The following is a 113414-nucleotide window of genomic DNA, read 5'->3' as shown; positions in this document are numbered from 1 at the left end:
TCTGAGATACCACTACACACCTGTCAGATTGGCTAGAATGACAGGGAAAGATAATGTGGAATGTTGGAGGGAATGTGGGAAAACTGGGATACTGATACATTGTAGGTGGAATTGTGAATACATCTAGTCATTCTGGAGAGCAATGTGGAACTATGCCCCAAAAGTTATCAAACTGTGTATACCCTTTGATCCAGCAGTGGTACTACTGGGCTTATACCTCAAAGAGATACTAAAGAAGGGAAAGGGACCTGTTTGTGCAAGAATGTTTGTGACAGCCCTGTTTGTAGTGGCCAGAAACTGGAAACTGAGTGGATGCTCATCAATTGGAGAATGGCTGGATAAATTGTGGTATATGAATGTTATGGAATATTATTGCTATGTAAGAAATGACCAGCAGGATGATTTCAGAAAGTCCTGGAATGACTTACATGAATTGATGCTGAGTGAAATGAGCAGGACCAGGAGATCATTATATACTTCAGCAACAATATTATATGATGATCAATTCTGATGGACGTGGCTCTCTTCAATAATAAGATGAACCAGATCAGTTCCAATAGAGCAATAATGAATCGAACCAGCTTCAACCAGCAAAAAGAATTCTGGGAGATGACTATGAACCACTACATAGAATTCCCAATCCCTCTATTTTTGTCTACCTGCATTTTTGATTTTCTTCACAGGCTAATTGTACACTATTTCAGTCTGATTCTTTTTGTATAGCAAAATAACTGTATGGACATGTATACATATATTGTATTTGACTAATACTTTAATATATTTAACATGTATTGGTCAACCTGCCATCTGGGGGAGAGGGTGGGGGGGAAGGAGGGGAAAAGTTGGAACAAAAGGATTTGCAATTGTCAATGCTGAAAAATTACTCATGCATATATCTTGTAAATTAAAAGCTATATAATAAAAAATAAAAATAAATAAATAAAATCCCCAAAATCCTAAAATAAAAATAAAAGCTGAGTGTTTGCATGGGAGCATTTTCCCTGGGCAAAGCATCTAACATAATCAGTGTATTCCATTCCTTAGAGTGCCAGAACATTCTCTTATATCCAACCCATTTCACATTCAGGAAAGTCTAGGGCTCTTCCTCCCTGCAGAAGTTTCTTTTGCTCCCACTTTTTCATTTCCTATAATTCTGCTCTGGCTTTCCTACTGAATCTTCTATTGCTCCAGCTTTTAAATTCCTACCTAAGCCCCAACTTGTGAATTGAGTGACAAAGTATAGATTTCCTCTCTTCTTTCTCCCTCAGCTTTCTCCCTCAGTTTTCTTTATCTCTCAGCAGTAGGTGTAATTCCTCTAATTATCATTCTTTTATACAAGTCTGTTTTAGCCAGAACTTTACCAATAGCTATACTCATCTCACTAGTCTAGTCTGTTCTAGTCTCTGATAACCAGAAATTAATCTGTCTCTCCTGACAAGCATTATAGGGGAGAGGACAGAATATTCCTTTCTGCTTCTCTCAAAAACCAGGTCTATAATCTGACTTTATTTTTTTAATCATATTTCATTTTCCCCAATTACATATAAAAACAATTTTTATCATTTAAAAACGTTTTTGAGTTCCAAATTCTACTTCTCCTTCTTCTAACTCCTTTCCACCCAACCCCTCTGGAGATAGTAAGTAATATGATATAAGTATCATCTGACTTGATGTGCTCTGACCTGGGCCAGACTTTGCTCACATGCATTTTGCCCACCTCAGCTCTTTAGACACTAGCTTCATAAACTGTGGGTCACAACCCTATCTGGGGTCTCATAACTGAATGTGGAGGTCACAAAACTATGATTTATTATCAGTAAATATTTTATTTATATACCTATTTACTCAGGGTCACATAAAAATTTCTCAAGTGAAAAGCAATCACTAGGGGAAAAAATTTAAGAAGCCCTGGTCTAGAGTATTTAGCATTCTGGGCAATGTAACATAAAGTACTATGATTCTATGATTCTTACATAAAGGAGAAGGTTCAACACACCCATCTCAATTGATGGACATGATTAGGTTTAAAAAATTTTATGATTCTATATCTGTATTGAGTTCAAATCTGGCTTCAGACACTAGCTGGGTGATCCTGGCCAAGTCACTTAACCCTGCTTTCCTCAGTTCTATAAAGTGAATCAGACAAGGAAATAGCACTCTAGTATCTTTGCCAAGAAAACTCTCCAAAAGTTGGACTGATATCTATACTCTATGTTCCCTTTATCAAGTGTGAACTTCTCTTTAATTTAATAGAGTTTTGGCAAATCAAAAGGCTAATTATGTCTCTAGGGGTTTTAAACAATATGAAGATTTTAGCAGTTGTTGAATCTAGTTGAGAAGCAGTCCACTGATGACAAACTTCAGGTCCAGGCTTCTGAGAAGTAATTATTGTTGGGAGAAGAAAGCAGAGTTTCTTTTTCTTTGCTCATTCTCCATTGACCATGATATTAGAGAGGAGAAGCCAGTAGGAGACAAAGCATCTAAATGAGAACAGAGACCCATATTAAAGCAAACAGACCCCCAAAAGGAAAGACTATATCTAGGAACAAAAAGAGGCTCACTGAGAACAAGAACAATGTAAACAGATGTGGAAAGATAGACGCTCAAGGGAAAAAGCAGCTTTAAGAAGCATTATTGCTTACACCACAGAAGGAATGCCAACTATTAACTCAAAAAAGGACTTCCAATAACCAAGAAATGGCAATTTAGCCTTGGCCACATATATTTTCTATATGAGTGCCTCACTGCCATCAAATGCTCCAAGTTTAAGCCTATTGTTCCCCTGGATTTTTTGTATACTAGTTAGCGTTTAGTGTACAAACTCCTTTTTACTATACTATCTTGGTGAATATCTTTCTAAAAGCTAATTATTTCTTGCCAACCATCAGTGAGAAGCATACTAGTGGGGGTTCATGGGTGACAGGACAAGAAACCCTAAGTTGCCACTAATTATCAAACTACCCTCTGAAGATGTGTTGGGCCAGTGAGAATGTGAGTGTGAGAAGTAGCTCTTGAGATTCTCATAGATGAGAAACTGAGACTGAGAGAGAATTATAAGATAGTAAAATAGCAGAGATGGGATTCCAGTTTTAATCCTCTTGATTCCAAATCCAGCTTGCTTTCTACTATCACATTCCTTCTGAAGAAGGGTCTATCCTCCCTCTTGTTTTTTGTTGGAAGTCACACGTGCCGGCTTATTACCTCCTACCATCCACTCCCCTTGCTTTCATGGTTCAGACCTCATTCGTCTATCTTGGGGTCCCTGGAGGTAGGCAGGATAAATTCAGAAAGAGCAGGATGAGGAGTTGAGGGGAAGTGATTAAACCTTGAATGAGGATCTGGCAGGGGAGAGGTCAAGGCCAGGATGACCTTTTGGGAAGGCTGCACAGGTGGGGGCCAACAGCCCCTTTCACCAGGGAGGAAGAAGGAAGTTGGGGGTCAGGAAGGACACTGATGCTTCTGGCCATGAGAGAGAGGTTAGTCTAAATTAAGCAAAGTGGAGGGAAAGGGGGGAGTAGAGTTGAGGAGGACAAAGAACATTTATATACTCTCATGTTGCCAAAACAAATTCTTCCGAGCTCCTTCCCTAAAATAAAAATGAAAAATGAAATGCCCGTCACCCAGCCCTCTTGCTCAGATCCGCCAAGGGCGACGTGAGCAGAACGAAAAAAACAAAGGGATTTTAGAATCCAGCTGCCAACGGGAGATTACACACCGGAGCGGACATTGCCTTTTTTTTTTTCTTTTCAATTATGAGTAATACCTTGCCCGCCCGTGGGCACCTTGCCACCATTTGGAGAACCGTGAGAAACTGTGAGATATGTTCCCCAAACACTATGGTACTTAGGTCACAAGAGATCTTTGTTCTCCCTGGAGGAACCCCTGGCCAAAAGCAGGAGTAGCTGGGAAAGATGATGATAAACTGGAAAGAGACCCTTACAGTCCTAAAAATACAAAGCTAGAAAGCACCATAGCATATAGTCTGTATAGAATGTTAGAGCTAGGAGGATCCTTAAAATACAGAATGTCAATGTTGGAGGGAACCTTAGAATATAAAGTAAAGAAAATCAAAGGAATCTTAGAACATAGAATATCAGGGCTGGAAAATAATTTAGAACTTAGAATCTAAGAAGACAGGAGTAGAAGAGACATTAGCAAATTGGATACAAAATTTGGAAGTTGGAAGGAACACAGCACACAGAATGCCAGAGCTGGAAGGAACCTTTAAAAACCAAATGCACAGAGTAAGGATCTTAGGATATAGAGCAAAGTGTCTCAGAGTCATTTGGGACTGTTAAATATAGAAAATGGATGAAAGGAATATTAGAACATAGAACATGTAACGTCATCATTGCAAAAGACTGTAAGATGTAGAACACAGAATGCCAGAGCTGAAAAAGATTTTAAAACACAGAATGCCATAATTAGAATACATGGCTCTTAGAAGGAGAACACAGAATATAAAATATGGCAAGAATCTTAGAACACAGGACATGAAATGTCACAGATGAAAGGGACTTTAGAACACAGAAGGTTAAAGTTGGAAAAATACATTCAGGTATAGAATGCCTGAGTCTAAAGGGATCTTGAAACATTATAAAAAATGTCAGAGATGGAAGACACTTTTGAATATAAAATACAGAATGTTGGAGTTAGAAGGGAAATTTGAACACAGAATATGGATTGTCAGAATTGGAAAAGACTGTAGAATATGGAACAAAGAATGACAGAGCTGGAAGCCCTTCTCCTCAGTGTTGTTATTGTTATGTATCTCTCAATCTTGGAATACCCTAATCTGGGAAGAATCCCAATTACAAATGATCCATAGACCAATGGAAGAGTGTGTGGTGAGTATATTCATGTGAGATCAACAATGACTTTTGCACAAGAAGTTGCCCAAAGGATATTATCAATGAAGTAACTGAGGAGAAAAGCAAATACCACTAATAATGGGCATCAGGAGGAAAGCAAGTGTGTGCTAAGGACTAGAATATATGTGTATGTGTGTGGGTGTATATATACACACATATATATGCATATAATATGTATGTACATATACATTTACACACACATGCTTATACATAAGCATATGATAGAGTTCCCCTTCTCAAGAAGCTGATAATCTATTTGGAGGATCAATAGTATGACATAACAGCTAAGTATATTTTAGACTTCATTAATAGAAATGTCTAGATTGGCATTTGTCCTGTCAGGCCATGTACAGATTATTGGTTTTGATTCTAAGGCCACTGAAGGAGCGTATTTGTTCTGTGTGACCCCAGAAAGTCAAACTAGGACCAATGGTAATAAGTTGTAGGGGGGGAACTTTGGAATCAAGGCTGCCCAATATATTAATATTGTACCTCACATTTTTTTTTTAACATCTTCAATGTTCTTAAACCTCTGAGAGAAACATTTCAGTTCAATAGGCAACTGTTCCCTGGCACTATTTGCCATATGTTTGCATCAATCTGATATAGTGTTGTTGTTGAGTTGTATTGCAATCATGTTCAACTCTTGATGACTCCATTTGGAGTTTTCTAGGCTAAGATAATGGAGTGTTTTGCCATTTCTTTCTCCATTTCATTTCTTTTTATTTACAAAACATATGCATGGATAATTAAACATTGACCCTTACAAAACCTTCTGTTACAAATTATTCCCTCCTTCCTTCCACCCCCACCCCTAGATGGTAGGTAGTCCTATACATGTTAAATATGTTAAAATATATATTAAATCCAATATATGTATATATAGTTATACAGTTATCTTACTGCATAAGAAAAATCAGATCAAGAAGGGGAAAAAAATCTGAAAAAGAAAACAAAACGGAAGGAAACAACAGCAGAGAGTGTGAGAATGCTATGTTGTGAACCACATTCAGTTCCACGATCCTCTCTTGGGGTGTAGATGGCTCTTCATTACTTAACAATTGGAACTGGTTTGAATCATCTCATTGTTGAAGAGAGCCACATCCATCAGATTTGATCATCATATTATCTTGCTGTTGCTGAGTATAATGATATCCTGATTCTGCTCATTTCACTCAGCATCAGTTCATGTAAGTTTCTCCAGGCCTTTCTGAAATCATCCTGTTGGTTGTTTCTTACAGAACAATAATATTCCATAACATTCATATACCACAATTTATTCAGCCTCCATTTCATTTTACAGGTAAGGAAACTGAGGCAAACAGGGTTGAATGACTTGCTCAGACATAGCTAAGAAAATGTCTGAGGCCAGATTTGACTCAGATTTTGAGCTCAAGATTTTTCTTGCAGACTCCAGCATCCTGGTGATATAATAATGGCAAGCATTTCCATAGTACTTTTAATATTTGCAAAGTCCTTTATAAATATCATTTTATTTGATTCTCACCACAGTCCTGGGAAGGAGATGCCACTATTAGCCTCTCAAAGATGAAGAAACTGACACAGAGTTAAATGACTTACCCAGGGTCATATAGCTAGGAAGCTTCTGAGGCTAGATTTAAATTCAGGTTGTCCAATGTTCCTGGTCCAATGTTCTATCCTTTGCCATCCCTAACTGCCTGATAAAAACAAAAATCAAAACAGTTACTGAAGTCTATTGAGGAAAATAATGGGTACAAAGAAAAGTAAATACAAGATCTATACAAAGTAACACAAAATAATTTGGGGGAAGGTAGCTTCATGAAGGACACCATCTTGAATGGAGGGATTCCAAGAGGTAGTTCACAGATGGTAAAATTGAAACTTGGAGAATTTATGGGATTTGGCCAAGGATAAATAGTGAATTCAATGATAATACTTAGTCTCGGGCCTCTTGAACTCCAAAAGTTTTGCAGTGATACTATGCTTTCCTCTTTTTTTTTTTTTTTTTATTTAATAGCCTTTTATTTACAGGATATATACATGGGTAACTTTACAGCATTAACAATTGCCAAACCTCTTGTTCCAATTTTTCACCTCTTACCCCCCCACCCCCTCCCCTAAATGGCAGGATGACCAGTAGATGTTAAATATATTAAAATATAGCTTAGATACATAATAAGTATACATGACCAAAACATTATTTTGCTGTACAAAAAAAATCAGACTCTGAATTATTGTACAATTAGCTTGTGAAGGAAATCAAAAATGCAGGTGTGCATAAATATAGGGATTGGGAATTCAATGTAATGGTTTTTAGTCATCTCCCAGAGTTCTTTTTCTGGGTATAGCTAGTTCAGTTCATTACTGCTCCATTAGAAATGATTTGGTTGATCTCGTTGCTGAGGATGGCCTGATCCATCAGAACTGGTCATCATCTAGTATTGTTGTTGAAGTATATAATGATCTCCTGGTCCTGCTCATTTCACTCAGCATCAGTTCATGTAAGTCTCTCCAGGCCTTTCTGAAATCATCCTGTTGGTCATTTCTTACAGAACAGTAATATTCCATAATTTTCATATACCACAATTTATTCAGCCATTCTCCAACTAATGGACATCCATTCAGTTTCCAGTTTCTAGCCACTACAAAAGGGCTGCCACAAACATTCGTGCACATACAGGTCCCTTTCCTTCTTTATAATCTCTTTGGGATATAATCCCAGTAGTAACACTGCTGGATCAAAGGGTATGCACAGTTTGATAACTTTTGAGCGTAGTTCCAAACTACTCTCCAAAATGGTTGGATTCGTTCACAACTCCACCAACAATGCATCAATGTCCCAGTTTTCCGCATCCCTCCAACAATCATCATTATTTTTTCCTGTCATCTTAGCCAATCTGACAGGTGTGTAGTGGTATCTTAGAGTTGTCTTAATTTGCATTTCTCTGATTAATAATGACTTGGAGCATCTTTTCATATGACTAGAAATAGTTTCAATTTCTTCATCTGAGAATTGTCTGTTCATATCCTTTGACCATTTTTCAATTGGAGAATGGCTTGATTTTTTATAAATTAGAGTTAATTCTCTATATATTTTGGAAATGAGGCCTTTATCAGAACCTTTGACTGTAAAAATATTTTCCCAGTTTATTGCTTCCCTTCTAATCTTGTCTGCATTAGTTTTGTTTGTACAAAAACTTTTCAGTTTGGTATAATCGAAATTTTCTATTTTGTGATCAGTAATGATCTCTAGTTCTGCTTTGGTCTATGCTTTCCTCTGAAATATAAACTGAGCTGTGTTAGTAGACTGAGCAGTCTTATACATGACTGCTTGCCATCTAGGGGAGGAGGTGGAGGGAGGGAAGGGAAAAGTTGGAACAGAAGTAAGTACAAGGGATAATGTAAAAAATTACCCTGGCATATGTTCTGTCAACAAAAAGTTATAATAATAAAAAAATTTTTTAAAAAGATTCTGTGCTAAGAAGGTAGCACATACCAGGATCATATGAATGATCCACATTGAAATTCAGATGCTAAATCTGAATTGTGTGGGCTAGAACCAACAGGGAGGTAATGAAAGAATTGAGATTTAATCTGGGCTTTCATGAATGTGTAGAAATTAGATAATTGGAAAGGAGCTGTGATGGTAGAAAAGACCATTTCATGTATTGGGAATTGTATTCACAAGGACTGGTGGAGTTGAGTCAGAGTCTAAATTTGAATCCTAGCTTTGTTCATTTTCTTTACATATAAAAAGATGGAAATAAGTGGGTTGAAGAGAGATGAGTCTTAATCTAAGGAATCTGTCAACTTTAAAAATATATACTTTGATAAGTGTATTTCAATATAATTAGTTTTCTTTGTCATGGTATGCATTTTATTTTATTCATTTAGCAACATGATTCTCAAGGGGTCCATGTACTTCACCAGATTGCCAGAGGGGTCTAGGACACAAAAAAGATTAAGAACCCCTTCCCTTGATCATCCCTAAGGTCTCTCTCAGCCCTAGGTCCTATATCCTATGCTTAGCCAATTCTCTGTGCCCAAGAACCTTGGGGATGTCTGAAGGATATTCCCATTATCACGGTGACAGTGACGGAAGCAAAGAGAAAAGAGGAAGTCCACTTTTTGGCCTTCTCTCCCAGCTCTGTGGGCTGCCTGGAGGAAGTCGTTAAGGAAATTCCCTGGAGTGGTTGAATTGTGTAGGTTGGCCAGAAGTGTGGATTTCCTTGTTTTTCTTTGCTTCTCTCCACCACTTTAAATATACTTTCCAGCTAGTTATCAAGACCCATTACTTTATCACAGGCTAGGGTTCTTCTAGGGCCAAAAAGTCCTGACTTCCTGGTTATGATCTGGTATAGTGGAAATAAAACTTGGCTTTAAATTGGGAGATTTTGGTTGGGTTGCCTCTTTCTGACCTGTGTGACATTGGGCAAGTCCCTTCTCCCTTTGCAACCTCAGTTTTCTCCCCTGAAAAATGGGGTGGGGAATTAGATTAAAATTTCCCACTATTTATCTTGCAAGTTTTGAGTCTTACCTGTATCTCTATGCTAAGGATCTTTATGATCCTTAGCACTGTATGTAAAAATTGATAAATACTAATAATCATGTGGTGTTACTTGGATGTAAAGCCTATGAAATAGTAGCTTTGAAAACATGGAATTTCAAAAAATAGTCTGTAAATTTCTGAGGTTTCTTTTTAATGTAAATATACTGCGTGTGATTTGTACCAACTCTGAACTTAGGAAGCAATAATTTTACCATTATCTTCATTCTCAGGTTGTTTTTTTTTCTTTTTAAATCATTTCATTGTAAGTGGACTTGTGATCATTTAATTTTAACACAATTTGAATTTTTTTGTTAAAATCCCAAGTGAAGCATCTGTTTAAAAAGGGGGGGGGGGCAGGTAGGTGGGGAGTGGTTAGAGCACTAGCCCTGAAGCCAGCAGAACCTGAGTTCAACTCTTACCTCAGACACTTAATACTTCCTAGCTGTGTGACCTTGGGCAAGTCACTCAATCCCAACTGCCTCAGCAAAAAAAAAAAAAAAAAAAAAAAAAGACTATGAGAACTATTAAAAAAAAAACTCTCAAGTTCCAACTCCATTCTTCTGTGGTTTGAGAGAATCTTTGTCCCAGAATGAGGGCAAGAAAGTAGCAAATGATTTTGATGACTGGCTTTGTTAGGAGAACAGGGGGGCCCTTGATGTGTGATCCAGCTTGCACTGCTGGAGCCTGGACACAACCCATTCTTATTTCAGCAGGCAACAAACACAGTGTGTACATTCGATAACCTAAGCTGAACTTGAGATCTGAATTGGATTTCTGTTCTGGCTCTGTGATCCATGAGCCTTGTTCACTTGGTAAAGTCAACTAAACTCTGGGAGCCTCAATTTGCTCAGCTAGAGAATGAGAGAGATGCTTATTTTCCAAATCCCTTGACCTTTTTCTGAATTTCTGTTTTTTCATCTGTAAAATTAGGATGATAATAGTTCATAAGAACATCAATTTAGACCAGAAAGTGACCTTAGAGGCCTTCTATTCCAACTCTTCATTTACATTTGAAGAAAGAGATTAGAAGACTTGCCTAAGATCACACTGCTAGTGAATAGTTGAGATATAATGTGAACCTTTGGGTGTTTCTGACTTCCAGATTTAAGAAGGAAGATGGACAAAACCAACCCCAATTCAGATTGCTGAAGGAAAAGCATCTGGGAAGAAGCTGGCTTGATAAGAGCAAGCAGTCTCCATCATGCTACACTAAAGACTTTAGGAAGTCCTCTTGGGGGAGAAAAGGATGGACTCTTTCTTCATTGAGCAGCTACCTCATTCCTAATGGGAGAGTTCTTTTATTTATTTATTTTTTTTGGTCTGGTGTATTTTCTCCTATGTATACTTCCTCTGACTTCTGTTTTGCTATTGATTTGGATAAATGGGTTTTCTTGGCAAAAAAAAAAAAAAAAAAAAAAAGAGAGATAATGTGAACTTATTTTACAAAGATGTTGTAAGAATCAGATGAGATCATAAAGATAATTAGCATGCTAATTACTTTTCTTCCCTGGAGTATAACAGAAAATATACTAGCCATTGAGTCAAAGAATTGCGTTTAAGTCTGTGCTCAACTATTTTACTCACTATATGACTGTGAACAGTTCAACAGACATTTATTAAGTAACTGTGTGTTGCCCTCAGTAGTCTATTTTGGCAAATCTCTAGGATGAGTAGTTCCAGAGAGGGTATGTAGCTGCATTGGTGTAAGAAATTCATCATACCAATAAAATCATAGGTCCAGTCCCTTTTCTTTTCCCTGCTATGTACTCTACAAGACACTGTCCTAGGTGTTGTTATAAATTTTTTTTAAAAAAAGAAATTATCTCTACCTTCAAGAGGTTTATAATTTAATTGGAATAAATCACCTCAAAAAACCTCAATTTCCTTAATCTGGAAAATGATGATAATATTTATATTACCTGCACTAGCCAAACCAAACACCAGACTCAATATTGGAACATTTTGGGCATCCCTTAAATTTCCCTATCACTTTTTGGACCTAACCTTTTTTGCAATAGTTAACATTTGTATACTGTTTTAGGATTTGCAAAGGATTTTACATATATTATCTTGTTGGATATTCACAACAACTCTGTGAGGTAAGTGCCATTATTACTTCCATTTTGTCCTTGATCTTTCTTTGTTTAAACAATAGATTGCTGTTTTAGGCTTGGTGTATTCAGATACAAGTATATGAATGAGTAAGGATGTGAAAATCCCAGACCAATGGAGTTAGTGCAGTGTCACAGTGTTGGAAGTCTAGGCTCTCATTTCTTTCATAGGGATTAATGTGCTGCCTTGGAGGAGGAGAGGAGACCCCAGCTTTCATTTTTGTAGATTTGGAGGAATAAGTAGAAACCTGGATCTAGGCTAAGAGTATAATCATCTTTGAATCCTTTTTTTCCTTCTGGTTGGCCCATAGATAAGCATACCCTGGTTAGATCCCTTTCTTTTTGCGCTTGCTTTCCCTCCTGTGCTTTCTTCTCATTTCCTCTTAAGTCTCAAATTTTACCTCGAGTGAGTTAAAATGGGCAAATTGTTCTTTGTCTGTTATTTTTTGCATCATTGTCCTATTTGACTGTTTAGGGAAAGACTTCTAAATCCTCAAAATTACTATAATGAACCAGAACAGCCTATCTAATAAAAATTCTGGTTTGCAGAATACCTATTGGGATTAGTCAACCTATTGCCCAGATAATTTTGGCATGAACCTGAATCCAACTTTATGCATATCCTATATAAGGAGGATAGATCACATTCCACAGACCATGCATAAAGCTGAGCTGAACTTCCCTAAGTCACTTTTGGATCTATCCATATGCTCAGTCCTGAAGGATTTTGGGATGTCATAACGATCCCTTGGTCCCTGAGAGGAGCTGCATCCAAAAAGGACTGGCCACTTGAGCCAGATAGAGCAATTAGAGTGGGACAATTTTTTTTACTCTCTTCTCTCTCTCTCTCCTCTCTGTCTCTCTGTCTCCTTGTCTCTCTGTCTCTATCTCCGTTTCTGTCTCTATCTCTGTCTCTGTCTTCCAATGAAGGCAAGAGGGGATTTCTTCTTCCTAATTTTAGCAATGGTAGCTATTCACATGTGACATCAATATATGTGACCCTGAGAATGGATCTCAAACTGCTTTAGGTTTCTTTCTCTGAACAGATAATTGAATAGAAATCCTGTGGTAGGTCTTCCCAACTTTGGAAGCAACCTTGTGAGTTTGAGAAGTTAGGAGCTTCTATCAGTTGGTGCCAGCTGTACTGCAGGAGTGTTCCTTGAAGTTTCTACAATGCCACTTGAAGGAGTCAAGAAGATATGCTTATGCCCTGTCTCACAAAAGATATCTACTTAAAGGAATTGTGGAGAGTAAAGGTAAAAGTGAAATGGTTGGTCAATAGCCCCATTGTTCCATCTTATGTTTAAATGTCAACTTTCTAGTAAAGTAAAATAGGAATTATGGGCTATTGTTTTATGTTTTCAGTACCTGTCAATGTCCACCAATGCAGAGAGGTAAAAAAGAATAAGCATTTATATATGTGCTAAATACTGAGCTAAGAGTTTTTTTTTTAAACAGGGTTTTCATTTGATATTCACAACAATGTTGGGATGTTGGTGCTATTAATTTCCTCATTTTAGTTGTGAAAATCATGTTAACAGGTGTTTTGAAGGTGCTTTAGTGGAGGAGAGGAGATGCTAGCTATCATCTATGTAGATTTGGAGGAATAAGTAGAAACCTGGATCTAGGCTAAGAAGTTCAATGACCTTTAGTGAGGAGAAAATAAGAATCTATCCTATGCACCATGTATATTGTTTATTGAGTATTATAAAAAGTTTTTTCAGGGAAGCCCTAGAGATGAACCATATTTAAACTTTAATGATTATTCACCCCTCCTTGGGACTGTGAGGTAGGTCCTTAAAGAGTCAGAGATAATAAGAGTCTGAACTCTTTCTTTAGAGGTCATGTTTCCCCAGGATTAAATATGGATCCTTTGGTAGTAAAACCTCTTAGGGGGAGAGAGTACCCCTACCTGACGTGGGCCAGTGGGACACACACTCTCACATTCTCTCTCTGTCTTTCTGTCTGTCTGTCTGTCTCTCTCTCTCTGTCTCTCTGTCTCTGTCTCTGTCTGTCTCTCTCTCTCTCTGTCTCTCTCTCTCTCTGTCTCTCTCTCTCTCTTTCCATATAGATATAATGTTAGAGCAGGATGGCCCTGTAGAACACAGAACATCTGAATTGGAAGGGTCCTTCACACAAAACAAGAAATGTCATAGTTGGAGAAGGGACTTCAAAACTGTAAGAGACCTCCTTTTTGGTTCTGTATTTTGCTCAGAACTAGGATTTCACTGGTATTGAGAATCTTCCTAATGTATCTCAACATCTATGGGGACAACTTCTGATCTCAGAGATTTGCTTGAGGCAATAAGAGGTATTATAGCCAGGGTCCTACAACTAGGATGTATCAAAGACTGGACAGAGAAAATAATGTTGTTCTGATTCTAGTCATTATGCCAGTCTACCTCAGGAAGGTCTTCAGAACATAGAATACCAGAATTGCAAAGGGCTTTAAACTATCAAACAAAGAATGTTGGCTTAAAAGGATCATATATGGCATGTCAGAACTGAAAGGGATGTGAGAAGATAAAACACAGAATATTCAAGCTAGAAATAATTTATTCCAATAAGATATTTTATAAATGAAAAAATATATATATAAAAGCATGAAATGGGAGTGGAGGATCTGGGAGAGGGCAGAAGGCAAATTGACTTGCCCAAGGTCAAACAGTGAGTTAGTAACAGAGTTGTGGTTCCTGGTTGAGCTTCCTTTCTAGACTGCATTGCTATCTCTGCTTCCGTCCACCCATCCATCCTGGAAGCCCTGCCGACGTACACGGATGCTGTTTGTTTATCCAAGACAGGAAGTCCCCTGTGTGGCCCCCCAGGGGCCAGGAAGGCCTAAAAGGAAAAAACAAAGGATGAAACCTTCAGGAAGGCCTCCTGCTTTCAAGTCACCAGTAACACCTTGGGCTTGAGGATTCCTTTGGCCCATGTGCCTCCAACACACACACACACACACACACACACACACACACACTCACATATGCCACATCCCCAGGCTTTTTCTAGGAAGCCAGAAGGAATTTGAATGATATGCAAGAGGATAGAAATATTGTGAGCTTTGAGGCAAGAAAAGGATGCATGAAATCCCTCCCTTTCCCTTCTTTCCACCCCCAACCTCCCTACAAAACCCACAACAATAAAAAAAAAAATGAGACTGACTATATGAAAGGGAGTTTGAATTTGCTGAACAACTAGAACAAATACAAATATAGCACCCATATTCAAGGTTTTTAAAGGTTTATTAAAGCCCTTTCCTTGCAATTTTTTTCTATGAAATAGATCTCACTGAGCCTCAACTCTCTCATCTGTAAAATGGGAATAATAATACCAAGAATAGCTTCTTCACAGAATTGCTGTGAGAATCAAATGACATAAAACATTTTTAGGGGCAGGAATAGCTTACATTCCGTACCCACTAAGTGCTCTGTCTCTTCTCCCCTGGCAAGACTCCAACATATACTTGTCAAGAACAAATTGCTTCTAAGACATGGAAAGCCAGGTGAGAAGGAAAGAAAACGGCAAATATTTATTACCTCTTCAAGAGGAGAGGGCAGGGCTGGGAAATGCTCAGGATCTCCTGCACCTATCTTTCTACTGTTCTGTACCTGATTCTCATATAGTCCCAGACTCTGTGTTGTGATATGGGAGCCACCTGCCAGTTGTTGCTGGAAGTCTAACTCAGACCTGTAGAATGGATCTCTTCATGTGAGAGGATGATGACAATGATACAAGGAGACTTAGAGGCAGTTGCTGTTCTTTAACCTCTTTCCTCTTTTCTCTGCCTCCAATTTATTTTATTCCTAATCCACAAGGAATATCTGCATAAGTAAAGGCTGCTTTGCAACTTCTTCAAGTGTTATGATCCATAGATTTGGAGGCTCTTGGAAAATTGACCTGCCCCTTACTTAGGCATGGTCCTATGAGCTAGAAAGGACCTCAGAGTTTATGTTTACAGTCTCCCTAACAGAGGAGCTGCCAGATTCTGCTCAGTCACATGCAATAGGGGGTTCACTCCTGGAAGGAGAAGGTAGGGATGGGAGGCAGGGCAAGGACAGGAGTCTGAGCTGCACTTAGCTCTATCTCTCCACTCCATCCATCTCCACTGGGTCTAGGAAAAAAAGGTCTGAGATCTTTCTCTCTCAACTGAAGGTTTCCAGCAACTTTTCTCTTCTCACGGGAATATTTCCATGAAGAAAGAGAGAAGGGCTGGGCCAGTTAATGCCTCTTGAATGCATTCTCAAGTCCAAGTGAGCAGCCAATCTAGACTCCTCTTCTTCATGTGGAAAGCAGACTATATACAATAAATGAGCCTACTTCCTTAATAAGCTGATGACATGTAACAGAAAGGTTCTGCCCTTTTATTGTATCTGCTCTGCTTTCCACATGAAGAAGAGGAGTCTTATCAGTAACTAGAGGCTTTTTGCTAGAAGCAAGATCTACCATTAACTAGAGGTCTTCTGGCAAAAATTGGACAAAAACTAGAAGAGACTGGCTGAACCTGCTTCCTTAATGGGTGATAACATATAGTAGAAAGTCCTGCTCCCCAACTTGGACAACTTTTTCTCTTTTAAAGGCCTAAATTTGTGATGGCATTTTCAGAAATCCCCAATCATCCTGGCATGAAATCTTTCCCTAGCTTATTCTCCTTGGAATCTCAGAATACCAGTGCTTATCTTAAAGTCAGGAAGACCTATGTTCAAATCCAATCTCAGACACTTAATATCTGTGGGAAAGTCACTTGACCCCTGTTTGCCTCAGTTTCCTCAACTATAAAGTGGGGATAAAAACAGTACCTTCCTCCCAAGGTTGTTGTGAGGATCAATTAAAATATTTGTAACCTGACTGTACCTGACACACAGTAAGCATTATATAAATGTTAGCTGCTCCTGTTACTATTATTCAGAACTGATTCCTTAAGGAGAAAGCTGATTCCATTGTGGGTCCACTCTGATTATTCTAAAACTCTTCCATATCTTGAGCCAAAATTTCCCCTCTTGATTCCTTCTACTGTTCCTGTTCCTATCTTCTAGAATCACATGGAATGTTAGCATTCTTTGACTTTCTGATCTTGGAAGACTGAATGTCAGAGATGAAAGGTCCATAAAAGGCCTTTTAGTTCAACTTGTCCTAAACAAACATTCCTTCTATGACATCATCAAGAAGTGTTTGTCCAATTTTTGCTAGAAAACCTTGAGCTATTGATAACCTGTGAATTGATTAATCAATAAGCATTTAATAAGCATCTACTCTATCCTAGACACTCTAGGAATAGATGGTAGGTATGGAGACAAAAAAATAACAGACCCTGCCCTCAAAGAGCTTACATTCTATCAGGGGAGAGAGTATGTACAGGAATAGCTCTGTGCAAAATATATGTAAAAAGGAACAAACCAAGGCCCATCTTTATGAGCATATGTAACATGCTCTGTACTAATGTCCCTATACAGAAGTGACTGGCTGAGCCTGCTCCTTTAATGAGCTGATGGCAGCAACAGAAAAGTTCTGCTCCCCAACTTGGAGCTTGCCCATTTATTGCATCTGGTCTGCTTTCCACATAAAGAAGAGGAATCTTTAGATTAGCTGCTCACTTGGACTTAAGAATGCATTCAACTGGCCCAGCCACTCTCTTTCTTGCCTGGATTCACTCAGGTGAGGAGAGAAGAATCTCTGGAAGCCTTCAGTTGAGACATCTCAGACCTTTTTCTCTAGACCGAGGTTATCATTCTGTGACTTGTAAGCCCATAGCCTCACTGTAGTTTGTGTCTTTATTTTGCCTTTTCTTTCCTGATCTTAGGTGAAACAGTATTGGCTAGCCTGTAACCTAGTTACTTTCAATAGGTTGGGAGAGTGAGTATTCAGGGGTCTGAGAGATGAAGTACAGGACTCAGAACCAGGTTGTAGTTCTCTAGCTCACTCCCAAGGACAGATTATGATTTAGACCAAAGTCTATAGGATGCTGAAGCCAAGAGGCAGGGTCCTAGAGAGGGAGGGGCTCACCCACCATGTCCCATTGGGAAGGAACTAATTAGGGCAAGTGCTTTGTAGAAACTGTTTTGCATTTGAGCCCAGTGTGCCCAGGAACTGAGATGGTATAGAACAGAATGTACCTCCAGATGATGGGGGAGTGAGATATGTTTAATTTTGCTATATCTTCTCAGTCAATATTCCTTTGTAAAAGCTAATAAATGTTAATTGGCAATACGAAAATGAGGTGCTAGTCACTGGTAATTGATATTGGGGAGAACGCATGGGAATGAAGCTTAAGCTGAAAGCAAATGAGAAGACATCACCTGACCCCTCAGGGTATCCCTAGAAACCCAGAGGGAATATGTAACCTTGTTCAGGGGAACCTGACTCATATTGGAGTTGGAATGAGTATTTCCAGAACTTTATGTGGAATAATATATTCCAAAAATATTATTAAATATCCAAATATTCATTGATCCAAAAATATCCAAATATATTCCAAATAAGCATAAGGTAAATTTTTGTGTGTGGCGGCAGGGAGAGAGGGGGGTTAGATAGTGAAGAAGACACTAGCAACAGCAAAGTTTTCTTGTAGAAGATGGCACTTGATTAGATTTTTAAAGAAAATAAGGAATTCTAAGTGGTGGAGGAGAGGTGAGAATGCATTTCTAGATATGAAATCAGTCAGTGCAATAGCAGGTCAGAGAGACAGAAGATGGAGTTTCAGGTGAGGAAGAATTAAGAAAGCCAATTTGGCTGAATTATAGAGTGTAGGAAAGGGGGTAATGTATCATAAGGTTAGAAAGGTAGATTGAAATTAGGATATAAAGGACTTTAAACATTAAACAGAGGGGTTTATTTTTTATCTTAAGAGTAAATAGGGAGCTACTGGAGTTGATTCTCTGAGTCATCCCTTCCTCTTTTAAAAAGCTCTATTTGTCAGGAAATTCTTCCTTCTCCCATTTCATGTTCTATACTTTTAGCACTTTTTCTGTTGTCAGCCCCGCTCCTATTTCTTCCCCAATCCAGTGTTATAAATGGGCTTCTGAGAACTCTGCATATAATGCTTTCATTCTCCTCTGTCTTGAAATGAAGTTACTATCTATGGAAGCACCACTGCCTAAGAACCAAACATTAATTTAATGGGGTCAAGTTGTTTGGGTCCATAAGGCTGAATTCTTCTTTTATTAAAAATAAAGCACAAAGCATGAAATCAAAATGTAAATGTCACATGAGAATATCTTAATCACCTAATATAAATGATAGTGTTTTTGTAAAATGAAAAAAAAAATTAGGCCTATGAATTTGTCATTGACACTGTCCTTCAGGGATGAATAAGCCAGTGACTTGACCCAGACTTTTCTGAGGAGATACATTTTACTGGACTATAGAGTTCACTGGTTTGGCATTTCCTAAGTTCTTAAACAATCATCATTCATTTGTGGTGTCCCTACCTCATTCTTCATCTTTCCCTTCCCTTAACTTTTCAACCATCTTCAGCTTTGGGACTACTTGTGGTCCAGTAATTCCTTCCTTAGTGTTTGAAATTGTATTTGAAATGTTTCTCTTTCATGAAAACTTATCCATATTTCTGCCAAATACCTCATTCAGATTCTGTATTGGCTTTTTATGCAGAATGAATCAGTCATTTTCCTTCCCTGAAATGCAGTTTCCTTATTTGAAAAATGCGAAGAATTGTAAGACCATACATTACAAGGGGAATATCTTCCTATTTGGTAAGAACTCCTAGAAAACTTGAAAAGAAGTTTGACCAAAATAATGGTTTACATGCTATACCCACAATATATAGTTATAAGATCAAAATATTAAATGTAATATAATTTTTTAAATTATAAAAAACAAAAGATTGTATCTTTTAAAATTATGGTTATAGGGAGAACCCATAATTAGGCAAGAGATGGAGGAGATGATAAAAGACAAAACAGTTCAAATCATACAATATTAAAAAGCTTTTTCACAAACAAAACCAACATAAAATGAATATAAAAGAGAATAAACATTTAAGTCATGAATTAGGGGGGGAATCCTCAAGTATTTCTGATAAAAATTGGATCTAAAACATAACAGAGAAACTGATACCAGTATCAGAATGGACTAGAGTCCATTCTATATTTAAATAAAATGCTCAAAAGTTATGATCAAACAAATTTCAAAAGAATAAATTCAAACTACAAAAATCAAATGAAAAAATGTCCCAACTAACTAAAAATGAGAAAAATTAAAATTAAAATAACCCATAAATATCATAGTTAATGTTGGGAGATCTTTGGGAAGATAGGTACACTAATGATTGTTGGGAGCTATGAATTGAACCAATTATTTTGAAAAACAATTTGGAATTATTCAAGAAAAGTTACTAAATTGATCATATTCTTTAAAAGAGGAATTCCTCTATTGTGTATAATCTGAAGAGATCAATGGCAGAAAGAAAACTCTATATAAACATACATTGCTATATTTTTATAGTAGCAAAACAGGGAATCATATGAAATCATCATATGAGGAATTGCTAAAATAATTGTGCTATTAGAAATGATGGGTATGATAAATTCAGAGAAGTATGGGAAATATGGACTGATTCAGAGTAAAGAAATCAGAATTGGGAAAATAATATGCAGACTACAATAATGTAATAGAAAACAATAACAATATCAAAAGACAATAGAACTCAGATCATATCAAAGGCAATGACCAATGCTGGTTCCAGGTAACTGGTGTTGCCTGGTAGGTTATAGGTGAAGAATTTTACTTATACTCAATTGTCATCCCTGATGCTTAACTTAAAAAAAATAAGGTAAGATACAGTGGTGGAATAAGGTTTGTTAAGAAGTAATCATTAGGTTAAAAAAAATCCTAAAGGTATTAAGAAAACATGTAAATAAAAAGAAAAAAGACAAAAATGGGGGATTGGGATTGGATTTTTATGCCCTTGTAGCCATCTTCCAATTTTGACTTTATCTGTTCTACATTCAAGAGACCCTTTTCACTCTAATATTGTGGATTCTATATTTTAAGCTTCTTTTCAGTTCTGAAAATCTGTATTTTGTGTTCTAAGGTCTCTTCTAGATCTGAGATTATTTCCATATTATTATCATTATACTAAGGCAGAGTTTGCTTAAGACGCAAGAAGCTAAGTAGATTATGCAATTCTGCCATCTGCTGTTCATTTAGGTTACATATTAATCCAGCACTTATTTGCAATTAATTTTAGGATAATGTGGAAACTGATCCATGTGATGATAGCCAGATCCAGGATATTTTCATAGTGGAAATAAGGTAAACTTAGAACCCAGACTTGATGGATCAAGATTATATTCTGCAAGGCGAATTTTGATGTTCCCCATCTCCCTTCCCCAACTAGACTGTGAATTTCTTAAGAGTAAGGGTTTGTTGTTAGACTGAATGATCCCTAAAGAAGATTTACAGTCTTTGATGATCTGAACAGAAACTGGTCTATATATGAAGCATCACCTGTTGAGCAGGCCCATTTCTCTCTTGGGTCTCTCTACTCTCCTGCTAGTAGAGACTGATTCTCTGATGATTGTTTTTCTTGGACCACTTTAGTGAAAGCAGACACCTTAAAAAAGGGTCTGCCAAGTTATTTAGGGGTACTCCTTTGTCTGGGCTCTAAGGCAGCTTCCTAGGAAAAACTTGTTTTAAAGTTTCAATATTTGACTTTCCCCCAATTATATGTAAAAACAATTTTAACCACCCCCTGCTCTTGCTCTTGTTCCTCCTGGTGCTCCTCCTTCTTCCAGTTTTAAGTTCCAAATTCTTTACTTCCTTTCTACTCCCATTTCTCTCCTTATTGAGAAGGCAAGCAATTTGATGTAGATTATACTTGTGCAGATATGCGAAATCTATTTCCATCTTAGTCATAAAGAGAAAGAAAACTGACCAAAAAACCCCAAGAAAAATAAAGAAAAAAAAAAGACTGCACTATGCTGCAGTCTGCATTCAAATTCCAACAGTTGTTCTTTCTCTGGAGGTGGATAGTATTTTTCATCTGGGTCCTTCAGAATTGTCTTGGATCCTTATACTATTAAGAATAGCTAAGTTATTCTATTGCTATTACCATATACAATGCTCTGGTTTGCTTACTTCACTTTGTTTCATTTCATAAATTTTCCCAGCTTTAGGAAAAACTTCTTGAATCTGGTTGCTGACTGATTCCTTAATAAGAATTTCCTGGTGTGAAGAAACCTCTATCTTATAGTGAGAAATAAAAGTCATATCATGTTAGATACAATACATATACAATTATATGTCAAAGTTAGTCATAAATGTACTTGTGATCTCATTGATATGGGAGTTCCCTCAACTAGGCAGATCACAATCCATCTATACCTTTCCAATCTATGCTACTCTTATCCCTGTCCTCCCAAAAGTTCACCAGAGGGGGCACACCCAATGTGCTGGAAGATTTTTTCTTTCTCCTGACATTGCAAAGATTTAAGTAGAGCACTCTATTCACCTATCATGAATTGCTCTTTCCACATGACTTGTTCATCTTTTCCTTCTGTTTTATATATATATGGGTTTTTTTGTTTGTTTTTTGCTGAGGCAATTGGAGTTAAGTGACTTGCCCAGGATCACACAACTAGGAAGTGGTTTTTTTTTTTTTTTTTTTTTTTAATAGCTTTTTATTTACAAGTTATATGCCTGGGTAATTTTACAGCATTGACAATTGCCAAATCTTTTGTTCCAATTTTTTCCCCTTTTTCCCCCCAACCTCTCTCCTAGACGGCAGGATGACCAATACATGTTAAATATATTAAAGTCTAAATTAAATATAAAATAAGTATACACGTCCAAACCATTATTTTGTTGTACAAAAAGAATCGGACTCTGAAATATTGTACAATTAGCCGTTGAAGGAAATCAAAAATGCAGGCAGACAAAAATAGAGGGATTGGGAATTCAATGTAATGGTTCTTAGTCATCTCCCAGAGTTCTTTCGCTGGGTGTAGCTGGTTCAGTTCATTATTGCTCTATTGGAACTGATTTGGTTCATCTCATTGCTAAAGATGGCCACGTCCATCAGAATTGATTATCATATAGTATTGTTGTTAAAGTAATAATGATTTCCTGATCCTGCTCATTTGGCTCAGCATCAGTTAGTTTTTTTTTTTAATAGTCTTTTATTTACAGGTTATATGCATGGGTAACTTTACAGCATTAACAATTGCCAAACCTCTTGTTCCAATTTTTCACCTCTTACCCCCCACCCCCTCCCCCAGATGGCAGGATGACCAGTAGATGTTTAATATATTAAAATATAAATTAGATACACAATAAATATACATGACCAAACCGTTATTTTGCTGTACAAAAAGAATCAGACTCTGAAATATTGTACAATTAGCTTGCGAAGGAAATCAAAAATGCAGGTGGGCATAAATATAGGGATTGGGAATTCAATGTAATGGTTTTTAGTCATCACCCAGAGTTCTTTCTCTGGGCGTATCAGCATCAGTTAGTGTAAGTCCATTCAGGCTGTTCTGAAATCATCCTGTTGGTCGTTTCTTACCGAACAATAATATTCCATATTATTCATGTACCACAATTTATTCAGCCATTCTCCAATTGATGGGCATCTACTCAGTTTCCAGTTTCTGGCCACTACAAAGAGGGCTGCCACAAACATTTTGGCACATACAGGTCCCTTTCCCTTCTTTAGTATCTCTTTGGGATATAAGCCCAGTAGTAACACTGCTGGATCAAAGGGTATGCACAGTTTGATAACTTTTTGAGCATACAACTAGGAAGTGTTAAGAGTCTGAGATCAGATTTGAACTCAGGTCTTCCTGACTTCAGGGCTGTCACTCTATCCCCTGTGCCACTTATTTAAGAAAGACCTGAAAATGGTTTTGTATAGATAATGAGGTTGATGCACTGCCAGAGTTAGCTCAGTGTTTGAGAGGCTCCAAAGGAAAGCATAGGAGAGAAGAGATATTATACTGACTACCAAACTGAAAATCTGCAGAGCCCTTGTGCTGACCTCATTGTTATAAGCTGGTGAAAGCTGGACAGCATATTGGTGCCCCACTAGGAAACTGAATTGCTTCCATGTGATTTGTGATAGGAAGATTCTGAAATGACCTGGAAGGATAAGATACCAGATGCTGAGGTCCTTTCACAAACTCAGTTGCCAAGCATTCCACCTCTGCAGCAGAGAGTGCAACTCCATTGGATTGGCCACATTGTTCAGATGTCAAATGTACACGTGCCTAAAAGACTATTTTAAGGAGAATTCACACAAGATAAATGCTCACATGGAAGTCAGAAGGAACAATACAAAACCATTCTCAGGTCTTTCTTAAGAACTTTGGAATTGATTATCGCATGGCCCAGGAGACCCTGGCATAGGACCACCTAGCATGGTGTGACCTCATCAGACAAGGTGCTGTGCTCTTTAAGCAACGCTGAAGTGGAGTAATTCAGAAGAAATATGAGATGTGTGAAGTTAGAAAATCCACCCTAAATACTTACAAATGTTTACAATGTATTTGTGGGGCATCTAGGTGGCCCAGTGGATAGAGTACTAGCCCTGAAGTCAGGAAGACCTGAGTTCAAATCTGGTCTCAGACACTTAACCCTTCCTGGCTGTGTGACCCTGGGCAAGTCACTTAATCCCAATTACCTTAGCAAAAGGAAAAAAGTCACAATGCATTTGTTCCCAACCTATAGTAGAATATTCCATTCCACAGTCTCTTTTACTGGCTTGTGTTGTTCTGATCAGTCACAGACACATTGTATCTTGATCCCAACATAGTAATGTATTCTTCTAGAGTAAAGGACAACAGCCAAACAACTAATTATGTCTGAAAGTGATACATTGAGTTTCCACATGTAGAAGAATGTTAAAAATCTCATTTTTTGTTTCTCTAAAAATATTAAGAAACAAATTTTTCCCCCAGTTTGACAAAGCCTTTCCCATACTTTTTTGGTTAGAAATGGGTTAGGTCAAGGACAAAAGGGAAATGGATTAAGAGTGATAACCAAACCTAACTTGTATAAGTAAGATCATTGTCTTTCTAACTTCCAGAAGTGTTTGATTTAAGATTCACCTAAGGGTGTCTTCTTCACATTCAAGGTTAAAATACTGATTAAAGGGATGAAACCTCTTTCAATTCTTGAGGGGGAGTAACCCAGAAAGAACTGAGTGGTGATTGTTGTTTGGAATAACCTGAAATTGTATTTTAATTTGTGATGACATTTTCTTTGTTCAAGTTTCCTATAAATGTTGCTTCAAGTCATCTTTGGATAGAAAGTCATGTTCAAGGACAGAAGTGTTCCTTTTCATGATTAAGAAAGGGTTGATGAGAGAAGTATTGTGCTTAATACTAGTGAGTATAGCTGAAGAGATCTTTTTCCTTTCCCCTCTTCTCTTCTCTTTCCCCAGTCCCTAATCATGAATTTTCACTTTATCCTTTTAATTTCTCCATCATGCTTATCCTCTGAAAGTGGAATTTGTTTTGCTTATCATAATATCTTTAACCTTTCCTTCTTAAACTTTCCTTTCCTTTCTTTTCTCCCTATCTCTACTTTCTTGCTGAAGTTAATTAATTTCTACACCAAACCATGTGGGGGGGATGGGAAGGGAAGAGTGTAAGGGAGAAAAGAAAGAGGGGAAAAGGAGAAAGGGAAAGGAAAAGGGAGAGAAATAAGGGATGAGACAAACAGAGACAGTCAGAGAGACAGAGACAGAAATTATTGAATATTCCTTTGTGTGGTTCAAATTAAAATTAGGTTCATGAAATTATGTTTCCCCCACTCTTTATTCCAAGTCTGTGTTCTAGATTTCATGTATACCTATTACATTTTTCTTCCTTTTTTCCCCCTCTCTAATATTTTCTCTTTTATTTCCTATTTTCTTCTCCCAAGACCATCAAAACAGAACACAATTTGCCCCACCTTGCCCCAGTCTTCTGTCTTATTAAGTAAGCTTATTCTGGCTTACTCCACTTCAGCTTTGCTTACAGAGCACAGCACCTTGTTTGATGAGGTCACACCATGCTAGGTGGTCCTATGCCAGGGTCTCCTGGGCCATGCGATAATCAATTCCAAAGTTCTTAAGAAAGATCTGAGAATGGTTTTGTATTGTTCCTTCTGACTTCCATGTGAGCATTTATCTTGTGTGAATTCTCCTTAAAATAGTCTTTTAGGCACGTGTACACTTGACATCTGAACAATGTGGCCAATCCAATGGAGTTGCATTCTCTGCTGCAGAGGTGGAATGCTTGGCAACTGAGTTTGTGAAAGGACCTCACTATACTCATTATATTCCTTGAAGATTAGAATTCCAGGAAGGCATTTGTTTATTCTTCAACTATTAGACTGTAATATAGTCCTTTCCAATTGGTCAAATAAATGTACTTCCCTTTTTATGTTTCTCCTGGTTATTGCATGTGTATTTCAAAGATTTTACTCAGTTCTGGTCTTTTCTTGAAAGTCTTCTTTTTGATCTAAAGATCTATTTTCTCTCTGTAGAATGATACTCAGTTTTGCTAAATATGTTATTCTTGGTTGTGAATTTTTATCATCCTTTTCCTTTTCATATATTGTATTCCAAGCTTTTCTCTTATTTAAATGTCAATTACCAAGTCTTGTGTGATACTGATTGTGTCTCACTGGTACTTGAACTCTTCTTTTTAGATGCTTTCATTATTTCTTATGTAATCTAAATATTTTGGATTTTACTTATAATGTTCTTGGAACATTTTCCTTTTTGAATTTGATTCAGGTGCTGATTTAGGGATTCTTTCTTTTTTCACTTTGTCCTCTGTTTCTAATTTATCTAGCATAGGCTTTTTTTTTTCTTCAGCTATGATATTTAGATAATCCAATGACTCTTAGATTATCTCTCCTTGCCCTATTTTCCAGGTTAGTTGTTTATTATGATATATTCCTTATATTTTCTTCTTTTAAAAGTTTTTGATTTTTAAAAAAATTCTTGTTGTCTCACAGAGATACTGCTTTTTGCTTGGCTCTTTTTAGTTTTCAGGAAGACTAATTCTTAGATCAAGTTTGCCATCATTTGTTCTAAGTTAATAATTCTTCTTGACTTTGTTTTCCCTACTTGTCATTTTATTTAGCATTTCATTCTTCCAAGTATTCTTATAGTCATTGTGATGATTGCTTTCTTTTCACTGAGTTTCTACTTGGATTTGCAGAACACTCTCTCTTTTGGGGCTTTTCTTAATCCATAGTGTTTCATCATTCTATTTGGCACTTTTTCTGTATACTCCTATCTCTATCCTCAGTTTCTGGTTTTGGGGGCTTTCTGCTTCGGTCATATTCTATTTCTTCCTGTATTGTTGGATGGAATGGACAAGTCCTGTTTAGACCTGGATGGGATGGCTAAGACTAAGCCTCCACCTTCTTCAGGAATTTCTGGGGTTTGGCTGGATCTCTTGGTGGCTTGACTAAAATTTTGGTCTTGGCCCTTCTCTCTCCTCCTCCTTCCACAGCCTGAAACCTGAATTTGGCTCCACTTCTTTCTGTGACCCTGTCAGACCCCAATCAGATGTTGCTGATGGATCTGGTAGCATTGCTCTTGCAAGGCCCCAGATACTTTTCTTCCCTGGAGCTGTTCTGATCCTTTTTCTCACTGTAATTCCTGATGTGGCTTCAGGGTGGGCTGCCTGAATGTTGGCTTGGCCCTGTCTCCTTTACTGGCTTGCATGTGTATTGCCTGTGCTCTAGGTTTGGCATGGGCTGCTTGGTCACTGGATTGGGTATGGGTTGCCTGGGCATTGGGTTAGCCCCTGTCTCCTTCTGTGGCTAGAACCTAAGCTGTATGGGCCATGTGCTGGGTGCTGTTCTGGCCCTGTGTCCAGCTGTGGTTTTGGCTGCTGTTTTGCTTTCCCCCTGCTCTGGCTTGTCTTTGTTTGGAGTCTCTGCTAGAGCTTGTCAGTCTTTTTCTGAAGTCCTGGATAGGATGGGAGAGCTTAGAACTGTTTCTCTTTGGTTTTCTTCTTAATTGTTCTTTCTGGTTTATTCCTGGGAACTTTATTAGTGAGGGTATGTGTAAATATGTGTGCATGTGCATATGCACATGTCTGTGTGTGTGTTGGATGGAGAAATTTGGAAAAATATACCATGTTTCCATATTTTCAACATTTCCTTTTCAGTACTTTTATCTGAGGGACTACCCTCTCTCAGATTCTCAGAACTCTATATCTCTGTCCCATTCCTAAGTCTACTTTTCTCACAAAAAATGTCTTTTTAAAAAAACCACTTTCATCAAATAAAAATGTCCACATAAAAAAAGACTGCCACCTAACGGGAACCAACACTCTGTGAGAACTGTGCAGAAGTTGTTTAGGGCTACTCATCTAAGCAGGACCAGCTGAATTTGCTTCCAGTTTTCAATCCACAGAGAAGGGTGGTCAAGCCACATAATACTACAGTGTTATAGTGCTCAGAATGGAATGAAATCCTTTAGACATGGTCAGATTGGGGCAGAGGAAAGGGGGACTACCAACTCTCACTCTGGACACTGTAATTTTATTGGCTAACCTTAAGATCGAGGGGAAAAGAATAAGCATTTATATAACATGTACCATGTACCAGGCATTATGCTAAGTACTTTACAAATATCTCATTTGAGCCTCACAACAACCCTGAAAGATAGGTGTTATTTTGTAGTTGAAGAAACTGAGGCAGAGAAAGGTTAAGTGATTTATCCAGTCACACAGCTAGTGTCCAAAGCCAGATTTAAACTTAGATTTTCTTAACTCCAGTTCTAGTTTTCTATCCACTATATCATCTAGCTGCCTAATCAGCTCATGAGCTTATTATTATTATCTCATTAGTTTTTTTGGTTGCATGATCCTGACATATTCAGCTATGAGAGTAGACTCGGGAAAAAAAAAGCATACGCAAAGGCTAGGAGCATGGTAAGTATAGGGAAGAAGCTGGCAGCCACATTATTGGGGAATACAAAGATATTTTCTATTCTCCCCTTCATTTCTATCCTCATCCCATCAAGGGGCAGCTCAAGACCTATCTCCTTCCTGAAGCCTCTGTAAATACTCTGCCTCAGAGGAGAGGAATGATAATTATTTTATTGTTACAGAAGGAAATGAATTTTGCACTAGAAAATGGTGGAAGCAGAATGGAGTAGTGGATGGAGCAGGGGCATAATAGAAAGATTTGGGTTCGAGTCTGGTCTTTGATACTCTCTGGCTGTGTGCATAAGCAATTCAGTGAAGTCTTCAGTATCCCAGACAACTCCCAAAGTTGCAAAGCAGATGCTGATTTCCACTCTTCTATATGTGTTCTCTTCCCATGTTAGAATGGAAGTTCTTTGTGGGCAGGAACTGTTTTGCTTGGTTTTTGGTGGGTTTTTTTTGAATTCTCAAAATTTTAAATCCCAGGTCCAGTGCCTAGTGATTTTTCATTCATTAATGGGGGAATGAAAGACTGTCAGAAACATGGAGAACTGTGATAGCAAAAGTACAGAGATAAAAAGAGGGAGTGATAAAAACTAGACTTTTGAAGAGGGATATAGAATAGTTAATGTGATTAAAATATACTACATATGAAAAAGGGCATGTGGATGAGATGAGGCAGGAGCAAATAGGCTAAAACCAAATTAAGGAGGACCTTGAATGTTAAGGTGAGAGTTTTATTGTATCAAATTGGAAAGATAAAATTTAACCAGAATAAAAATGTAAAGTCTAATACTCAGGTTTGAAAAGTCAGCAAGTTGTGTAAAAATTTAGGAAGAAGTGGGTTTAGAGTACTTTTATATGAAAGAGATGTGGAGAGTTTAGTTGATCAAAAATTCAATACAAGTCAAAAATGTGACATTCAATTCAATAGGTAACAGGGAAGTTTTTTGAAGTCAAAGAGTGACATGACAAAGAGTGCATTATGAAAAGTATTGTAGAAGCTAGATGAAAAAGGAGATATTAGCAGCAGTGGTGAAAAGGATCTGAATCAAGGTGCTTAACGTGTTGGAGGAGAGCAAGGTACGGGTATTACAAAGACGAAGGAGGTAATGGGTACAGAATTTTGTTTGTTCACTGGACGTGTATTGTTGAGTTGGTTTTTAGTCGTGTTCAACTCTTTGTAACTCCATTTGGGGTTATCTTGGCCAAGAGACTGGAGTGGTTTGCCATTTCCTTCTCCAGCTCATTTTACAGATTTAACAGGGTTAAATGACTTGTCCAGGGTCACAAATGGAGTAAGTGTCTGAGGCCAGATTTGAACTCAGGAAGATAAGTTTTCCTGACTTTAGACTCAGCACGCCATCCATTCTGCCATCTACATAGATGTATATAGAATTATTTTTCAGACCTGAACTTGTTGGCAATTTTACTTCTTAGATTCTGAGCTTTATCTCAACATGTACTCTCTGCAAAAACAATTTTTTTCACCCTAATTTTTAATCTCTGAATGCCAGGCTGTATATTTCCCTGAAGGCTGCCACAGTTGAGCCTCATCCTTTGAACCTGAGCTTTACTGAATTATCTTATCAATACTATAAACCTTGGCCATTGATATAACAGTCAGAGTATTGGATGGGAGATCAGTCAAGTCTTTGAACTAATAATGTTCTTTATAAGCCTTTTTGCTAAGCAAAAAGTACCTTTTAGATCCTCTAGTACAGTTATTAGGCAAAACACAGATTTCATTCATTTCTATTTCTAGAATGTTTATTGAGTATATATTATGTGCCCAGTCCTTTGATAAGTACTACATGGATAGAGCTTAAAGTTTGCATTTGAAACTCTATATAGTTCAGTCTGAATACTTGCTCCCAGGAATTGTGCCTATAATTGTGGTAGGTGAACAGTGGTGTCTTGAGTTATGATATCACAAACCAACTATGTGGGCAACTGTAATTTAAATTATGAAAGGTCTTAAATTGAAGAGTTTGGAGTTAATTCAATGGGCAATAATTTATGGGCATAATAGCTTCTTAGACAGGGCAGAGAGGTGTTGGAAATAAGATTTTATTACTGTAATAGGACTTTTGGCCATACTTACAGGGGAAAGTGTTTCAAGAGACTTGGAATGAAGTACCGCTACGGTTGGCACAGTGGACTGATCTTGATTCTCAGCGTCTCCATCTTTGGATTTATGGGAGCAAAAAAAAGTGCAGACAGTTTGAAACTGAGAAGGAAAAAGTGGGCAGATTACACAGCTGAATTATCTCAACATAATCATACAAACAACTTTAAAATAAGACTCAAAAACTGTGGTATATGAATGTTATGGAATATTATTGCTCTGTAAGAAATGATCAGCAGGATGAATACAGAGAGGCTTGGAGAGACTTACAGGAACTGATGCTAAGTGAAATGAGCAGAACCAGGAGATCATTATATACCTCAACAACGATACTGTATGAGGATGTATTCTGATGGAAGTGGATTTCTTTGACAAAGAGAAGATCTAACTCAGTTTCAACTGATCAATGATGGACAGAAGCAGCTACACCCAAAGAAAGAACACTGGGAAATGAATATAAACTGTTTGCATTTTTGTTTTTCTTCCTGGGTTATTTCTACTTTCTGAATCCAATTCTCCCTGTGCAACAAGAGAACTGTTCGGTTCTGCACACATATATTGTATCTAGGATACACAGTGACATATTTAACTTGTATAGGACTGCTTGCCATCTGGGGGAGGGGGTGAAGAGAAGGAGGGGAAAAGTCGGAACAGAAGTGAGTGCAAGGGATAATGTTCTAAAAAAAAATTACCCAGGCATGGGCTCTGTCAATAAAAAAGTTATAATAAAAAAATAAAATAAGACTCAAATCAAATTTTGGAGGCAGAGTCAACAAAAGGTTAGAGTGAGAAATTTTTCTACCCTAAGAAAAAATTTTCTACCCTAAGAAAAAAATGGCAGGAGAATTGTGTGACAACACAATTGAGGCCTGTCCAGAGCACACACATGTGATATCAGAAAGACTGACCACAGAAACAGTAGTACCAGCTTCAAGAGTTCTCAGCTCAGAGATGGTAAGGATATTGGACAATTAGAAAGAGATTACAGGAGACCTCTTCTGGCACTGAGTATAGCTGGTACTGATTGGCAACTCTATTGCCCATACACAGTTCTGGGTTGCAGTTCCAAAACACAGAAGTGCACTTGTTATTGATCACAAGGGAACAGGGGATCTGCTCACAATTCCAGACTAAGGGGAACACTCATGCTTGTGCCTACAGAGAAGCAGAGGACCTTTTTGAAGAGAGACTAGAGCACAGACTAGGAGGGCAATGACCATACCTCTCCCCATATCATGCCACCTTGGAAGCAATGAAAACTTGCAGATCCCTAGAACTTAACTCTGAAAACAGCAACATGAAAAAGCCTGAAGCTCAGGATAGCTTCCACACCTCCAGGTGAGCAGAGCTCAACTTTAACAAAAAGTTCAAAGTCAAGAAATAAACTGGAAAATGAGCAAACAACAAAAAAAGAATTTTATCACAAAAAGCTATGGTGGCAGAGAAGACCAAGACACAAACTCAGAAGAAGACAGTAATGTGGAAACAATTTCAAACAAAGCTGCAAAGACAAACACTAATTGGACAAGTACATAAAGAATTCCTAGAAGAGTTAAAGAAAGAGATAAGAGTGGTAGAGGAAAAATTGGGGGAAAAAAAAGAAAATGATACAGGAAAATTATTTTCTTTTTAAAAAAGAATTAAGTGTTCTAAAAGAGGCACAAAAAACTGATAAAAATGATACCTTAAAATACAGTATTGATCTAATGATAAAAGGAGCACAAATACCTCACTGAAGAAAAGAACTCCTTAAAAAGCAGAACTGGTTGAACAGAAAAAGAAGTACAAAAGCTCTCTGAAGAAAATAATTTTAAAAAAATTAGAATTGGGCAATGACTTCATGAGACATCAAGGAACAATAAAAACAAAGTCAAAAGAATGAAAAAAAAATTGAAGAAAATGTGAAATGTCTCATCAGAAAAACAAATGACCTGGAAAATAAATCAAGAAGAGAAAATTTTTAAATTGCTGCACTACTTTAAATTCATGATTAAAAAAAAAAAAAGAGCTTAGGCATAATATTTCAAGAAAGTACAAAGAAAAACTGCCCCAAGATCTTAGATCTTAGATCAAGAATAACCTATCCAGAAAAACTGAGTATAATCCTTTGGGCTGGGAGTGGGGATGGGGAGGGGGATGGATATTTAATAAAACAAGACTTTCAAGCATTCCCAATGAAAAGAACAGAGCTGAATATAAAATTTAACATTCAAATACATGACTCAAGAGAAGTATAAAAAGGTAAATATGAAAGAAAAATCATAAGGGAATTAATAAGATTAAACTGTTTACATTATTATGTGAAAAAATGATACTGTAACTCCTAAGAACTTTTACTAGGATAATTAGAAGATGTATCATCTGGCCTAACTCTCTGGAGGATCTTGGTATCAGTCCAAGTCCTTGGTCTTAGAAGAGGAGTGAAGAGGCAGAAATCCATGTGGAGGGTCAAAAATGGAGTCTGTTTATTTCAAGTTCTCTCAGCCTTAAATACCTTGGTACAATTATATCACTACAGCACATTGTACATGTGCTAACTATAAGCACCTTACTATTATTATGTAGATACCTCTTTGTTGTAAGAATCTCTGCTTCAAGTAGAACACAGGTTGTCACATCCCCTGACTTCTCAGGAAGCCTGAGATGCCTCCAAGGGGTGATGAGAACTGAACCAGACATCATCAACAGGTTACCTCTGGGCTGAAGGGTCTTATACTTCACCCAGAGTTCCCCCACTATCTGTGTTCCTCTACATCTCCCTCTTTCTTTTAATTGAAGCAGGTATACATAAATCCATCAGCATAGGAAGAATCACACAAACAAATAGTAATGTAACAAACAATATGAATTAACTTATTATAGAAGACGTCCATGAGTGCTAGAAGGAGGATATATAAATAACAATCAGACATACATGTCCTTCAGCAGCCAAGAGATAGCCCAAAACCAATCTATTGTCCTTCACTCCATGTGTCAGGGAATCCAATGATTCCTGCAGGTTTTGAAGACTTGCATCAGTCTCATTATGTCTCAGAGAATCCAATGATTCCTGCAGGTTTTGAAGTTCTGCATCAGTCTCATTAGCAATTATTTTTGATGTTCATGAGTCAAGTTCCATACACACAAGGTTAACTGCCATGTTCTTTCAGTGGTAGATATAGTCAGAGATGGAACCTCCCAATGTTTCTTGGATTTTCCTCTTTGTTTCTAGAGTGTTCTCTTTTTCCATTTCTCTCTAATGGACAAGGCAGATACAGTTTGTTGGCACCTGATTCCTTCTCCACCTGTAGAAACACATGCAAACCCTCTCTCCCCAAGCAGTTAACCTATCTGGTCCCTTCCATTTACCACTTTCTGGATCTCTCCATATCACCTGATGATTATCTAAATATAGTGGAACTGCTTGCACTGGACACTGCCCTTCTGGTGGATTATAAAACCTGTCTCCCAGAGCCAGTGCATCTCCATCCAAAATAAAAAAAATTAATAGTATAAAGAATTAAATTTAGAAGTTCTCTAGGGTTACCTGTGGCTTCCCCTTTCTTTTGTTTTTTTGCCTCCTTCTCTGCCCCCTGAATCTCTCCAAATTCAAAGGTTTGTGATCCAGCCATCAGCCTCCAGCTTTCTGTCTGCTTGTCTCTGAATTTCTGAATCTTTCTGCTGAGGCTTCTAGCTTATATGCTACACACTGAGCCAATCATTGTATCACTAGGAAACCATTATTTATTGTAAGATTAAATCAACGTTAAACTAGATTTAACCATTGTCTCCTCAATTCCACTTAGTACCTTGTTTCAAGTTCTGGCCCATAACATCTCCTTGTAGGATTAAATCAATCATACTGAACCATGCTAAATTAGATAACTATTGTCTCTATCAATTCCACTGACTTAGTACCTTGTAAGAATCCTTTGTTTCAAGTACAGAGTTCTAGCCCATAACACACCCCCATAATTGCAAATACTTGTATAAGGAATTCAGTGACCACTCCGACTGTCTCTTTTGCTGCCGGTATTGTAAAAGTAGATACTGAAAAGGTGTTCATTACAACATGGATAAGAGACAGCCGACCAAAGGATTTACAATGGGTCACATGCATTTGCCAAATTTTATTGGGTCTCAAATCATGAGGGTTCTTCCCTGGAGGGAGCATAGGAGGGTGGAAAGGAAGGCAAGCTGTATAACCTTTTACTATGCTCCCAACTTTCTCTTTTGTTATCCCAGATTGCAGACATAAAGCTTGAGCAGCCTGATGATATTTAGAATGAGATTCTTGGGTTGCCTGAAATAAAGGAGTAACACGCTGAGAAGGCAATCAGCATTTGAGTTTCCATAAAAAACAGGACCTGGAAGTCCTGTATGAGAGTAGCTATGCAAGATATAGTACTTATCTGGACATTTTCTCACTTGCTCCTAAAGTTCCTTAAAAAGCTGATATATGTTAGAGGCTATAAATTTTATTTGGGCTATGGCAATTCTTTTTACCAGACCTACTGAATAAGCCAAATCAGATATTATATTTCCATCTCCTAGATAATAAGTAAGAGCTAGCATAATTGCATATAACTCATTCTGCTGAGTGGACAGAAAGGAAGTTCTGATTACTCTTTTCATAGCTAAGTCATGAGAGTATACATATACAGCACAAATGTTATGTTTGGACACATATGTAAAGATAGCTAGTCCTTTAAGAGGGATCTTAGAAACATTTTCTTCAAAAATCCATGGCCAATTATGTAATAGCCAGATTATATTTAAGGGAAACCTGTGTGTAAAATTTGGAGTTGTGGACAGTAAAATTTGCCACTCTGGGATAGTTTCACAACATACATTGATTTGTGGATTAGTATAAAAGGTGCATATTTTATCAGGTATTATCCCAGATAATTGTATTACTCGCTTAATGGCCTTTAATAAGATTCTAGCCACAAGCACTGGGTAAGGAATAAGGCTTTGGTATGGTTGTGTTTTTGAGTGACTCTTTCATCCACGTTAGATAAAGCCACTTTAACTTCTCTCAGAGCCTCTTGAGCTTCCTTTATAAGCTGGTGGGGTGAGTCTAAAGCAGTGTCTCCCCTTAAAATGTCATATAATGGTTGTAATTGATAGGTAATTAAGCCTAATACTGGACATATCCTTTGGATATCTCCTATCAATTTGGATATCTCCTATCAATTTCTGAAAGTCATTTAAGTTGTTCAACTTCTCTGTTTTTAAAGAAAGTTTTTGTATTGTAAATACCTTAAGATATACTTCATATCCTAAATATTTAAAAGGAATGTACCTTTGAATTTTTTCTAGGGTTATATATAATTGGTAGTTCCTTAGTGTTTGTATGGTCTTTTGTAGACATGCTTCTAAAATTTGTTCCTCAGGTGCACACCCAAGATATCATCCATGTAATGTAGTAACAACTTTTGGAAATGCTTTTCTTACTGGAGTAAGAGCAGCAGCCACATACATTTGATAAAGTCATTTGGTCATTTTCCATTCCCTGTGGCAAAACTGTCCATTCAAATCTTTTAAAAGGCTCAGCTAAGTTAACGCTGGGCACTAAAAAAGGTGACTCTTGTCATATCTTCCTTATCCAGAGGGATAAAATAGAAACAATCCTTAATCTCTATAACCCAAAGAGACCATTCCCTAGGCAATTGAGTAGGAGATAGAAGTCCAGGCTGAAGAGTTCCCATAATTTCCATCTGTTCATTCACTTTTTTAAAATCACTCAACATCCTCCATTTTCTAGATTTCTTTTTTATAGCAAATATAGGGGAATTCCAAGGACTTAGAGAAGGTTGTAAGTGTCCTTGGTCAAGTTGCTCCTGTACTATACCTAATAAAGCCTGAATTTTTTTCACTGAAAAAAAGGGCCAACTATTCCACCCACACTAGTGTATCAGTTTTCCATTGAGTGGGAGCAGGTGAGAATGCTGGCAAACCTTCCACAGTAGTTCCTGCCTAAAAAGCCAAAGTACTCAATTATAATCCTAACTGTTGTAAAATGTCTCTTCCCCACAGATTGATGGGGATTATTTTTTTTTTACTACAAAAGGAGTAAAAACCCCTGTTTTATCTTCAAATGTCCATCTCAAGGGGGCAGCACTAACTTTAGCTGCTATTGATCCTCCTATGCCACACATGTAGGTGTCTGCCTTAATCTTTGGCCAGTGACTGGGCCAATTGGCACCTCTAATGACTGTATGATCTGCACCTGTGTCTACCAACCCTTTCAATGGTATGCCATTTAGATAGATAGTGAGCATAGGTCGATCAGCTGTCCCAGCTGCAGTCCAGAATATTCCTGAATTCTGTTGTTGGGAGTCAAAATCTGGGTAAATATCACCAGATTGCCTATTAGGAGTCTGTATCAGTAAACCTCATGCTATTACTTCTACTGGATGATAGATCACACATTGTCTACCTGTATTAGTGACTGGGATATTATCTACACATTTCCCAGTTTCCCACATCAGTGTATGGATGGGCACTGTTTTGTATGTACTCTCAGGAGGTGAAATGGTCAAGCCTACTGTGCCTAGAGGCAAGGGATCCATAGACCGGAGAGGAGCAGATTTTACCTCTCCAGGGTATATCTCAGTAGTCCCAGCATCATACAACTCTGTTCTCCCCAATTGTAATCCCTTTCTCCCATCAGGTTGCTTCCTGGCTGATTTATTGCATAATCCATTTCTCCCATCATATTGCTTCCTGACTGATTGGTTGTGCCAGAGTACTGAACTTCTAAAGATTCTCTGGGTGTAACAGCAGCTGCCATCATACCCCAAGTGTTTTTTTGCCTGGGGTCCTGGAGCTGAGCTCTGCTTCCCATTTTCCTGAGTCAATCTACATTTTGATGCCCAGTGGAAATCCTTGTTGCATTTTGGACACAGGATTTTGGATCTTATTCTCCCACCTGTTTTTTCACTTTATCTTTTTGACAACATTAAGCATTTAAATGCCCTACACATTGAAAGCACTGATGAATCTCTTTGGAAGTCCCTTCCCAAGAGGGACCCTGTCTTCCCATGTTCAGATCTTGAAAAGTCTGCATCATAATCTGGGTATAAAAGGTATTTGTGCCCACGGTGGCACAGTGTCTTATGATCTCCTCTAAAGGAGCATCCTTGTGTAGTCCTAGTATAATTCTTCTACAAACCTTATTAGCATTTTCTTTATCAACTTCTCTTATCATAATTTCTGTTGCTGCATTTTCACCAATCGTTCGTTTTTTTTTTTTTGGTTTTTTTTTTTTTAATTTAATAGCCTTTTATTTACATCACCAATCGTTCGTATGACAGCTGTCTGCAGACATCCCACAAAATCAGCCAAGGATTCATTTGCATCTTGTGCTATTTTCATGAAGGCTTTCCCTCTATCTTGTTTTCCTGGGAGGATGCCCCATGCTTTGGTAGTAGCAGAAACAATTTGCTCATACACTGCCAAAGGGTAATTAATCTGTGTTAAAGTGTCTGCATAAGGACCTACACCTGCTAATTGATCAAAGGTGATTGGTATATTAATTCCAGTTTGCCTATTTCACTGGGCTTGTATTCTACAGAGTTCACTATACTCAGAAAGCCACAATAAGATTTGTTCAGGTTCTAAGCATGTTTTTGCTATGGATTTTCAATCACTATGAGTTAAAATTTCATAAGTCAAATTTTCTAACAGCATCTTAACATAAGACAATGTAGATCTATAAAGAGTGCAACCTTTTTTCAGATCTTTCATAATTTCCAGATTAAAAAGAATGTATCTTCTCTTGATTTGACCTGAAGAATCAGGCTCTTCAAACATAGGATATGCTTCTATTCTCAAATCAGACATATCCGTCCTTCCTCTTTTGTTTTAACTAATGACTTTCGTAATAGTGTAATAAGGGGTGGACAAAACTGCTTTATGGGTGGTGCTGATGGTATCATTGCCCCTCCTGCTCCTCCTCTTCCCACCCACAAAGGCTGAGTTGAGGGAGGAAGATCAGAAGATGCAAAATATCCTAAGGCCCAACTCGCCATGCCCTCTGGTGTTGTCAGTACCATTCTCCTGTTGCTTTTTCTCCTCACACCTCTTTTTCTGGCCGTCCACATTAAAATCTTTCCTTGTTTTAAAACATGTGGGATTCTTTAAAGCCAATTTTATTATATTGTACATAAGGGATATTTTCTCAGGAATTGAATCAGGACCCATAGCTTTGTAATATCCAATTAGTTGCTCTCCCACTATTTTCCATAAATCTGGCTCTAATCTTTCTTCCTTAGAGAGCCAAGGAGACATGCACTCTAATATAGTTAAGAACTCATTGATCTGCCTCTGAGTTACCAACAAACCTTGCTTCTCTATTAACCTGTCTTCTTCACACTTCTCTTGAGAAGGAGACTCTTTTGTTAGTATTTGCCCCATTTCGGCTAAAAAACTAAAGTGACTAGTTTAGCCCTTACCAAATCTTCTCGCTTGCCTGTTTTTATACTTACTCTGTTCCTAGGTCACGAGGACTCCTCAGATGAACTTGCAGAGTTCTTGTCAGTCAAGCTGCTTTGTGTTCTGCTTTCTAAGGTCCCATTAAATTCCAAATGTATGATCCAGATTAGCTCTTTGGAGGATCTTGGTACCAGGCCGAGTCCTTGGTCTTAGGAGTGAAGAGACGGGAACCCATGTGGGGGGGTCAAAAATGGAGTTCGTTTATTTCACATTCTCTCAGCCTTAAATACCTTAGTACAATTACATCACTATAGCACACTGTGCATGTGCTAACTATAAGCACCCTGCTTTTATTATGTAGATACCTCTTTGTTGTAAGAATATCTGCTTCAAGTAGAACACAGGTTGTCATGCCCCCTGACTTCTCATGAAGCCTGAGATGAGAGCAAAACAGACATTGTCAGCAGGTTCCCTCTGCTCACCCAGAGTTCCCCCACTGTCTGTGGCTCTCTACAAGGAGTTTACATAAATAGAGAGCATGGTATGAATGGGTTATGTAGGAAAGATCTCCAAAAATTTGCTGCTGTTGTTATTGTTGTTGTTGTTTTTATTGAAGAGAGGAGAAAGAGAGATGCACTGGAAGAAGTATAAAGGAAGAGGTAGAATAAGGAAGTTTTTTCTCACATAAAAAGGATGATCTTTTTTCTCAAATAACAGGATGAGTTTTTGCAATGGAGGAGGAAATATGGGTGACGCTGACAGAAATGCTTAAACCTCAATCTCATCAGAATTAGTTCAAAGAGAGGGAAAACATACACACATACATACACAATCAATTGTATATAGAAATCTATTTTACCCAATAGGGTAATAGGAAGAGGACAAGAGAAAAGGGGAAGGGAATGACAAAAAAGACAGTAAATTAAGGGAGACAGTGCAAAAATATGGAAGACAGAAGCAAAATTGACCTTGAGGAGGAACACAATAAAAGAGAGAAAAAACAGAAGAAAATGGGATAAAAAGAAACATGCAGTTTCATAGCAATAGTAATTGTGTTTCATAGAAATCATAACTGTGAATGTGAATGGAATTAGCTCATCCATAAAACAGAAGTGGATAAAAGAATGGATTAGAAACCAGAATCTAATAATATGTTGTTTACAAGAGACATGCTTAAAATAGAAAGACACAAAGAGAGTTAAAGGTCTGGAACATAATCTGATATACTTCAGCTGAAGTAAAACAGGCAGAAGTAGCAATCATGATCTCAGATAAAACAAAAGCAAAAAATGAACCAATTAAAAGAGATAAGCAGGGAAACTACATTTTGCTAAAAAGCACCATAAATAATTAAGCAGTATAAAATTTTTTTTTATCTAAAGATTCTGATAAAGAACTCATTTCCCAAATATATAGGGAATTGGTTCAAATTTTATAAAAATAAGAGCCATTTCCTATAGAAAAATGGTCAAAGGATATGAACAGGTAGTTTTCAGAAGAAAAAAATTAAAACTCTCTAGAGTCAAATGAAAAAATGCTTTAAATCACTACTGATAGAGAAATGCAAAATAAAACAACTCTGAGGTACTATGTAATGACTATCAGCAATGATAAATGTTATAGGAAAGATCATTTTCTTTCATAATTTATTTTTTTGGTAATATGGTTATTGACGAAATGTTTTGCATGATTTCATATATATAATATTGCTTTTTTCCCAGTGGATTAGAAAAAGGTGGGAAGGAGGATAAGAATTAGGAATTCAAAATTTAAAAAGGAAAGTGTTTAAAAAATAATTTTTAAAAAGACAAAAAGGAGAGATATGGGATTTTCAAATTTTGAGATTGAAACTAGGTCAAAAGCTGTAACTTCTCGCTTGACTAAACCTGGAGATTTATTGAGTGTAGAAATACTGTGTGGACAGCTGGGAACAACCAAAAGACACTTGTCTTTGATCAGATTTGTCTGTATCTGGTATCTTTTGATGAGAATGACACAGGGGATTTTTCCTAGAGTTTCCATGGGACAATACTCCTGCTCTCACTTATTTGTCCTAATCTCCTAATAGGTCTTTACCCTCCTGCACAGAGCTAGCTGGAAGAAGGATATAATTACCATCTCCCTTTTCTCCTCCCCTTTCTGGCTGTGGCCTACATTGATATGGCTTAGAACTTTAGTATTACTTTTTAAGGGGGTTATGATGATTTCTGAATTTATATTTTTAAAAAATACCTATCTTATTTCTTTCAGATGCATTTTATTTTACCATTGGGGTTTTCCTGGAAAAAGATACTGGAATGGTTTGCCGTTTCTTTCTCCAGCTCATTTTACAGATGGAGAAGTTGAGGCAAATAGGGATAACTGACTTACTCAAGGTTAACAGCTAGTGTCTGAATTTGGCATTCTATTCTCCAAGCTACTTACCTGCCCTTTTGTCTGAATGGAAAATTGGTCTGGAGAGAATTGGTCTGATTACATGTGTCTCCGATATACCTTCTAATTCTGATATTTTGCAATTCTGTTTCACAGAGTTTCTCATAATGTTCTCTAAAAAAGTGGATTGATGTAAATTAGATGACAATATAGTTAGATATATCTTTGAACTAGTTCACTTATGATTTCTAGATCAATATTAGCCTAGAAAAGTTTCTTGGGTTGAGTTGAGTTGAACTTGGTTACAACAACATTTGATCAATAACACAGTAGCACCTACTTCTCAGGGTTGTCATGAGGAACAAATGAGATAAATAATTAAAAAGTGCTTAGCACAGCGTCTAGCACATAGTAAGCACTATACAAATACTAGCTATTATTATTGTTGGGTTTTTTTGTTAACATAAAAGCCTAGATAAAATGCACATCAAATTTGAAAGTGCATGAAGTAGTGGGTAGGATAGCTACCATAGATGACCAACAGAATTAGAATCCAAAAAGATCTTAATGGGTATAATGATGAACCAAATCTTAATAATAAAATTTTATTTAGTAGAGATTAATTTAAAGTCTTATACCATACTCACATTTAAGAAATGAATTGTACAAATATAAAATATTTGAGAATCTACCTGCCAATACGAACACAGGAACTATTTGAACACAATTATAAAATACTTTTCACACAAGTAAAATCAGATTTAAACAATTAGAAAAATATAAATTGCTCATGGATAGGCCAACTTTATATAATTAAAATAACAATTTTACCTAAATCAATTTACTTATTCAGTGCCATATCAATCAAAGTACCAAAAATTATTTTATAGGGCTAGGAAAAATAACAAAGTTCATTTAGAAGAACAAAAGATCAAAAATTTCAAGGGAATTGCTTTTTTAAAAAATGCAAAGGAAGATGGCCTAGCCATACTAAATATAAACTGTATTATAAGGTGGCAAACTGTTTGGTACTAGCTAAAAAATATACTGTTGAATCCATCGAATAGGTTAAGTACGCAAGACATGGTAGCAAATGATTATAGTTATCTATTACTTGATAAATCCAAAGACTCCAATTTCTGGGATGAGAACTCACTATTTGACAAAAACTTTTAGGAAAACTGGAAAATAGTATGGCATAAAGGGTTATACCATAAGAAAATTAGGAAAGCAAAGAATAATTTACCTGTTAGATTTGTGAAAAAGGGAAGAATTTATGAACAAATAGGAAATATAGAACATTGTGTAATGTAAAATGGATGATTTTGATTATATTAAAGGAAAAATATTTTGCACAGACAAAATTAGTGCAACTAGAATTATATGGAAAGTAGAAACACATCTGATAAAAGCCTAATTTTCCAAATATATATAGAACTAAGTCAAATTTATAAGAATACAAGTCATTCCCCAATTAATAAATGGTCAAACATATAAAGTTTATTGATGAAGAAATTAGTTATCCATCATATGAAAAAATGTTCTAAATAACTATTGACACCATGTACAAAAATATGCCATGTTTATAGTGGCTGTTTTTTTGTTGTAATATGGGAGCCACCTGCCAGTGGCTGCTGGAGATCTAACTCAGACCTGTAGAATGGTTTTCTTTATGTGAGAGGATGATTATGATACAAAGAGACTGAGAGGCAGTTGCTGTTCTGTGACCTCTCTCCTCTTCCCTCCAATTTATTTCATTCCCAATCCACAAGGAACATCTGTGAAGGCTGCTTTGCAGTTTCTTCAAGTTTATGATCCACAGCTATGGAGGCTCTGTAGGAGAATTGACCTTCACTTAGGTATGGTCTTTATCAATTCCCCATTTTTTGTTTTATGGGAGTGTGATTATTTTCCCCCCACAGTATAGTTAGTAACTTTATGCATTAGCTATTATTTAAGTCCACATGCTAAAATATCAGTCCACATACTAGATAATGCAAACAGCACTATAGCAGGTGTTGAATCTTGTGAGATGTCATAGAGGCAAACTTTCAAATGGAAAAGAGGACTATAATCAGAACAAGCATTTTTCATAAGTCTTTCATCAGTCTCTTGGCTTGACCCTTTGATGTGTTGGCCAATTTAATTACCCTGACTAAAAAAGTCCTTCCCCCAGGTTACCGAAGGAACTCTGGGAGGATCCTACTTACAAACAGCTCTTCAAGCGCTGCTGCTTCTTTGTTTCTTGTGTTTCTTATGTCCCACGTTCGGGCGCCATATGTTGTGATACGGAAGCCACTTGCCAGTGGCTACTGGAGAGATTTTGTGACAGCAAAGAATTGCAGATTTAGGGGATACCCATCAAGTGGGGGAATGGCTAAAGAAGCTGTGCTATATGAATGGAATGAAATACTATTATGGTATAAGAAATGAAGAGCAACGGACTTCAGAAAACTGAAAAACTTACATGAACTGATGCTGAGTTAAATGAGCAGAACCAGGAGAACATTGTACACAATAACAGTAACACTGTGCAATGATCAGCTATGATAGACTTAGCTCTCCTCATCAATATAATGATCCAAGACAATTCCAAAATACTCATGATAGAAAATGCTATCTATATCCAGAGAAAGAATTATGGAGTCTGAATGCAAATCAAAGCATGCAGTTTTCACTTTTTTTTTTCTTTCTTATGGTTTTCCTCTTTTATTTTGATTCTTTTCACAATATGGGAAATGTGTTCAATATGACTGTATAACTTTTTTTTTTTTTTTTTTTTTTTAGCTGAGGCACTTGGGGTTAAGTGACTTGTCCAGGGTCACACAACTAGGAAATATTAAGTGTCTGAGGACACATTTGAACTCAGGTCTTCCTGACTTCAGGACTGGTGCTCTATCCACTGTGCCACCATTATATCCAACAATTCAGCCATCCACGCCCCTACCAGTTTTATAGGAGGAATTTTATTTAGATCAAGTTATATCATCTGGCTACTGAGGTCCTTGTGATTCTATAATCAATCAATCAATAAGCATTTATTACGTGACTGTTATGTACTAGGCTACCATTTTTAATATAAAATCAAATAAACTGATTATGAGTGCAATTGCCCAAGGTTGTATTCTAAGTAACCACTAACTCGAAAACTTGAACATGTTTCACCCAAGATGGAAGTTTGTCTGATACTGGACTGCCAACAAACTCCCATTGGCTAGACCTGAGAATCTGACTCAGCATATTACCAACGATGGCTTGGTTGCAAGAAGTGAAGTAAATGAAATCATTCTGGATGTATAGGGGTCATGAGGAATAACAGTGAGACAGCTTGAAGGTAGCTTTGGTATCCGCAGCACACAGTTAAGTGCTTAATAAATGTTTTTGATTCATGAATTGCATTGATTCATGAAATATGCAAAGACACAGAGGAAATTCTTCAGCAGCTGTCCCAAACTATGGAAGATGCATGTCATTCTCGTAAACCCACCATGTCTAGAGGATATGGGTTACTTGTTAGAGAGAGGGATGATGGAATCAGATTTAGAATGTATTTCAGTGGCCAGGAAATCCAGTCCTATAATATCCTCTACAATATACCCATTGAATGGTCACATAACCTTTATTTAAAAACCTTTGATGAAGGGGAACTCATGACTTTTTGGAGCATCCAGTTTCACTTTTAGAAAGTAGGAAGGAAGCTTAGAACACTGAATGAAAGATTGAAGAATCGTAGACTCAGGGTTGAAAGTTACCTTTAGGCCAACCTCCTCATTTTATGGGTGCAGAACCTGAGGCCCAAGACAAGTGTGACAACCTGCTCAAAGTCACAGCTATTAACTGACTGGGATTGAAACCATGTTCTATGGCTCCAAATACGCTCATATACTTTTAGTAGCTATTTTTCTCCTCTTTAGTCCAATTTCATCATTTCAGAGATAGGGAATTAAAGTCTGTGTCCTGACTGAATCCTGGATGGGGTTTCCACACGGAATCCGAGGGCTTGATCTCAAAGGTGGGCTGGACCTGGAATCAGGAAAGTAGGAATTCAAATCCTGATGCGGATACTAACGAGCTGTGTGATCCTGAACAAGTCACTTAATCTCTCTCGACCTCATCTGTAAAATGGGTATAACAGCACGTGGCCAGGATAAAACGACGCTTGTAAAAAAAAAAAAAAAAATATGCGCTCCTGTTGTGGAAGAGGAACCTCAGGGCTGAATTGTTCCTGTTTTTACAGGAAGAGAAACTGTCATTCTGGCAGCAAAGGGGAAAAGGGATGCAAGAAAAAAGGGACGGCCTCAATTTCCGGTCGGAGGGCTTCTATCCCCATCCAATACTTAGGCGCCTCAGCGCTCTCCTCCGTAAAACGAGGATGGACTCGACAACGTCTAAAATCTCTCTTTTTGGAAATTTTGGGCCATAACCTCTGACCTCGGGCAGCTCCCTTCTACCCTCCTACTCCTTCGCTCCGCCTCTTTCAAGTCACGTGCACACGTTTCCTGCCAGTGACAGTCGGCCGACCCGGCCTCCGCTTTGACCCCTCGGCGGCCGCCGTAGCGCTTCGCCGTCGTTGCCATGGAAACTCGGGCCCCCGCCGGAAGCACTAGCTCTGGCTCGCTGTGCGCGGAGACTCGTTTCCCGCCGGCGGGAGCGGGAGCGGTCGTGGCGGCGGCTGCTGCGGCGCGAGGGGACGGAGTGAGAAGTGTCCAGCCCCGCGCCATGGCAGACCAGCTCTACCTGGAGAACATTGACGAGTTCGTCACGGACCAGAACAAGATCGTGAGGAGCCTGGGGCAGCGGACGAAGGGAGGGGGAGGAACTTCTGCCCGAGGGAGGTGCGCTGGCACCGCTGCCGGGAGGGGGCCGGGGGGTAGAGTGGAGGATAGCGTCCCGGAGGTTTGAGGGAGGGCACGTCGGCGAGTCTCGGTGCCGTCGGGCGGGGCCTTCGCCCGTGCGCCGTGATGGAGAGTGGAGGAAGTGGGGCCGGGAAGCTGGGAATCCCCCACCTGGAGGCTGTGACAGGGGGAGGGGTGGAAAAGGGGAATCCGAGGCTCTTAGTCTGTTAGCTCTCTTGAAATTCGCGTCTGTCTCTTACGGCCCGTGTCTAGTCTGACTTCTGGCTTGCTTAATGCGCCATCCCCTTGGCTTCTCTAGTGACTGGCCCTCCCTGCCGAGGACCTTTGCCCGGCCTGCCCCTCGTGCCTGAAATGCGCTCCCATCTTTGCTCCCTGTCTCCCGGAACGATTTGGATAATCATCTCGTCCCGGCTCAAATACTACCTCAGGTCAACAGTCACGCCACCGCGCATTTATTAAGCGCCTGTCATAGGCCGGGCTCGGCGCCGAGCGCTGGGTCTTCGGAGAAAGGCACAAAGGCGTCCTCGCTCTGAGCGCTCAGGCTGATGGGGAGACAACACACAAACAGCATGTAGAAAGCATGCATCGGAGGTGATCCGCGCAGAGGAGGTGATCCGCGCAGGGGAGATTCTAGGATCTAGTAATGAAATAGAAGAAATCAGCAAGGGGGAAAGAGCAATAAGTGGGCTTGTTTGTTTTGCCTGGGGCTATCGTAGAAGACTGCCTGATAGTCTTTGTGGAATGGATTTTGAAGAGAAAGCAGAATTCAACTGATATTCAAAGTCAACACACTACAGTAAAAATAAAAGACGTTTATAAACACACGCTTATAGTTTATAAATACTCACATACTTACATTTTTAAAAAATGACAAAAAGCACCAAATGATTACAGTTTAGTAAATATAAACAAAATTCAAGTCAGTTCATGTTGCTTTCAAAGCTATTATTAGTACCTGAATTTAGAGTGAGTTATTTCTCTAATACAGTATTTCTCAAACTTTTAGTCTCGGGATCCCTTTGCTCTCCTAAAAATTATTGACAATCTCCCAAAGAGCTTTTGTTTATGTATGGGTTATATTTATTGACACCATATTAGAAATTTAAATGGATGTTTAAAATTTAAAAATATGTATTCACTAACAAATAACAGCAATAAGCCTGTTACACTTGAATAACACTTTTATAGGAAGATCATTTTTTCAAAACAAAAAAAATTAGTAAGAAAAATGTCACATATTTTTGCAAATCTCTTTGATGTTTAATAGAAGACAGCTGGATTCTCATATCTGCTTTTGTATTCAGTCTGTTACAGTTTGTTATTTTTGTTAAAATACATGAAGAAAATCTGGCTTCATACATCTAGGTGGTTGGAAAAGGAAGGAGTATTTTAATAGACAATGTCTTAGCATTATTATGAAAATAGTTTTGACTGGATTTCCTAAAAGGTCTTGCTGGAGCACTGTTTTTATAAGATATTAAAATAGTCACATTTTTAAGAAACAATAACTTATGATTAAACATTTAATTTCTCTGAAACAAACAAAACTGGCTACATTCGCCTAAAACCAGGGGTCGGTACACTTGAGTAGAACATTCAAAGTTAGTATGTCTTTTGGTTAAGAACCTTTTAGTATTTGGGATGCCCTTAGTCTAATAGCCTTTGTTTACTAATCTAGGTAAATGCCAACGTTCTCTTCCCATGTCTCCTGGATACTTTGGATAGTTCCCTTGACTTTATCACATTCTAGCAATGCTTGTTAGTTTTAACTTTATATTTCCAGTGCATATTCCAGTATGAAAATAATACTGTTATAACTTAATTTTGGTGAATTGAAATGTGATTGAGTATTTCAAAAGGAAAGACAAAGGAAGTTTGTGTGAAAGAGAGAATCAAAAGTAATGCTAAAGAATATGTGTTGGGTGTAATTGAAAGCAGGGATATAAATTTTGTTATACCAAAGTCCAGTATAGTGCCCTTCAATCCATTAATTTATATCTTGAGGCTACTGACTCATGACATAAATCCATTTACTTCATCTAATGAGGGAAGGAAGTGAGGTACATAAAGGAGTAGTGGGGTAGGATAAGGAACTTGAGTGGAATCTGAGAATTCATACTTTTGTTTCTGAGGGAGGAATGGCCTCCAAAATTGGAGAAATCCACACTTTTTGGACTGGGCACAGCTCCAAGGGATAACCTAGAAAAATGAGTTGTATCCTACTGCTTTCTATAATAGTTAACCTCGGTATTTTTCTTTCATCAACCCTACCACCACTTCACTATTATCCTCTAATACTTTTGAATTTGATCCCTTCTCATATGTAAGTGTGTGTGTGTGTATTTGTCTTTACTGCCAGTCATTACTCTTGTTCAGTTCCTTATCTCTTGTCGATTGAACAATTTCAATAGCCTCCTAATTGGTCTCACTATCTCAAATCTCCTTATTTCAATTCATCTTCCCATAGCTGCCAAATTGATATTTTTAATGTACAGTTCTGACTCTAGTATATTTTTGTCTCATTAAAAATTTTTTTATTTTAATGTAAATTTTGGAATGTATATAGTTGGTATAGTAATTATATATAGTATAGTAATTATAGTAATAGCCAGCTGATTGGTATAGTGGATAGAGTTCTGGGCCTAGAGTCAGGAAGACCTGAGTTGGACATTTACCAGCTGTGCAGCCCTGGGGCAAATTACTTAACCCTGTTTACCTCAGGTTTTTTGTTTGTAAAATAAGCTGGGGAAGGAAATGGCATACCACTTCAGACTTGAGTAACAAATCACATATAACTATTTTGTGTCTAACATAACCTCACTACTGCTGGGCCCTCACTGCTGCTAGGTAATCTTTCAATACAGGCCTTTTTACTCACCATCCCACTCTACACATCAGTTATTCCAAACTTTTATATCCCTCCTCAAAGCTCCCCTGCCTCTCTCTTGCATGCAGCACCCCTCACCCTCCATCAGCTGAAATTCTTGCCTCATATTTTACAGAAAAAATTGAGGCCATGCACAATGAATTCCTTCTCCCCTTTTCCTCATCTCCTGTCACTCAGGTGACTTTGGGCTGTCTGCCCCTTCATGAACCATTTCACATGATAAAATGACCTTACCCCTCACCGAGGTTAACCTCTCTACCTACTCAAATACCATTCCATCCTACCTTCACCAAAAGATTTCTGTTTGTCATCCCTATCCTTTCACTTATTTTCAATTTTTCTCTTTCTACTATTTCCTTCCCTACTGACTGCAAATATGCCCATGCCTCCTCCATCCTCAAAAACTTCTTGCTTGAGCATTCCATCCTCTGTCACAGTGTTATTTCTTCTGTCCTTTATAAAGACTGTCACTTTTTCTTTTCTTCCTGTCTCACAATCTGACTTATGACCTTATTCTACCAGAATTTTCTCCAAAGTTACTAATGATTTCTTAATTACCAAATCCAATATGCTTTTCTCAGTCTTCATCCTTCTTGACTTTTTTCAGTCTCTAACATTATTGATCATCCTCTCCTCCTTAATGACTCTATTTTCTCTTTTCGGCTCCTTTTTTTCCTCCTTTGCTAGATCTTCTTTCAAATCATGCTCTCAAGTGTTAGGTAAGTAAAGCCTTAAGTAAGGCCCCTATTTCTTCCTCTATACTACTTCTCTTGATGATCTCATTAGCTTAAGTACTATGTCTAGGTTAACAACTTTCAAATTTGCCTTTTCCATCCCAGTCTTTCTGCTAACTTCCAATCTCACATCTTCAAATACTTTTCAGACATCTTGAAGTGGATTTGTAGTAGACATCTTAAACTCAACTCATCTGAAACAGAGTTTATGATCTTCCCCTCAAGTCCTTCACTTATTTTCTTTCCCTGTTATTGTAGAAGGCAGTAACATCTTTGTAATACTTTTGGCTCACAATCTAGCTCTCATCTGGGACTCCTCAGTCTCTCGTCTAGCTCTTGTCAAGACCTATCAATTTGACCTTTGGAACATCTCTTGCTTGTTCCCCTTCGTCTCCTCTGACATGTCCACCACTGGGATAGAAGCCTTCGTCACTTGGACTATTGCAATAGCCTGATAGGTGGATCTGTCTATCTTAATTCTTTTCCATTCCAATTCATTCAGATACTAAAGAGATTTCCCTAGAGCTCAGTTTTATCCATGTTACACCTCCCACTCATAAACTTCAGTTGCTTGTTATTGCCTTCACAATCAAATCCAGAATCCTCTACTCAAAATTCTTCAAACCTGGTTATCTCCTTCCTTCCCCATCACATATTCTTCCATATAATAACACTGGCTTCCTGTGTCCATCTCCAGGCCCCAGGCATTTTCTTTGGCCTGGAATGTTTTCTTCTCATCTCTATCAATCTGAAGGATTCTCTGGTTTTCTTCAAGTCCCAATTAAAATGCCACCCGTAGGAAGCCATTCCCAGCCTCTCTTAATTCTAATATTACCTACCCTTTTAAATTATTTCTTAATTTTTTCTGAATATGGTTGGGTATATATCCTGAATATTTTGTTGTTGTTCAGTCATTTCAGTTGTCTAACTCTTGGCTGTATTTGGAGTTTTCTTGGCAGAGATTTTGGAATGGCTTGCCATTTCCTTCTTCAACTTATTTTACAGATGAGGGAATTAAGATAAATAGGGTAAAGTGACATATCCAGGGCCACACAGCTAGTAGGTATCTGAGGTGGGATTTCAACTCGGGAAGATGAGAATTCTTGACTCCAAATCCTGTGTTCTATCAGAATTACTGTGCCACCTAGCTTCCCTACTATGGAAGGTATCGTGTGTGTGTGTGTGTGTGTGTGTGTGTGTGTGTGTGTAAATATACATATATATGTAGATTATGTATATTCCTATTTACCCAAAATATAATATTTATCATGCTTTCTCTAACTCTTTTAGAGTATAAGTTGAAGGCAAGAAATATCTTTCCCCTTTTTCTGTTTCCCTAGTACTTAAGCACAGTGCTTAGCACATAGTAGACATTTAATAAATGTTTATCAATTGATTTTGTTTCATAGTAGTTCATATATTCTTAAATCTTGAAATTAATCTGTTATCTTTATCTCATTTCGGAGTTTAAACAAGGCATATTATAATCCATTGATTTTGTTTCATAGTTGTTCATATATTCTTAAATCTTGAAATTAATCTGTTTATCTCATTTCGGAGTTTAAACAAGGCATATTATAATCCATCCGTGCCTTCCCATTCTGTCCTGTTACTATCCTTTAAAAAGTTCATCAGAGGGCATCTACCCAGTTTACTGGAGGCCCTCCTCATTTTCTCTTTTGTATTAGTACTATATAGGTATCATTAGATGAATATTCATTTGAACTTTCTAGTGGGGATGGACAGAAAGAGAGTGATTTCATTACAGAGATAATTATTATGATAGATCTCATCATTTCTGATTTCTCTTTCCTACAGATTTTCAATAGCATATTTAAATAATTCACATTTGAATCTTAAATGTATGTGGTTTTTTAATCAGGTAAGATAATATTTGTAAAGTACTTGCTACAGTCCCTATCATGCTATAGACATTCTAGCTATTATTATTATTATTTTAATAGTCTTTATTTTTAATATAAATTCTCATTTTAGTTCTTACAGGAAGATGGTCTGCTTGTGCATAGACAGCTGATGAGAGTAATGTCCACATCAATAATAAATCTTTTTCTCTTTTAAAATGAATTCAGTTCCATTCTTTGTGGTATTTGGTGCTTTTCATTTTCAGATGCTATCATTTCTTTTTCTGAAGAAAGATTTCATGATAGAGGCAGGAGACTTCTCTGTAATCTGAAATTCTTTGACTTCTCTTATTTCTTTCTCCTGAACCATGCTTTATTATATATTTTTCCCCTTTCTTATCTTTTCTTGCCTTTGCATTGAAGTCATCAGGTATCAGAGTATGTGTTGATTCAATTTGGAAGATCAAGTTCTTCAAAGAATTTCTCTACTGCTTCCTTAGTGATTGATGTTGATGCAAAAACTGCAATTATTTTCCTCCTTGGCTTTTTGCAAATACTTGTCATTAGTAATGTAATACATGATGACTGTAAGATCCAAGAAATAGTATTTCTTGTAGCTTTGGGGTATAAAATAATAATTATGGCTAACATTTATGCAATATTTTATGGCTATTATCTCATTTCATCCTTTAAAACAATCCTGTGAGGTAGAGGTAGTTATATGCTTTTTACAAGTAAGGAGGCGTTAGCAGGCTTAGGTGACTCACTGAGGTTCACACAGCAGGTCAGTGTCTGAGGTAGAATTTCATTTTAGGCCTTGATTCCAAGTGTGGCGATGTCCAAAGCATCGCCCAACTGTGATGCAGCCCAGTACTTTTTTTTTCTTTTCTTGGCCTCTCTCACAAATGATTGTGAGCCATTTTCCCATTTACCTTCAGCTTCTTTCAGTAACTAGTAAGTGTGTCAGACTAGCTGGAACTTGAGTCTTTCTGCCTTTAATTCTAACACTTTGTCCAATATGCCACCTAGAATGGGAGCTCCTTGAGGGCAAAGACAGTTTTTCTTTTTGCTTCTACTTGTAGAATTCCTAGGAACCGATTCTTGGGGCTAACCAGTGTTCTGCTGTCTGCACATGATAACATTTTGAAAATTGCTTTCTCTTCTAGGTGACCTACAAATGGCTTAGCTACACACTAGGTGTCCATGTCAACCAGGCCAAACAGTAAGTAACCAGATTGCTCAAAAACTTTACTGATTGTAATTACTTCCTTTTTTTTTTTTTTTTTTTTTAAATAAGCTCCAGGTTTCTTTCCTATTAAAAAAAAAAAACTACAAACAGTTACTGTTATGAATTGTAACTTATTTACTTGGTGAAAAAGAGCATTTGCTGATTACTTTATTGGCTTTTTTTTTTCTTCTAACACCCCTTCTGTTTCTAGTTCCTGGAATATAATAATACGTAAGTGAAGGCATAAATTCATCAATTGTCAGTGTCTTCTCTAATGCTGTGAATTGTCATCCATCCATCCCTGCTTTCTTATTCTCTGTGCCTTTTATCCTTTTTTCCCTGTAAATTTTCTACATGTTGTTATTAATCTTTCTGCAATAATATGTCTGATATTTATGTGGCTCTATGCAGTTTGCAGATTACTTGATGTTTACGTAGATTTTCTCATTTGACCCTCACGACAATTAGGTAAGGTATAGCTAGTAGAGGCATTAACTATGTTTTTCCTTATGAGGAGACTGAGACTTAGAATGATTAATTGATTTGCTGAAGTATCTCACAGGTTGTAAATGTTTGAGATGGGATTTGAACCCAGCTTTCCTGACTTCAAGTTCAGCACTTTTTCTTTGACATTCCCTATTTCCCAAATCATACATTTCCTGAATATCTTTTACTCTACTTGGTAGCTTCTATAAGTTATTGATATCATTGTATATATATTTCCATTATCTTTTGGATAACTCCAAATTTTGATTGGAGATTGTTTCATGATTTGTAACTAAATTCCATGACCAGAAGACTATTGATGTTTAAAAAAAGATGATCCCATCTTTGTGACAAGTAGTATGTTAGGATTATTGAATTCAACTCGGCTTTCTTCTTCTGGTTCTGGACCCAACTCATTGTCCATCTGCAGTGGTCCTCCAACATAGATGTACTAGTGAGCTACCTCAATGTAATTGCCAGCTAGATGCAATTCATTGTTTATACATCCAGCCTTCCCTATAAGTCTGGGTTGTCCTCTGTGGATTATTCAGCTTTTCTCTTTGAGTGTTTCTTGGAATTCTTTGAGGAGGTTTGTGGGGGATGGTTTCAAATGAGCATCAGGTGGACCATTATTTCTTCTTTTTGGATTCTATGGAAAGTATCTTCTGTATCAGAGATGAATGTGAGTGTTGGCAAGTAAATACCTCTCTCTTAGTGCTTGTCAGAGGATTATTGACCAATGTTCATTTTCTTGTTGCATTTCTCAAAGAATTTTATATAATCTTAACATTTTTGTGAGAGACAATTTGTTAAAGGAGAGTGTTTGATACTCATTTTGTCTCCTGAATTAAATGCCTTTTTATTTTATTTTTTAAAATAACTAGCAAATAATGGGATCTTTTATTTCCTATATCTTTCAGGCAGTTGGAATTTGAAGATATCTAGAAGTTTGTTCACTTTTAATTCGCCTCAAAGATACCCTTGTTGTGTGTATAGATATTTATTGTAAAAATTCTATAGTTAGTAGAATTTGACTTATAGGTCAGTAGTTAATGATGTTATCCTAGTCATCTTTAGGGGAATATTGATTTATACTTTTTTTCCAATCATCTGTTATCTTTTCTTTTTTCAGATATTTAAAAAATTTGATCCCTCAATGCATTTTATCATTGTGTTTCCTCCAACATGGACTTAGACTTGTCCTTGATCTGATTGTTTTGTGCAACATGACAAATGTGGAAATATGTTTAGAAGAATTGCACATGTTTACATTGATTGCTTGTTGTATGGGGAAGGAGAGTAGAGGAAAGTGGGAGAGAAGAATTTGGAACATGAAGTTTTGCAAGGGTGAATGTTAAAGGTTATCTTTGCATGTATTTTGAAAATAAAAAAAACTTATTAAAATTTTTTTTGAATTTCAAAAAAAGTAACAAATAGACAGTCAAGCAAAACAAGCTCCTAATTTACTTGTTCCTTATCTTTTGTTTGTTTGAATCAGGATGCTGTATGATTATGTTGAAAGGAAGAGAAAGGAAAATTCAGGAGCCCAGCTACATGTCACCTACTTAGTGTCGGGGAATCTTGTACAGAATGGAAACTCTGTAAGTAATTAAGATCTTTTAGTTAAGTTGAGGTATGTTTGAACTATGTGTGTTGTTTAGTCATTTCAGTGATATCTGATTGTTCATGACCCCATTTGGGGTTTTCTTGCCATGGTTTGCCATTTCCTTTTCTAGCTCATTTAACAGATGAGGAAATTGAGGCAAGCTGGGTTGAGCAGTGACTTGCTTTGGATCACACAGCTTGTAAGTCTTAGGATGAATTTTAAGTCAAGTGATCCTGACTCACCTCTATCTCTCACACTCTATCTACCACACTATATCTAGCTGAACTATGGATAATCTGTAATTTATGGTACATATTATAAGATTGCCTACTAGAACACAGAGTGACTGAAAGATCAACAGATCCAACTTATTTATTTGATTTCTTGGTTTTCATATCTCCCTTATTACTTTATTTAGATCCCTTTTTGGCTGTCGTTAAATAATTTCTTATTTCCTACTTAATTATAAACTCCTTGAGAGAAGGGATTCTTGTACTTGATCTTGTATCTGCAGCACGGGGGCCAGGGTCTTGAACATTGCAGCTGTTTAATCAAGGTATGACTATAGGTAAAGGAATCAGAGGAGGAGCTCAGCAGGCTGGCCCAGCTCCCAGGAAGAGCCAGGAAGCTGGTGCTCTTATAAGGGGCTGCACTGGTTCTCATGCACAGAAGCATTCTTCACATCTCAGGGTGATGAATGGCTTGGATTTCTAGTAAATTTGATTTGTTATTAATCATAGTAACTTATTTGCAGAGTGCATCACATATATGTTCTCAAGTGAGCCTTTACCCCAGGACTAGTAGGTTAGATTACATCATTGCTATTGATGAAGAAGCTGAGGCCTAGAGAAGTTACAGGACTTGCCCCCCTCCCTGTAGTTAGGAAATGGCAAGGTAAGGGGTCATGACAAGCACTTAGTAGGCACTTAGTAAGTGTCAGGCACTGGGTCTTCACAATTCTCGTTTGGTTCTCATATTACCCCAGGAGGTAGATGTATTATTGTCCCCATTTTACAGCTGAGGAAAGTGAGGTGGGTGAAATGACTTGCCCAGGGTCTCACAGCTGGTACATCCCTGATACCAAATCTGAATTCAGGGGTTTCTGACTAGAAGTCTAATGCTCTATCCCCTGTTCCATTTAGTTGAGATTAAACCTAATTCCAAGCCTAGTGCTTTTTCTATTACAGGGCATCTCACCATAATGATTTGATATAGTGAGCATTTTAAAGCTGAAATCTTTGCCATTTTGCTTCATAATTTGCTGCTGTTGTTTTCTGAAATAGAGAGGTCAAGAATATGTCAGAGTGGGGAGAAGACTGGCATTAGAGCCAGGAAGACTTGACTTCAGGTCTCAACTTTGACACAAACTTATTGACTGCGTGAATGGGCGAGTCCCTTAACTTCTCCATGCTCCAGGCAGTTCCATGTATCTGAAATCACTGGGCCAGTCCCTGTTCTCCAGAGCAGACAGTCAGGTGGCTGCTTCCACAGTTTTCATTTCATCTTTGTCCTTTAGACTCTTTTTTCTTAAAACCAGGAGAATTAGGTCATTCTCATAAAAATAAAAGTCAGTTCTGTTTGTAATTTGATTTCTTATTCTTTTTAAGATTGCTCTATTCATTAGTTGTTTATGGCATGGTCTACCTTAGGAATCATGAAATAAATTCATGCTTTCCTCTAGAGAGATGACTCCAGAAAGATGACTACCAACACATTTGTACAGTCTTTATAGGTTACAAAATTCTTTTAAATCTGTTAGCCCATTTGGGTGTCACAGTATCTCTAAGAAGTAGGTGGGGCTAGTGATATTAGAAGGGAGGTCACTGAGGCCCCCAGAAGTTAACTACACACTAAAGCCTGCAGAGTAGATTAATGGTGGAGTTAATGCTAAAGTCCTTGGACCTAGTTCAGTGTCACATGACAGCCTACAGAAGTAAGACTACTCTATAATGTTACATTTCTGCCTCACATGATTAGGCAAGTTATTGATATCTTTCATTTGTAGTGGTGTAGAATTCTACATTATTGCCTTTTCATGGTGAGGCATAAGTAATTTGTAAATGTGTCACTTTCTCATCAAACTCCCCTCATTAAAACAAAACAAAACCTACGAAATTTTTTTTAAATACAAGCACCAAGACAAAGTCTAAACATACATAGTTAACGGTGGTAAAATTAATTAGGAATCGTGGGAAGAAAGTGTATTAGGATCTAGGGGTGTTGAGATCCTTTTACACTCTAGTAAAGCTCTAAAAAGTCACCAGAAAGAATCAAACAGAAGGCCAAAGGAAAACAGCTATAGTCTCTTTTATTCAATCCAGGACCACACAAAAAGACTGCTAGAATTTTGTAAAAACTCTGAGTGGCAATCAGCCAGGTAGGTAGATGGATGCAAAAACTGTAAGCAAGGCAGACCAGTAGTATAGTAGTAGGTAGTAGTAGTAGTTAGCTGGAAGTAGGTATCAGGCAAGTAGCCTCACCCAGGACACAAGCGACTCAGTGGGGCAGTAATTAGGAGGCCTGCCTAAGACATAATAGGAAATCAGCCCAGAGAAACTATAGCCAAACATCAAAAGGAGAAAGGGCCAGGGCAGCACCTGTGAAGAAAAGCACTTGAGGTCTTGTAGGAGGCCTAAAACTAGTGCAGTTAGTCATATCTGATTGTAGTCTAATTGAGTCATAGTAAAGGATGGAGACAACTCTACTTCGGTGTCCTGGGCAAGGACCCAGAAAGGGCCAACACCAAAGCTGAGCCACCAGGGACTGAGCCAGAACTCAGGAATTCTGCAGGGTTTAGTTTGCGCCACCTCAACCAGGACCAAACAGGGCAAGTACCCAGGCCAAGCCAGAAGAGGAATAAACAGTGATTTAAATAAGGCCTTAAATGAGAGCCTAAGGTTAAGATTAAGAGTAAAAAAGAAGAAAATGCTGAAAACAGTAAAGAGATACAATAAATTTAGAGAAGCCCCAAGGAGTAAATACAGAAGAGGAGAGTAACATTATAGTACATGCAAGTAGAGCCTCTGAGAAAGTAAGATCTGTCTACAACACCGAGGAGTACCTGAAAGACAGATAGAAGGATGAGATACAAAGCTGATGCTAAACAAAATGGCTAATGGAGAGCAAAATGGCAAGAAAAATCAGTAGTTTAGAATGAAAAGTGATAAACCTTATCTAGGAATTGAACACTGAAAACAAGAATGAGCCAAACAGAGAGCAACAACTTCCTTGGGCAATAGAAAATACTAAAACAAAATTAAAAGTTGGGGAAAACAGAAGAAAATGTCAACAGCTGATCTGGAAAATAAATTAAGTAATTCCAAGAATTTTTGGATTATGCCAAAATCATGACTTTAAAAAGCCTGGTTACCATATTTCAAGAAAATATAAATCTGGTCCAAATTTATTAGAATCAGAGGGTTAAGTGAAAATAAAAGGATTTGTCATTCACCTCTTGAAATTATCCTCCAGATAAATATCTCCAGTAAGATTATAATCCAAAAAAATACACACACACAGTCTAGTCAAAAATCCTGAACTTTCATGTAAGAGAAAAAATATTACAAATAGCCAAGTACAAGGAAGCCATAACTGGGATCACTCAAGACTTGTGAGGAGGAAACTGGAAATACAAGAGGCAAAAAAGATAAGGTGTACAACAAAGAGTGACGTATTTCTCAAAACTGAGTATAGTCTTACAGTGGGGAAAACTTTTTTTTTTTTTTTTTTTTAACAAAACTGGAATTAAAAACATTCCTCCTGTTAGAAGAGAATAGGAATTTGGAAAGGCAATTGCATGAATTAAAAGAAGTATTTTTGATCATTTAGTAGAAATTACATAACAATGAGCTATTTATATTGGGGGGGGGGGGGGAGAGACACAAAAGACCTAATGTCTTCTGGAGTTTTGCAAAGTGTTTATTAAGGTAGGTAAAAAGCCTGGGCGTTGTTTAGTTCTTCTTTGATAATCTTTTGAGAAGGAAATTTAAAATTAGTTTTTAGTTAGTGTACTGTTAATGCACCTTAGGAAAAGAATATATAAACTTTGAAGGAGGAATAAAAAGAAAGCATTTTATGAATCTCACTTTCATCTGAATTAGACAAGGAAGGTTGAATACATTCACGATACATAAAGAATTTTGTGCAGAAATAGCTTAAACTCTATAAAGAAATAGGGCAAGGAAGAGGGGTTTAAGGAGGTCAGGATTGGTGAGGGAGGCAGGCAAAACAAACTCTAAGAATAGATGAAAAGAAAGATTTAGAAACTTAAATAAAGACAAGGGATAATGGATTAGATCTCTTCAGTTATGGGTTACTAGTGATAAGCAAATTCCTCATTCCTCTTCTTTATAACAAAGTGAATATGACAGAGAGAGGAAGACAAAAAGTACAAGAGGACAAGATGAAGAGAAATACAGTTAATAGTCATAACAACATGAATGTTATAAACTCACTCATGAAAAAGAAAGAGGATATCATGCATTACAAAACAGAATCCAACATTTGTTATTTACAAAAAAAGCATTTGAAAAATAAAAACTTGCCCAGAAATTAGAAAGAGGATTAGCGCAGTCTTATGCTTAAAGTCAACTTGTAAAAAAAAGGCAGGGGTTGTAGTCACATTGTCAGATTGTACAATGGGATTCATATGAACACATAAGCACAAAAATTGCATTATACTTAAATAAATCAATATTTCCTATATATGCTCTAATTGTGTAGCATAAATAATTAAAGACAAGTTAATTGAATTGCAGGGAAGAAGTAAAATTATAATATGGGGTACCTCATTGTATTCCTTTTAAACTTGTATAAATCTTACAGACAAACTAGAAAGACATTAATGACTTGAATAGAATTTTAGATGAGTTAGATCTGTTGTGATTAGAGCCAGAACTTAGAAAACAGAATAGGAACAAAATAGGAAAAGAAAGGGATTTACATATTTCTCAACAGAGCATGGTGCCTTCACAAAAAATAATCATGTATTAGGGGAATAAAAACCTCACAAACCAATGAAGAAAAGCAGAAATATTAAGCATACTTTAACTGACCATAGTACAATAAAAATATATTCATTAAAGGCCTTTTGAAGAATGAATTTTAAAAAATTAGAGATGACTTTAATTTCAAGTAATTATCAAAGTACAAATCATTGAAACGACCATCGGTTTCATTAAAGAAAATGTTAATAGGGAGACAATATACCAAAATTTATGTCTCCATAAATGCTTTCATCAGTGAAGAATAGAGGGAAGATTAATGAATTTAATATGTAACAAAACACACAAAAAAGGAAAGTAACAAAAAAATCCAAATGAACACAAAAATTTTGCCTTTTCAATGAAAGATCAATTTAAAACATAGATGTTCACTATCACCACTACTATTTGATACAGTTCTAGAAATGCTACCTATAGCAACATAACAAGAAAAAGAAATTGAGAGAATAAGCAAAGCCAGAGAGAAAACAAAACTATCACTTATTGCATGTAATATGATAGGCCATCTAGAAAACGAGTCAGCTACAAAATTAATTGAAATAATAACTACAGCAAATTTGTGTGTTATAAAAAAAAATCCACATAAATCCATTAGCAAGAATAAGGAAATTCCATTCAAAGTAACTACAGAATATGTAAAACATTTGTGGATCTATCTGCCAAGATATGCACAGGAATTACAGCAATATATCTAAAGCATTCTTTACAGAATAAAGAGGGGCCTAAATAATTAGATATTAATTGAACACATAGGTAGACCATTCTGGTATAACAAAAATTAAAATACTATTTAAATAAATGTGCTTATTTAGTACAGTACCAAAGAATTATTTTATATAGAGCTAGAAAAATATTAATGAAGTTCATCTGGAAGAGAAAAGGTAAAGAATCTCTTGGGAAATAATTAAAAAAGGTGGAAAGGAAAGAACCCTAGGAATTTCAGATCTCAAACTGTACTACAATTCGGTAACATTAAAACAACTTGCTATTAGGTAAAATTGAAGTCTCTGAGTGGATCACATTTGGAAAATAGTATGTAGAAGCAAATGAATATAGTAGTATCCTGCTCTTTAAATCCAAAGATCACTGCTACTAAGGTAAAGACTTACTATTTAACAACATTTTCTTGGAAAACACACATGCAGAAATTAAGCATGGACCTATAAGCTCCATGAGTGTATGTATATGTATCTTAGTTTTGAAAGGTCATATCATAAACAAATTAGATGGATAAGGAAGAATATACATTTCATGGCTATGGAGGAGGAAGAGTTTTTGATCAACCATGGAATAGAGACTATCACAGTCCAAAAAAATGGACAATTTTGATTACCTAAAATTTAAAATCTTGCACAAACCCATTTAGTGCAGTGAAAACTACAAGGGGAACAGGTAAATGGGGGGAAATTTTTATAACTGACTTTTCTGAAAGTTTCCTATACTTATTTGGTAATTTTGATAGAAATGAGTTTTATCTTGATATTGTGTGTGTATATAATAATTGCAACTATACCATAATAGAGAACTGGGTAAAGGATGTGAACAAACAGTTGTCAAAGGAAGAAATTCAAGCATTAATATGAAAATAATGATCCAAATCACTGAAAATTAAAGAAATATAACACTGAGGTTCTAGCTCATATCTATATCAAATTTAACAACAAAGGAAAACATAAGTTCTAGAGGGGCTGTGGGAAAACATGCATACTAATAACTGAGTTGGTAGAGACATTCTAAAAAGCAGTTTGGAACAATTTCTTTAAAAAAATAACTAAATTATGATACAATGACACATTTACCAAAAAGTGAAAAGCCCAAATGTTTTAATATTTAATACTTATGGTAGTACTTTTTCCAAGGGCAAAGAATTGGAAACAAAGGGGAGTGTATATGGATTAGAGAATGACTGTATATATTATACATGTAGTTGGATTATTATTTTGTCAAATCATGGAAGGAATGATTTGTTGGGAAAACTTTTATGAACTGATGCTGAAGTGAACAGAACTAGCGCAATTTAAATAATAACAGCATTGTAAAGAATAATAACTTTGAAAAGCTTTATGACCAATCTCAACTTTGTCATGATGATGCTTACCACCCACCTCCGGACAGACATAGCCAATTCAGGAATTTGTTTTTCTTGACCATCTATTTTTATTACAAGAGACGTTTTTCTTTTTCTTTTTTTTCCGGAGTATGAATTAGGGTATCCTCTTCTTCCCCAAAAAAGAAAGAGGTCAAAAAGACAGAAGAGAAGAGGCCAGAAAGAATTACAGCTAAACAGGATAGATTTGAAAGTTATATGTTAAATTTATTGAAGACTTAAAAAAGAATATAGAGATTTACAGTTTCTCATATAGTCTACTTTAAGTTTTTGTATTTGTCTACATACATATATACATATATATATATATATATATATATATATATATATATGGGAAAATTCTTGTTTGTTAGGTTCAGAATGCAATTTAGAATTATTTAGTTATGGTTTTTAAAATATTTGCAATATTTGAAATAAGCCTTGTAACTTTTCTTTAATCTAATTTAGAAGGTTTTTTTTTTTTTTTAAACCTTATTGTGTCATTTAGGTCTTTCTAGTCTGTCTCTAAGCTTTTTTAATTTGTGCTAGTCCCCATCATGCATTTTATATTCAAGCCAAACTGGAATTTTCTTTGTTACCTACTATTCTTCCTTCTTGTCCCTTATTAGAATGGATCCCCTCTCCTTAACTTCTACCCCTACATCAGGACCAATATCTGTTGACGTTCCTCCCTTCTTTTAAGTCTCCATTTCAGGTGTTATCTCCTCCACAAAGCAGGAACTAATGTGTTCTTTCCTTGAGTTCTTTCACAGCAAACCTTGTGCCATATTTATCTTTTTATTCGCAGTGTTGAACATAGAAGTTATCACATTTTTGAGGTTTTCATTGCTGTCCTAATAGTTCTTTCAAGTACTTTTGAACTATTAAGAGTCTTAAAATTCTAATGGAGATAAAATGTTATTCCTTTCAGTGCCACAAGGTTGCAGTAGTGAGAGAAGATAAACTGGAGGGTAAGTGTTTTGAGTTGTTAAGCAAGTTTTTCCTCTTAAGGTACCAAAACGTAGGTATCATAAAAAGCTACTTTAACATCTGCACATAATACTTTCAGCTGTTTAACTGGAGTTCTGTATTCCTTTTATTACCAGCTTCTCAAACCTTTTAAAATGTGATACTCCATCTGCCTAACCTCACTCTCTTATAACTTAATAACAACTGACATTTATATAGCACTTTTCATCAGAAGACCTCAAAACTTTTGATGGACATTCCAACCTACTGAAGCTTGATGGATTTTCTTACCAATCATGGAGAGACAGTAGCCTTTCATCAGTGCACTGTGCTCCTTGTCAGATGTTTGGGAAGGAAATGAATAGAATTTCTCTGGAAATCCCAAAGGGCTTCATGTCACTTCCAAATTAAATGTTTGAGCACCATAACAAGACTCTTCTGTTTTGTTTCCTTTTTAAAACAAAAAACACCCCTCAACAGCCAGGAGTCTCTATTAACAGTGAGATCTCTGTTTTCTGCCACAGCATTGTCTATTGTCTTTGCATGTAAAGACTTGTGTCCATACTAAATTTTCCATTGTTAGCCAAAGTTTGGCTAAAAAATTTGATGTGTAACGATGGTAGTTACTTTTTCTCCTATGCCTTTGTTTACACTGACATTCTTGTAGCTAAAGCAAGTTGATGGAGGTTGAGGTCATTTGCTATAATCTAGATAGATATTTTTCTTCTGTGTTTTATTTATGTGATAGGTATGTGCAGTTTTATCTGATTTGCCACAGTATCTTTTATTAATCTGAAGGTAATAGAGTCATAGATTTAGAACTGGAGAAGATCTTAGAGATCTCCAAGCCCAGCCCCTTTTTTTACAGGTGATACTGAAGCTCAGTGAAATTGTGACTTGCTCAAGGCTAGAAAGTAATAGGTAGAAGAGTTGGATTTGACCCCAGACTTTCTGACTCTGTACCCTGCTCTCTCCTCAGACAAGACTTATTTCATCATTCCTTAATGCTGGGCTCAGTAGTCCTTTCATAATTCTGATATGCCTATTTGTTATGGGCCAGAACTCTGAACTTGAAATAAAGGATTCTTACAAGGTGCTAAGTCCGTGGACTTGATAGAAACAATAGTTATCTAATTTAGCATGGTTCAGTATGGTTGATTTAATCCTACAAGGAGATGTTATGGCCCAGAACTTGAAACAAGATACTAAGTGGAATTGAGGAGACAATGGTTAGATCTAGTTTAGCATTGTTTTAATCCTACAACAAATAATGGTTTCCTAGTGATATAATGATTGATGTATACTCAGTGGGGGGGGGGCATATAGGGAGAACCTCTCAGGGCCAGAGAGAAGAAGTGCACTAAGAAGCTCTCGGAGGATGAGACAAATTCATTCCATCTTCCACTTTTGTTGTGGCTGGAGGCTCAAGCACAAACCCTTGGAAGTTGGGGAGCTCAAGCTCTCGGAACCAAGACTACAGAAGGCCTCTAAGAAAGCTAACCGGGCCACAGGAAAGGAGACAAGACTTGGAAAGAGACAATAAAGAATTTGGACTTTAATCCCTGGCTGCTCTTGTGGTGATTACGGAACTGAAAGGAAGGCTGCCTTCAGAGACCCCAAGGAAAACCTCAACAAGAAAAGATTACATTTTAGAGAAGAATATTACACCTATTGATTATTGTTAAATTTATAATAAAAATGAAATCTAAATTAAAAAAAAAGATTCTGAGACTTTTTGTTTCCAAATGATTGGGCTCTTAAAATTTACAGCTATAAGGTGTTATGGGCCAGAACTCGAAACAAGGTGCTAAGTCAGTGGAATTGATAGACAATAGTTATCTAATTTAGCGTGGTTCAGTATGATTGATTTAATCCTACAAGGAGTTGTAAGGGGCCAGAACTTGAAACAAGATACTAAGTGGAATTGAGGAGACAGTGGTTAAATCTAGTTTAGCACTGATTTAATCCTACAATAAAATGATTGGTGTATACTCAGGATGGGGCATATAAGCGAGAAGCTCTCAGGGCCAGAAACACAAGCCCACTAGAAGGTCTCAGAGCCTCAGCCAGGATTCAGTTGGGAGATTCAGAAGCCAAAGAAGGCAGGCGGGAGCTCAAGCTCTCGGAACCAAGGCCAGACTGAAAGGCTCTCCAGAAAGCTGCCCAGCCCCAGGAAGGAGATAATAAAGGATCTGGACTATAAGAAAGCTAACGGGGCCTCAGGAAAGGAGACAAGACTTGAAAAGAGACAATAAAGGATTTGGAGTTTAACCCCTGGCTGCCCTTGTGGTGTTTACTAAACTGAAACGAAGGCTGCCTCAAGAAAACCCCAACAAGAGAATATTATATTTTAAAGAGAATATTACAATAAGGTACCTTAGGGTTTATCTACTCCATTTCCTTTGTTTTTATTGAACAAAGAAACCACAGGTGCTCAGTGCTTTGCCTAAGGTGGTAGAGCTTGTCATGACTTCCCCTTGAAACCCAGCCCTTCTTTTTACTCCATCATGCTGTAATCCTAGGAATAACTTTGTAGATTAGTTGGGGGAGATTGTGGTTCTACTTCACAGATGGTGAAACTGAGGTGAAGATTTTCCAGGTCTTTTGTCTCTGGTTATGGTTTACTTCCCGCTATATCATGCTAAATGATATACCCCCCAAAAATAGTATCTCAGTGCAGAGATGAATAGATATGAATTTGTATTGATTCAGATAGATGTGACCTTCAGCAACCTTGTTCTTCCCCAGCAGTAGGCTAGACTACAAATCTTCCAGTGACTGAGGGAAAGAGAACCCATGGTTGTCATCATCACTCATCAGTTACTGTTTATTGAGTGGCTGCTGGGTGTGTAAGATGATAGTCGGTTCTATACTGCCTGACTCACTACCACCTACCTTGTCAAACTGTCCCTGTTTGCAGACAGATGAGTTGATGTTATTGCAGAGGGACTTGTTAGCCTTTTAAAGCTGTTGGACTACCACAGACTGTAAATGGTTTAATGCAGAAGGAGTTCTTGTTATATTCCTCTTCGTGCCATGAAGACTATGTATTAACAGCGTGCTCTTCCTGTTGACTTGTAGCAGTGAAGTCCAGGCTTGCTGTGACTGCCAGCATCCATGTGTACAGTGTCCAGAAAGCAATGCTTAAGGACAGTGGGCCTCTGTTCAACACCGACTATGACATCCTCAAAACCAACCTGCAGAGCTGCAGCAAGTGAGTGCTTTAAACCTTCTCTGTGGGCTTCTTGGCTAATTGGTCTTGTAAATTGTTTGCATAGTGGCTCCCTCTTAGAGTGAAATGTCAGCTATGGTTAAACCCCTTTTGCCTTGCAGGCCAGCCAGTACCAGGTTTGCTCGTGCATTGTGAACTGGGGGAAAAAGCAACAAAAATTCTGTGTAAAGGAAGATTGGATGTCCCCAGGCCCCCCATACTGAAATCCCAGTGGAATTCCTATATGCCTTTCTCAGAACTCCAATATTTTAATATAGTATACCACAAAATGATTATTTACAGAACCTCAAAGTTGTCATAGATCTTTTAAAAAAAAATGATATAGTCTAATCCTTTTCTTGAAGCTGGAATCCCCTCTAGCACAGATTCAGAGAATCTCAGTTTTGGAATAGTTCTAAGTGGTCACCTGGCTTCCCCCAAAATAGGAATCCCCTTTATATCATCCCTGAGGAGTGGCAATCCAGCCTTTGCTTGAAAGGATGAGTTTGAGCTAAAAATCTGTAATTCCTTCAAGAAGTTTCATCTTCCTAATAAGTGGTCTTGCAGTCTCTCTTTGACTATCTCTAGTGATGGGGAGCTCAATAATGAACAAAGCAATTCTTTCATTATAATAATCAGCAAACATTGATTGAGTACCTATTATGTATAGAATACTTGTACTAGGCACGAGGGAGGATTCATGGTTTATACAAAACATGGTCCCTGGCCTCATTTGATTCCCATTTTACTTTTAGTCAGCCTCATTGGGACTTAATAAGGTAAAAATTAGAAATTTGTGTGCTTTGTTTTGTGAGAATTGGAAAAAAAAATTTTTTTTAACTCTGGTAGGTGATAATTCTATTGATTATTAGTTTTTGAAAAATGTTTTGTATTATAATTTGGAATATGTTAGCTTTCAAAAACCATTCCCCATATTGCAAACAGCATGTCAGTAAGCAAGAAGAAAAGGAACTCAAGCAATCTGAAAGTACAGTTTGCTCAGGGCCCCCTAAGATAAACAAGGCAAGTGGAAAACTTGGTAACAGGAAGCATTCTAATGAAATTTCACTTAAACTATTCCCAGTAGAAATATGAAAAATTTATCTTCAGTAAAGAAGTTTGTATTTAGCTCTGAGAATTGTGGGTCACCAGGGAACTGACTCATTTCTAAGATTGTTACATGTGTTTGAAGAAGTGCTATGGAATCAAGAGAGTTGAAACAAGAACTGAGCAGAGGGCTTTTGTATCCTGGTTCTGATTTACAGCCCAACTTGCTCTTTGCCCTGTTGCCATTTCCCAGCCAATCCTTAGGCTGAGAGATATAGACGGGAACAGATTATCACTGACTCAATAGAAGATAGTTCTGTGAGATATAGCCTCTTTGATTGACATTTTTCCATTTTTAAACTATTCCTAGTTTTGGTTGGAAAGAATTATTTTGTATTATATGTTCTTAAAAGATTATTTCCATATAGGAAATTTACATTTATATAGTCTAGGAATAGTCTTAATGGCAATGCTATTCATTATTCATTCTTCCTGGCTACTCTGCTCCCTTATACAAGTAAAAATGGAAAAATGTCAATCAAAGAGGCTATATCTCACAGAACTATCTTCTGAAGCCATTATTTACTTTTCACCCTCTCCCTTCCCAGGGATCTTCATAACACTGGCAGCTAGGTCTGCATAGCACCAGAAGGCTGATAGAGGACTTTCTTTATAACCCCACTCTGGATGGAAGTACTATGAAGGTGATCTTTTACAAACTGAAGAAACTGAGAGTTTGATTGACTCTCCAAGATGACATAATAAATGGCAGCAGACTTTGAGTCTTCCAACTCTCAGTCTGGTCTGTGCTCTAAAGTTGGGGAGATGAAGAACACAGGGAGGAAGAAATCACATACACTCTTTCATGTAGAAAAACCTGGTGACTCTAACTTGGGTCAACCATTTGAGAAGGCCGGACCAGTGTGTTTCCTAATGACTTCATTTTCTTTAATCCTCAGCAGTGATAATTCTGGAATAGGAATTCCTGTGACAGATTTGAACTGGACTCTCATGAACTTGGGTCTTTGTTCTAAATATTGGGAGAAAAACAGCCTCTGATTTCTGTTTAGATCTAGTTTTGTTTTCTTTGTGTAAGGATTAATGAAGGTTACTCTGATGCTGACCTCATAAATCATCAAGAGAGAATCTGAATTCTTTGTTACTTAATTTTTTTTTTTTAAAGAGTGCTCCTGAACTGGTAGATCAGGGAATTTCTATAGACTTAGTTTACCTAGGATTTTTTTTTTTCTTTTTAGCTTCGTTTTTTAGCAAAGGATTTGTATTATGTTAGTTATTCTTATGGAAAAGGTGGAAAGCTCTGAGCTACATCATCTTCCAGTGGAATCAAGTGGCTGTATTCACAGCTGTGAGAAAGCAAATTGGCCAAGTCTCAAGAGAAGTCAGTAATGGCTGGATGTCAACTTGGAAGGATGGCTCTGGTGGAGGGTCCCCTAGGGAGCTTTGCTGCTTAACGTCTCAGGCAGAGAAATAGAGGCATCTTTATCTAATTTGGAGAAGGTCTAGTTAGGAGGAGAAGTGAATGCATTGCACCACAGAATCCAAAAACATTCGAACATTAGATTGAATATAAGAAGATGAAATTCATTAGATATAAATGTAAAGGCTTATATTTGAGTTCAGAAATTTGATTTCATACCCACAATATGGGGAGGTAAGGTTGTATAACAATTTGAAAGAAGTCTGGGGATTTTAGTGGATTATGAGTTCATTAGGAAGTAGCAGCATGATCTTGTATCCAAAAAAGCTCATATGATCTTGAATCAGGTGGGGCAAAAGTTATGGAAATGAGAAGGGGATCATTCCACAATGTTTTGTCCTCATCAGACCACATTTGCTGTGTCAGATTTAGTTTTCAACACCATCTTCTGGAGTGTGACTAGAAGAGTAGTTAGAATGGTGAAGTACCTGAAAGTCCATATTTGTGAGGATCAGGTGAAGGAGCTGGGGAGGTCAAGCCTAAAAAGAGGGTAGGGATAGAGAGAATTAACATTCATATATCAACTGCTATATCTCACAGAACTATCTTCTGAAGCCATTATTCACTCTTCACCCTCTCCCTTCCCAGGGAGCTTCATAACAGTGGCAGCTAGGTCTGCATAGGACCAAAAGGCTTATAGAGGACTTTCTTTATATCATATCATCCAGTGTGTTTCCTAATGACTTCTCTATCATCATTTAATCCTCACAACAATGCTGGGAAATAGATACTATTGCTATCTTCATTTTGCAGATGAGGAACCTGATCAATTGACTTTAACAGGGTCATCCAGCTAGTATATGAAAACATATTTGAAGTCCACTACATTTCTAGCTGCCTCCAAAAAGAAGACTTAGGCAGGATATGAAAGTACTTGAGAAACTATCTATCTTTTGTTTTGGTTAAATAATTTTTATTGATATCTTTTGTTTTTATATCATTTAAATTTCCCTTCTTACCTACCAGAGAGCCATCCTATATAACAATTTTTTTTAAAGGAAAGAAAAAGAAGGGAAAAAAATGAGCACACTTGATCAATACATTGAAACAGTCTCAAAATAGATAGTGTTCCATACCCATGGGATCTCCTACCTCTTCCGAGGAATGGAAGGCAATGTCTACTCAATTTTTTTTTTTATAATAATATTTATTCTTTTGTAATTTTTCAGCATTTGTTTTTGATTGGTTTATAGTGGCTTTGTTATTTCCATTGTATAATGTTTTTTTGGCTCTGCTTACTTCACTCTGCATCAGTCCATGTGAGTCTTTCCATTCTTCTCTACATTTATCATTGTCATTGTTTCTTATTAACAGTAATATTCCATATTATTGTTCTGTAAGAAATGACCAGCAGAATGAATACAGATAGGCTTAGAGAGACTTACATGAACTGATGCTAAGTGAAATGAGCAGAACCAGGAGATCATTATATATACCTCACAATGATACTATATGAGGATGTATTCTGATGGAAGTGGATTTCTTTGACAAAGAGATCTAACTCATTTTCAATTGATCAAGGATGGACAGAAGCAGCTACACTCAAAGAAAGAACACTGGGAAATGAATGTAAACTGCATTTTTATTTTACCTTCTGAATCCAATTCTTCCTATGCAACAAGAAAACTGTTCAATTCTGCACACATATATTGTATCTAGGGTATACGGTGACATATTCAACATGTATAGGACAGCTTGCCATCTGGGGGAGGGGGTGAAGGGAGGGAAGGGAAAAGTTGGAACAGAAGTGAGTGCAAGGGATAATGTTGTAAAAAAATTACCCAGGCATGGGTTCTGTCAATAAAAAGTTATAATAATTAAAAAAAACCCCAACAGTAACATTCAAGTACAGTCATGTATGATAATTTAGCATTTCTTGTGGAAGAAGGATTAGATTTGGTTACTACTTAACCAAAGCAACTCAGGGTATTTTTGGACAATTCTTTTCATTAGAAAGTGTTCTTTTATATTGAGCTAAAATCTGCCTTTTTAACTATAAACCTGTTGCTCTTATTTTAACCATTAGAGGCCAAGCAGAACAGATCTTATAATTTTTCTAACAAAGACCTTTTGAATATTTGATTATATTTTCCTTAAGACTTTTTAATCTATATTTAATATGCCTCTTCCCCATTTGTTCATTGTTGCCCAATTTGGACGTAAACGTCTTTAGGACAAGGGCTTTTTCTTTTTTGCTGTACTTTATAAATAACAGACATTTCAGGTTTTGTCAAATTGATTTTTGAATATAACAAAATTGTTGTATAATATATTCAAAAGAGCACCTGCTGTAATGTCAATTTAATTTTTTATAAACCTCAAATTATTTGAAATATCCCACTTTTAATTTACTGAGATGCATAGATATAGATATAGACATATGTATTATAAAATGCTTGATTTAGTTTAGGTCAGCAAAATTGAACTGAATATTCCATAAGAAAGAAATGTACAAAAATGAGATTGTTTCTTGATTAGTCTGTGCAAAATATTCTAGCATTGTCCAGCACTTGTCCTGGCATTCTTACTCATGTATTGCTATAAAGCAAAATTAAGTGTAGTGAAGGGATATATAGCCATGGGTTTTTGGAGCTAGATGACTCAGTTGCCAGCTACTTCTTTGCACTAAATTATGAATAACACTAGCAAAGAAATTTGCCAATAATTTTAATGTGTACGCCCCTTAGCTTCATATTTACTAACTACTAAATATCTATAAAATAATTGTTTCTGTGGATTTAGGATTAAAAGTCTAATGAAAATATTCAGTTGCACATTAATATTGGCTGTGCTAAGGTTTGGTGGTGTTATTTGCTGGTTTATATTCCATTGTGGATTGGGTTGCTTTTTCATAAGATGGGATAAATAATTGAAATTAATTGAGAAGTATTCTTTTGGGGGAAGGTTAAGATGGAAAGGAAGGCTGAGATTGGCTTCATAGTGTTATGACATGAAATTAATAGAATCCTTTCTTGTCCCAGGTTTAGTGCCATCCGATGTGCAGCTGCTGTCCCCAGAGCTCCTGATGAAATTTCCTCTTCAGAGAAACTTGGACAGGCTGATCCTCAGACATCAAATGAAGCCCTACCCAGCAGTGGACCTACCACCAATGGCCATGGTCCTCCTGCTACCAAACAAACCTCACAACATCCCAAAGGAATTATGGGAATGTTTGCCTCCAAAATGGCTTCCAAATCCCAAGATGCTAATAAGGAGACTAAAACGGAGTCAAAAGAGGCAACAAATGTAAGTTAGTCATTAAATTTCACATCTTCCCTGGGTGATGTAAGTTTGTTTTTTAACATCCTGCTACTTAAAATTTTGATATTTGATGATAATTTAACATTAATAATTTCAGCTTGAGTCTAGTAATGCTTGTAGTTTTTACCTCATAGTGAAAGAAAGAGCATGATATAGTGGAAGAAATGCTGAGTTTGCAATTGGGAGACCTAAATTTGAATTCTTAATCTGCCCTTTGTTAGTTTTGTGACCCATAGCAAGTCCTTTGACCTCTTGGCCTATTTCCTTCTCTGTAAAATATGAGGAAGTTGGACTCGATGGTCTTTCTGTTCTTTACCTATGATCCTCTGACATACTAGTTTTTCTCTTTCTATCAAGTTGGAATGCTCATGGATTTGCCCTGTAAATGTTCTTCTTTTGTTCTCTCTCCATTTTAGTTTGTATAAACGCATTGACTTTTAGGTGCATTAATAAAGTGACAAGATTCATAAATCAATTGGGTGCCTGCCTAATGTATTTTCTCATTGTCTCAATTGTTTGTTTTGTACACATCTACTATACAACATTTTGCTCAGATGTTTTAAACATCATTAAAGAGAAATTTGGTTGCATAAAATTAAAAGCAGCATTTCTATCAAACTAGGGAGATTTTATGGAAGAAATATTTCTAAAGGTCTGAGGTTTCCATTTTGTGACTATTATCTTTGCTAGTATGGACCATAATCCCTTTATACTTTACTGATTATCTTCATCAGTTGCTGGGGCTTAAAAAACAATTTTAAGAGTGATATGCTCATTGATAAGGCTTTTTTCATGTAACTATTAGCTAATCTTCACCCGGGTGATATTGGGTCTTCTGCTAGGCCTCTGTTCAGGGCTTTTGTGGCACGATGGGGACTGGATGGACACACAGCCTGTGTTCCACTGGTACAACTCGAAAAACATGACAGTTAATAGTGCTTGTTTTTTGAGAGCGATACCAGGGGAACATCTACAGAGGGTATTCACTTTATTATTTTGTTTGATCTTGCAATTGTGTTATGGAGTAGGACTCGGTTTTCTCATCTCCTAAAGCAGGATTCATAAATTGTATATTATCAGCCTCATGGGGTTATTAAGTTAAGGAAGTGTTTTGTAAAATATTTAATAAATGGGAGCCCTTTTAGTGTGATCTGTGGATTAATAGATTGCATTAAATAACTCCACTAGGAAATGGTGGAACTATCACTTAAGTCCAGGCCTCTGACTCTAAATCTAGGTTTCAGAATGGCTTTAAATACATTTGCTAATTATATCTCTAGAATGGATTACTAAGAGGAACCTGGAAGTTTTTCTGAAATCTTTAGGAGTTGTTAGACCACTTATACTCTCCCATCTTTTGATGTTATTGTCAGTTGGCTTCACTTCATATGTCTTTTGTCTGAACCACAAAGATCCAATCCGATTTATGAACCCTTCCATGCTGAATGATGTCAACTGATGTTTGTAAAGACAACTTTTGCATAGATGGGATGAATTTGATACCAGAATCATGGAAAAACTCTTTTCTTTTCTGTTCTTTTAGACATCTTCAGCAAACAGCAAACCACAAGGAAAAGGGAGTGTGATGAGCAACTTTTTTGGGAAAGCTGCTATGAGTAAGCATGTCTGTCTTCCTAGATGTTTCTGCTAATGAATAGATTAAAAAAAAAATTTTTTTGACCTGTGATTTTATTAGTATAGGGAGCTCCCTGTTATGATGCAGACTTCTGCCAGTTCAGACCAGCAGCTTTTGAGTTGAGCAGGATGGGGTGTGTGTGTGTGTGTGTGTGTGTGTGTGTGTGTGTATGTGTGTGTATGTCTGAGTCTGATCCCAGGCCTTCCACCATCCATTATACCAGATTGCCTCTAGATAATGATTCTTTATCTTTTTGAAGTGTAGACCCTTTTGGTAATTTGGTCAATCCTACAGACTTCTTATAATATTTGTAATTGAAAAGAGGCCTAAATTTTAGTTAGAGGTTAGTAAAAATAAAGATGTAATTTTTTTTCCCCATTCAAGTACAGACTCCTGAAATCTATCCACAAACTTGCACACCTAGATCCCACGTGAAAAACTCTGATCTAATCCAGTCCTTTTATCTTAAGGAAAACGATGCTTCTATACTGTTCAGTACTTTATGATTTCTGTAGTGCTTTGCTTATAGTAGTCCAGCAAGATAATTATTGCAAGTGGATTATTCCATCTGATAGATGAGGAATCTAAGTCTCAAAGAGAAGAAATCATTTTCTTAGGATCACATGGCTGATAAGTCAGAAATGCAACTTGAACCAAATTTCTGATTCCAGATGAAGGGTACTTTGTAGCATACTTATGCTATGAATGAGGTCATATATAAATGGCAAATCTGCCATTCTTTTGCGAACAATCTTTAATACTAGTCTTTGGGTGCAGCAGGAAAGACAAGTATGCAACCAGCAGTTTTTTCCCTACATTTATATCTGTATAACTTCCAGTGTGTAGCTGAAATTATTTGCAAAATCAATGCTGCTTTTATTGTTTCCCCCTTGTCTTATGCCAGGGGACAGTAAACCCAGTTCCACCATAGCATCTAACATTTTTTACTATGGTGCCTGGTATTCAGAATAAAATTTTGGAAAGGACAGATGGGTTGTTTATTCTGCCGAAGAAGTGGCCCAACTATATTATATAGGCCTTAAAGTGGGTAGAGGTTGGGCAATGTCTTCATTATCAGTAATTCCATCTTCTATATCATTTTTAGAGAGGAGAAATCCTGATTAGGGTGAGGAGTAAAAAGAAAACTCCCATTAGAGTGAGATTTAGATTTAAAGATCAGTCATGGAATTTTAGGAGTATCCCTAACCCTTAGCCATAAGATGGTTTACTTAAGCATAAGTAGATAATAGTACTTCCTACTTTTTAGGGTTGTTGTGGAGAAAAGCACATATTTTGTGCTATGGAAATGTGATTTTTGTTTGTTAATGTAGTTATGACACAGTATTTTTGCTTTTTGTTGTTTGCTTGCATTTTGTTTTCTTATTTTTTCCTTTTTTTAAATTTTTCTTGTGCAGCATGATAATTGTGGAAATATGTATAGAAGAATTGCACATTGTTAACATTATTAGATTACTTGCCATCTAAGGGAGGGGAAAAAGGGAAGAAGAAAAAAATTTGGAATACAAGGTTTTGCAGGAGTGAATACTGAAAACTGTAGATGTTTTGAAAATAAAAAGCTTTTAAAAATATAGGTATGGGGGCACCTAGGTGGTGCGATGCATAGAGCACCAGTCTTAAAGTCACCTGAGTTCAGATCTGGTCTCAGACACTTAACACTTCCTAGTTGTGTGACCCTGGGCAAGTCTCTTAATACCAATTGCCTCAGCAAAAAAAAATATATATATATATATAGTTATGATAGAATTTTAAAGTTGGGAAGCTCCTCAGAAATCATCTAATATAATTTTTTTTTTTTAATTATTGAATCACTTCTAGGACATCCTACCCCTTTTTCTCCCCCACTCTCCCAAACCTTCCTCCCTCCCCCCCGCCCCCCCCCAAGGGTACTCTCATCTCTGCTTGCACATTTTTGGTTTTGTGAGCTCTCAATGCAATTCATCCAGCTTTTGGAAGGTTAATTACTAGGCATGTTTTCATTTTGTTGCTCTGTAATCTGTCTCCCTGATCTCTCACCATTTTTTCATATGATAGTCTCAACAAGAGACGAGCCTCCAACCAGATGAGACAAAAAATGTTCCATTCATGTTGAAGCTAAAATATTAGGTTCACTGCTTGTTTATATGTAGAATATAACATATTTTTGTTGAAATGTGCCTGCCATGTAGTTGGACAGGCAGCTCACCTAGTTGTCTTAGACAATTGATGCAGGCAGACAAAGATCTGAGCCAAGAATTGAGCAAGGGGCAAGCATCCGTAAACCCTATATTTAGAAAACTGCATATTGTTTGCTTGCATTTTTATTTTCCTTCTCAGGTTTTCTTTCTTTCTAGCTCCAATTTTTCTTATGCAGCAAGATAACTATAGATATGTATACATATATTGGATTTAACATATACTTTAACATATTTAACATGTATTGGACTACCTGCCAGCTAGGGGAGGAGGCAGTGGGAAAGAGAGGAAAAGTTGTAACAGAAGGTTTTGCAAGGGTCAATGTTGAAAAATTACCCATGCATATGTTTTATCAATAAAAAGCTATAATAATGTTAAAAAATAAAAAACTGCATAACACTTTAAGTGATCCTCAACTAGTATTCTACTAGACTAGTAGTCTGCATTCAAAGAAAACTCAAACTTATTCATAGAGAAGTAGAAAGATTCATAAAAGATGGATAGGAATAGACTTTGGTATGTCCATGACTTCCATGTGAAAAATGAGGGCTACATGACTAGAAAATAGGTGTTTCATTCATGGAGATAGAGTGATAAAAGATGGATAGCCTGAGTGCTACCTTGGTGCTTCTGAGAGAATCATTAGAAACTCTTTCTTCTAGAAACTTTGGATGGCTCCTGTGGGGGTCTAGGGAAAAAAGGCATAGAAATTAGTGATCCAGGAAAGTGTCAACATCACTGAAACATACAATTTGATAAATTGGAAAATGTGTCTCTACTTTTGGCCTAGCTCTTGGTTCCAAAGCAAATCTTTTGAACCCAATATTATATTATATATGCAGGTTTTTTTTTTTTTTTTTTTTAAACCCAGCCCAGACTATCTGTGACCACTGTGTGCCAGGCTAGTCTGTGTGCTGTGATGGTTTCCCACAGCTAGGCCTCATTGTTTGAATTTGTGCTTTGGTGCATCCCTAAGAGTCCGTCCCCCCCCCCCCCCCCCCCCCCCCCCCCCCCCCCCCCCCCCCCGCCCCCCCCCCGTCCATCTTAATTTGCATTTGCCCTAGTTTGGTGCACTACACAATAGCTATTTGGCTATTCTTTTATCTTCTAGCCAGTGGAATTATATTGTAATGGGCTATGTTTCAGGCCTAGTATTTGGGCTCTGTTCTAGAATCTATGTGTGGATGATCTTGCTTGCCATTTAATGTTAATTGCATTTCATTGGTGACATGAGATTCCTTAAAGAGAAAAGAGATCTAGTGTCAGGTCTCAGCCATAAAGAAGGTGGGACCCTACCACCTCACATTTTAATTTGGTCTGGAGTGTGATGCTGGACTAATCCATCTTTCAAATTCACAAACAACTTCGTACTGTTTTCTTTTGGTTGTTTCAATCTTTAATGGTCTTCTGACATTTTATTGAATACTTACTATGGGAAAAATTCTGAACAGAAGTTAGGAGTGACAGATAGTTTTGGAAAGTAGAGAAAATAAAGATGTTTAAAAGATAAGGTTTAATCTGAATAAGCAAAAAAAAATTTGTTTAGGTTAAAAGAAATCAACTGTACAAGGATGATGGAGATGTAGTCAGATAGCATTAAAAAAAATACTTATACATTTTAATTACTTTAAGCTCAGTATTACTTAGTAGTGTCATTGCCAAAAGATCTAAAATGATCTTAGGCTTCATTAGTAGAAGTATGAAGCCCGATAGTCTTACTGTCCTTTTCCCTGATTATTTCATAATAAGGGTATTTTGTTCAGTATCTCACTTCCACATTTTAGAAGGAATATTAACAAAATCAACTATGTCTGTTTAGTAGAAGCAACCAAGATGGGGAGAGGACTTGAAAACATTTCCTAGAAAATAAGATGGAAAGGACTGGGGAGAATAGGCCAGAGAAGAGAAGACAAAATAAAGGAGTGACTTGATTCTTCCCTTGAAAACATTTCATAGACGAAGAGATGGAAAGGACTGGGGAGATTAGGTCAGAGAAAAGAAGACAAAATAAAAGGGTGATTTGATTCCTATCTTCAAAAATTTTTAAAGACTATCATGAAAAAGGAATTAGTCTTATCTTTGTGGTTTCATCAGGGAAAACGAGACCCATTGGCTAGAAGATAAAGGGATGTGAGTTTAGACTCATTTTAGAACTTTGCAGTAATGCAATAGCTTACCTTAGGTCATGGATTCCCCATTACTGGAATAACTCCAACGGGATGGATGAACCCTTGTTAGGAAAATTGTAGAGCTTTGGTTTCGAATTGTATTTTATGCCCTCTAGAGAAAGTGAAGGAAAAAAGCTGAGAAATGGTTCACATTTATAAATAATAAAGTTCTAAGTGATAGTAATTAGATTTCTTTTCTAGAAGAACTAAAACTCAGGTACACACACACACACACACCCCCCTAATACTGATTATTTATGAGGTGAAAGTATTGACTAGTGTGCTTGATTCAAGAGGTGATAATAAGGTAATTTAGTATTGCCTGACAGAATAATATTGCCCTTAAATTTTATATATATATATAATTTATCCTGCTGTGTTCACAGATAAACTTAAAGTCAATTTGGATTCAGAACAAGCAGTAAAGGAAGAAAAAACATTGGAACAGCCTCCAGTTTCTGTCGCTGAACCAAAGCTGGCATGCACTGGAAGCCTGAAGAAACCCTACAAGAAAGTAGAGCCTGTTAAAATGCAGCAAAAGGAGAAAAAAAGGTAGGAAAGTTTTGTGGAGCTTGGTGGAAAAGTATCTCTGCTGGGGACCAAGAGGTCTGAGTTTGAGCTCATTGACAACAGTGGTTTTTCGGTGAGTGATGAGCCCTCCCTAGAACCATAGAATAATAAATCCATATGGCCAGAATGAAGTAAAAACCCAAGCCGTATTAGTGTATTTTGCAAAGCCAATCCTTTGAGGCCTAGATCATTGTTTCCCCACCTTTATTTTAGTCTTGTAGTTACAGTCTAAGAACACCTATTTTTTTTTTTCTTTTTTCTTTCTTTTTTTTTTTTTTTAATTTCAAATTGCCAATTGAAGGTTTACTCAGGGATACTGTTTCCAGTCAAGTTTAAGAGAAGACTTTCTGTGTTTACTTTTTCTATCAATGAGTTTATTTTTCAAGTGGTAAAAGGTAATTAGAAGAGAAACTAAAAAGCACGTAAGCTATTAAAATTGGGTCCAGGAGTTTGAGACACTACCTCATAGTCGGTAGCAGTAAGTCTGTTGAAAGAACCTCTGAGCGACTCCGTCAGGACCGATAGGCCCTAGAAAGGTCTGACTTTTGTGGGGAGGTTGGGCCTGTTTATTTGCCAGACGGATGTCAGCCAGTTCTCCCGAGGTTTCAGGCTGAGCTGGAGCACTATCCAAGGGACTTCACCTTGCCATGAACAGGTGATATGGATGGATTAAAATGTTCCCAACTATGGGTACACTATTCACTGTGATGACTGTTGCTGGCTCTGTAAGTGGGGCTGGCAGAGTTTCCAGGGGCAGGAGGTGGAGAAGAGCTATTGTATACTAGTGGAATGTCTAATTTACAAAGTATACTGTACAGAACTTGTGGTTTTTATACTTCTTGGTCCTTGAGCTTTGTGAATGACAGGCTGCTACCTCCCAGTTAGGGACTAGGAGATCTAAGTCTTACCCCAAGTCGAACTTATGTAGGTTCAACCCATTCTATATTTTATGTTCTCAGGGATGCTATCGGCATTCTTAAAAAGCTTTTGGGATTTAGTAGCCTTTTATAAACTCATTCCCAATGCCACTAGAATATATTGCCACATCTTTGCTTCGTTCCCTCCACTGACCCAAGCCAGACATTGACTTAACAATAGTTTAACATTGTTAGGGAAAGGGTAGAAATATACTTTAGAGTATTTCAGAAACTATTGAATATAGAATCCCATGATCTTCCTTGACACTCCCTTTCCTTTTAAGTCCATATTTGTTCAGTTTAGCATAAAGAATAAGCACTACAAAATCTCATCATCGCATAGTATTTCCATTTTGCTCCTGATAGTTCAGATAAGGGCATTCTTATTCTTTTAACTCCATGAGTTCCAGCAGGAATTTTAAAATCTTTTTGGGACTATTTCTCTCAGCTATAAAATAAGGGGACTGGATAATTAGATCATCTCTAAGGTCCCTTCTAGATCTAAATCTTATCCCCTTCCCTTCTCTAGAACCTCTTGTGTCTGTTGAGTTTGTGAACCAACAGTTATATAACCAACAGTTATATAACCAACAGTTATATTTATAATAACAAGAGGTCTGACTGTTCCTCTTAAGTGGGTCATTACACATGTTCCTCCTCAAGGTACACTAATTATATACTTAGTATAATGGAATCATATATTGTAATATTTATGAAAATAGCCATATTATGTTTTTATACACACACATATAGATAGATGGATATGCACATATATGTGTGTGTGTATAGATATATGCATCTATCAATATGTATGTGCAGTATATGTAATATTTTCCTCAAAACAATTATTTCCTCAAAACAGAACATTCCATTTTACAGATGAGGAAATCACCTGGGTCATGGACATAGGGGTAGTGGGTAGTAAGTGGCAAGGCTGGGATTTGAAGTTAAGTCTTCTGACTCCAAATCCAGTATTCTTTACTTCATATTAATCTGTCCCTTCCATCCAAAATATTCAAAAAAGATCTACTTTTTAACAGACTTGTGAACTCATAATTGGTTGTTTTGACACACTTGTTAGTGATAATGGAAAAGACATTTGAAAAAAGAGAAGAGCAAATATGTACATTTTAACAGTGATAATTTTAATTCCCATGAAATTTTTAAGGGACCCTTGGGAATCATGCTCTGAAGGGACTTCAGTTAAGAGGTCACTTCAGCTATCTACTTATCTTCAGACACAGTTGCACCTAACCAGATAAATCCTGTTTTTTTTTTCCTAACAACCTCTAAGGAAGTTTTTTTTCACATTTATGTAAAGGATTATGAGGTTCTTAAAGTCCCATATCTTGTACATGTTTTTGTCCCTTACAATGCCTGTCACTACTCAACTGTTCATTGAATGAATGAGAGGAGTCTGGCAGGATGCGTAGAAGTAATCCCAGAGAGGCTTTGAGAGGAAACTCCTCTGATCAGTGGCAGTGGCAATGCAATTCAGTTCCATTTGCACTTAAGTAACTGTCTAGTCTTCTTTCTTTCTTTCTTTTTTTAATTTTTTCTGAGGCAGTTAGGATTAAGTGACTTGCCCAGGGTTACACAGCTAGGAAGTGTTAAGTGTCTGAGGCCAGGTTTGAACTCAGGTCTTCCTTAAGACCCTCGTGCTCTATCCACTGCACCACCTAGCTGCCCCTGTCTAGTCTTCTTTCAATCTTTGTCTTGTTCACTTGCTCCCAGTTTTCTCTTCCCTCTTTCATGATTGTTTTGTGAGCTTTATTAAGCAAAACTGATGAACCATTTCAAATTGAAATGGATTCTTGCCATATGTAACATTTTCTGTTTTAGAAAGCAGAGGCACTTACTGAAATGCAAACAAATAAGCAAAATATTCTTCCATAAACCTGGGACACATTATCTCACTAAAATATACAAAGAGCTTGCTTACAGATTGTCTTAGTAGAGAGGCACACGTGTAGAGGGAACAGGTCACTAAGGTGACTCAGTATTTGGCACTGCAGGCTCATCTGGGGTTCTCCTGCTACTCCTCTTGAGCACAGTGTACCTGCTAAGTGGTAGGTGGTTCCCTTACTCACTGCTCTCATACAGCTCAATCCCAATCACTTGAGCTGACCCTCTTCCCACCAGCTGCTCTTCTGAAAGACACTATGGTTGTAGGTGGGACAGGGAGAAAAAGTGCAAGGGAGATGGTGAGAAGAAATATGCATATTTTTATTCTTGGATGGCAACAGGGGAAAGCGGGCTGAACTCTCAGATGATGAAGCAAAAGAAACTGAAAACCTGAAGAAAAAGAGGAGAAGAATTAAACTTCCGGAATCAGACAGCAGTGAAGATGAAGGTGAGAGTTACTCATCTTTGGTCTGTGGGATTGAATCTTTGCTATGATCATTCATCTTTTGCTTAGTTATTATATGGTTATCTAGGCTCCAAAAGCGACTTTATTTTAGATGTAATAAGAAAGGTTGTTCTAATTAGGGGGCACACAATTAAAAATCCTTCCTTGGTAAGTATACCCTATTCTTGTTTAAACTTAAATAATTGGCAATTCTTTTGAACTGCTGGTTAAGAAAAACAAAGAAGCAAAATTCTCCTAGCTAAATGGTAGGATAGCACATATAGTTGTATCCTAGACAATTCTTTCTGAGGTATTCCTTCTCCTCTAATAGATTTATATCCTAGGTTTACTGAACTCTGTTAGCTGCCTATCTAGAAGGATAGATTACTTATCAGTATTTCCAGTGGGATAAGCCCTGTGTTGAACTCTGAGGGTACAGATGCAAACTTGAAAGAGACCTTACACTCTTAATAGATAGAGAATACATTTAGAGGTATCTTTTCAAAAGGAATGGTAGTGTTCATCAAAGTAGGAATTGGGAAGCATAGTAGAAAGGGGAGCACACTTGAATTGGCATAGTGGCCCATACTTGCAGATGAGGGCATGCAGATTTAGGGAATTCACAGTTAAGTAGCTTAGCTCTACCCACATAGTCTCTGAAGGCCTGGTTTTAGGTCATAGCAAATACATCCTCATATTAGCATGTGTCAGCCTGGTGCAGACAGATTTATTAGGAGGTCACTGAAATAGTCTACAGTGAGGGCTTGAACTCAGATGGCAGATGTGGGTATAGAGAAAAGAGTTTAGATACTGAGGAAACAAAGAATCCAGGATCCTATTGGATATGAGGAAAGAAAGAGAGAAAACATGCGTGATCAGAGAGTCAGTAACACCCTCAACAGAAACAGAAGGTAGCAAGGAGAGTGGCTTTTGGAAGAAACATAATAAAGTTCATTTTCAGCAGGAAGATCTGAGTTCAAGTTTTATTTCAGATGCTTATTAGTTATTTGACTAAGCAAATCATTTGATTTCTCTAAGCCTAATAATAATAGGACTTATCATCCAGGATTTATGTGAGGATAAATTAAGAATATTTGTGAAGTACTTTTAAAACCTTAAAGCTCTGTATAAAATGCTATTGTTGTTAATTAGTTAAATCACAGTTCAGTGATTTTTTTTTTTTAGGTATAGTTTTGATTACTTTCCAGAAAGATTGGATTAGTTCAATTCCGCCAGTAAACATGCCTAACCTCACAACCCCTCCAGCAATGATCATTTTCCTTTTTTTAAAAATTTATGCTAATTTGATGTGTGTAAGATAGAAGCTCAATATTGTTTTTATTTGTATTATTCATTAACTATTCATTAATCATTTGTCTATTAGGGAATGACTGTGTTCTTAGATATCAGTGACTTTGTTGCTTTTATCAGTGTTCTTATATCACTTATATATCAATTTCCTGTCATAATGCATTAAAAAAATTATTTTTCACTATTCTTAGAAGAATAAACTAAATGAGGTGATGGCTTTAATTGTATCGAGCACTTTTTTTCTCAAGCAAGTATAGATTTTGATCATTGAATCAAAGGACTAATACTCAAGAGATTAAAATGGTTAAGAGTGGCTAATTTGAAAAAGTGAGAAGTACAAAAGATATGGATGGATAACGTAATCCATAGAGCAGAAGCTCCAGATTTCTTCTATCAGAGATGATTTTTTTTTTTAAGAATCTAAAATAATCCATAAGTATTTTTTAGCATGAAGTTTTTTTCTCTTTCTTTGCTTCTCCCTCCCAACCCCCTCCCTTTTCGCCTCCCTCCCTCCCTCCTTTCCTTCCCCCCTTCCTCCCTTCCTTCCTCCTCTCTCCCTCCTCCCTCCCTCCCTCCCTTCTTTCTTTCTAGAAGCCATTTTAAAATTATCTTTATAAGATCTCAAACTTTGATTTTTTTTCATTGTTTTGCTATGTGTGTGCTTATTTCCTATTTCCTCTTGCAGCATATTCTCAGCAAAACTCTAAATTAAGCAATGGGACTTAGTAAATATTCCCTACTAGTTCACATTAGACTCTACCCTTGCTGTCTTTACATCCTCACCTCCCTAGTTCTCTTTTATGTAATTGTTTTCCAACTGTTGGTTTCTTTATCCTTTACATACTCAGCAGTCATAGGATCAGAATCTTAAAAGTTGAAAGGCTCTTAGAGATCATCTAATCTAATCCTCTCATTTACAAAAGAATGAACTGAGGCTTAAAGAGTTAAAGTGACATCCTATGGTAGTGTGGCTAGTTAGTGATAGAGAAAATATAGAACTCAGATTTCATGGACTCTCAGAGCACACTAGTACAGCCCCTGACCTAGAAGAAAATTTAAATGACATTTTAGTTATTTTTTAAATATCTGTAGAGGCAGAGAAGGGTGAAATAAAGACCAGTGGAAGAAAACTGCAAAAATGTAGATTTTGGCTTGATGGTATTTAAAAAAACAAAAACAAAAAGCCCTAAACTTCCTAACAATTTGAACTCTTAAGAAATGAAATGGGCAAGCTTGAGAGGGTCAGTTTCCCATTGTTGGAGGATTTCAGGTAGAAGTTAGTCATTATTAGGAATATTAGAAAAGATTCCTTTTCAAGAACATATTGAACCAAATGACCTCTGAGATACTTGGAAATCTTGATATTCAGTGGGAGCTTTTCTGTTTTGTGATTTCCTCAATATCAGAAGAATTCAGGTAGAGGTTGGATGATAGTTCATTGTAGATTGTCAAAGAGAATTCATTCTTTATATTGGAATTTTCCAGTCCCTTCTAACAATTTTTGCCATTATTATGATTCTCAGAGCTAAAAAACTTATACAAATAACTTAAAGTCTTAGCAGACATTTCCGGTTTTTTTTTTTAGTACTGATAAATTAATAGAATGAATTTTATGCTTGATAAGGATGTTTTTAATTTGAAAAGTGATTGGTAAAGTATCTTGATTAGTCTTTTAAAAGTCAGTTTAAAAAACCTAGAAATAGATTCTAGGAATGAATCATTTCATTAAGCTGTTAAATAGCTTTTCTTTGACTGCTTCAGTTCAACAAATATTATTTTTAAAATTTTATCATTGAGTTTTATTTTCCATTCATATTCTTGGAATAGGTATTTCTGGGAGTCTTTGAATTTACATGCCAGCTCATTCAGGGTGTTAAATTCCAGTGGCAGAAAATTGATACCAGTGCTTTGAATGTGGCCAGAGAGCTATCTTCTGAAAGAATTCCTCCAGATAATCCTTGGATAAATTTATCTGTTTTATAAAAAATCTGAACTTTTCACATGTGAAAGAGCGAACAGACTCACTCTGCTTGGCTCAAGAGGACAGCACTAGGAATGGTGAGTGGGAACTTCAAAGAGGTCCAATAAGCTTAATGTCAGAAGAAGAGATGTCCCAAACAGCACCATGCTCTTTCTTGGCTTGGAATCATGACTTCAAAAACTGAGATGATTCTGGTTCAGCATCTTACACCTTGATTAGCATGGATTGGATAGAGAGCACCTGAGATTCTTTCTACCTTGGGCTCTGGTGATCCTATTTTTGTTTTATAAGCAGTAAAAAAATAACAATAAAATGTTCTTTTAAACTCTAAATATGGAGAATGAAAGGTTGGACATCAGTGAAAAGTCGCCTCTGCTCTCGAAGTTACCACCATGAGAAGCCTCAGATACTAGTTGAGAAATGACTTTGATGTTTTTATGTTTCATAAGCAGTTTTGATGAATTTTTCAAAAATGCCAGAGCCCTTGGTTTGTCTTGTAGATGTTTTAAGTTTCTTCATTCTCCAGTCCCAAACAAATTTGTTCATAGCTTCTAGTACTCATTTTCCTGACACAATAGCAACTAGGGAAAGATACAGATGCATTTGGTTCAGTGGATTAAAATGCAGTAGGGGCTGAATGGGAGAAGACCTCTATAGGGACTCCTCTCCCTGAAAGATGACCAGGAAGTCTGAGAGGGCTGCTGGGAGAAAAACCTCTAACAATCCATAATTCTTTTGAGAAATTTGACTGTGGACTTATTTTATTATTTTTCTTACATGTAATTTAGCTTAATGATATATGGTTCTCTGAAGGCAAAGAACTTTTTTAGTCCTTTTGATATGTGTATGTAAATTGTTTTTTTGAACCTAAAACACCAAAAATAATAGCATTTCCATATTTATAGCAGAACACAAAGATGAAACCATGAATATATTTCATACATATATTTCATTTTAAAAAGCCTATAATAAATTCTACATATTATTTTATGTTTTTGCATACTATATGTTACTTTCAAAACTGCCTCCTTCTGAGATTCCTTTTCTTCTATGGATTTAAAAAAATTTGTTTCAATGGCTTCTCTTCCTTTTCTTCTTCCTTTTCCTGTTTTCCAGTAAATAATAATATAAAAGATGAGAGTAAGATAAAGGGGATCTACTAGCAACTAAGATTAAAAACTATTTTGGAATAAGAGTCAAAACAATGAAAAAACAGTGTTGTTACTTTGTAACAACAAAGCCCCAAGATCCCTTTTCAACAACAAAAACAATAAATACAAAGTTTCTTCTGCAGGATGGGAGCTAGCTTCCAAAAAGGCAATAATGAATGAACACACAAGACATTTAAGAAATGGAGGCAGGAAGCCTAAAGTATCTCTATTGCTAATTCCTCCTCCCTTCAATCCCATTTAAAAACAAAACCCTTCCAAGAAGTATAGTGAAGCAAAAATAAATGTCCAAAAATAGAACTCTTTTTGTATCTTGTAGCCATATAAAAATACATAACATGCTCCATTCTTCTGAGGAACTCCTGAGTTATGATTGGTCATGGCATTGATCAGAGTTCTCAAGTCTTTCAAAGCTGTTTTCTTTACAATGTTACTGTCTTTGTATAATTGTTCTCCCGGTTCTGTTTGCTTTACTTCTTATCAGTTCATGGTACCCAAGGTAATTTGAAATTCCATTTGCTTGTGATTGTTTCTTCCCAGTCATTATCCTCCATCTTAATACCTTTTCTCTACCTTGTCTCCCTGTTAAATTTGATTTGTCTCTACCTCAAGCTCTGCCTTGTTTTTGATGTATTCAACAGAAGTATTTCAGAAAAGAGTTAAGATTCTTTTGCTGCCCATTCTCTCTACCTTGTCTTCTACAGTTGTGTACTCTTTTCATATCCCTCAAGTATGAGAAATGGCAAGTTCCATGCCCTTCTTCCTCTTTTCTGTACTCTGTATTTTTTTTTTTTTTTAACCTTCCATAGAAGCAGCTGGAAGATCATGGAGTTCAATTATGGTTTCAAATTTCCTAGCTGTGTGATCCTGGGCAAGTCACGGAACACTGTTTGCCACAGTTTCCTTAGCTGTAAAATAGTGATAATAATAGCACCTATCTTACAGAGTTATGGGATTCAGATGAGATAATATTTATGAAGAATTCTTAGTAAAGCACAGTGAATGGCACATAGTAAACAATATAAATGTTTATTCTCTTCATCTTTCAATCCTCTTTACTTTCTCCATTTAAAACCCTCAGAACAGAAGTAAGCATACTTAAGAACTCTGGATTGGTTGTTTGTTTTTGAGTTCATGATTTTAATATCTTTTGAAAATATTAAAGTTTTCAAAGAACAATTAGGATGTTAGTTTTCCATCTTCCCACATTTCCTTCCATTTGCTTAAATTTACCATTCTAGATTTCTCTGAACTCTTTTGTTTCTAAGTGCAGGATTTATTGTCAGAAAGACCTGAGTTCACGGCTGACCTCTTATTTAATATTCATGTGACAGAGGAAAGTCCCTTAACTTCTCAGTCTCAATTTCCTCATTTATACAATAGGAATAATTAATTATAGTACCTATCTCATAGTAGCTTTGATGACCAAATGACATAATTTGTAAAAAACAAAAACAAAAAAAACCTTTTTATTTATTTATTTTTTTAAATTTAATAGCCTTTTATTTACAAGTTATATGCATGCGTAACTTTACAGCATTAACAATTGCCAAACCTCTTGTTCAAAAAAAAAACAAAACAAAAACTTAAAGGGCCGTATAAAGTACTTATTACTTATTCATTCCTTTATTTATTTGTGCACTTAATTGTATTTATTTGTTTATTTTCTTGAAGTTCCTGCTCATTTTTGGTCATTTGGCCTAGATCTCTTTTACCCTTTGGAATATTTTAATTTCAGGATCTGCATTGACTTTTTGTAAAAGTGTCTTTTGTTTGCTACTAGCCACAGTTCCCTAATTCTTGGTGCTGCTTCTTTCCAAAAGATGATGGTATTTTTTTTTGGAGATGACATTCCTAGAACTTCCTTTTGAGCTTCCTTCCATGAGGAGATGGGTGGATCCTTCTTATTTTTATTTTGCTTTCTGGATCTAGATCTGGTTTAGATCAGCAGTTTTCTTTTATTCTTGAATGTATTGATTGATGTTCAGTTTTTTAGACATGACTTTAAGATAGTCCATTGATTTTAAAACAATCTCTCCATAGTTGTTGTTTGTTTTTTGATATCAGGTATCTTATGTTTTCTTCTATTTCAGAAAGATGTTTTTGGATTCTTTTCTGTTATTTTTTGCTGTCTCTTAGAATCATTAATTGTTGTTTATTCTAGTGTTCAGGGAGCCCCTTCTCAGTGTTGCCCTGTTGGATTGTTCCCCACCTGTCTCTACTCTATTTGGAAGCCCTCACTTTAGAATTTTCTGTCCAGTTATGCTGCCTCCATGCACACAGAACTTTTCCAGCCCCCAGTGTCCCCAGCCTGTCTTTGGCTGTGCTTTGTTTTGGGATATTACCCTAAACAGTTGTCCCATTTCCTATTGCCCTTGATCTTTTAACTGACTTCTTGGACATTTTAGGACATGCAAGAAGTCACTGTAGTTTCATATTACGTTTTCTGATCATTATTCAGTCTAGTGAAAGCTTCAGGGTTTGACTGGAGAGGTTTGTGGGAACCATGGAGTCCACCTCCCTGTTCAAGCAGCTGTCTTGGCTAGAAACGATCTCAGCAAATATAAGCAACTGCTATGTATGGAAAACTGTGCTAGGGATAGTACATTAATAATTATACATTATTAAGTGTACATTAATAAAGGATACATTAGAAAAAATGAAAACCAAAGTGTAATCTAAGTTCTGAGAAGAGGAGTATTTGGTTAAGAGTAATGTAACATGTTTTCTTTCCCCTTGGGGGAAAAACAAAACCAAAAATATTATAGTTTATCCATTTTAGCACCTATTCTTTACCTTTTAGCACCTTTAGCAATTTATAAGTTGTTTGTTTTTCTGCTTTCTCTTTCTCCTACTTGAACTCTTTATTCTAATGTATCAGTTTAAAGTCCAATATTCTTCTGGGTAGCATGCCATTATGATTCTATGTCTATTATTCCAAAGTTTACTATCTCAGTTCATCCTTGCAGTGGATAATTTATGATTTTGTGCTGGCTGATGCTCATTCTTCCTCACCTTTGCAGGTCATTTGTCCTACTGCCTGTATGGTCATAAATTTTAATACTGATAGACCCAGTCAGTGGGGAGAATGGTAGATCCAGATTTTATGTTGAATTTGAATCCAGGCATATGAAATTCAGGGAGCAGGTGAGGTAAAACAGCCACTCAATCCTCTGCCCAAAAATTTCATGTGCTGATTGAGCAGTAAGTCAATTGAGGATTTTTGATCTCTCCACTCATGGGCTTTGCACATTTGCTAACAGATGGGATCTCCTCAGTGACACTGTCCTTCTTGTCCTCTGATAGACAGGCTTCCATAAGCTAATGCTTATGGAAGAATGCTTCTGAGATTACTTAGAATTTAACTCTGCGAAAATCTTATATACATCTGATTTTTTATATATTGCCTTCTCCATTAGAATGTGAACTCCTTAAGAACAGGGAACCAGTTTTTGCCTTCCTTTTTATCCCCCATGCTTAGTCCAGTGAACAGCACACAGTAAGCACTTACTAGACGCTTATTGACTGGCTGATCAACCATGTCTTCCTGTAACAATTTCTCTCTCTTGCTAATCTCAATATAGAACATTTTTTGAGTGTGAAGAACAGAGGGGCAATGATAAGCTTCCTCACACAGGAGCAAAATCAATGTGGAGGGAAGTGAATGCTGAGAGTTTGAAGAGCTGAGGTCAAGGCTATATTTTCCTACTTCCCAGTAAAGTAACCGTGACTATGTCCTGCCCTTCTCTAAATCTTAGTTTTCTCTTCTGTAAAATGAGGATTTGGATTAAATGATCTCTTAAGTTCCCTTTCTTGGTACCACAATAATAATTGATGATATTCATGTTGTACCTTCTTACAAAGTGCTTTGCATATGTTATATAGTGAGGTCCCTTCTAGTTCTGACCCTCTGGATATGTTTCAGTCATATATGTTTTAATTTGCTTCTGAAATTCTATAAATTTGTGGTTGTACTAGAAAAATACAAGCCTCAAGTTCCAACCATAGACATATGACGATGTCCCTGTTGTGGAGAAATCTGAAATAGGCCTTGTTTGAAGGACATTATACTTGCCAGTGGCAGAGAACCATTCAGTACATTCTGCTATTTATATGTTCCCTTCATTTAAACAAAAATCAACTTTAAAATACACTCTCCTGCTTGTTTTCTGACTGGTAAGGAAAAAAACTTGTGTAGTTTTATTTTTATTTGTATGATGCCAACAAAATGTAATTTTTTTTCAAAATTTTTATTAATTTTGAATTTAAATACAAAAAGAACATTTTTGTGTACACAGCACAACATGACAAGAGGATTCCGTATAAAACCATGAATTTCCATTTCATGCTATTTACTTTTTGGGGGGAAATTGTAATAAAAACTATAATCATTTTCACAGCTATTCTAATTTTCTGTGCTTCCTTTTAAGTTTTCTTTTCTTCTCTACTGTGCATCTTTTTTCCTCCTACCTGCCCTGCTAGAGAAGGCTACTTATTGTTAGATACAAAGATGTGCATATATATAAAAACAGACTATATATGCTTCTATTTATCAGTTCTTTCTCTAGAAGTGGATAGCACCTTCCTTCATAGGTCCTTTGTAGTTGATTTGAGTATTTGCAGTACTCAAAATTACTTATTCAACTTTTTCTTAGAATAGTATTGCTGTTAACTGTAACAATGTTCTCTTGGTTTTGCTTATTTCACTTTTCATTATTTCATGCAAGTTTTTCTGTCTTTTTCTAAAATCTACTACCTCATCATTTCTAACACATGTAATTTTTAAGAGAGATTGACCAGAAATTCCATTATTGGACCTGGTAAAGTCAGGTGTAAGCAGAAAAAGAATATTTATGGGGAGTGCATCCAGTTCTTATGTGTCTAATTGGTTTTCATTGTAGTTGTGCCAGATTCTCCAGGGACTTATGAAACTGAGTTGCCACCTTCAAGTCCTCCTCCTTCTCCTCTTCCTGAGCCAGCGCTGAAGATTGAGCCAGAGCCTCCTTCCATTAAGGTAAATGTCTGTGGCTGGGACTTGCTGTTGCCTTTCAATCTGACTCAATCATCCAATGTTCTAAAATTTCCACAGGCCTCTCTCTGCCATACCACACATACTATTTGGATAATTGTGGACAAGTCAACACTGTGAATCTCACTTTCTTCATCTGTAATATGGGGATAATAGTTTCACTATTGACTCCACAGGGTTGTGAGGAGAGTGCTCTGTGAACATTTAAACATCATATAAGTAAGCTGTCACTGCTCCTCTTACTATTGTCCTGAATTTTTCTTCAATTGAAGAAGGCCTTTTTTTAATCTACCCACATGCCCTTAAATAGCTGTCATCCCACCATACCAGGAATTGTGCTATACCTTTTCCCTTCTCTTAGACTGAGATTTTTGGCCAGAGAGAATGAGTTGGTTTGGACATGAGTTCTTATAGCCATTTTACTATGTGTAACCATTTGCCCCCAAAACAGAAAAGTGGGGAGAATAAAGAGTCCAAATTCACTTGGCTCATTTTTACTGCATTCTGACAGCTCTCTTGTAGGAAGGTTGAGAAGTACCATAGCTTAGCAAATAGGAAAAGAATAGTTTATAATAATGTTACAGATCCAGAAATCATATGCTTAGAGATTTACAACTAGAATAGTCTTCAGTAGCCATCTAGTTTAACCTCTTCATTTTGCAGATGAATAAACTGAGGCTCACATAATTAAGTAACTCATCCAGGGTCATATATCTAGTAAGTGATAGAGCAAGAATTTGAAAGCCAGATCTTCTGCTAAAATCAGGACTCTTTTTTCACTGTTCTATGATTCCTCCTCTTCTTTTGTGGATTTATAAAGTACTTAAATAGTTTCATTTGACCTTTTCAATAAGTCTTTTAGTAGAGCAGAGCAGATTCCACTTTTATCAACCCCACTTGACAAATGAGGAAGATGAATGTCCAAAAAGAAAATTAAAACATTCAGTCACTTGGTAACTGGCAGAGCTGGAATTTCAACCTAAATCTTTTGACTAAAATTTGGGTATCTACTTTCTTCTCTGTATTATCTCTTTTCTCAATAAATTCATTATTTCTTACTTGGATTTGTTCAGTATTCTCTGTTTGGTCTCTTGGCTACATTTCTTTCCAATTCAGCCTGCATCAGCTTTCAAAATGACCTTCCTAAAGAACATGTTTGATGATGATACTCCCTCTCAAGAAACTTCAGTGACTCCCTTCTGCCTATAGGATTAGTTAATCAGTAAACACTAGCATGATTTCATCCTATGTGCCAGGAACAGTAGTAATAAGTGCTGAACATAAGCATAGAATCATGAAGAATGGAGTTTGATCCTGCTTCAGACACTGGCTTTGTGACCCTGGGCAAGTCACTTAAGCCTTTTTGTCTCAGTTTCTTCATCAATAAAATAAGGATAATCATAGCTATGATTAGCACCTAGAGTGGTTTTAGGGATAAGATGAAATAATATATGTAAAACTCTTTGTAAATCTTAAAATGCTCCATAAATGCTAGCTACTACAGTAAGGGTTGTACTCTTTCGAAAGGAAGAGAGATGTTTTTTCTTTTTGTCTTTATTAGGTGTTTAATAAATGCATGTTAATTTAAATTGGAAAATATGTATGTTTGTTTGATCAAAAATATTCTATTCCCTAACTGAAGATCCTGAAAAGTTGTATCTTGGGGGTAGAAGGACCATGAGAAGCTACTTCCAGAGGAATTAAATCAGTACAGGAGCAAGAAAGCACAGGATTTTGGACTGAATTTAAGGCTGTATTCTGCCACTAATTAACAGTTTGTTTAATGTTACTCTTCTGTCTTCGCCTTCTTTCTTAGTCCTCATTGATCATGAATCATAGATTTAGAGCTAGAAAGGACCTTAGAGAATGTTGAGTTCAAACTTCTCAATTTATAGGTGAGTAAACTGAGGTTGAGGGAGGTGAGTTTACTTGCCTAGAATTTCAGTGATTGTCAGGAATCAAAATTTGGACTCAGATCTTCTGATTCGCAAGTCTATGATGTTTAGACATCCATTTTTGGTTTGTAATCTTGCAGTATTATCTGTAGCTCCTCACTCTGTATATTTTCCTAGGCTGTCTCCCTATCAGCTCTCATGAGTTTTATTAACCTCTTCTGCAGATAATTCCCAAATCTACATGTTCAGTCTTTGTTTCTCTCCTGAGCTTTTACATCTGGAACTGCCTGCTACACATTTTGAACTGGATATCACTCCAGCTCAACTTGTCCAAAACAGAATTCATCATCTTTGCCACTCCCCAAATCCCCCCTTCCCTATTTCTACAGAGGACACTTCCATCACTCAGGTTTGGATCCTGCGTGTTATCCTTGCTTCCTCACTCTTTGACACCCATATTTCTGATAAACCGCTAATCTTGTTTTTTCCCCTTCTACAATATATCTTGCATTTGTCCTTTTCTGTATTCCCAGGATCTCTCTAGTCCAGGCCCTCATCACCTTTCACCCAGAATGCAACAGTAATATGGGACTGTTGAATCCTTTCTTCCTCAGCTAAGAGTCCATTGTCTCTGGGTCCCCGATCCTACCCTCAATCATTCAACAAGTATTTTGCTATGTGCCAAGTATTGTGTCCTCAAGCAATTGAAGTTCTAATGGGGACACATGTGAGAATAGATGGAATAATTAAAGTAGTCTGGGAAAGATGGCTACAGCATTTATCCTTAAAAGGGGCTTCACATAAAAGATGGTGCTTGAGCTGCAGTTTAAAAGTTCAAAGGTGTGAGGTGAATGTGATAACGTAGTACTGTCCAGGAATAGGCACGACCAGTGCAAAGGCCCAGAAATGGGCCAAAGTACTATGGGTGAGAAACAGAAAAGGCGAGGGTGAAGGGAAGGAAGGTTGATGACAACCAATAAACCTGAAAAGGTTAGGGCTGGATTGAGAAGAATTTTAAAAATTTTTAAAGGGAGTTATATTTTATTCTTGAGGCAGTAGGGAGCCTTTGGATTGATTGTGTAGGGGAGTGACTTGGTTATATTTATGCTTGAGGAAAATCTCTTTGACAGCAGTGTACAAGATTATAGAGACATGAGACAAGGAGACCTCTTATGAAGGTATTATAATAATTTTTCCAAAAAGGGCTGAGGGATTGACTTAAAAGATGGTAGCTGTGTGAGTAGAATGAGTCGAAAGAGATGTTGTAAAGATAGAACTGGTAAGACATGACCACTAATTAGATATATGGGATGAAAGGAAAGTGAGGGGAGAAAGATACTGATAAGTTGGCAAACCGAGAACACTAGAAAGGAGTGTGAAACTTTGGTTTTGAGGAAAGAATCATGAGTTTAGTTTTGGATATATTGAGTTTGAGCGATCATAAGACATCCATTTGAAATATCCAATAGGCAGTTAGTGATGTGGGCCTGATGCTTAGGGCAGAGATTGGGGCTGGAGCTCTGAATCTGTGAGTTAGCTGCATAAAGGTGATGAGGTTTCTAGAGTGTTAGTTAAGTTGTGAAGGGTTTAAGACACGTCCTTAAAAAAAAATACAGGTCCTTAAATTTCCTTAAGGAACACCCACAGTTAGGAGTCATGAGTTTTTGAAGAAGGTGGTGAGAGGAGCATTAGAAAGGGATAAGAAGTAAGAGAGAGAAATAGCAATGAACCTCAGAAAAGAGAGGAAATCCAGAGAAGCAGGTACATAATAGTTTTGAGACCAGAATCCTCTTCCCCTCCCATTCATTCTTCACCCAGCTATTAAAACAGGTGTTCTAAACCTTTTTTGTGGCTGGCCTCCTTTGACAGTCTGGTGAAGCTTGTGGACTGACTCCTTAAAATGAACAGTTTTTACAGAAATTCTTAATTGAAAGAAATGCTAATTTTCAGTTAGAAGCCAGAGGAAATAAGATGTATCCAAATTTACAATCCGCCTCCACCTCCCCACCCCCCATTCCCCAAAATATTTGTCAGTTCCATCCAGGTTAGAATCTTTGTACTAAAGGTATCTGGCCATCTCCTTCCTTATTTAGCAAACTCCAAGGTCGTCTTCTTTTTTCTAGGATCAAAACAAAAGTCTCTTCTCTTTGGGTTTTAAAACCCTTTGCAACCTGGTCCCACCCTATTTCTACAACCTTTTTTAAACCTTATTCCCTTTTCGTGGCCTGCGGTCTAACCAGATTGGCCCTCTTGCTGTTCTTCTGACAATTCCTGTTGCTCCTGTACCTGCACTGCATGCTGTAGAATCATACACTCCTTCTCTTTCCAGCTCTAAAGTTGTAGGTGACTTAAGTTTGTAAAATGTCATTCTTTTTAAACTGTTTATCAGTCAGTTATGTTTGCTTTGTCTTTTTTGATCCGTCAGGCCACGAGTGGAGAAAAGAAAAGAAAACGGAAGAGAGTATTGAAATCCAGAACCTTTGAGGATGAGGAGGGCTGCATGGGTAAGAGGCATAAAATTCCCAAATACAGGAAAGAGGGCTGGTACTCAAATGGGATGATCTGTATTTTTAAACAGATCATTGATAGAGCATCAGCCCTGAAGTCACAAGGACTTGAATTCAAATCTGGCCTCAGACACTTAACATTTCCTAGCTAGGTGATCCTGGGGCAAATGACTTAACCCTAATTGCCTCCGTAGGGGGAAAGAAAAAAAAATGATCACTGAGATTAACTGAGTTATTAGTGAGTCAAGAAGAGTGAGAAGAAATTGGGTGGCAAGGAATCTCCTCCAGCTTTTCCCTTCATTTGTTCTTTTGAGGAGGGGACTTTTCCTTCAGAAGATTTTAGCCTTAAAGCATGAAAGCACCTTAGAAGTCAGCTAGACCACCCCTCTCATTTTATAGGCAAAGAAACTTAAGCCCAGAGAGTTGGTGACTTGCTCATGGCCACACAAGTCATAAGTGGCAGAATTCTAGATTTGGTTTCAACTCTAAAATCAGCACTTTTTCCATTGTATCATCCAGTTTTCCTTTTGTTTTATGTTCTTATTTTGAGGGGTTATGAGACAAAATAGCAAAAAAAAATGTTTCTAGAAGGCTCAAGTATGAGTTCTTCCTTGTATGCTCTTTTTAGCCTTATGGCCTGATATCCAGTGAAGTTTCCTGTATTCCAGCATTCTACACACAGAGCGTTCTAGCATCTGCCCATATCTCTTCCACTGCTCTTGGTCCAAGTATCATAAGTTTCCTAATTCTGACAGGGACTGTGTATACAATCAGTGTGATATAGCCCTGGAGCCACCAGAGTCAGGAGATGGAAGCTTTGGTGCCTGACTGTGCCTTCAGCTAGTACTGTGATTCTACGTTAGCTACTAGTTTCTTCTGACAGATGGAAATCATGATTCTGTTAGTAAGCAATGCAAATGCTATTGTGAAGAAAGTGGTTTATAAACCCTAAGGTGCCATGTAAACATAAGCTAATTTGTTAACATGATTAGTACTCTTACTACTTAATTCAACCTGAATTTACCAGAAAAATTCCTTTCTGCCTTCTAGTTTTCATTTTAAAATTCAATTTACTGTGGAGCCCTTTCCTAGGAAAGAAGGCTTTTTTCCCCAGAAAGTTATTAGCTAAGCTCATTATTCATTACTTTAACCAAGTTATTTAACTTTTGGGGGGGCCTCACTTTTTTCTTATGTAAAATGAAGAGATTGGACGAGATGACCTATTGTCTATTTCTATATTCTATGATCCTAAGCCTTCCAACAACATCCATTTCCTGCTGCATTATTTGCTCTTTGGAAAAGTGCCCTTTAAGTCTTAATTGCAATGTATACTGTTAGAAAGTAGTATTTTGTTAAATTACCCAAACTTGTCCTCTGTTTCTTGACTTTGGCTTTCAGTGCCTTTTTAAACATTATGGTTTCATCATTAATGGTGTGTGTGTGTGTGTGTGTGTGTGTGTGTGTGTGTGTATTTAAATTTTTTTGGTCTTCTCCCCCTCCCTTTAGAAAAAAGAGAATAGAGGTGGGACACACACTCAGCCCAAACTTCTTCTCTTTCCTCATGCCAAAAAGAGAAGCAAAATAAAATATGGCCATGTGAAGGAAATGAGTTCACTGGGGGTTGGTAGCTAATTCTTTGTGGCTTTGTTCAAACTCTAGCTCTTCAGTTTTGGCCAGGTGCATGCTGTGGGCTTTTTTGCACTCCTCAGTCCAGACAGGATTGTCAAGAGCCTTGGATACAACAATGAAAACTCTTTTCCTCCAATAGAGATTTTTTCCTCCTGAAATGTTTGAGTCCACAGCTTAACCTAGTGCAGCTTGGGTCTTGTTACCAACAAAGGACTTTTGCTTTTCTTCCTTTGCTCAGCCTGTTCCAAATGTACCAACACAAGGGGGCTTGTCCTTTCTTGTGCCTGATCAGAGTTTGTCTTGATGATTTTAAATGGCTAGCCTTTTCTTTTTAATTCACTTAATAGTAAAGGCAGGGAATTTAGCCTCCTGAGATGTATTTGGAAAGTTCCCCTCCCCCAGGATGAAGGGAAAGGCCAGGCATGTGGATTTCTAACTGCACACCCGTCAGTGAGGGAGAAATCAGATGTTATCTACACAAACGGTCCCTTGTTATACTAGCTCAGAAAAGCTGCATATGCAGGATGCTACAGGAGAGCATGAAGACTTCAGAGAAGTTGTTGATTCATCTTCAGAGTATAGGGAAAGACCACAGGATCTGGATCTCCTAAAGCCCCTGGGTTCAAATCCTGGCTTGGCTACTTACTACTTCTGTGACCTTAGGCTTCTTATTCTCAGCCACTTTGAACCTCATTTGGACTTGATGATCTGTTTTCTTCCCCCTCAAATGAATCTGTAAGGTCTGAACTTTAATTAGTTTTCCACTTTTTGCTTTCCTTAATATTGGAAGTAAATAATTGAAAAGGTATGCCCTGGCTGCAGAGAAATCTTTTCATCTTTTAGAAAGCACCATATCCCAGTGTATGCAGATGCCTAGGTGGAAGTGTTAGATTGTTCTGTATTCTTCCCAAAAGGAAGAATGAGGAAGAATGTTTGAGTGGGAGCTGAAGGGAAACAGATTTCAATGCATCCTAAGAGCTTCCTAACATGTAGAGTTCCCTGGCAATGAGACGGGCCATTTCATAAGGTAGTAAGTTCCTTCAGATTCTTAAGGGGATATATAGTGATGGATCATGATCTAACTATTCATGCAGAAATGATGTGAATGATCCCAGTCATAGTAAACTAGAGTTGAGAGGCCACCTTTCAGATTCCTTTGTGAAGATTTGCTATATCACTATCCGCTGTAAAGAATTGTCTATGATAGATGATTCTGTTATTTTTGTGCAGCCCTAACCACCTTCAGGGATTTTGTAGAAGAGATTCATGCTTCAAATAAAAGTTAAGAGTGCATCTAATAATGGTGATCCTCATTTATAAAGTGCTTGAAGATTTTTATAAAGCACTTCCCTGAAATGGTTTAGTGACTTTGATAATCAGGTGCCATTTTGCTGTTAAGATGAAGGAATTGAGATTCAGAGGAGAATTGAGATTCAGAGGAGAGGATGTCTCTTGACTCCAAGTCTAGAATTCTGCTTTAAATTGCCTCTTATGACATCTCAGAGGGTCTTTGAGGTCCCCTTCAATTTGAAATTTCTGTACTTTACAAAGAGGGACAAAAATAGATGGCAGCCTCCCTTGTCCTAGTGTTCCCCATCTTTACAGAAGATACAAAGACAAATAAGTACAATGTTCGGCATAATGGATCATATCCTCTAAAAGTTTAGAGGAGGGAGTTTTACTCCCTTTACTCCAGTTGAATAGAAGCTTGACAAAATGATGTTGTCCTGACTAGTTTGAGATTGCCCTACTGCATTGTAGTCATGTTGGCAAATAAGGCAGCCAGAAACACATTTAAGCTCTTTCATTCCACATATTAATGAGCTAATTGACTAGAAAGTATAATTAATTTCTGTCAACTGTGTTCTATTTGAATAGAGAATCACATGTACTCAGGAGTAAAACTATAGATCTTAGAGTTTTATCTTAGAGATTGCTATTAATAAGTGCACTTTCTCCTCTTTTCCCTTCATAATATGCTTACAAGCTCCCTAATATGAGATGCAGAGTTAACAGAAACAGTCCCTGGTCAGTTTTCAGAATGATCATACTACTTCTCCAGGTGGGGTACTGAGAAGTGGAAGATGGATCAAAATTGTTAAGCACTAGGCAGGCTTCCCTGTGGAAATCCCCTGAAAATGGATTGACTTGTTGCAGAGTGCTGGTCTCTCATTTAGCAAGAGTCAGGAAATGAGCTTGGGCTTTTGAGAACAAACAAGAGATTCTCTGGAAACAAGCAACCTTTACACATTCAGAACCCATTCTCTGGGATGATCTCTAGGATTATGAGCATGTCAGCTTGCTTGTAAGAGGAGTGTTGGGCCAAGGGCAGGGGGTGCTCAAATAGTCTTCCCCAAAGAGAGTCTTAATGAAAGCAGAGATAGAGTGAAATTGGAGTCAGGAGATGTGGGTTCTATCCCAGCTGTGACCTTCCTACTTTTGTGCTTTTGAGCTTGGTTTAAGCCAAAAACTAAACAGTTTATTGAATTATCTTTTGATCTCAGTAGAAAAACTCCATAGAACATTAGAATTTAGAGGGACCTTAGAGATCATCTACTCTGATCCCCATACTGAAAGTGTGACATAGTAATTGAATAAAACTATTGTGATTCTAGGATAGATTGATATAGGCATGCTACTTAAACCAAGGGAGTTGACAGACTTCCTGTTTCCTGTCGTACTTTAAACATATCTCTAAGAAGATTGTATTTATTTCTGAGCCCTATAATTTAAGGACATTGACAACTTGGAGCCAGTCCAGAGGAAGGTGAGCAGTCTAGTGGGAGACCTAAGGACCATATTATATGAGGACAGATTAAAGGGACTGACATTGTTTAATTTGTAAAAGAAAAAGAAGAGGAGGAAATTTAGGAACAAGATAGCTGTCTTCAGTTCTTTGAAGGGCTGCTATGTAGAAGAAACAGTTGTTCTTTTTGGCTCCATAGGGAAGAACTTGAAGAAGTGAGAGGGAAATGCTGAAAAGCACATTTGGGCCTGGAAGGAAAAGTCTCTTTATAGATAGAACTGCTTACAAATAGAATAAGTTGACTTGAAGATCTCTTATCCTCAGAAAAAGTCCCTTAATTGTCCCATCCTCTCTGACTATTTATTATCCCACATCTCTCCTCCTTTTTGTGAGAAGGCATCTCTGTCTACAGTAGGTATGACCCCTTCTTTTCCTCTTATTTTCTTCACTCTCTACAGTTTGGCTTCCAGCCTCCTCATCCCACCAAAATGGTTTTCTGCAAAGTTACTTACAACCTCTTACTTGCCGAATGTAATGGACTTTTCTCAGTCTTTACCCTTCTTGATTTCCCTTCAGCCTCTAGCACTGTCTTACCATCCTCTTTTCCTTGATATTTTCTTTTCTTTGGTTTCTGTGACGCTGCTTTTAACTGGTTCTCCCATCTGACTGCTCTTTCTCAGTCCCCTTTTCCCCTTGGATCTTCATCTAGGTTTGCCCTTTCAAGCTGTGTGTCCCTTAGGGGCCTATCTTGGACCTTCTTCTCTTCTTAAACCTTACTCCCCCTTAAGTAAAGGGGACCTTTACTTCCCCTCCCATAGATTTACTTATATTGTTTCTACACAGACAATTTTGAAATCCACCTCTCCCACCCCAGGCTTTTTGCTGACCTGCTCTCCCTTGTCTCCATCTACCTATTGGACATCTTGAACTCGGCAAAACTAGACATTTCCCCTGGAAACCCATCCCTTTTTCCAATTTCCCTGTTATTGTCTAAGGCACAACATGTTCCCAGTTATCCTTAGCCCCTCACTTTTTCTCACCCTGTAATCTATATATTGTCAAAGCCTGACGATTGTTACCTTCCTAACATCTCCTCCATACGCACCCTCCCTTCCTCTCAGCCCATTCCAGCGTAACTCTCCGCCTCTTTCTAAGGTGCAGGTGTGACCACGGCAGCCCCCTACTCAGTCAGCTTTTGACCCATCCCTACCTTGGAAATCAAGGTTAAAGCCTGCTGTTTACTTTTTAAAGCTCTCCCCCCCCCCACTTGTCCAAGCTTTATTGCATCTTAACCCCCACCACACACACAGACATGTCCTCTCCCTCTGCCCGTGTCTGCCTCTTTGTTTCCCCAGTTTCTTTCAAGTTCTGGCTAAAACCTCCCCTTCTCCAGAAAGATTATCCTGACTTCCCTGATGCTGGTCTTCTCTCTGGCCCTGTCATGGCATATCTATACATTGTTGTTTGCAGGTTGACTTCCCCATCAGTCTGTGAGCCCTTTGAGAGGGCACCACATCCCCAGGGCTGATTTAGTGCTGGGAACATGCTGGGCGCTTAATAAATGTTTATTGGCTCACTTCTGACTCATAAGATTTAGAACTGTAAGAAGGGAGTTCATGATCATCCAGTCCACCCCATTCTGTTGAAATCTGCCCATTTGTGATGCCTTTTGTATTCTTTTTCCAACAACAGTGACAGAAAAGACTTATGAGAGTGAGTCCTGCACAGACAGTGAAGAAGATTTTAAAGTGAAGACCACATCCTTACAAAGACCCCCTTCCATGCCCGTGAAGAAGGAGCTCAAAGAGGAACGGAAGGGCCTCAAGAAGGGAGCCGCTGCTCTTGGCAAAGCTCACAGACAGGTGTCCATTACGGGCTTCTTCCAGAAGAAGTAAATGGCCTCTTCCTAGGAGCAGGAGGAGCAGACCCTCCCACCCAGCGATCACAGGGGCCTCCACTTTGACTTGCTTACTGTGTAAGTGAGCACAGTGATCTCCTTGGTGCAGACTTAAAGGGCATCTCCCAGAAGCCAGGGACGAGGGGGCATTCCAAAGGCTGCCCACTTCTAGCAACACTTTTATTTTATTTATAGCATGCCTTCATGCTGTCCAAGTGGGATCTGCTCTCCATTGGAAGAGATGAGTGACAGACTTGTCCAGGAGGTCCTTTGATGGCTGATGCATCCCAACCTGTCTACCCCCACCCTCCTGTCCTGGGGATGTCCATGGCTGCCTTTGTGTTTTTCCTTCTTGTTTGGGGCATCCCCTTGAACTTCACTGGATGAATTCTCTTTCTTTCCTAGGCCCTTCTCCTCTTCCACTCTCCTTTGCCTCACCCCCCTCAAAAGAAGGAGAAACTAGCCATTTTCTTTCTGCCTTTAAATCCTGGTTGGACTCACTAAGGCTTGTAACAAAAGTCTCCCTGTCATCCTCTTTCTCCTTCTATTAGAACCCTGGCCCCTGGCCCCCGACCAGGAGACAGATGACTAGCGCTGGGTCTTCTTCACAAAAGCCCTCTAGATCTTTGCCTATAACCCACGGTTTGGGAAGAGTCCCAGGGAGAGCTCACAAAAACATTTTATGGTTGTATTTGACTCTGTAAGAAAGCGGTTAAAGTGAATGCTGAAGTCGTCATCTTTCTGGGCACAGCTAATGCTTCATATTCTGTTGGATGATTTTAATTTTTTCTCTTCCCCCTCCTCTTTCAGCACCTAGAAAGTTCAGTCCAATTAAGGAGCAGCCTTAGTGTGTACAACAGGCATTGCGGATGAAAACCTTCTATTCTTCTGAAGGAAATGCAACCTCAGGACAGCTCGGGGAGCTACCCCAGCCTGGGTGCACACGCTGGGGTGTGCCTTTAGTTGGGACCACTGTGTATTTGCCTGGGAATATAGGGGTCACAGGAGGCAGCCTAAAGGAGAAAAGGACATTGCAGGTCAAAAAAGCAAGGGAACATTTTTAACTTGTTCTTTTGAGGGGAAAATCCTTTAAAACAATCAATAAATCATTTATTGTAATTGTATTTTTTTTAATTGATTTTTTTTATGGCTAATGGAGTGATCTGAATGGATTCAACCAAGCGTGGAAATTGCTAACAATAAGCTTTATTGAGACATGTACAGGGTGCTGGCAGAGCAGTCTTCCCCATCTTGAGTAACAAAAGAAGCCTTGGAGACGTCTGACTTGCTACTTACGTCCTGAAAAGGAATCATTACAGTGGCTGAGGTAGTAGGTAGTGTAATCAGCTGTCTGCTATTTAAGGTGAGGGTTATAACTGACCCCAGGCTTCATAATGAGCTTCATTAATAACCTTCACCTAGGGCTTTCCAGCCTAAGTAGCCCCAAAGGGCACTATTAAGATGAGGTTTTCAGGGTGAATTTTGGCATTATGTGTAAGGACATTAGTATATTGAGGCCTGTGGTGCAAGCTGAGTAAGGGTTGGCTTATCCCATAACTGTTTCTTAATGGGAATGGGGCCTTTGTTCAGAAAGTATGGGAAACCTGGACTCTTGAGCAAGCCTTTACAAAATCTGTTACCTCTGAAGAAAGAAGCCTGTTAAGATGTTTATTTTTATTATTAGTGCTGAAAGTTTATTCTAAACAGTAACATTGAATTAAAAACCACTAACAGTGATCTTAGTCATTTGAATATTGTACTGGGATCACTGAAAAAGCTGATCTTTGAATTAGAAAAACTCTACTCTGTTAAAGACACTGTCTTGCTGGGATCACACAAATCCTGTGATCTCTGCTACATGGTCAGTGAGCTCCCTAAATATTGAACTGTCTGCAAAGCTTCCCCTTGTAAAAACAGCTTAGCAAGTAATCTTTGTGTGTGTGTTTTTTTTTTTTTAAGGTAATACTGTACTATGTTGTTTATACAAGTTTGATAAATTTGAGGGGTTGTTTTTTAAAAAATGATTTAAACTGAGTTGTCTGATGTGTTCTTTAATTTGACAGGACAGCAGCAATGTGTGCAGTTATTTAAACTCTTAACAGGAGGCAGACTTGTTTTCAGTTTATAAAGGTTAAAACTGTGCACCCTGTGGTCTGAGAGACAAGCTATTTGCCGCCTCCATCATTTTTTGTGGCTCTGCTGGATGCCTCTTCGTTCCAGCTAGCATCATTTTTGATTCATTTAGGACAACATTCTCTTTGCAATCATGTCCTCAGACATTGTGTTAGCCCTGCCTGGAGTGTGTCCAAGGTCATTGGCTGGTTGCTGCATTGTTTTAAAGCACTATACTGGCTGTTCATCTAGAAATCTAAAGATTGGTTAAATAGGGAAGAATTTTTGGTCGTTGTCTTTAAGTCAACAAATATTTAATGAGCACTTATACTTTCTAGAATATTGTGCTTGATATTAGGGAAGAAAGCAAGTGTAGAAAAAGACTCTCCTATCTTGGTCTTATAGAGGATATAACCCCATCTGTATCACACAAATGATGAATACAAAATTGCCCTTGAGAAGTATGAAAACAGTACTTCAGAGAGAGGCCATTCCCAGCTACCAGGAATCATGGAAGGTTTCCTAAAAGAAGTGATATTTGAGTTAGGATTTTTAAAGGATGAGAAGAATTTAATAGGTAAAGAGAAGACATTTCAAATTTGGTGACCATCATGAATGGAGGCAGAAAGGCAGCAAATACAAAGGGTGTGTGTGTAAGTGATCTACTTTGGCTTGAGGAAAAACAGTCTGGAAGAAGGGAGTTCGTATTTGATGCAACATTTATGAAGGGCCTTCTGTGTTCAAGATTCTGTGCTAGTTGGTAGGATGAGTTAAGATTGGACTCAGAAAGCTGTGCTGGACTGTGGAGGTTCCTAAAAATAAGGCTAAGAAATAAGGGGTGGTTATAGACCCTCATTAAAGAAATAGTTGGGGCCAAATCCATCCACTGGGAAAATTAGCCTGGTACCCATGGAAAGCTGTGATTTACATTGAATTTGGAATCAGAAATATGGGTTGTGCTACTGACTTGCTTTATGACCTTGAATAAATAATTAAGCTGGTCTGGGGACTTTGTCTATTCATGTGTAAAATTTAGGGAATATTTTTGAATCCTATAAAAGAATATATTGATTTCAGAATAGAGGGATGAATGGAAGGAGGGTAAAGCTTCAGTACTATTATAATCAATTTCATTTGTAATCCTTTGTATTTTATTCAGAAAAGCAGTTCATAAGTTTTACCAGACTGCCAATGTCTGATGACACACAAGGTAATCCCAGTAATTTATTAGTGACAGTTTGAGGGTATAGTGAGACATCAAAGTGCTAGAGATGTTCAGCATGCATTTCAGAGGGAGTTTTTCCTATTTCAAACAAGGGGAGAAAATTCAGAGGCATATATTTACTGGCAGAATTTCGTGTTGGATTTTGTTTTACTCAGTGGCTATTTGAATTTTTATTGATTTAAGTTGGGCCTTGTGTGTATCGCACATTTTATCTATTGAAAACTTTTGTCATCTCTTCTCCTTTGCCCTCTCCTCTTGACATCATTTAAATGAGTTTATGTCCTGGATATACACAAATATTGACGAATAGCAGATATTCTAGAAAGGCTGTTGTCTGTATAATGCCTCTTTAATATAGTAAAAGGTGTATCATATGTAGAGAAAATGAAACAGTAAATTTTAATGAGGTTAAATGAAAGTTTTACAACTTATCTACTTTAATTTTTATGCCAGCAATCAGCCTAGACGATTGTAGTGTTTTTGTTGATTTTTCCGTTAACGTGGCCAATTTTTCTAGTGAAATAAATCATAGTAACATTAACCACAGCTCATATTTCAGCAGCACTTTCCTACTTATAAACTGCTTTATTCAGAACGACCCAGAGGAGAGAGGTAGTAAAAGTGTTATAGGTTCCATTTTGTGGATGAGGAAAATGAAGCCCAGAAAAATGAAATGACTTGCCTGACCTGAAGCCATGTAACTAAGCAAGTGATTGGGTCCAGATCCTTTGGTTTTAGATTGGCTCTGTATTCTGTTACACTCCACCACCTTAAAAAGGGACTTAGAACCACTCGGGTTTATAGAGTATCTTTCTTGAAATGACCTTGTAAGGTAGGGAGTGCAAGATTTTTCCCCCTTTTCACAAATGAGGGATAATGAGGCTCATAGAGGTGAAGTTGGTCAGTCCAAGGTCTCACAGCCAGTAAGTGTCAGGGCCAGAATTCAAACCCAAATCTCCCTTCCCATGATTTTTCCATTCTTCTGCTGGTACTCCTCTCTCTAGTGACATGAGGCAGAAGAATCGTGTTCTTCCTGGGGAATCTTTGTTCCTCCAGCAGGGACGTTCATTATCATACAGGACAGCGCTGAACAGAAGGACCATATAAGGAAGCTAAATAGTTTCCTCAGGACATAGGCAGAATGAGTGCATGGTAGTGTGTTTGCCAGAAATGTACTCTGTTAGGACTCGTTTGGGTAAACTTGTCTCCTTTCATTGGTTATGGGATCTGAAGATGCCGTAACACGGTTTTTACCACCATGGAACAGAGTGAGGCTGCCTCGTTGTCTTATGAGAGGCAGTACTGCTTTTCTGAGTTACTGCCCTGGAGGTCTTATAAATTAGGTAGGGCTGTCACCATGCCCTTTCTGAAGGGCATGTTGTACCCAAACTGTCGGTCTTTGGGTTGGATCTGGTTACTCACTGCTAAATGACGTTGCCTTTCGTTCATATCTGTGTCCAGGTTCTAATGTTCTACCATGTAGGCCACCCACACACTGCTTGCCATGGTCCTTAGCCAGGGAAACTTGGTAAGGCTTCCGACCTCCTACTTTTTTCATCTCGTAATCCCACCTTGACCCTTCAGTTTCTCCTCCATTCCAAGTTCCAAATGCTGTCAGACGTCTTATTCCCCACTACCCCCGCCCTCCTACTTGTCTCCTCATTTCTTGAAATATTACTCGTTTATCCTAAGAGCTCTTTATGGCTAGACCTCCTCTAACTTTTTCTTTCCTATTCTGTGTTCACTGGGACATTCTAGACTTTGAAATTGGTGTGAGCAAAGTCAGGGAGTACAGATAGTTCATGTAACCAGAATTAAAGTAGGGGGCAACCCTCCTATTTTTATTAAATACTTACTACTTGTAAAATACTATGCTAAGCTGTGGGATATAAAACAAACAAAACTCTGTCCCTGCCCTCAAGAAGCTTGCATTCTGCCGAGTAGGTGAGATGTGGAAATAGGTACATGTATGTAACAGCATGAAGGAGGGGGAGGAGGTGCTAACCACTGAGAAGATGTAAAAGGCTTCCTCTAGGTGATGGTACAGGAACTGAACTTTGAAGGAAGCGTGTATTTTAAGGAGATAGAGTTGATCCCAGGCCTTGTGAGAGGCACATAGGTGCTAGGAGCTGGATCAATGATTTTGGGGAACAGCAAGTTGCTTGAATTGGAAGATAAGAGTCCCATTGGCCCTGAAAAGTAGGAAAAATGAGTACTTTGTCCTAGAGGCTGTAGGGAGATGCTAAAGGTTTCTGAATAGTGGAGTGATGCAGAAAGGTACATACTAGGAAGGTTACTTTGGCAGCTGTGTGAAGGACATTAGGATGGAGAGAACCCGAAAACTAACAGTCTAGGGAGAAGCAGTTTTTCAGTCAGAAGCCGATGATGGCCTGAGTCAGAAGACACCTTGTTAACGTAGAGAAAGGGACAAATGTGAGATCTTAGGATGGCAGAATTGGCCAAGCTGGGCAAATGATGGAGGGAAACAGAAGATTTGAAGATGAGTGTGTGCTTGCAGATCTGGGTGACTGGAAGGAAGGTGGCACCTTCGAGAGAAATTAGAAAGTTAAAATGAGGGGCGAGTTTAAAAGGAAAAGGTGAGAAATTGGACAGATTGAGTTTGAGATGTGTTTGGAAATGAAGAGGTCTTGTTAAGGAGGTGATAGCAAGATTGTAGAGCTGGAAGGGATCTCAAGGGTCACATTATCCAAACCCTGCATTTTATATATCTTCATCTGTAAATTGAGGTCTGTGGAAATTAAAAGTGACCTGTCCAAGATCATATGGGTAGCAAACAAGATAGGACAGACAATAGAGTAAGATAAACCCCGGGAGGTGCTATATGCCCTGAATTGGAAGAAACCTCAGCAGTTCCTTTGATCTAAACTCTACATATCACCTGGAATTCTACCATGTCTCCACAAATAAATAACTCACTAACAGGGATAGTCCATTTGCTCTGCTTTGGGAAAACTAATTGTTAGAAAGTTGTTCTGTATATCAAGCTGAAATCTGTCCAAACAAAACACATGACAGTTCTTCCAGTACTTGAAGGATCCTCATTTTTCCATTTAATTTCCCCTAAGCATTCCAGTGTAAATATCTTTGGTTCCTTCTGTGACATGGTTTTGAATTCCCTCATTATTCTGATCACTTTCTTTGGACAGGTTCCTTTCTAAAAAATATGGTACCTAGAACTGAATATAATATTCCAGGATGGAGTCTAAATGGAATTTATTATCCCTTCATTCTATGGTTATATTATCTATCTAGCCTTATCTCCTTTTGTATTTTGGCTTCTCTGTTATATTGTTGATTCTTTTACATGTTAGTCCACCACAACAGAAGCACATTCCACAGAATCGGTGATTGGTTATATTGTAGTAAGGATTCTTTTTAGGGGGTTTGAGTTGGATAGATACTGTGGTTTAAAAAAAATCATGTAATTCTGTGAATACTTTTTCATAAGTACTTTTTCATAAAGATCTTTTTCATAAGAACTGTTATGTAGCCACATTTCCCTCATCCTGTACTTGTGTGGTTGATTTTTTAAAAATGTTTTTCAGCCTTATTTCACACGATTCTCCTTCACAAACTACATTCCAGCCAAACTAGTATACTAACTGTTCCTAAAACTTGACACTCTCTGCTATATTCTCACAAAGTGCCCCTCAGGCCTGGGTCCTTTTCCAGAGACCTGGTCTTCCTTCAAAACTTGCTTGTTCTCTCTCCATCAGGTTTACTTTGACTATTCTTATCTAGGTACATCATGTACTCCAGTAGAATTTGCATGCCATTCTTTGAGGGTAAGAATTCTTTTTATTTGTATTTATATCCCTAGCATCTTGCATAATGACTTAAATACAGTTGGTTAATATGTTTGTTGATTAAAACTTGACTCCCAGTGTCAGACTTTACATTTATCCATATTTGATTTCATCTTATGCCAGTTCTTCATGAATCATTGTCAGTGACAGCATGCTGTAAAGGAATATATTTATATTGACAATGTATCTAATAATGATAGCTAGCCAAAAATTAGCATTTTAAGGTTATAGGACACTTTAAATATGTACATTCATAACAGTTTGGCCCAAGAAAACCCTGAAAGTTAGAGGATTGGAGGTCTTATAGAGAGCAAAGGATAGGTTGAAGAGAAAAGGTTGAGGCAGAGGGAAAGATGGAATGAAAAATTAGAGATTTGTGACCAGGATTCCACAGAGTAAGAAAGTATGGGTGGGTTGCTGTTTTTACCATTGGAGAGGGAATATCCGCATGCATGAGTTAATGAGTACACTAAAATATACATTTATATCATCTTGTTAAATTGACCCCTTAATTCTTATCTGTCAGGAGGATCCTTTTGGATCCTAATTGTGTAATGCATTCAGCATGTTATTGCTCTCGATTTTGTGTCAACTACAGATTTAATAATAACCATCTATGCTTTCATTCAAATTAGGAATGCTTAATAGATTAAATAGAATGGGATCAGGAAGAACTCCCTGAAACTGCATTAGTGACTTCCTTCCAGCTTGACATCCAGGTGCTAATAAATACTTTTGCCCCTTCTTGCTTTGCTATTTTTAACCAGTTTTGAATTCATCTATTCAGTTTGCATCTTTCTTACATGTTCACTAGAACAGCCTAGGTAGCCTCTAATACCATTCCTCCAATATGCCAATAGAGCAGTGTTGTCAAAAGTAGAGATTAGGTTAATGATGATAAAACTATGTTGGCTAGTAGTAATCACCAGTTATTCAAGTAACAAATCAACCAAACCAACAAGCATTTATTACGTGCTTATTATATTCCAAGAACTACACTAAATTTAGCTGTGGAATAAACAAACAAACAAACAAAAAACAGTTCCGGCTTTCAAGGAGCTTAAATATAATAAAGTGTACATGAAAACAATTATATACAAAGATCTAAATAAATTAAAGATAAGCCTGAGGAAAGGTTCTAGCATAAAAGGGGATTCTAGAATGACTTGTAGAAGGTTGGTCTTTTTTTGTGAAGCATGAAGAAAAGCAGGGAAGCCAAGAGATAAATAAAGAGGAAAAGAATTCCAGGTCTGGGGGAACCCAATGAAAATGAAAGTTGAGAGAGGCAATTAGTGTCCAGTGGAAGAAGAGCAAAGAGGTCAGTATTACTGGGTTATAGAGTGTGGTGTTGCACTCAGAAGGAGCTAGCATCAGATTGGATAGAGGGGAGATGAGTAAGGGATGACACAGTCTGGGTGACGGGGAGGGTGGTGATACCTTTAGGGATCATAGGGAAATTAGGAAGAGGAAGACATTTTTGGCAGAGATAAGTGAGTTCAGTTTTGGACATGCAGACTTTGAAGTGTCTTCTGAATATCTGGTTCGAGATGGCCAATAGAAGGAAAAGCAATGCAGCAAGCTAGTAAGGGCCTGCTACCTGCCAGGCGCCGGGCACTTTACAAATGTTACCTTGTTTGATGCTCATCACAGTCCTGCAAGAGAAGTGCTTTTATGAACCCCAATTTGCAGTTGAGGAAACTGAGGCAAACAGAAGTTAAATGACTTGTTCAGAGTCACACGCCCAGTGTGACCAGATTCCATGCCCAGCTACCATATAGCCTGTTGACTGGTGTGAGGAAGTTTGAAACAGGACAGGAGAAAAGAAGTTTGACCTGGATAAATCTGAGAGACATCTGCATAGATACTATCACTGAATCCATAGGAGTTGATACAACCACCTTGGGAAAAAGTACAGAGGGAGAAAAGAAGAGAGCCCTGGACGGAGCTTTGGGGACACCCACCCACAGCAACTGCACTGGTTTTAGCTGTAGAGCCAACATAACAAATAGACTGATGCAGTCAAAACAGGCTGGAGGAGAACCAAGAAAGAACAAATAATTTTTTTCCTTACAAGTCATGCCTTTATTCAAGGGTTCCAGAATTCTGACAGTAATTGAAGTCACGCTCACTAGGTTGTAGTTGAGCAAATACATTCTTCTCCCCTATCCTTTTTAATGTTAGGACAGCATTTGCTGATTACCAGTCACATTCTTCACTATTTTCTTAATATGTTTACTTATGTCTTTTTTTTTTCACCTACATTTCCAAATACATTTCTTCTCCCCTACCCAGAATGCTAAACCTTGTAACAAATCAGACAGAAGGAAAAAAGTTACAAAACTAACCAGCACATTAATCAAGTCTGACAGTTTATGTAATATTTCATACCTCTGATTCCCTACCTCTGCACAAAAGCGAAGGAGGTATATTTTCTTAACTTTTGGGGGCCCAAATTTAGTTTTTATAATTGAAAAACATTGTTTTTTTTTGCTCTTTCCTTTGACCGTTTATATTGTCATTATATATACTGTGTTCCTGCTTTTACTTAGTTTACTTTCCATTAGTTCACATAAATCTTTCTATGCTTCTTTCACATAATTTCTTGTTGTTTAGTAATATTTCCTCATTTGTGTACCACAAGTTCTTTAGTCATTCTCCACTTAATGGGCATCTATTTCCTTTTATTTGCTACCACCAAGATTCTAATCAATATTTTGTTGTATTATAGGACCTTTCTCTATGACCTGCATAACCTTCCCCTCTCTTCATCCCCCGAGATAACCGATAGCATCTCAGTAGACATGCCCATTAATTCTTTCAGCCTTCCAAATGACTAAGTCTCATTTCAAGTAAATTTTTGGATGATTTGTTAGAATTCTCCAAATATACCATCATATCATCTGTAAAGAGTGATATTTTATCTCTCTATTACCTACTCTGATTCCTTTAATTTGCTTTATTTTTTGTTAAAACCAACATTTCTATTACAATATTGAATAATGATAATGGACATTCCTGTTTTGCTCCAGTCTTATTAGGAATGCTTTTAGCTTCTTCCTATTACAAAAAATACTTGATGGTTTTAGATAAATGCTGCTTATCGTTTTAAGGAAAACTTCATTTATTCTGATGCTCTCTAATGGTTTTTTTTTTTTTGTTTGTTTGTTTTAGCAAAAAGGAGGCTATATTTGGTCAAATATCATCATATACATCTAGTGAGATTATCATATGATTTCTGTTTTGTTATTGATATGGTCATTTGTGCCAGTAGGTTTCCTTATATTGAACCAGTCCTTCATTCCTGGTATAAATCCCATTTGGTGATGGTGTATTATCTTGCTAGATAAATTGAGTAAGAAGGGTGCCATTCCAAGTTTCTTGTACAGTTCTGAACCTTAACCTTTGAGTACAGGGGCCCGTAGTGTTTGGTGTCTTGCTCACGGCAAGGGGTAGCCCTATCTGATGCTTTCTCCAGGCAACCACCTGGTTTCCCAGGCGCGCAGTTTGCCTTCTGAGCTGGTCCTGGAGGCTGCCCCACTGGTCTACCCTGCTACTGAGCCATGAACGAGGATCTCAGCTGCTGATCTGCTGTGATTAAGACCCTCTCACTGGCTTTCCCAGACAGTCTGAGCTGGGCTGAGCACTCCTTTCACTCCAGTGGGACTGGACCTTTCTCAAAATCCTTTAATTTATCTTGAGCTAGAGAGTGGTTTCATTCTGTCAGACTCTATTCAGAGGCTTGTTTTCATGTGATTTTCAACAGAAACTGGGAGAGCTTGAGCAATTTCCTTGCTTCACTCTGGCATCTTGGCTCCACCTCCAGAACTCCAAATATCTAGGTCTCTTGGGCCTGACCACTTGAACTAAAGCTGGAAGATACCTTAGAGTCCAACATATCCAACTTCCTCATTTTATAGATAAGAAAATTGAGGGTGAGAGAGATATTACTTGTCCAGAGTTACAGACCTTTATTTTTTCCTTTTTATTTTTTAATAAATAATGTTTTATTTTTTCCAATTACTTATAAAGACAATGTTTAGCATTCATTTAAAAAAATTGTGTTCCAAATTTGCTCCTCCCCTTCTGTTCCCTCCCCCTCCCTAAGACCTAATAGTTTGATATAAGTTATATATATATATATATATATATATATATATATATGCAATCATGTAAAACATTTCCATATCAGTTATGTTG

At 37.4% G+C, this 113414-nt stretch overlaps 1 protein-coding gene across 3 annotated transcripts; it reads left to right on the top strand.

Annotated features, from left to right (window-relative positions):
- Positions 1-45943: 45943 nt before the first annotated feature.
- Positions 45944-110255, top strand: POLD3 (DNA polymerase delta 3, accessory subunit). Of its 3 annotated transcripts, XM_031961408.1 has the most exons (13): positions 46079-46156; positions 52827-52882; positions 54507-54721; positions 54873-54975; positions 63001-63040; positions 66120-66252; positions 71776-72040; positions 73599-73671; positions 78439-78604; positions 81786-81892; positions 91252-91364; positions 95700-95778; positions 101849-110255. In XM_031961408.1, the coding sequence occupies exons 4-13, from the start codon at positions 54874-54876 to the stop codon at positions 102049-102051; spliced, it is 1281 nt and encodes a 426-aa protein (XP_031817268.1). In that variant the 5' UTR covers positions 46079-46156; positions 52827-52882; positions 54507-54721; position 54873; the 3' UTR covers positions 102052-110255. The 3 variants fall into 3 exon arrangements, with proteins under 3 accessions (XP_003764709.1, XP_031817268.1, XP_031817267.1); XM_003764661.4 differs by lacking the exon at positions 54507-54721 and having other exon boundaries at positions 45944-46100; positions 101849-110254; XM_031961407.1 differs by lacking the exon at positions 54507-54721 and having other exon boundaries at positions 46080-46156.
- The last annotated feature ends 3159 nt before the right edge of the window (positions 110256-113414 follow it).

This window comes from Sarcophilus harrisii, chromosome 3 (genome assembly GCF_902635505.1).
Source record: "Sarcophilus harrisii chromosome 3, mSarHar1.11, whole genome shotgun sequence".
NCBI classification, from domain to species: domain Eukaryota; kingdom Metazoa; phylum Chordata; class Mammalia; order Dasyuromorphia; family Dasyuridae; genus Sarcophilus; species Sarcophilus harrisii.
This window is presented reverse-complemented; position numbering and strand designations above follow the sequence as displayed.

What these genes read in the sequence shown, in the direction of transcription:
- POLD3 (XM_003764661.4), top strand. Translation starts at nt 46,041, where the DNA reads ATGGCAGACCAGCTCTACCTGGAGAACATTGACGAGTTCGTCACGGAC. An exon ending in TCACGGACCAGAACAAGATC is followed by an intron (nt 46,101 to 52,826) that starts GTGAGGAGCCTG and finishes TTTCTCTTCTAG; the next exon opens with GTGACCTACAAATGGCTTAG. An exon ending in AACCTGCAGAGCTGCAGCAA is followed by an intron (nt 66,253 to 71,775) that starts GTGAGTGCTTTA and finishes TTCTTGTCCCAG; the next exon opens with GTTTAGTGCCATCCGATGTG.